Source organism: Lissotriton helveticus, chromosome 2_1, assembly GCF_964261635.1.
Source record: "Lissotriton helveticus chromosome 2_1, aLisHel1.1, whole genome shotgun sequence".
Taxonomy (NCBI): domain Eukaryota; kingdom Metazoa; phylum Chordata; class Amphibia; order Caudata; family Salamandridae; genus Lissotriton; species Lissotriton helveticus.
The window spans coordinates 449,115,623-449,259,801 of NC_136059.1; the positions used below are offsets into that span (position 1 = coordinate 449,115,623).

Consider the following 144,179-nt stretch of genomic DNA (forward strand, 5'->3'; position numbering starts at 1 on the left):
GTGGCTACCCACAGATTCAAAAAATTTTCATCACAGAAATGTGAGGAAATTGTGTTTTTTTGGCAACGTTTAATGTTTGCAAGGGATACTGGGTATGAGAAACTGGTGAAAGCCACAAAGGCCCCCCCATCCTCGATTCCCCTAGGTGTCTATGTTTTAATATCGTACAGGTTTGCTAGGTTTTCCTAGATGCCAGCTGAGGTAGGGCCCAAAATCCACAGCTAGGCACACTGCAAAAACAATCGTAACTTTTCAGTGGAAAAATGTGATGTGTCCATGTTGCATTTTGGGTCGCTTGCTTTCACGGGCACCGGACCTACCCACACAAGTGAGGTACTATTTTTAATGGGAGACTTGGGGCAATGCTGGGTGGGTGGAAGGTTGTGACTTCTCACAGATTCCAGAACTTCCCATCACAGAAATATGATTTTTTGACAAGGTTTAAGGTTTGAAAAGGATTCTGGGTAACAGAACCTGGTGAGAGCCACATAAGCCACCCCATCCTGGATGTCCCTTGTTATCTAGTTTTAAAAAATGTGAAGGTTTCCCTAGGTGCTAGCTGAGCTAGGACCTTATATCCACAGTGAGGCACATTCCAAAAAAAGGGTCAATTTTCAGTGGAAAAATGTGATATGTCCACATTGCGTTTTGGGCTGTGCCCTGTTGCAGGCACCAGGCCTATCCATGCAAGTGTGGTACCATTTTCATCGGGAGACTTGGGGAAATGCTGGGTGGGAGGAAGTTTATGGCTGCCTGCAGATTCCAGAACTTTCCATCATAGAAAGGTGAGAGAAAAGTTTTTGTTATTTTTACAAAGTTTGAGGTCTTCAAGGTATTCTGGGTAACAGAACCTCGTGAGAGCCACACAAGTAACCCCAACCTGGATTTCACCGGGTGTCTAGTCTCCAAACATATACAGGTTTGCTAGGTTTTCTTAGGAGCAGGCTGAGGTAGGGCCCAACATCCACAGCTAGTAACATTTCAAAAAAAGGGTCAGTTTTCTGTGGAAAAATGTGATGTGCCCATGTTGCGTTTTGGGCCGTTTCTTGTTACTGGCACTAGGCCTTTCCACACAAGTGTGGCCCCATTTTTGTTGGGAGACTTGGGGGAATGTTGGGTGGGTGGAAGTTTCTGGCTCCCAGAAATTTCCATCACAGACTTGTGGGGAAATTGTGTTTTTCTAAAATAAAATTTGAGGTTTTGAAGAGATTCTGGGTAATGGAACCTGGAGTGTGCTCACAATTCACTTCATCCTTGATTTCTCTTGTTATCTAGTTCTAAAAAATGAAAAGCTTTGTTAACTTTCCCAAGGTGCTGGCTGAGCTAGGGCCTAAAATCCACTGCTAGGCACATTGCAAAAAAAGGGTCAATTTTCAGGGGAAAATGTGATGTGTCCACATTTGAGCTGTGCCCTGTTGCAGGCACAAGGCCTACCCACACAAGTATGACACCATTTTTATTGGGAGACTTGGAGAAACGCTGGGTGGGAGGAAGTTCATGGCTCCCCGCAGATTCCTTAACTTTCCATCACAGAAATGTGAGGGAAATGTGTTTCTTTTTACAAAGTTTGAGGTTTACAAGCGATTCTAGGGAACAGAACCTGGTGAGAGCCCCACAAGTCTCCCTATCCTGGATACCCATGGGTGCATAGTTTTAAAAAATATACAGGTTTGCTAGGTTTCCTTAGGAGCAAGCTGAGCTAGTGCCCTCTATCCACAGCTACTCACATTGCAAAAAATGGGTCAGTTTTCTGTGGAAAAATGTGCTGTGTCCACGTTGCGATTTGGGCCATTTCCTGTCACGTGCACTAGTCCTACCCACACACCAATTCCAGAACTTACCATCACAGATGTGTGAGGAAAATGTGGTTTTTTTTTTCCAAAGTTTGAGGTTTGCAAGGGATTTTGGGTAACTAAACCTGGTGAGAGCCACGCAAATCACCCCATCTTGTACTCCCTTGAGTGTCTAGTGTTAAACAATTTACAGGTTTGCTAGGTTTTCCTACGTGCAGGCTGAGCTGGGACCCAAAATCCTCAGCTAGGCACATTGCAAAAGAGAAAGGTCAGTTTTGTGTGGAAAAAAGTGATGGGTTCATGTTATATTTTGGGCCATTTCCTGTCACAGGCATGAGGATTACCCACACAAGTGATGTACCATTTGTATCGGGAGATTTAGGGGAATGCTGAGTGGATGGAAGTTTATGGCTCCCCACAGAGTCCAGATCTTTCCATCAAAGAAATTTGAGGAAAGTTTGTCTTTTGACAAAGTTTGAGGTTTGCAAGATGTTCTGGGTAACAGAACCTGGTGACAGCAACACAAGTCACTCCATCTTTGATTTCCCCGGGTATTTGTTTTTCAAAAATGTACAGGTTTGCAAGGTTTCTCTAGGAGCAGGCTACGCTAGGGCTCAAAATCCACAGCTAGGCACATTGGAAAAAAGGATCAGTTTTCAGTGAGAAAAAAAAGTTATGTGTACACGTTGCTTTTTGACCGTTTACCGTTGCGGGCATTAGGTATACCCACACAAGGAAAATTCAGTTTTTAATGGGAGTCTTAGAGGATTGCAGAATAGTAGAACACGTGTTGTTATTAGTTGTTTTTTTCTATGCATTTCTGCCTTCCAAATGTAAGACTTTGTGTAAATAAGAAGTAATTTAGAAAAATGCTGTCTAATTCACATGCTAATATGGTTACCCACAAATTCAGATATGTGCAAATGACAACAGCTTTTAAACTCCAAATCTTGTTCCCATTTTGAAAATACATAGGTTTCCTTAATGACTGTTTTTCACTTTTTCTATTGTATCAAATGAATTCCTGTATACCCAGTACACAATGAAAAACCATTGCAAGGTGTAGCTCAGTTATTGGTTCTGGGTACCTCTGATTCTTGGCGAACCTACAAGCCCTATATATCTCCAATACCAGAAGGGTCCCTTGGACGTAACCATATACTGCTTTTAAAAATATAGTATGGTCAGAAGAGGTTACAGGTGAAAATGTAGGCACGAATGGCTGTTTTTTTCAACTCAATTTCAATATTTTTTTATTTCAAATGTACTTTTTATAGGAAAACCTTAAAGGATCTGCACAAATGACTCATTGCTGAATTTAGAATGTATCTTTGTGGTTCAACCAGATGGCGATTGAAGACCACGAATACCAGCATTATCCACGGCCTGGGCTGGACCAGTTGGGAGCGAAGGTGGGCCCTAGAGGTTAATGGTTGACCCCACCCACAAGGGGAACTCACACTGGTCGGTTTAAAGGTGCCCTGATTTAGGCAGTGTCACCACCGGATGCCCTGAGAAGTGCCGCAGGGGAGCCCTCTGGCCAACGGCAAGAAACAGGTGTGCGCAATCACTGGACCGCTCAACATAGCAAAGAAACAACGACAGACAGAGGCTGTGGGTGACTCCAGACCGGCTGCAATATCAGGGAGCTGTCGGATGGGGCGCACAAAAGGAATGGGTACCGGCCAATCGAACCAAATCGATAAACACACCGTCGCTATGGGCTGTGATGAGGGCGCTTCGGGGGGGAGCTCAGGGACAGAAAGGGGAGGACCACACCCAAGACCCCTCGCTGAAAGATATACTCCAAAGAACCCTGGAGCCGAAGTTGGACTCAGTTACGGAAGAGGTCAACCTGCTCAGGGCAGATTTCCGTAAGATGTCAGACAAGATGACCTTGGCAGAGGCCAGCAGTGATGGGCTACAATATAAGGCTAAGCCCCTAGAGGACCAGGTCCTGAAATTGACCAAGAACCAGACGAACATCCTAGCTCGACTAGATGATCAAGAGGCGTAACACCATTTGGGTGGTGGGGGTGCCAGAAGGCATGGAGGGACCATTGGTGGACCTTTTTCCTGAACACTAGATCCAAAATAAATTGAAGCCGAAACATATATCCAAGTTCTTTTCAATTAACCCCTCCCGTGCCCATGATGAGCTCAGCTCGTCATGAGCCACGGTGCTCAGGTGCTCATGACGAGCTGGCCCGTGGAACGCTCGCACGCTGGGCTAATTCCCCTGCTGTGCTGACCGTTCCATTAAACGGGCGTGGTCGTGACGAGCTGAGCTCGTCATGAGCACCGGAGCACCAAGGCTCATGACAAGCTGAGCTCGTCATGAGCATGGGGGCGCTGTGCGTGCCTCCCCCGCCCCAGCACAGCAGTGATATAGCCCCAGCATCCAAGGGGTTAACAGGTCCCATAGCCCTCTGGGGCCAAGGCCCAAACTAGGGGATCCCCCACGCATGATAATAGCGTGCCTTCTAAACTATAGGGATAGATATATAATCCTACAAACGGCGCGCAAACAGGTGGATTTACAGCATGAAAATGCCACAATCCGTTTCTTTCCCGACTTTACGCTCCAGGTGCCAGTGGCGAACCTTCGAAGCAGTAAAACGGGCCCTGTGCGATCAAAACATCTAATACATAATGGTGTTTCAAGCCAAATTAAAAATAATCGCAGAGGGTGAAACCTTCTGCAATTCGACAGAAGAGGCGAGCGACCGGCTGGAAGGCCTTAGAACGGTTGGGTGGAAGGGAGGTAGGGCCCAACAGCACAATCCCAAAGAGTCTAATGGAGATCAGAGAGGTAAAGACCAGGATTCTGACAATCCAACGCAGCGGCGGAGACCACATAAGTGGCCATTCCTGGGGTACTTGCAGAATGGGCCAGTGCTTGTGGGTGTGGGAGTGGATGCTCCATTGAATCTGCCACTGAACCGAGACTCTGGGGAGAAGTCGTAGAGACTATGTTGCTGGGACAACTGGCAGAGGCTGGACTAGAGACATACGCATGGCTATGCACTCATAAAGAGGACTGGGGCATTACTTATCCGGGGGTTATTTGAGATATCATGTGGCTGGAGGCTGGTGGGTACCCCACTACACTTGTTACAATTACCCAGTTTGGGTGACAGGCACTCTGCATGTTGGGCAGGTGGGAGGTTTTTTACTCACCGACCAGGGTTGCAAGGAGAGAAGTTGGGTTACTGTTTAATTTGTGGGTTTTCTTGTTTTGATGTTTCCAGCTCAGGACCAAAAGAAATGCAATGTACATGCACAGAGGGGAGGGATGGGGGTGGGGAGTACAGTGGACCGAATGCAAGATATCATTAATAGGATGAGTGAAAGTCCCAAGCAGCTCAGGGCCTGGACCTGGAATGTTAATGGTTTGGGGAACAAAATGAAGTGCGCCCTTGTATTGCAGCATATTAAAAGACACGCCCTAGACGTCATAATGATCCAGACGATGCACATTAAGGGTGACAAATACAAGGCAAATACTGGATCACTTTGGCTACAAGCTGGTGGCTCACTTGGGTTACACCACCGACGCCAGGGAGGTGGGGATCCTGATGCGGTCTGCCTGCCTGTTCATTGTAGAGAGGGTCCGGTCCGACGACGTGGGCTGTTGTCTGGGTGTTGCGGGGAGGTGGGAGGGATGATGTGTTAACTTCTGCTTTTCTGTGTTCCCCCGAGGCTGCAGAAAATCATCTTTCCAACGATCAGTAAAATCCATGTGGTGCTGCCGGTGGGCACACTTCTGGTTGGGGGCGAAGCAAATGCAGTTCTAGATCCGGAGCTGGATCGTTCGAGTGCTTCAATGGGACAGAGAGACGAGGGGCTTCTCCTCGGTTTCCTGTCTGCCCTGGGCTTGGTTGAACATCTGGAGGGTGCAAAACCCCCGACAGCCACAGTATACATTCTACTCGGCATGCCACGGTTCGTTCTCTAGAATTGACTATCTACTCACGCAGGGCGGCAGTCTGGGAGACTTTTTGCCACCTACACATATGGCTCGGGCATTTCAGATCACCCAGTGTGTGTGACAGTTCAGGGGCCCCTCGTTAATAAGGGGGCGTTCCCTAGAAAAGACCCATGGAGATTGAGGGACCCAGTGCTGAGGGATAAACTATGAAAGGGCATGAAATTGTATTTCCAGGAGACTACTGGCGCAGTGGATTTCTACCGTACAATATGGGAGGCCTACAAATCTTTAAAAAGCAGAAGCACTTATAGGGGGCAAAAGATGGAGGAGTTGAGGCATATGCGATCCTTAGAACGAGAAGTACTTCGGATAGAGAAGGAAGTGACAGAGTGGGAAAACTCAGAGCAGCACCACGTTCTGGCCTTGCGTCAGTATGAACTGAGAGTAGCGGCTGAGGGTACAGCTTAGGCACATGAATTGGCAGTGCAACATCGCCTCTGTGATTTTGGTGATAAGGCATCCAGATTGCTTGCATGGCTTGGGAAATGCGATAAGGAGTGGTCGTGGGTCGCATCTGTCCAGGACAGTGATAGCATTCTCCACATAGCCAGCGTATATATTGCAGAAGTGTTTGCTTCTTACTATGAAGACGTGTACTCTCCAGTCAGTACGAGGTCGGAAAGTGACTGCATTGAGTTTTTGAGGGACTTTTCACTACCGGTGGTGCCAGCAGAGGACAGGGCGGTCTTAGAATCTGAGATTACGGAAGATGAATTATCAAAGGCATTAGGATCCCTAAAGGTGGTTAAAGTGGTAGGTCCTAATGGGCTTCCTGTCGAGTTATTCAAGGGTGTAGCCTCTAGAATAGTGTCGCCATTGTGCAATGTGTTGCAGGAAAGATGGGATCCACTTTCATGAGTGAAAGCAAATTACTTTCAACTCCATGACCTCAATATCAGTATACACTGATGAATTCAAGTGTAGATCAATTGCTCAGCGTACTATCAATAATGCAGATTTGGAATTAAAATGCATCACCAACTACTATGACATAGTAGCAGTGAGTAAACAGATTCTGAATATTGTATTCACCCTACTGAGTCTCATTGAGAACCATACATAACAAATAAATAACGCAGTGGAAAACCTACTGCACTTATGGAACACATGCACTTCCAACTATGTATCAAAACCTAAGTCAGTTCAATAGGCAGTCCATATCTTTCCTTCTCCGTAACACCCCACTTAAAAACCTCGCAACCCCATAAAATATCAATAGTGAAGAGACCATTTGCAAATAGATCAGGGCTGGTTTTACTTGTGCAAATAGGCATTTTTTTAAAAGAAGTAATATGTGTTTAAATCATAATTCATTGTTAAAATCACACAAAAACATAAAATGTACAAATCTTATTCTGAAAAATTATCACATAACAGGGCTTTAGAGTCCCTGCCTTTGAAAAAGCATTAGGTATTGTAAGGGACCAGTGAATACAAGTGAATCTAAATCTGGATAAAAGAAAACGATGATGCAGATTATCTAAAATCCCAGGGCTTATAATCACCTAATGTCTACAAGTGGGTTTTCCAAATTCATTTCTAAGTCCCCTTTCCATGCTTCTCCTAGTTAAAAATAGAATTTTAATATCTTTCACCTCATTAAGATGCAACGTCCTGGGTTGATTATAAGGCTTGGGGCGCCCTAGGACTGAGAGCTGTTGAAAGACATAGCTTAGCCATGAAACGTCTGTAGCTCTATCTAACTTCATGCAATCCAAATAATTTGATTTAGGTTGGGCTTGGGTCTGGACAATATTTTTAACCACTGTATCAAGGGGGCCACTGCAAAACTGTTAATAATGTAACCCTGCCTTAATTCTTTGTGCACCATGAAGGTGGGAATACTTGAAGGAGTGGCTAAAAGTTTTCGTAAATATTTAGGGGCAGATTTACAATAACTGGTGCATCTCTGCATATTAGCAGAGCTCCACCAGTTATATTGCGTTGTGGAAAAATAGCTTTGCGCCACCATGGATGCACCGCATTTACAATGTGGTGCACCGTGACGCAAGGATGGAAAGATGTGTGACGCATCTTCTGACTTAAAGGCAGCGCATTGCTGGAGTTGTGTTGCAAGCACGACGCAACTCCAGCAATGGTTCGGAATGGCTATTCCTAACATGCTGCATCACTCCTTACGCATGCTTCCAGTAGGCGTGAGGTTTTGACGCAGTGGGGTCATAAAAGTGACTCCGCAAAATCTTGTAGATTTCACTGCGTCTCTTTTATGAGGCTTTCCTACGTCAGAACGCCCACCCTGCATACATTATACCTAATGCAGGTACAATGTAGCGCAGGGCTTTACAATGTGATGCATCTCACTAGATACATCACATTGTAAATATGTTGCATAGTGGCGGATTGTTTACCACGCCGCTGCGTTGCAGAAGGTAAGGGTAGGTTGCTACATTGGACAACACCCCACCTTTACATATGAGTGATTTCTTCTCACGTTTTGAGTAGCCAGATGACATGATGTGCGATTTTGTAAAATTAACAGAAAGGTCTAGAGCAACTATAAAATCAATAAAAGTATTGACAAGACGTTTCAGTGCTATTGGTGTCCTGGCAAGTAAAACTGCATCATCTGCATATAACAGGGCAGGAATGGGCTGAAAACCTATTCTCTGGGTATCCGTGAGTGCATCCAATAACACCGCTCCCAACTTATTTATATAAAGTGTAAATAGGACCGGCCATGGATAAATCCCTGCCTCACTCCTCTTTTTACTTTCCTTGACTTTGTTAAAGAGCCATTTTTATTATATCTTGCTGTGGAGGTTAAATTAGAGTGAGACCAGTGTAAAAAAGATACCTGGTTTACGTCCATACCTATTTCTACTAATAGATGCCATAATTTAGATCTATTCATTCTGTCAAAGGCAGATGTTAAGTCCATAAAAGCCATATACATACGTCCTTTTTAGCCTAAAGTATAATAACTAGTCAACATAACAAGGTTCATGCATTGGTCCACCGTTCCCATAACTTTTTTAAAACCAAATTACAAGTCTGAGAGCACATTACTTTCTTCCAACCAGTAGGGGATATATCTATCCTCTGTAATGTCCTCAATAAAACTTTCAAGGGCAACTATATGCTCGCTATCGTTTTCCCTGCAGAAGAAATTATAGAAGTTTATGATCACCAGCGGAAAATTAATTCAACTGCTGGAGTGCTGAGATTAGAGAGATGGCCCGGCCCGGCCTCCTCCAGGCTCTGATGGGCACAAACGGGGCCGCACATGGGGGCATATTACCAAGCAATAGCGATAATTATCGCTATTGCTTGGTTAGGGACAAAAATTTACCGCTGAGATGCGGCGATTTTTATCGCAGATAAACCTTGGTATTACCAAGGTTTATCGCAAGTGCGATAAAAAACGGCCGCAATGCATGAATATCGCTGAAAAGTCAGCGATATTCATGCATTACCGAGCTAATGCTCTTAGCCATGTTATCCACCTCCCATTGGATAACATGGCTAAGAACTGCTCAGGGCAGGTGTTAGCTTTTGGAGATATTCGCGCTTAGCGCGAATATCTCCATAAGTTGGTAATAGGAGATAGCGATGTTAGCGACTGTTTCCAGTGGGAGGTGGATAACATGGCTAAGAGCATTAGCTCGGTAATGCATGAATATCGCTGACTTTTCAGCGATATTCATGCATTGCGGCCGTTTTTTATCGCATTTGCGATAAACCTTGGTAATACCAAGGTTTATTTGCGATAAAAATCGCCGCAGGTCAGCGATAATTTTTTGTCTCTAACCAAGCAGTAGCGATAATTATCGCTATTGCTTGGTAATATGCCCCTAGTTACCTAACACACGTGTTAACAAACGTGTACTCCTGCCTCCCAACTTTTAGGCTGAGTCAAAAAAAACTTCTCCTAGGGATTTTCACATAATTGTTAGGCGACAGCTGAGCTGCGCTGTCAAGCTAGACCATAAAAAGATACATTCCTTCTTTATTACTGGGTGCGTGTATATGTACAAAACAGTGCATTGAGGAGTGATAAATGACACTATCAGGCCAAAGACGAGAGATAAACAAGTGCAAAAGTCAAGTTCAAATTATTCAAAGGAGGTCTCATAATTTCCCAGGCTTCACATTTACACCAATGCCCAGATTCACAAATGTTCAGCGTCGGGTTAGAGTTACTTTTCTAATGCTAACTTGATGCTGAACCTTTCTGGGGATTAAAAAACCAATACTAATTGGTACTAGCATTGGTTTGTATGGAAAAGTAACACAAAGCAGCCTGAAATATTGCTTTGCATTACTTTGCGTCAAGAGTGCGTTTTCCTATTCTTTTTTTCCCCAAACCCTATCTACCCACATTAGTAGACAGTAGACGTACCTAATACTAAACTGGACACTGTATATGTTGTTACCTGGTGCAGACGTGCGGGCCGACAAACAAGCGGCGATCTCAGTGGCCCGTATACAGGTAAGATTTGGAAATTGGGAACATATGGAGATACGTATTAAATAGATGTTGGATGTTGTAAATAGAGGCTTTGTTGTCACATGGCTGTACCTGGAAATGAGATTGTTTGGAATTATGTCTGACAGGTACAGAAGACCACTTGATTCACTTCATAGGCGGGAATGTTAGTGCTATTCTGCACAGATAACATGGGAATTTGAAATACACTTTATTCTACTGGCCAAACTGAGGTTTGTGACTTTGCAATTTATAAGGAACTATAGCGGTATTATGTGAATTTCAACATGCACTGGCTATTCCTTGTGATTTCCGGGGAACACATAAATAGCTGGCATGTTATGCATGCATGGTTCACGATATACGACTCACATGGCCGGATGTATTACACCACTAATATAATACTGTATTCAGCTTACAACATAAATTATATAATGTATACACTGGGTATAGTAAAAATCAAGAGATAAGTGCTTTAGAAGTGCTGGGCTTGGTACATATCGATGCACCCTAATGAGCAAGGTGATGTCATGCTTCAAAATGTTGTGTATGTATGTTTCCACCAACAACCAACACTGTATACTGGGAATCGGTCAGGAAACACACTCTATATAAAAGGTCATTTGTGAACATTGGATAATAATGTAAGTTAGGCTTTAATTGAATTTTTCAGCCTCGAGGAAGTCGTAGTGTGCCAGTTGATGAAACATGTGTTGGCTCGCAGAAGAATCGGAACTCAATTAAAATTAAAACATTTAAGAACACCAAGATGATGGGAGGGCTTTTATTTGTGTTTATATAAAGTTGTGTGTGCTAGAAGACTTGTTTTCAATTAACTTACCTTGCTACTAGGGATGCAGGGATGACTACCCTTCTCTTGTAGCACCACACCATATATTACACCATAATATCTTGTGTACTGTGTCTTGAGTGCTTAATCACCTTAATCTCCCCCAGTTACTAAACTCAGTAGAGGTAGGCAGCATGAGAAATACACAATCCTACACAACTTCAATATGATTTTTCCCATGAAGGGAGAAAAAATGGCAGAAGAGCTGTTCAAAAATTTGAAGATGGGCATTAGTATAGGACAGGTAGCGGGTGGTTGTAACTCAAAATAAAAAAGAAGGGTTTCGAGACAAATTCGTAAAATTGGAAAGACTAAAAAGGAATTAAATATCCAAATGGTGGGATGGTGTGACATTGAAAAAATACATAAAACAACAAGATACCGAGGGGTCTTAGATCACAATTAATACCAACTTATGATGACTTAGACAAAGATCTGTTAGCAATTTGGGAGAAAGAGCTGACATTGAGCTCAATAAGATTAATGGAAATATTAATAGAGAACTGTGAAAGAAAGGTCGCCAGATTACTGATCGTAGTTCAATCCTTGGAAGATGAGATTAAGACTGCGAAAATGGTTGAAGCCACTAACATGAACTATAACTATGAAATTATTAACCATATCCTAGAGTAACACCAAAATGATGTTAAACAACGGAAGGCAAAGATATCAAAAAGGGATGAGGTGGATTACCAAAATGGCAGGGTATTTACTTTTGTGAAACGGTTTGATCACCGGACTAAAAAGGGTGAAACAAGTAATTCACATGCAACCTCTCTTTGCACTAACAGCCTGACCTCACTTAGCACTAACCAGAGTAGTGATGGGGAGTTAAGTACAGGTGGGGGCACATCAAATCAAATCCCCTGTAATACCACTTTTTTACAGGAAGTAGAAAGGATAAGGAGAGGCAACCGAAATCAGGGCCTGAGACTAAACAAATCAAGAAAACTAGAAGGGGCAAGAGAGGAGGCAGAAAAAGGAGACGAACGGAGGGATATGCACATGCGATCATGGAACAAGAAAAAGTGAGAGTAGCAAAATCAAGGGTCTCAATAGTGAACTTATCCAAAATAATGTTGAGCCCAGATATGATTTGCGTATTGTAAAAGGGGTTGGGTTTCTGTCCAAACACAGGAGGAGACATGTACAATTTGAAAATTGACTTAATCAAATATGTTCGACATCTAAAGTTGAAAACATTATTTGCCTTGAACCCACATAACAATACAATTAACATTGAGCAAGAGACTAATGTGATGTTCAATGAACTTTCAATACAGGATATACATGATACAGTAGTATTGCTCTCTATAACTGATATAGACGGTGACCCCATCAACATAGCCAAAGTGACAGAGGATCTGAATGTGCAGATGGATATCCTGCCTCTTCCTATTCCCTTTCTCAGTTTCCTCCCATTACTGCTATACATCTTAACTCGCTGCTGGACAAATTAAAGTCCGGGTCACCGTTAGACCCATGCCCCTTAAAGGTCCTAAAGGACTGTAGACAGACTATTCTGCCCCCTTTGATGGAGGTCATGAACAGGGCCATCTCAGAGGGGACGTATCCCCTCTCTTGGAAAATGGCCACTGTCAAGCCTTTGTTGAAAAAACCCTCTTTGGACCCTGGGATATTGAAGAACTTTCGTCCCATTTCCCTTGTCCCTGCCCCTGCCAAACTCCTAGAGGCTCATCTCAACTTCCATTTGAGCGCTTTCCTTGACAGCTCCAACTCTCTTGATCCCTCACAGCACGGCTTTCGGAGGACCCACAGCACTGAGTCGGCGCTCACAGTGGTTGTCGACAGCATCCGTTCTAAGGTCGACACCGGTCAGACCACCTTGCTGGTGTTACTTGACCTTATGGCTGCTTTCGACACCCTGTCCCCTACTATTCTGACCAACCGACTCAGTAAGCTTGGAGTCAAGGGTTCTGCTCTTAGCCTCCTAACATCCTTCCTTGACCAACGGAAGCAAAGGGTCAAGCTAGGCGAGTATATGCCATCTATTAAGGCGGTGAAGTGTGGGGTCCCTCAGGGCTCCTCACTAAGCCCAACGCTTTTTAACGTCTATGTTGCCCCACTCGCAAGGCTTATAAGATCCTTTGGGCTAGAAATTCTCTCCTACGCCGACGATACGCAGGTCATGGCCTCCATTTCTCAATCGGTGAGCATTACTGCTCTTAATTTTAAAAACTGCATGGAGGCGGTCGCCGGCTGGATGGTTGAGAACTTCCTCAAGCTTAATGGGGAGAAAACGGAGGTCCTCCTTTTTGGGGGAAAAACTGAGATCTGGTCCATGGACTGGTGGCCTTCTGTACTTGGCACTTGCCCCTTGCCCCCCCTATCTGCCCGCAATCTTGGGGTCATTCTTGACACCACTCTTTCGCTAGATAAGCAGGTCAGCAGGACCGTGTCCACCTGTTGCAATGCGCTGAGGATTTTGAGAAAAATTATTCATTATCTCTCCCCTCAATCACGCAAACAGGTAGTAATGGCGCTCATTGCCCCAGACTGGACTATTGCAATGCACTTTATCTTGACATTATCAATGGTCCGGTCCATCGCCTTCAGACCATGCAGAACGCGGCTGCCTGGTTTGTTGTGGATGCCCCCAAACGCTCCTCGGGCACGGCCATTAGAAAAAGTCTGCATTGGCTCCCCATGCAGGCGAGGATTAATTTTAAGGCCTTATGTCTTACCCATCGTGCCCTCAATGAATCTGGTCCGGAGGCTATTCGCGCTCTGGTGGCCTACTATACCCCTGGTAGAGCACTCCGCTCCTCCAACAAAAGCCTGCTAGTTGTTCCCCGTATAGTCAAGGCCAGATGGGGCGGAAGGCCTTTCCGCTTCCTTGCACCTAGACTTTGGAATACACTTCCCAGCGACCTCAAGGTGATCTCCTCACACACTTTGTTCCGCAAAGCCCTCAAGACCTGGCTTTTCCAAGAAGCCTATCCATAACTTCCTTCTTAGGTAATTTCTGAGCTTACCATTTACCATCATCAGCGCCTTGATGCCTACGGGTTTAGTTGCACTTCCTATAAATTTCATTTAATAATAATAATAATAATATTAGCATAGACAGTTGGTTGAAAAATAAATTATGTTGGACACCACAGTCTGCCAGTGGCAATAACATTGATATGTGTTTTACATAAGTCACTGGAGACTTAGATAAATATAATATGGATAAGGTTTGCAGAGAAACATATGGAAAGGTAACGTCAGCAAGGGTGAACGTGTAGCTCTTAAGAAATTGCAAGACAACCGCGACTTCATTATTAGAGAAGGGGACTAGGGTGGTAAAAATTTTCTAATGGACCATCTTGATTATAATTGAGAAGTCTACTCACAACTTAATGATGCCTCATGTTATAAAAAGCTGGAGAGAAATCCAATTTTTGATCTAACCAAAAAAAGTAATGCCAAGTTAAAACAGTGGTATGATGACTGCCTTTTAACTATTTTTTAATATTACTATTTCCGTATAGACCATAGATACCTAGATACCCTTGTCTCTACACACTTCCTAAAATTCATAAGTAATCTGATTTTCCACCAGGGAGGTCAATTCTATTAGGTATTGGGGGTCCAGCAGAGAGGCTTTCAGAATATGTGTACATATTCTTACAGCTGTATGTGGAAAATGTACCTTCCCACATCCGCAATACCAAACATATGTTAAACCTTTTGAGTGACATCCATTAGGAGTCAGGGATGTGGTTGGTGACTTTAGATGTGGTATCTTTCTATACCAACATTTCACATGAACTTGGAATAACAGCATAAAATTGCATACTGAATACAAAATTGTTGACACTTTTACAGCACACGTTCAATGCGGATGAATGTCTCTGCCAATGATTACCAAAAACTGTACTGTTTTTTAACTAAAGAAGATCTATTTACACATCATATGCAGTTATAAGGTATTCATTTGTGATTGCTTGCCACTATATATCCAGTATAGTGACTTCACTAGTAGAAATTCCATGGGTATTGGGACCTTCAAGGTATATAACCAGACACTCTATTGGATATTGCTGACTACGAGAGGACGTAACTGATAATCCCCTTTTTATATATCCCATCATTTATTATTTTTTACATACGTTTTACAGTATCGTGAACGGACACATTTTGAATTGTATTGTAGAGAGTACATATTTTCCATTTTACGATGCTATAGAAAGAGGAACATGCCAGTAGAGTGGAAAATATAATGACGGGTTAATATTGCGGGATACATGATCATGAAAATAATACCGCGATCGATACTTATCTGAAACAGGATTGATATGTACATATGAGTGGATAGCACATATAATGAGAAGAATGGAATATTGGAGATTTTGAATATTTATTTGTTATACACTAACAAATTCAAAGATGGCGTTACCATTGACAGATTTCAGTGGTCCATCTACAAAGCTCTCACGGACATACACATGAGAATTTATATCAAAGTACCAGTCAAAATGGAGCCCATCACATATGTGAGACGGACGCGGAGACCGGGAAATCAGTGGCTCAGTCGGACCCGTACACGGGTAAGCAATATGGATTCAGTAAGGGGAGGACACAATTACTTATACCATACACGGTAAGATATTGGAGTCTGTCTATGGGGGACATCATTGCATATAACTTAAGACTTGTCAGATGGGTATTACTAGGTTGGAAGGACAGATCTAATGCTAAACCGCACCCGGATATTTTGTTACCAGGTGCAGATGTGTGCGTCAATAAGCAGACGCTGATCTCTGAAGATTTGGAAATTGGGAATATATAGAGATAAATATTGAATAGATTTCAGATGTTGTAAATAGAGGCTACGCTGTCACATGGCAGAGTTTGTTTGGATTTATGTCTGACAGGGACAGAAGACCACTAATTCACTTCATAGGTGGGAATTTTATGCTAAACTGCACAGATAAATTGGGCATTTGTCATACACTTGATTCTACTGGCCAATTTGAGGTATGTGACTTTGCAATTAATAAGGAACTATAGCAGTATTATGTGAGGATACATACTAACATTACAAATTATTAATTTACAGAATGAAACTACGGATCAGAGGTACTTTGTCTCATTGGAAAGTTTTAACATACATTGGTTATTCATTGTGATGTGTGGGGAACACAGAAATAGCTGGCATGTTATACACGCATGGTTTAAGATATACGACTCACATGACCAGATGTATTATATCATTGTAGAACGTGGCCTTTTTGGCTAAAGTTCCCTAAACTTGTTGCTTTCCCCCAGACCGTTTTCCTGACATAGAATAGCCAATGTAGATACTTTGGGTGCTTTGTCACTGTTGATCAGTTTCAAAGTACAAGAGTTCCCTGTTTAAAATGTAATGGTGATTGGTTGGCTATGATTGGTATGTTTGCCTTACTAGTAAAGTCCCTAGTGATGTGCACTTTGTGTGCAGGGGCTAGTAAAGCAAGGGCACACAGAGAAGGGATCTCATGCCTTCAGTGTAGGCCCTGCGAGCAGAATGCTACGTTAGCATGTAGTCCTGACAAGTGCAACCACTTGTCAGGCCTGACTTTCCCTTTTACATACATGTTGGGCACCCCTGTGGTAGATCCCACGTAACCCCTGGGCAGGTGCAGTGTAGGTAAAAGGCAGAACATATACTGAGGTGCGTGCTATTTTGTGACAGTGAAAAACTCTCCATTAGGACAGAATGGGGGAGCCTGGCTGTTGTGTTTGTTACCCTAGTTTCCTGTCAGTTTATAATGGAGAGGTGAAGTTTAGTATGTATGAACTCACAGTGTTATAACACAACTTTCTGTGAAGATGGTTTTGTCACTGTGTGTTCATAAACCACTCTTTTAGAAAGTGAATGAGTTTTGTGCTCTGAGCATTTCTGTGTGTCTCTGGAATGTGGATTGTCTGTCTGGAACTGAAAGGTGAGAGCAGCTGGGAGAGGTCTTGACCCAGGGATGGGTTGAGATGGCACCAGGCTGCCCTGCATCTGGAGAGTAGGGAGGAGGAGAAGCCCGAGAGGTGAAAAGGCCTGTGCTGGTGCTATAAACCAATGACCCATCTCCTGCTGAGTGATTAAGGATCCAGAACCCCAGTATTAAAGGGAGAGAGGTGCCACTGGGAGGGAGACTCCCGGAGTTGATTTAGGGAGGGGTCAGGGACCCCTGAGCACATATGAACTTCAAAGACATTAAGGGGTATAACTAGGAGAGTTGAAACCCCTGAAAGTGGAAATAAAACAGATATGGATTGCGACTGTAAAGGCTTGGACCTATTCTGTGGTCACCTCTGCTTAAGAAGGAGCAACTGAAGAGACTGTGGTGGAAATACCAATCCTTGCTTCATGATCTGGGACTAGTCTGCAATTTGCTGTTCTAACTAAGGGAGAGCCTGTTGGGACTGTACTTGGAGGCGCTGGGTCCCCCTGCTTGAAGAAGTCTGTGCTTTGTGTTGTGTCTTGTAACCCCCAAGGGCCCAAGGTGAGCTGGCTCCCTGTTTGGAAATACAGGATCATAAAAGCTTCCGGAGAAGTCCCAAGCAATGCGGTGTGTGAGCGTTTTTGCAGCTTGAGTCCCTCAGAAGTTGTGCTGTGTTATCGTGGGCACGCAGGCGTAAGCTAAGTCTCGGACGTCCTGGGTGCGTGTCAAAGTGCAGGCCAGGGTGTTGGTGAAGAGCACCAGGGCCTCGCAGGCACCAACAGAAGAAGTGAGTCTTGGATGCACTGGGTGCGTGTCATGGTGTAGCCAGGGCATTGGTGAAGAGTGCCTGGACATCGTGTGCACTGTGAGAAAAGGAGAGACTCAAATGCGCAGGGTGCGTGTTGAAGTGCAAGCGGAGGGTTGGTGAAGAACGCTGGATCGTCATGAGCACCAGAGAAGAGGCGAGTGTTGGACGCGTGGTGTGCATGTCGAAGTGCAACCTGAGGCGCTGGTGAGGAGTGCCTGAGCAAGGGGTGCACCGAATTGGAAGTAAAGTCTCCGCAGTGCTGAGGGCAGATCCGGTGTGGAGTGACACCGCCATAAGGAGGGCCAAGTCATTGGGCCCTTAGAGTCACTCGCAGCGGCCCAGCAGCAGCCACGGAAGATCTGAGCTGCAGGCCCGAGTCCGCCACACCCCGTGATGGAGATCTGGATCATGGCCCAAATCACTGACATCAGGGCGGAGCGTGGGGTCGCGCCACCCAGGTAACGTGGCTCAACACCTGGGGTGGGGTGCGGGCCCGGAGGGACACTCTCACGGCCTTCTGTTCAGTCAACTGCGCGAGCCGTTGCTTCGGCTCGGATCACGGTCTGTGCTGACCCAAGGATGGGCAGTACTGGGGCTGGAGTGGGAAGCAGTACTTTTGTGTCATCATTTGATCCATAACGGGGGCACTGGGAACGGAGCACGTAAAACTGTTGTATTACACTTTGCATTATTGCTGATAGTGAACTGTCGTATGATGCCTGACCTTATTTAGACCTGACGAACTACATGATTGGTGCGCTTTGCAATGCGTTATTTTTCCCTTGCATATTACCTGATTGTAATGTGGAGCATTGCAATATTTCTTCAGTGCACAGTATCTGAGTATAACATGGAGCAGAGTATTATTTCGTCATTGAACTGTACAGGATTGTAGCGTGACGCATTGCTTTGTTTCTTCCTGATACAGCGCATGCTGGTGGTGATACGCATTGCATTACTCTTCAATTACAAAGTACATGACTGTGGCACTATGGATGGCATTGTTTGTCTGTTCCACAGTATAAGAGAATATCGTTACGAATGGCAGTATTTGTTTCCTTTTGCAACATGTGTGATACTAGCTATACGACTGGCCTAACCTTTTGGAAATGGTTAGAAGTGAGGCTAACTGTTTGTTAGGAGCGTTGGTTGGGATTAGAACCTACAAACCCACTGGAAAAAATACTACTAATTATTTTATGTTGATTTTGTACCGTGTGGTCGTAGCGTAAAATTGCTTATATAAAGATTATACTCATTTATCAAAACTTGTGCGGAGTCTATTTGTGGTGACATCATGGGGTTATTGTGAGCGTGGTTGCACATATAGAAGACTCGTGTCTTGGAGATAAGCCTGGCTGCTCGTGCCAACCTACTAAGGGGGTGAGCAGGGCTATCTCAGACGGTGTCCTTACCTAGCCTAATATTGAAGAGAGGGGTCAGCGACTCCTGCCTCCAAAATTTGGTGGCGGCGGTAAGCGATAAGGACCCCCACTTCCAACAATCATTAATATAATACTGTACTTTAATTACAACACAATTATACGATTTATACACTGGGTGTGGTGGCAATCAAGAGTTAAGTGCTTTAGAAGTGTTTGGCATAATACATATCAATGCACCCTAATGAATAAGGTGATGTTATGCTTCAAATGTTGTAAGTTTATTTTTTCACCACCAACCAACCCTGTATACTGGGAATTGGTCAGGAAACACACTGGGGCAGATTTACGTTTCCGCGCGCATCCCTGCAAATCAGCAGGGAGGCACCAGGAAAGATGTGTGACGCAAGTTTACCCTTGCGCTACCACAGATGCACCGCATTTACAATGCGGCGCATCATGGCGCAAGGATAAACAGATGCGTGTCGCATCTGCCGGCATAAGGTTGGCGCATTGCTGGAGTTGTGTCGCGGGCGCGATGCAAGTCCAGCACTGTTCCAACCTGGCCTATCATCAACATTGTGCGCCACACATTTTTAACAGTTATTGAGATATATATTCAGGGTAACATCTCTTAAAACAATACCTTTCTGTGTCGGGGAACGACGCCTTCAAACTTGGACGTGGCCTTGCTGGTTAATTTTACTCAAGATACGTACAGGGTTACTACTCTGAATACAATACAGCCTTTGACGGGGAACGACATCCAGTAAGAAATCCCCCGCTTTTCCCAAAACGCCTGGAAGAGCTTGACCCTATCCTACTTCTATGCCCTGAAGAAGTCCTGTAAATGGACGAAACGCGTCGGCTGTCTGTTGTGTTGAACGCTGTGTTTTTCCTGGAATAAAAATAAAGAAAAAAGAAAAGAAACACCGAAGACTTCTCTATTTTTTGGTTATGGACAATTGACTTGCTTGTGCTGATAAAATTTCTGGGTGGTGAACCTTTGCTTTGTTTAAAAAAAAAATCATTTATAATATATTGGGTACTGTGTCTCTAACGCTTAATCACCTTAATGTACCCCAATCGCTAAACATTAGTAGACAGTGTTTTGTGACAAAAATTGATGAAGCTGGAAAGGAGGCATTAAATGGGAAAAAAATCCTTTCCTCTTTATTTTATGAACTTGCATGCATCCTACACTGTACAACACACATACAAAGTTGGAAATGCCTTGAGGTGTGTCTAAGCATGGTCATTTGTACAGCAAGGATACCCTCCCTGTACAAAAACGTATGGTAGGCTCAGGCACATACCATACACTATGGCGCTAAGGTGTATGCTTGGCATTTGGCAGCTAAAAGCTGTGCAGGCGCTAGGGAGAGGGGAGGAGGATCCATTGCTCTGGATATACGGGGCCTCATTTATGAAAAGTGATGCATCGCTGCGTGAAAACAGCGATGCGTCACTTTTCGCTGCGCACTCCTTGCAACACCAATGATGCGTCATATTTACAGTATGACGCATCATGGCGCAAGGAATTACAGATACGTCAGTATTTCTGACGTATCTGTATGGCGCAAAAGTGACGCATTGCTGGAGTGTGTCACAAAAGTGACGCAACTCCAGCAATGTGTCCTTTCACATGGGGCAAGCCTCATGTGAAAGGGCCTGCGTCAGTCTTACGCCTGCTGTGAGGCAGGCGTAAGAAATTGACGCATTTGTGTCCTAGAAGTGGCGCAGTGAAATCTTATAGACTTCACTGCGTCACTTCTTTGACCCTTTCTTGCGTCAGAACGCCCCCCCTGCATACATTATACCTAGCATAGGTATAATGTAGGTCAGGGGTTTACAAAGTGACGCATCTACCTTGATACGTCACTTTGTAAATATGGTGCAACAAGGCACATTTTTTACGCTGTTGGTGCGTCAGTGACGCACCGGTGTCGTAAAAGTGACGCACGGCTTCATAAATGAGTTCTTCTGCTCTCTCCCTGTCACACAACGCAGCACAGACTCTTTGTGGATACCCAGCAATCTGTTCCAGATTTCAGAATCTGGGTCTAGAGTCTCCATTGCCAGTTATTTGCATCCATGCGACCTCAGGGCATCTCCAGCTCACGTGACGGTCCAGTCAGTGGACAGTTTTCCTGCGATACCTTCGATGATTCATGTCGTTCAGGCCCACATCAGCGCGAGGCTAAGAATGAAACCGCGCCGCGAAACGTTCGTGATGCTTTAGTCACCAACGTGAGTTGACCAGAGCCCGCACCACATCCTTCCCTTAGCAATATATGTGAGGCAACCTGCTGCCCCGATGGCAGAAGGGAGGTCCGGAAGGATGCGTCTTTCAGTCAGCCTCGCTGCCGCTTCTGTAGCCCTTGTATTTCTGATCATTCCTGGAGGTGAGCATTTCTCGAATACACACAGGCACGCACAAACGCAGTCTGTCACACGCACGTACCTACTACCCATGCACACTCACAATGTGCACATACGCATGCGTACTTGCAGACGAGTACACATAAACGCACACACACACATCCATGCTCACCCACACCCAATCTCACTTTCACGTGTGCGCACATACGTACTGATGGACATATGCAAACGAACGCACACACATCTACTCACTCACGCTCTGTACACACACTGCTAGATTATAACAGCACTGACCGACTATTTTTTTCATCAAAATCTCGCGAAGTTTCTTTTTAAGGTGTGACACACTGAAACATGCAGTACTATCACTGTGCACGGAGTAAATATTAAGGCGTTTACTCTGTGTACTGGGGAAGACTTGCTATTTATTTCTCGAACTATATACATACTTTAAAAACATGTTTCGGTGTGTACTGATGAGCATTCTGAATTCGTTAATAATTTTTATATAGGAACCTGTCTTCTTTCCTCAAAAACATATTTCCTTCTATTTTAATACCTATGAGATATATATGTTTATCGATTTGCACCCAATGTATCCTCAACACCAACTGAAAACGTTGTATAAAATGATTGACAGTGAGTTATGTAGTGCACTGTGAACAGTCCAGAGAGGTGCCGTCGGAATATGACTCTTTACACGTTTTCTTTAGTAGAGGGAGTGTTCATAAACTATTGTATTGTCTTGTACATACTTTATTTAATGGTCTGTAAAAGATGTACATGACCGGTTTAGGCCTGTAAATGTAATATTGTGCTCTTTGTGCTGCAAAAGTACATTTAGTTCAGTCGATGTACATTCATTGATATCAATTACTTTATTTGCTGCAATTGTCATTTGCAGATAGTACTGTACTTTGACGAACAGAGTGTACATTGTTTAGACATCATTTACAATTGTTTGTGCGTTAATCATTAGAGCAAGTTCAATGTGTTGCAGAGAACTAATTAAGTGGCCTTCGTATCAACTTCTTTATGTTAAGTCTAACTAAACCTGCAAACAATGAGCAGGCGAATTTTATTAAACTTGTTGCAAACAACTTTTAGAGATTTGTGTCTATGAAGTACCCGAGCAATGTGCAGCAAATTGCACGTGTAAGGAAATAAACGTCCTAGGAGGTTATTCGAAATTGGTGAGAGATTCCAAATGTTAGAACCACAATGGATTTTGAAAACCTTATGGAAAGTGTAACTTAACCTAGGCTACTGCACTGTAATAATAAGTACCTGTAAGGAACGTGTGTAACATGGAGCTGTATATTTCGGTCCCAAAATACCATTGAGGGGTGATGATGTTCTGGTGGCAAGATTTTTTTTTTTTGAAAGTATATTTTTATTGCAGAATTACGAACAAAACATCGAGAAAAGCAACCATTAGCACCCCCTCCATACAAGGTACCACATGTTTCCTGGAATGTACACAGCCCATCAGCCCACATCCCGGAGGTCGGGCGGCGCAAGTTCAATGTCCAACAAGGTTCCTAGTATGTTATGTAGGGATGACTGGTCACAAATATAATCCTGTTTCCGCATTTTATGTCCCCACAACAACAACTCCCCCCCCCCATACATCCCCCTGAGGGGTCGTGCTTACCGTACAAGTCACACTGAAGCTAACTGGGTTTACAGAGCATAGTCCCGCCGATGTATCAGCGTGACGACTCACCCGGTTCATACTCTGGATGTCTGCATCCCAGCTCTAACGGGGCAATCCACGAACTCCTCTACTCCCACCCCCCTCTAGTTGCTGCTGATGTGGGTGGCGGTGATGTGTGTTGGACAGATGGGCGCGTCAGCAACAATGATTAAATGTTCGTGTTTCTAGTCTCCTGGAACTCAGTTTCCGAAGATCCTTCCTCTGTATCGTCCGTCAAATAATCACACAAGGCCTGCACAATCGTCTCCCAGGCCCTGGCTGCCTCTATGCCCTTCTCATTCCCCAATCTGGTGGCCTGCCGCATCCTCAGTACACTCTCGCATCTCGACCACTTCAACAGCTCATTCGTCCATCTCCCTATCACAGGTCCTTCCTTGGTTTTCCAGCGCCACGTGATCTCCCTCTGCGCTAACATAAGCCCCAAATCAATGAACTTGCTTGTGATTTTCGTTTTCGCTGTGTGGGGAAACCAGAGTAAGAGGCACGCCGCCATGTCAAATTCCACCTCCCTATCCGTGACTGCGTTCAGAAGGGCGCCCACCTCGGGCCAATACGTATCCAGCTTCGGGCAACCCCACATCATGTGGTCCAGTTCAACCTCCGGTGCTGAGCACCTCGGGCATACCGCGTCCTGCACTTGGAAGTGCCGGCGGAGCTTCCCCGGGGTCAGATATGCTCTATGTAAAAGGAAGAAATGGATTTGTTGGAACCTAGCATTCCTGCTACCCTTCCACGTCCGATTCAGGATGTGGCCCCATTCTGCATCCGGAATAGGCTTGCCTATACTGTCCTCCCATCTGGCTTTCAACGCCACGAGCGGTTCCAGCCCGTCGTGCAACATCCGCGATTGAAGACATGTCACCGCCTTGATCGTACCCGCTGCCATCATCACGTACTGGCAGGCCATGGTCGTGTCCGGCTCCGCCAATCCCACCTTCCAGTGTTTCTGCATTGCAGCAGATACCGCCGCATGCAGGAGATAATCCCCATCTGGGAGGCCAAACTGCTCCCGAAGCACCGCAAACGGGGCCACCACTCCTTCCATAAACAGATCACCCACAACATGCAATCCCAACTCCTCCCATTCCGCCAGCGGAGACCAATCTCCCCCATGTGGCAGCGCCGTCAGCATCCCTATAGGGATCTCCGGGGCATATGGTCTCACTGCTCGTGCCCGCCTCAGGCTCCTGTTCCAGCACAGCCGGAGGGTTTTTTCCTCCAGAGTGAGCTCCCTCAACGCCAACCTCTGCTGCATAACAATATAGGAAAGGACGTGTCTCTGGATACCCATCCCTCGAAGCCGATCAGGACCTCTAAACTTCCTGGCCACGTTCTGTGTCAGAATCTGAAGCTGGGCTGCCAGGTAGTAGAGTTCAAAATCCGGCACCGCCATCCCCCCCTCAAGTTTGGGTCGAATCATGGTGTGCAACGCCACCCTACGCCTGCCATGCCCCCAGATGAACTCAATAACCATCGACCGCAGGTCCTGAAAGATCCGCTGCGGGATCCAAATAGGCAGAGTTCTGAAATAATACAGCAGTCGAGGGAGTGCCACCATTTTCAACAACGCCACTCGCCCTGTGGTATATAAATAAATAATACCGGATCTATTTTTGAATGAATGAATGAATAACAGATAGCTCAATAAATAAGAGTCAAGATTCGAGGTAGTAGGAGTTTTCGCAGGTTTAATACAGCATAAGGACAGGAACAGGACAACCTGCATAGGAATAGGATGACAGGGCCCAGCAGCTGCTGGGGCTGGGTCTGGGATGAGCGCGCTAACTTTTAAGAACAATACATGAGCATATATACATAGCGCAAACACATAGCATTACATTGCAGTAGGCGTAGCAGTGGGTGGAGCAGAAGGTGTGACGCGTAGCAGTCGCGAAAGATAAGGGATAAAGAAGGCGTAACTCAGACATGTGATGCGAACGTAGCAGAATATGTCATGAATGGGGCGGAAACCATGGAGGGGGCTACCTAAGGAGCCGGGACCTCTAACCTGGTGGTGCGCGCAAACTGGTAATGACGTGTTACGAGGAGAAGCTGGGGGCTATGAACTCTGTGCTAGGAGCAGAGACTAAAGTCTGGAGGGTCGGAGCGACATGTACCTAAACCCTATCTAGTATCTGATGTTTAGGGAACATGTTGATATAAACTAGAAGTCATGAGGGGAAAAGCTAACTGACTCTAAGACTGGAGCATGCATTTATTCTACATGTAGTGCGTGATGAAGAATATTAAATGACCATTAAATACAGTATTTCTCTTAACATGGAGCCGCATAGGCTAGACAATGACGGAAACTATTGATGCAGTTCAGTAGCTTAGGAATGCAGAGAAGGAGGACTAAACTGATAGCTGGAATCATAACATAGTCTTGGCAGACTCAGAGACTGAGCCAGGCTGCACCGGGCACTGCGAGGCAGGAAGTAAGTGAAAGGTCGAGGATACAGGTGGGGGCTGAATCGCTCCTCAGCGAGGCTCAGGAGACAGGAGCTGAATCTGATGTCCGGGCCCTGTTGAGGCCTAGAAACGGGGACTTTATAATAGAATAACGTGCACACTAAGAAGCGTGGCAACATTACTTTACATAAGCCTGATATTCGTAGTATTCACGAGGACTGGAAACTGGCATACTAGAGGTGGACACAACTGTATTTGCGTCTTGAATCGGACATGGGGAATAACATATGCATATTGGTCATGCACACATAATATATGATGGATGACACGTAGTGACACAGAACATGACAAAATTTACTTTTCCACATTCCCTCCTTGTCACTACGTTTCCATCAGGAAACATCAATATTCATGATACCATCTATCATTTCATACAGTATCATTTGCTCGTCTCGAATTATCTTGGAACGGGATTTAGAACGGGGCTTGGGACTAGGAATACAAGAGGTAGCACACATGCCGCAAATCGCAGGGCCACATTGTATACAGAGGCAGCAGCTGAGTATGATCGCTACTGCGATACCTAGAAAGGACAGGACTTTCCATCCCCAGGCGGAAATTATATTCCAGAACCAACCGGACCATGTCCAGGTGCCTGGATCTTGGTGTAATAGATGGGCTATTTTATGAAGTCTGGTTATAGCTGAATAAACAGACGGCGCGTTATTTGGAATGAAAATGCAGCAACTAGATCCGATAAGTCTACAGGCCCCGCCCCTATCGGCCAGTATGACGTCAAGGACGAGACGATTCTGGAGCACAACAATTCTCATAAAGGATTGCTCTTCGGTTAAGTTACCTAGAGCGGAGGCAGTCTCATCTACTACTGCTTCAAGGGTTCTTGTTAACCTACGGATTAGCTTACTGTTTACGACTGTACCTAAATAAGGGAACACACCTTTATCAATATCAATGAATTGCTCTGCAGCAGTTTCAGTATAATCGACAATCGGGAGGTTTCTCTTGTGTCTAGTATGTACTAGGAAGGAATTCCTATGGTAGTCAGGTGGGGCTAGGAAAACAGGTGGCAGTAGGAAGGCAATGTAACAGGTTCCCTCCCAATCGAGGGGCAGACGAACATATGCGGTCTGACCACAAACAAAATAAGAATGACGTGAAGCTTTGAAAATAGATTTCCCACTGTCACTATACTTGATAATAGTAGTACAATCACTATGTCCTACGTGTACAGAACCATAATTACGGACACATAATTCGCCTTTGACTGGTAATACTGAAATAGCAGGTGAGTCTGGAGTAGTATCAGACTGAACATTCAGGACCCTGAAATTCGAAGAATAGTTACCTAAATTATACACTTCATTTTCTAGATCTAAACCTGTTCTGTGGGGGAAACCTTGCTTGTCTGGGAAACATGTGCTGTTAAGAAAAGACATATCTGTTAAGGATGACGTTAACGTGGACCATGCTCCACACGAACCATTACGTGAAAAAGGATAAGGAAAAAGTGGCAGAACTCCCTTCGACGTCTGGAAAGGGGGGAGTCGACCACACACCCAGCAATTAGTGGCATTGCTGGTCTGGTGTGAGTAATGTAACATGCGGATAAATGTATTGTTACGCATAGCGAGGCGGTATGAATATTCGTGAGGAGGCAGATCACTAAACGTGTGTTCTACTGTAACATTAGAATGCTTATTTACATGAGGAACTGGGAAACACAGGAAAAATGCGTAACTAGTGCAGGAAATCATTATGCTGATGAATAATATGAAACTCAGAAAAACGATACATCGGTTTGAGTTTTGACTAACTCTCTCACTATGGGGGTCTATTTTATACATGTCAGAAACAGTCTAACCGTTTCACCTAGGGGAGGACTTATACAATCAAACTGACTGACTTATTTTACTAGACCGGAGTTTTTGCTTATACTCCTGCTGCGGAGTTTTCTCTACCAAGGGAGGGGTTGTATCAATGTCATTTGCGGGACAGTCCTTAGGAACAATGTTTTGACAAGTCTTGATATCCTGGGAAATGTTTTTAGAGACCGGCTTTAGTCCGTAGAATTTCTTGACGTGCGAAAGGTGCACCCAGCCGCGGCGTCCTTCCAATTTCACAGCTGTACGGGTGGTGAGGAGGACCTGACGGGGCTCCTTCCAACGTGGCTCCAGCGGACTTGATCTGTCAAAGTTCCGGACGAGCACCATCGAACCTGGAACGATTTCATGCGGTGCCACCTCGGTATTGTCTGGAAATGCGGCGGCAACCTGTGAACGACATGAGTTGAGGGCAGACATCAAGGAAGCTAGGTAATCTGTCAGCATATTACATGAAACATCAGTAATACTTCGGGGTCTAGGAGTACCCCACATGTTAGGGGGGCGGCCGAATACGACCTCATACGGGGACAGACCTGATCTGGAATGTGCGACCATGCGCATATAAAACAAAGCAACTGGCAGAGCTACTAGCCAGTCCACACCCTTATCTTTACATATTTTGGCAATTCGAATTTTCAGAGTCTGATTATGTCTCTCGACTAGACCGGCTGCTTCAGGATGGCGTACACAATGAAACTTCCACTGGTACCCCAACAACAGGGAAACGTGCTTCATGAGTTCAGATGAGAATGGCTGACCGTTATCAGAATATACGACTCTAGGGAGTCCATATCGAGGGAAGAATTCACGAACCAACTGCTTGGCAGTGGTCGCGGCTGTGTAATCTGGGACTGGATATGCTTCTGTCCATCTGGACAAAGCGCATACAACTACAAGAACATACTTGAAACCTCGACATCGCTCCATCTGAATATAATCCATCTGGAGGACTTCAAAAGGGTGATCAGGGGGCTGGAATCCACCTTGTTCCACCGGGACACTTTTACCTGGATTAAACTGACAACATATCATACAGGTACGGACTTTCTGCTTGGCTGCAGCTCGTAAATGCTTGTTGAACCAAATGTTCTGGATACTGTCTAACATTGCTTTTTCTCCTAAGTGTGCTGGACTATGTGCGGTATTAATAATGACTTGAACCATAGAGTCGGGGAGAAACCATGCGGTTCTTCCCTTCGTCACCCATCCTTGATCTGTCTGGACCCCTCCTTGTTCGGACCATTTCTTCATTTCATCGGGAGTAGCATGTAACTGGATATCTATGACATCCTGGGTGGGGTCCTTAACTGTCATACATGTAGTCGGATCTGGAGTGTGTGTCATGTTAACTGGAATGTCTGGAGTCTGTGCTGTAAGCTTGGCTGTGCGATCTGCTAGATCATTACCTTGAGAAATAATGTCAGTAACTTTCGTATGTGCTTTGCATTTCATGATAGCAATGGATGTCGGTAAATGTATGGCATCTAACAGAGCTTGGATAAGGAAACCATGCTGAATCTTGGTTCCATGAGAAGTCATGAAACCTCTCTCCTGCCAGAGCACTCCAAAATCGTGTACAACTCCAAATGCGTAACGTGAATCTGTGTAAACATTAACTTTCAGGTTCTTGGCGTGTATACAGGCTTGTGTCAGAGCAACTAGCTCTGCTGCTTGAGCGGACAGGGTATCAATACGGTGTGTCTTAATAACTTCAGTGTCAGTAGTCACTGCATACGCGGCTACTAGTTCTCCTGTACTAGTCCTCATACATGAACCATCCACATAAAGTGTCAGGTCAGGATCTGGTAACGGAATGTCTGTCAGGTCTTGTCTTGGCTTTGTCGTAATGTTAACTACTTCCACGCAATCGTGTGTGGCAGAATTTGAACTAACTGATGGTAACAGTGTAGCAGGATTCAGGATGTTGCAGCGTCTAATTTCTATGTGTGGCTGGAACAGTGTCAATTCATAACCTGTTAAACGTGCAATTGTCAAGTGCTGTGTTTGTGTTCGGTTTAAAAGAACTTCCACGGAGTGTGGAACGTGTACTGTCAAGGTATGTCCTAAAACTATGGAATCACTTTGTCTGATAGCTAGTGCTGTGGCTGCAACTGACTTGAGGCACGTAGGCAACGCCTGGGCGACTGGATCTAGTGTGCTAGAAAAATAAGCACAGGGCTTGTATTGTCCTGCTTGATCTTGTGTGAGAACAGATAATGCTGTACCTTCACGTTCAGTAACGAAAAGTGTAAAAGGCTTACTGTAGTTCGGTGTAGCTAGAACTGGAGCTTGACATAAAGCTTTCTTTAACTAGTTGAAACTAAGTGTATGTTCAGATGTCCAAGGGAGGACAGTCGATACGGCTGCCTCCTGTGTCGTTAACTGTATCAGTGGCTTGGCTAGAAATGCATACTGAGGAATCCATTGTCTGCAATAAGAAGTAAGGCCGATAAAGGCACGTACCTCCTTCTGGGTCTTGGGCTGAGGAAGACTCGCTATTAACTGGATACGGTCTGGTGTCAACTGCCTACCCCTCTTGGACAGTAAGTGTCCTAAGTAGACCACTTGCTGGACACAGAATTGAAGCTTCGAAGGGGACACCTTGTGCCCCATCTCGGCTAGGAAATACAGAACCGTCAGTGACGCTCGCTCGCAGTCACGTTCAGAACGGGCTGTGATCAATAGATCATCAACATACTGGAGCAGGGCAGTGTCAGTTGGCATGTGAATGTTGTCTAGTTGTCTCTTAAGTGCTTGACTGTAAATACTAGGGCTTTCTGTGAAACCTTGAGGAGCTCGTGTAAACATATAGCTCCTTCCATTTAAACAAAATCCGAAAAGAAACTGGCTGTCTGGATGGATGGGAACACTAAAAAATGCGTTCTTGAGGTCTATGACAGTGAAGAACATGGCTTCGGAATCAATAGCAGTTAACAGAGAAGAGATGTCTGGGACAACTGGGTACTGCGGAATAATACATTTATTAAGCTCTCGTAGGTCGATCACTAATCGATATACTGGGGGTGCATTTGGATCAGTACGTTTCATGACTGGAATGATCGGAGAGTTACATACATTGGAGTCAGTTTCTACAACTACTCCTTGAGCCATGAGCTCGTCAATAATTTTGGATAAGGCTGCTACAGCCTCAGGTGGCAATCTATACTGCCTGATTCGTGGTAACACTACACCTGGTTTCAGGGTCACACGATGGGGTGTGATTTGCATGTAACCTACATCAGTTGGACCTTGCGCCCATAAATGCTGCGGAACCTTAGACAGTCTGGAATCAAAATCTCGTAATACATAGTGACCCTTAAAGTCACGTAGGAACAGACGTATTCCCTCTGGGGAACAGCAAATAACTGCACCTAACTCTTTCAGTGTTTTAATGCCTAATAGGTTTTCTGGACATGACTTAGTAAGTAACAGATCAGTAGTGCGGGACAATGGACCTACTTCTAGAGTGACTGGCTTTGAAATCTCATTAACGATAGGCTTTCCTGAAAATCCAAGGGAAACATTTCTTGAGCCTGAGAGCGGAGCCCCTGGAACTTCGGCATGACTAATTGTGGTCCTACTTGCCCCTGTATCAATCAAAAACTTTCTGTCTTTCCCTAATACTTGACTGTGAACATAGGGACCTTCTTGATCTACAGGTATCTCGATGAGAGGCAAGCCTACCTCCCTCTCTAGGCTGTTTCATGAATATGGCTGGTACTCTGGATACTCAGACTGTGCATACTGGTACATCTGCTGTGTAACATGCTGTGTTGCAGCAATAGGCTGCGGTACTGTAACTGTCTGTTGTGCATTCTGTGGCTGAGGAATCTGTGAAACTTGTTCCTGTCTAGGCGGACGTGGTCTTTCTTTAGTCTTACCAGTAGCTATGTTATGTTTCAGAACTGCACACTCATTTATAAAATGACCTGGCTGTTTACAATAATTGCAGTTCCCTTTAACGGGAGCTGCAGGATGACTGGCTTGATTCTGACCCCTCTTCTGACTGTCTTGAGGAACAGATTGTGCAACTAGTACTTTCATTTTCGTGTCTTTCATACGTTTTCTCTCGTGTTCTTGCTCTTCCCTGATTCTATTCTGGTGGTACTGGAGCATCTGGAGCATCTGGGACGGAGTATTTGCTTGCCAGGTGCTTTCGACTTTCAAAACTCGATTTTTAATTGGTGGACTTGAATTCTCGACTAATTTGGTAACGAAAAGGTGAGGGTATGACTCACTACTTGTCTTAAGACCACTGTTGATACTAAAACATTTTTCAAACCTAGAATAAAAATCACTAATATCTTCATCTTGTTTCTGTTTACAGGCTGAGATTGCATCCCAGTCTTCTTTTCTCGTTGTTAATAATCTGGGTAAAACTTGAATTAATAATTCTGGTAATTCTTTACATTTCTCTCCAAGACCAGTACCTGGTACACGTATCTTATCTTCTGCTTCTAGGACTGCCCAATCTATCTTTTTCTCTCCCACCTCCCATTCTTTTTCCTTTAGCTTTTCATACACCCCTGCGGGTAGCAGAACCTTTAACATTTTAATGATATCTGGGTAAGTGTATTCTCCCATACGGAGCATGTCTTTTAATTCTCTATGGAACCCTGCTGGATCTTTGTCATGACAGGGAATTAATTTCTTCATTTCGAGGAGTTCCATCTTTGTGATCGGAGTGTATACAAACACTCGTTGCATTTCGCCACCCGTTCCTCTGACTGGGTGGACTTCTCGTAACGGATTCTGTCTGTCTATGTAGAATGATTTACTTTCTGGGGGTGAGACATGGACAAAATGCGGGTTCAAGAATGTTCTATATTTGTGACGCTGTTCTAGAATGACACTAATTAAATCGGTACCTAGACCTCTCCATCTATACTGGAGTAACTCGTTCAGGATATCATGTAACGGGCCTGGATCAGAGTGCTGACCCTCATACAGAGTAATGAGGTGCTGAATCATATACATACCCACCAGTCGTTGCTCGGCTGGGGGCATTTTCAGAAACATTTGTGCCACTATTTCATCTGGAAAAGTGGTAGAATCAGTAATCCATCGGACTGCTGATCGGGCTAGTTCCTGTTCATGCATAGTACTTAACTCACTATAACCGATTCGTGATTTCAGAATGTGATCGGTAGCTTGAAATACTTGTTCTAGGGAACCTTGTTCTGGTGCTGGATGATGGAAAATTGACTTGTGTTCTAGACGTAAATGGCGATCTGGAAATCTAGGTTTTCCTACATACGCTATCCTGGCAGTATTCTCGTCGTCTTCCTCTTCAGGATCAGAGGTACTTTCTTTCTCGCTTACTTGTGCTGCTTTACGCTGTTCGTGTATTTTTATTATCTCTCTACGGATTTTCTTGTACATACTTTCCATGGCACCAATGGTATTGTGCTTTCCTTCGGCTATATTATCACTCCACTTTGTTAGAGTTTTCATTTCTTCCGGGTCTTTAGACGGGTAATCCTGTTCTCTTATTAGACAGTTAATTAAGAACTTTAATATCATGCGCTGAATCTCGGCTTTCCTTTGAGACATGGCATCACTAATACTTTGTGGGTCATCCCCTGTACGGATGAAACAATATATCCTGTCTAGGTCTTCTTTCATATTCGGCAGGGTGACTAGATACTCGGTCACTCTCCTTACGCGTACGGAATATAAAACCATATTAAACTCGCCTGGAACTGGGTCATAGACACATTCGCCAAGGGTTTGCCTGATCTCTGCAACAGACTTATTACTTTTAGGAGTACGCTGTGATGCTTGAGCATGTAATTCGAGTGCTGATAAACGCTTGTATGGCGGCGGAGTTTGAGGAAGACCTCCTCCCGCGGCCCCTAAACTAGAATCATCAACTGATGCTTTCCGTCCTGGCAGGGTCGGTAATTGTAACGTGGGCTGGACTTGTATGGCGGGCTGACCCGGGGGGGCTGTTAAGGGCACCCCGGTGTCTGGAGGAGCAGGAATTACCTGGTTTACAGGGACTGACGGAGTGCGAACAGGGTTTGCATATTCGGGGACTGTGTCGTCCAGATAGGACGAAATAAAAATATCAGCTGCGGTCGGTTTGTGACGTAGTTTGGTCGGAACTAATGGTGGCGGGAAATTACTGGATGCCTCTGGGGTCGCTTTTGGCAAGCCCTCAGCAAGAAGAGGATACATACCCTTAATGAGGGCATTCCTCTGTCTGTCTAATTGCTCAGTTCTAACTCGTTCACCTATCTCGATTAATTCTCTTTCTTGGGCTCGTTCTTGGGATTCTCTACTTAGTTCTGACTTTCTGATTTCTTTTTCGGTTCTCTTATGAGCTTCTTTGCGCCATAACTCGATGGCATCTTTCTGTGATTGTCTGGCTTTCTTTTTCCATAATGCTTCCTCTACTCGCATGATGCATTCGGCATCCCATGTACCCGATACGGGCCATCTATACTTTTCTTCTAACTGTTTGGTATACTCTACCCATAAATCTAGATACAATATGGCACTTATGCCATGCTTCTGATACATAAAGTGACCTGGACTGTCCCTGGGCGGGACGGGAACTGCTGCTTCCAGCAGACCCTTTCTAGTTTTTAACTGACGTAACTTGGAAAATATGGGCATGACTGAACTGTAATCTAGACACAATACAATACACAATAAACACGATGCTTATTTCCCATTCATACCACGACATTAGAATACATGAAAAACATTTAAAATAACAGTTCGGACAGAATACTACCTGGAAATACTGAGAACAGAACACATGAATTTTCTCGAGAACAGAAACTGACTAGAACAGAAACTAGATGCACTGCTGAAACAGTACGAAACTTACCGGTCTCTTAAAGAGACACGTCAGGACCCGTATCCACCGAAGTGAACACTTCGTTTGTGGGACTGTGTACCACCAACCCACAGACCAGAGTCAATTAAATTGACCCTGTCTAGATACCACCCCAGTAACGGTACTCACCGGGCAGCAAGAACGGAAGGCCTCGGACTGGACTGGACTGCTACGACGATGACAACGAACTTCGGACTTCAGTTACGGGTGGACCTCCGGATACCTCGGACCTTGGACTCTTGGCTTGGGCTCTGGTCGGGACTCGCCGCGTTCCTCCACCGTCTCGTCTGGATGCTGGACCGCCTCCTCCGTCTCCTCCGTGGGCCTGAGGGATACTTGAGCAGAAATATCTGCCACTGCGCAGAAGAGTTCCGTCACGACTGCAGAGGGTCAGGGGGTCGGCGTGGCTTCACCGACGCGTGGGGAAAGGGCAAGTCCCTATTCGGGCGCCATTATGTGGTATATAAATAAATAATACCGGATCTATTTTTGAATGAATGAATGAATAACAGATAGCTCAATAAATAAGAGTCAAGATTCGAGGTAGTAGGAGTTTTCGCAGGTTTAATACAGCATAAGGACAGGAACAGGACAACCTGCATAGGAATAGGATGACAGGGCCCAGCAGCTGCTGGGGCTGGGTCTGGGATGAGCGCGCTAACTTTTAAGAACAATACATGAGCATATATACATAGCGCAAACACATAGCATTACATTGCAGTAGGCGTAGCAGTGGGTGGAGCAGAAGGTGTGACGCGTAGCAGTCGCGAAAGATAAGGGATAAAGAAGGCGTAACTCAGACATGTGATGCAAACGTAGCAGAATATGTCATGAATGGGGCGGAAACCATGGAGGGGGCTACCTAAGGAGCCGGGACCTCTAACCTGGTGGTGCGCGCAAACTGGTAATGACGTGTTACGAGGAGAAGCTGGGGGCTATGAACTCTGTGCTAGGAGCAGAGACTAAAGTCTGGAGGGTCGGAGCGACATGTACCTAAACCCTATCTAGTATCTGATGTTTAGGGAACATGTTGATATAAACTAGAAGTCATGAGGGGAAAAGCTAACTGACTCTAAGACTGGAGCATGCATTTATTCTACATGTAGTGCGTGATGAAGAATATTAAATGACCATTAAATACAGTATTTCTCTTAACATGGAGCCGCATAGGCTAGACAATGACGGAAACTATTGATGCAGTTCAGTAGCTTAGGAATGCAGAGAAGGAGGACTAAACTGATAGCTGGAATCATAACATAGTCTTGGCAGACTCAGAGACTGAGCCAGGCTGCACCGGGCACTGCGAGGCAGGAAGTAAGTGAAAGGTCGAGGATACAGGTGGGGGCTGAATCGCTCCTCAGCGAGGCTCAGGAGACAGGAGCTGAATCTGATGTCCGGGCCCTGTTGAGGCCTAGAAACGGGGACTTTATAATAGAATAACGTGCACACTAAGAAGCGTGGCAACATTACTTTACATAAGCCTGATATTCGTAGTATTCACGAGGACTGGAAACTGGCATACTAGAGGTGGACACAACTGTATTTGCGTCTTGAATCGGACATGGGGAATAACATATGCATATTGGTCATGCACACATAATATATGATGGATGACACGTAGTGACACAGAACATGACAAAATTTACTTTTCCACAGCCCTTGCACCGACAAAGGGAGAGATGCCCAAAAGGACATGCAGCCACGCAACCCCCTAATACACCGCCCGATATTTCCCTCTAGGAGGCTCGCCGCATCATGGTAGATCCGGACTCCCAGGTACGTGAAGCACCTGTCCGCCCAGAGCACATCTACCATAAGAGGAGGGCGCTGGGCATCCGCTCGCAGAGGGAAGACACAGGTCTTATCCCAATTCACCCTAAGTCCCGACAATTCGCCGAAGGAGGAGAGCAGCCCCACGGCCCCGTTTAAGGCCTCCTCCGTATCCTCCAGATACAGCAACAGGTCGTCGGCATACAATGAGATAAAGTGAAGACTCTCTCCGCAGCGGACCCCCATAAAGGAGTCCCCTGCCCTGGCCAATGCCGCCAGCGGTTCCATCGCGAGAGCGAACAGAAGGGGAGAGAGCGAGCAACCCTGCCTAGTCCCTCTGCGTACCGGATAAGCGGATGAAATGAGTGACCCCACTCACACTCTAGCTTTGGCTAATGAATATAGGACCTTCGTCCAGCGCGCAAACCCCTCACCTAGTCCGAACCTCTCCAGTACCCCATCTAGGTAACACCATTCAAGGCTGTCAAAAGCCTTTTCAATATCCACTGACAAAACAGCCGACGCACCGTCCGAACCCAAGGCACCCTGCAGTATACCGATCAGCCTGCATGTGTTAATGGCCGTGTTCCTAGTAGGGATGAACCCTGCTTGGTCATCGTGCACCAACCTGGTCATATGAGGGAGCAGTCTGGTGGCCAAAATGCGGCTCAAGATCTTGTAGTCCACCGTTAGCATAGAGAGGGGTCTGTACGACGTTACCTCCAGCGCATCCCTACCTGGCTTCAGAAGCGGGACCACCAGTGCCTCCCTCATGAAAACGGGAAGGCTCCCCAGCGTCATCGCCTCCGAGTACACTGCCAGCAATCTGGGTGCCAGTACATCCACATATTTCGCATAAAACTCGATAGGCAGGCCATCTACCCCCGGCGTCTTATTCCTGGCCATCCGCCTAATAGCCACTCGGATCTCCGTTAGTGAGATCGGGCCGCCCAAATCCTTTGCTGTTACACAAGGGGGGGTTTTACCCATGCAGTCGCGGGGACCTGGGCGCTATATGATATGTGTAGAAGGGGGTCCCCGCAAGGGAAACGTGTTATGTACAACACACACAAACAACAATACTGGTTAACACTTTTCTCAATTTTATAAACATCAGTCAAAGCAATAGAGAAAGGTATTGTCATTTATTTTACAATACCAATTTTCAACCATTTGTCATTATATTGTCAATACTTTTGAAAAGCCCCAGATGGGGGAAGGGAAAAGGAGGTAGAGGAGGGGGGTGTGCTCAGGGCAGTGTACAGTCAAAGAAGAGTAGGCATAGTCAAAATGAAAACAATCATACACGATATTAGCATATGACTCAGACCAAATCTAACACAAAAAGCCTAAATACTTAAGGCATCCATTGCAAGAATAATACAATAAAGCCCTTCAACGGTCACACAAGAAACATTCGAGTTGGTTAGAGGACATGTGCCGGAGGTCCGCAACAAAGGAACAAGAGCCGTCGACGTTTCGACCCCTGGCCGTAGGCTAAATTGGGTCCTTTAACGGGGTCTTCATCAGGACAAGAGCGGGAAGAGGTAGGGGCAAGGTTGGAAGGGGCGATAATATCTGTGAAATTAAAAACAATTGGTCAAATCACTATTTATTGATTTCAGGAGCGTCATTTTATTTGACAGAGTTCCATTACATTAGCAGGAAGAATGACCATGGGCTCAGGGCCGACTAGGCCTCAAAGCGTGGAAGATAGAGTAGGACCAACCAATAATCTCGGTCAAACTCAGCGATATAGATTCGCATATACACAGCGGGAAAATATAATTACGAGTGGACCCTCAAGCGACTGAAATTGTAAAGAGGCTCCACTCACATGCAATATCAACCAATCAGCTGATTGGTAAAACTTTCTTGGGATACTCGTCAGCCACCACGGGAAGTATGATGCAGGAAAATATGCACCAACTGTGAATAGATCGTTTAAAAAGAGGATTAGGTCAGGCACTGCTTGTAATAGTGACCTAAGTGGATATCGATCGAGCCATACAATTACTTACATTGAAAAAGCGAAGTCAAAGACCACTGCGGGTCTTTTCAATCAAAACTCTTCTCTTCATCAGACTTCCAAAGTAAATGGTCGCTGAAGATGAGAAATATGTACAGATTGCAAAAGGCTGTATAAGTTGCTGGATTAATCTAAGGGCATTCTAGGGCTTTGTAACCACGTACATACCTCCAGTTAGAAAATAATCTGGGAGCCGACCTTCCTAAGCTTCTATGTCAGTCTATCTCATCAAATTGCAGCAAGGACCGCACTGGCTTCACCATTCGATCAGTTGCAAGCACTGGAAACCTTATCAAGGAAATTAAAAAGATGGAATTTAAAAAGGTGGGGCTTACAACTCAGATACCCTACCAGTATCTATTCCAGAGATTTAAAGAGAGACATTTGTTGTCAAAGGAGGGTTGAAGGTTATTTTATCACAGACTTACACATAGTATTGGGGAAGACTGTTGAACTTCATCGCAGACTCCGCATAATTGCTTCGCGGGTTTCAGGCGGGAACCGTGATAGTGACTTTCCGTGGGGGATATTTCTACGGATTGGGAAGAAACAAACGGACCTCAGAATTGGATATAATCCCGTCATAATTTGGCAGAGTATACGTCGCTCGTTACAAGTGAGGTGCATGGTACTTACAAGCGCTTCAAGACGCAACAGCAGTCAATGCTTATCCGAGGCAACTCCGCAAAACAACTAAGCGGAGTTGGGGGCGGAGTTTACCTTTGACTGACATGTAAGAGATGGAAGAGTTACTTAGAGACTCGCGTAGTCGGAAAGGTATTGTTTTATGCGAGAACCCGGTCAGAATTCAAATAAATAAAACAATCTCACGTTCCTTAACATATGATACACATTAACAATATTTAGAGCTTAGAATACAAAAGCTCGTGCACTTATCAAACACGAGGGTGTAAAACGTGCAGCATCCGACATATTGTTGGAAAAACATAATACCGACTCAAGCACTTCTCGAGCATGAGAGTGTAGATGAGTTTTATGAGAGAACCCAGTCAACATTCAGATCAATAAAACTCACGTTCCTTAACAATTGTTACACATTAACAATATTTAAAGCTAGAATACAAAAGCTCGTGCACTTCTCAAAAAAGAGGTACTGTTGGAAAAAAAACTTGATACCAACTCAAGCACTTCTCGAGCATGAGAGTGTAATTGAATTGGATTACACATATTCATAAATCATATCTACAGCAGCTAATTGTTCAACCCAGTGCTGCCAACTGTGCCAGGCTGCTATCTTGTTCATTCAAACCATTTTTTATCGAATCCAAAAGGGACATCCATTTGGATTCTCGTGTGTTGAGAGCTACTTGCAGGTTACCCCCTCTTGTGCCTAGGGAGACTTTTTCGACAACCCACCATCTTAACTCTGACACCACATGTCCTGCCTTCTGCCAGTGGTCTACTAAAGGGGCACCCAATACCTTACATCGCAATCTACTACAGTGGGAAGAGATACGGGATTTGATCTTCTGTTGGGTTTGCCCAACGTATACAAGATTACAAGGGCATTTGACAATGTAGATCACACTACTAGAATTACAGTTTGTATGATGTTTCAGGGTGTAAGTACGTCTACCATGGATGAATGACTTGGTCTGAATGGTAGTTTCACAAGCAGTGCAGGTGCCGCATCAGATTCCACCATGGTTTACTTAAATAAATTAGGACTCAGAAAACCTTGCAGGTCAGCACCTGCGCAGAGGACGTTACACAAGGGGGGTTTTTACCCATGCAGTCGCGGGGACCTGGGCACTATATGATATGTGTAGAAGGGGGTCCCCGCAAGGGAAACGTGTTATGTACAACACACACAAACAACAATACTGGTTAACACTTTTCTCAATTATATAAACATCAGTCAAAGCAATAGAGAAAGGTATTGTCATTTATTTTACAATACCAATTTTCAACCATTTGTCATTATATTGTCAATACTTTTGAAAATCCCCAGATGGGGGAAGGGAAAAGGAGGTAGAGGAGGGGGGTGTGCTCAGGGCAGTGTACAGTCAAAGAAGAGTAGGCATAGTCAAAATGAAAACAATCATACACGATATTAGCATATGACTCAGACCAAATCTAACACAAAAAGCCTAAATACTTAAGGCATCCATTGCAAGAATAATACAATATGATTGGCTTAATCTTCAAAACCCCAACATCCAATTCACTATGGAATCCAGCAATGAGTCCATTCCGTTTCTTGACATTTCCATCTATGTGGACAAGGATCACCTCCAGACGACACTTTTTAGAAAAGCCACAGAGCGCAATTCCTTGTTACAATATGGGAGTCACCACCCTAGAGGACTGAAGGATAATTTACCCGTGGGGCAATTCCTGAGAATCAGGAGAAATTGCTCCACTCGAGCAAATTATATTAAGGAATCTGAGATCCTAAATGACCGTCTGATCGCACGAGGGTACCCATCAAGAATGGTCAGACGGGCCAGGAAAAGGGCATGGTACAATCCACGCGAAAGCTTGCTGAGTCCTGAACCCTCCATTGCAACGGAGCTTGAACGCACTATTTGTGTCACAACCTTCTCTACACGGAGTAATGAGGTTAAACAGATTATTAATAAGAACTGGCATTTGGTGGCAAGTGAGATAAAACAACCACATCTCCCACTTCACTCATTCAAAAGGGCCAAAAACATACGTGACATGGTGGTTCATTCCTACCTAGAACCAGAGAGCCATCCAACACTAACTACATTATGGAACCTACCTCCCTTGGTGGGGCATTTCAGATGCGGCACCTGCACTGCTTGTGAAACTACCATTCAGACCAAGTCATTCATCCATGGTAGACGTACTTACACCCTGAAACATCATACAAACTGTAATTCTAGTAGTGTGATCTACATTGTCAAATGCCCTTGTAATCTTGTATACGTTGGGCAAACCCAACAGAAGATCAAATCCCGTATCTCTTCCCACTGTAGTAGATTGCGATGTAAGGTATTGGGTGCCCCTTTAGTAGACCACTGGCAGAAGGCAGGACATGTGGTGTCAGAGTTAAGATGGTAGGTTGTCGAAAAAATCTCCCTAGGCACAAGAGGGGGTAACCTGCAAGTAGCTCTCAACACACGAGAATCCAAATGGATGTCCCTTTTGGATTCGATAAAAAATGGTTTGAATGAACAAGATAGCAGCCTGGCACAGTTGGCAGCACTGGGTTGAACAATTAGCTGCTGTAGATATGATTTCTGAATATGTGTAATCCAATTCAATTACACTCTCATGCTCGAGAAGTGCTTGAGTTGGTATCAAGTTTTTTTTCCAACAGTACCTCTTTTTTGAGAAGTGCACGAGCTTTTGTATTCTAGCTTTAAATATTGTTAATGTGTAACAATTGTTAAGGAACGTGAGTTTTATTGATCTGAATGTTGACTGGGTTCTCTCATAAAACTCATCTACACTCTCATGCTCGAGAAGTGCTTGAGTCGGTATTATGTTTTTCCAACAATATGTCGGATGCTGCACGTTTTACACCCTCGTGTTTGATAAGTGCACGAGCCTTTGTATTCTAAGCTCTAAATATTGTTAATGTGTATCATATGTTAAGGAACGTGAGATTGTTTTATTTATTTGAATTCTGACCGGGTTCTCTCATAAAACAATACCTTTCCGACTACGCGAGTCTCTAAGTAACTCTTCCATCTCTTACATGTCAGTCAAAGGTAAACTCCGCCCCCAACTCCGCTTAGTTGTTTTGCGGAGTTGCCTCGGATAAGCATTGACTGCTGTTGCGTCTTGAAGCGCTTGTAAGTACCATGCACCTCACTTGTAACGAGCGACGTATACTCTGCCAAATTATGACGGGATTATATCCAATTCTGAGGTCCGTTTGTTTCTTCCCAATCCGTAGAAATATCCCCCACGGAAAGTCACTATCACGGTTCCCGCCTGAAACCCGCGAAGCAATTATGCGGAGTCTGCGATGAAGTTCAACAGTCTTCCCCAATACTATGTGTAAGTCTGTGATAAAATAACCTTCAACCCTCCTTTGACAACAAATGTCTCTCTTTAAAACTCTGGAATAGATACTGGTAGGGTATCTGAGTTGTAAGCCCCACCTTTTTAAATTCCATCTTTTTAATTTCCTTGATAAGGTTTCCAGTGCTTGCAACTGATCGAATGGTGAAGCCAGTGCGGTCCTTGCTGCAATTTGATGAGATAGACTGACATAGAAGCTTAGGAAGGTCGGCTCCCAGATTATTTTCTAACTGGAGGTATGTACGTGGTTACAAAGCCCTAGAATGCCCTTAGATTAATCCAGCAACTTATACAGCCTTTTGCAATCTGTACATATTTCTCATCTTCAGCGACCATTTACTTTGGAAGTCTGATGAAGAGAAGAGTTTTGATTGAAAAGACCCGCAGTGGTCTTTGACTTCGCTTTTTCAATGTAAGTAATTGTATGGCTCGATCGATATCCACTTAGGTCACTATTACAAGCAGTGCCTGACCTAATCCTCTTTTTAAACGATCTATTCACAGTTGGTGCATATTTTCCTGCATCATACTTCCCGTGGTGGCTGACGAGTATCCCAAGAAAGGTTTACCAATCAGCTGATTGGTTGATATTGCATGTGAGTGGAGCCTCTTTACAATTTCAGTCGCTTGAGGGTCCACTCGTAATTATATTTTCCCTCTGTGTATATGCGAATCTATATCGCTGAGTTTGACCGAGATTATTGGTTGGTCCTACTCTATCTTCCACGCTTTGAGGCCTAGTCGGCCCTGAGCCCATGGTCATTCTTCCTGCTAATGTAATGGAACTCTGTCAAATAAAATGACGCTCCTGAAATCAATAAATAGTGATTTGACCAATTGTTTTTAATTTCACAGATATTATCGCCCCTTCCAACCTTGCCCCTACCTCTTCCCGCTCTTGTCCTGATGAAGACCCCGTTAAAGGACCCAATTTAGCCTACGGCCAGGGGTCGAAACGTCGACGGCTCTTGTTCCTTTGTTGCGGACCTCCGGCACATGTCCTCTAACCAACTCGAATGTTTCTTGTGTGACCGTTGAAGGGCTTTATTGTATTATTCTTGCAATGGATGCCTTAAGTATTTAGGCTTTTTGTGTTAGATTTGGTCTGAGTCATATGCTAATATCGTGTATGATTGTTTTCATTTTGACTATGCCTACTCTTCTTTGACTGTACACTGCCCTGAGCACACCCCCCTCCTCTACCTCCTTTTCCCTTCCCCCATCTGGGGCTTTTCAAAAGTATTGACAATATAATGACAAATGGTTGAAAATTGGTATTGTAAAATAAATGACAATACCTTTCTCTATTGCTTTGACTGATGTTTATATAATTGAGAAAAGTGTTAACCAGTATTGTTGTTTGTGTGTGTTGTACATAACATGTTTCCCTTGCGGGGACCCCCTTCTACACATATCAAATCCTTTGCTGGCTCCTCGTCTAGCACCGGGAGTTGCACCGCGCGTAAGTAATCACTTATGGTCGAAGGCCCCGCCTCCAGCTGAGTATCATAAAGGTCCGTATAGTACGACCGAAAACGCTCCAAAATGGCCGTTTGAGAATGGACCACCTCCCCTGTGTCGGTTCTAATGCACATAATCGGGCCACTCTTCGGTACCGGGTCAGCAAGCCTCGCCAGCAGGGTGCCCACCTTATCCCTCTCCGCGTGGACTTTCATGAGGTACAGTTTATAATCACAACATCTCAGTCTCTCCGTCTCTCTCGCCACCACTTCCTTCGCTTCCACCAGTCGTCCCTGCAAATCCGGGCATTCAGGCCTACTCCGCTCAACCTCCCTCAGCACACCTTCCGCTTTCTCTAAATCCGCCAGGACAGTCGTCCGGACATTCGAGAAGTTACCCATGCATACCCCTCGCACCACCACCTTCATCGCGTCCCACTCCATCGATCTAGTGGCAGTCGATCCCTCATTCTCTTCAAAATAAAGCGTTATACCCTGGCTAACCCTGTCCCCAAATACCAAGTCCTCTAGAGTGTCTGGCCGCAGCCTCCAGGTCGGGATCGCAGATCTCGCTCTCTGCCATCTGACCGCCATCAACAAGGGATTATGGTCTGAGATGGTCCTAGCAAGGTATTCAGTGTGTGTTACCATGGCAGCTATGGGGGCGCTACACAGTATGGAATCTATTCTGACATGTAGAGCGTGCAGTGTCGAGTGGAAGGAGTAATCCCTATCGGTCGGGTGTTGTGTCCTCCACACATCCAGCAGACCCCACCTTCCCTCCAGTCTCTCCTACGTTCCGACAGCTTACGCACCGGGGAGTCAGCTAACGGTGGATGGGATCTATCCCACACTATATCCGTGATGGAATTAAAGTCTCCCCCTAGGATAATGGGGCCCGCCAAAAAGTGGGCCAATGAGCCCGAGAGAACATCAAAATAACGGGCCTGGTCTACATTGGGGGCATAAACACTACATAAGACCACCTCAGAACCATGCAGCCTCCCCCCCATCGCCACAGATCTGCCTCCAGGGTCCACCACCTGCTCCGTAACTTGGAAAGGAACCCCTGCCCTGACTCATATGAGCACCCCCCTCGCAAACGCCGAATAAGAGGTCCCAAACACTTGGCCACGCCACCTTTTCTGCAATGCATCACACTCTAGTTTGGTCAGGTGAGTTTCCTGTAACATGGCAATTTGAACCCCCCTTCTCACCAGATAGGCATGCACTTTGTACCTCTTCGACATTGTTCTAAGACCCCGAACCTTCCATGTGAGACACTTTACATCAGGTAATGACCCCATCGCTGCCGTCTCTCCTCCACCCCACCAGTGTCAACCAACCCACCACATCATAGCAGCCGTACCCTCCCCCCCAAACACCCCAACAAACTTCCCCAACCCCACTCCCCAGGACAGGACCTAAAAGCACTGCTCTAGCCTCCATCCAAACGCATAACAGCACACACATTCTACTAACCTGTGGTAGTCCCCACAGGGAGCCTTAAGGGCAATAGGGGGGTACTCTAGCACCAACCCGCGACGGGCCAACCCACACCCCAATCCCACGATCCCATGAAGAAATTACAACAGAGTACCTGCTAAATGCCGACCAACAGGATAAACGTACAGCAGTGAAGAACCATCATCATACCCCCGTATTATTAATTAAACAGGCCATCCGCCGTTTGAGGCGTGACCGTCGGTCCTGCAGAGCTGTCAGCTTCCGAAAGTTCTCCACCTAATTTGCGCCCTCCACCTTCCGATTCCGAGTCCTCCTCCAACTCTCCTTGCTGCGAGCCCGTGATAGTTGCCGTGGCAGCCAGTGCTCCCCTCCGTTCTGCCGCCAACAGGTCCTCTCTCATCGCCTGCTTGAGCCTGTCGCGCTTACGGATCCGTTGAGACTTTCGGGTCTGGACCGGTCTCTTCTTCTCCTTCCCACCTTTGTGCTGCCGGTCAGTCCCCGCCCTGTACGATTCTAGCCACGACCAGGCCTCATCAGGGGACTGAAAAAAGTGGGTAGTTCCGTCCAGGATCACTCTCAGCCGGGCTGGGAAGAGTAACGAGTATTGAATACCCTCTTCCCTGAGCTCTTTCTTGACCGCAAGGAACGTTGCCCTGTTCCTCTGAACTTCCTGGGTATAGTCCGGGAAGATTGTGACTTGGCTATTATCCACCTGGAAGGGTCCCGCCGATCTTGCCCTCTGTATCAACAAGTCCTGGTCCTTGAAATGCAAGAGCCTGGCCACCATCGGTCTGGGGGGACGACCCTGCAGGGGCGGACGAGACGGAACCCTATGCGCCCTTTCTATTGAAAAGAACGGAGACAAACCTTCAGGAGCAACGGTGGATCTGAACCAGTTCTCCAAATACGTCACTGCGTCGTCCCCTTCACTTTTTTCCGGCAGGCCCACCACCCGCACGTTGTTCCTCCGATTGCGACTTTCGGAGTCCTCCGCTCTTCTCTCCAGCATCGCCAGTCGGGTCAAGACGTCCGACAGTTTATGCTCCGCAGTGACCACCGCCGGTTTGAGCTCCTGGAGGAGCAGTTCGTTGTCCTTTACTCTATCCGAGAGTTTGGCGTGATCCGCCCTCAGTAGGCCCAATCCCGTGGCCACCTGCGCAATATCGTGATGCAGCGCCTCCTTGGTCGCTGTAATCGCTTCCAATATGTTGTCGAGGCGTGCATTCAGTCTGCGTTCCTGCGCCGTAGCATCCGGGCAGTCCTGGAGCGTGCTAACCATGTTCTGCTTTTCCGCGTGGTCCTGAGTCATCCCCGCCGCCGCCGCACCACCGCCCTCAGCCATCTTGGATATCACTCTGATCGTCGCAACTCCCTGGGAATGGGCCCCCTTATATTTCAGCACTGTGAGTGCCCCGGGTATGAACTGTCTCCTGTGGGCCAGAGACCGCCTGGTGTATGGATGGTCCCTCAAGCAATCAAAATTGGCCGGCTTCCACTCGCTCCTCTCGGGGGCCAACCTCCCCTTGGCAGTCAATAGCCCTCGCCGCAGTCCAACCCCTCGACCAAGCTCCCTTCGTTCCGGACCCGCAGGAGGACCCCTGCTAGTCAGCGCTCTGCAGCACGCGCGGGCGTCAAGCCTGAGGGGGGAAGGGGCTCACCGTCCCTCCACCTCCGTGATGCTTCCAGCCCAGGTCTTCACTACTGGTCCCGCAGGAGCCCCTGCCGTTCAGCACGATGTTCGCCGTCGGCTCGCGCGCCTGGCCACTCCAATTATGATTGGCAGCGCAATCGCAATTCAGCTCCACAGCAGCACCAGAACTTCTCTCCGAACCCTCCAGGGGCCGGCATCCTGCCGCCCGCCACCACTGCCAGCTCTTCTTAACTGCCGGGTATCCCACAGGGCCCCCTCGTCGATCAGACGACCAGCCGCCAGTTCCGGGACCCGGGGGGGGTATCGGGGGGTCTGTCCCTCAGTGCCTTTGTTCCCCTTCTCCAAGGGCCCCGGTCTTGCCTTCTCGGACCGCCGATCAGCGCTGGTCCCGCCGCCTCCGTCTCTCCGCACCAGGCGGGCCACCTCCTGAAGCAGCCGAGGACAGCGGCTGGGGGAGGGGCCTCCCAGCCGTCCACCGCCGAGTAGCCGTGCTCACCCCTCACCGCGGGTCACCCCAGCCGCCACTGCAGCAACGGGCCACTGCCTCTCCGCCTCTCCCGGACAGCAGCGCACCCTTCACCTCTGCCGGGAAGCGCTGTGGGCCACTGCACCTCCTCCTCCAGTCGGAGCCGCCGCCATCTTGGGGTCTCGGTCGCGATCCCCGACGAGGACCGTCCTGGCTCTCTACCCCGCTCTGGAGCAACCGTCGTCGTCGCAAGGTATGCCTCGGTAAGACCCGCTCACATGGCAAGGGTCCCGGGCTCCCTGCCGGTCAAATGGTAGGCAGGGAGTCAATAGGGGGATGTGCAAAGGAGGGAGGGGGCAAAAGCTGTACATAGGAACAATTTACAGAATAGAAGGTCATACATTAGGGAAGATGTTGCAGGGGTGCTTTACGTTAAGAGACTGAAAAGAAAAGAATAATAAACCACTGTGTACTATACAGAATAAAAGGATCATATATATCACAGTGTACTATACGGAATAAAGGATCATACAATAGACAGGATATCACCAGGGTACTAAGTCTCTCGGTGGCTGTGGAGCGGGTTAGCCAAGGAATTTACCCATGAGGAAGGATTTAGCCTCTTTTTTGAAGTGTGCCAGGGAGTGGATACTTTTGATGTCAGGCGGGAGGGAGTTCCATATTCTTGTGGCGGTCCTTGTGAAAGCCCGGTTGTAGTTTTTTTTTTCTTAAAACGTGCAGGCCGTAGTAGGAAGGTATTAGCTGATCGTGAGTTTCTGTTTCCTCCGGATTTCACAAGCTTCGGTGCTAGATACGCCGGGGAGTTTGAATGTAGAGCCTTGTGCGTGATGCATGCCATCTTGAAGTGAATCCTCGCCTCTAGGGGAAGCCAGTTCAACGCTTTCAGGTGAGGGGTGATGTGATCGAATTTTTTAGAGCCAGTAAGTAGTCTGGCGGCTGGATTGAGGCAGGCTTTTAAGGGTGCCAGAGTGACCTTGGGTAAACCGGAGAGGGTGGAGCAGCCATATTCCAGTCGAGAGATAACTAACGATTGGACTGCAAATTTTAGTTCGTGAGCAGCTAGAAAGGATTTCAGTTTCCATAGGTAGCTCAGGTGGAATCTGGCAGATTTGGCCATTGAGTTATTGTGGTTTCTCATGTTTAGGTTGTAATCCAAGGTGATACCCAGTGATTTGGCAGAGTCCACAATGGTCGGGGAACAGTTTAAGGCTGTGATAGCTTTGATCCAAGTCTGTATCTCAGAGCTGCTCTTGGGCGGAGAGATGAGAAGGAACTCCGTTTTATTGGCATTGAGTTTGAGTTGGTTTGAAGCGAGCTATCGGACGGTCAGCTTCAGTGCCTCATTCAGGGTGAGAATCTCTGCAAGAGATGAGATTTTTATGTAGATCTGAGTATCATCAGCGTACATATGGAAGGAGATATTTGCAGTACGAAGGATTTCGGCAAGGGGTTCCAGATAGAGATTAAAAAGTGTGGGGGACAACGTTGAACCTTGCGGGACTCCCACCGTGACCACGGAGGAGGAGGAGAGTTCACCATTGATTAGGAATCTCTGAGATCGGTTTTGGAGGTAGGAACTAAACCAATCAAGTACAGTGCCATCTAAACCCATCCTAAGTTTGAGGCGTTCGAGTAGCATCTCGTGGTTGACAGTGTCGGAGGCCGAGGATAGATCAAGGAGGATTAAGAGACAGGTTTTGTCTTGGTCCAAGGCTTGAAGGGCATCATCGACAATGTGGAGCATGGTGCTTTCAGTGCTATGTCCCGGTCTGAAGCCGGATTGGCAGTCATCGAGTAGGTGGAAGTTGCTGATGTGGTGATTTAGCTCTATATGAACACATTTTTCAATCACTTTCGCCAAGAGGGGAATGTTGGAGATTGGTCTAAAGTTATTGGGGGGGGGGCGTGGCAAAGATGGCGGAGTGAGTGGTCGCACTCTCCGTGAGCTCCTCCAAACTTGGGCCCTTATGCCGCTTATATTTGCTGATCTCCCCCCACGTCGCTGAAGTTCGGCGACGGGTGGTGGGGGGCACCCAGCGACGCTACTCAGAGCGCCAACGGACTCCGTGACTGCTACGGAGGGACCTCGGAGGCGCGGCCGGGAGCAGCGGCGGCACAGTGCATAGGCCGGAGGTGGAGGCGGGGAACGTCTCGGCGCTGTGGTGTTGTTCCGGGGGCGCCTTGGAGCAGAGCGGCCCGCCTGGCGGTGAAGGCTGCACCTGCCCGAATTTTCAGCGGGTCCCGGAGGCTTAGGACGACCAGCATCCGGGAGCGGCGGGACCAAGAGACACTACGCGAGGCCGGGGTTGCGGCCTGTGTAACGAACCATGGCGTTGCTCTGAGAGTGCCCCTCTGCCTGCCGCGACTCACCGGAGGAGATGGGGTGGATCCGGACGGCTTCCCTGTTGCAGCGGACGACCCCGGCGGCAGTGCTGAAGCCCCGACAGGACAACTGGGGATAGCGGCGCCGCTGTGCGTGTGAAGCTACGTGACGCCACTGAGGTACTGGGTTTTTCAGAACCGGTACTTAACCGGTAACCCATCGGTGCCAGGGAGCACACCCAAGGACCTCGAGTTCTTTCCTGATTCAGACCACAGGAACTCAGAGTCTTCTAGGTGAAGTCAAGGATCGATTTTATTGGCTGCAACCAAGGTAACAAGCGTCCTAGAAGTACAACACACAGGAAGTATGTTCTGAGGAGTCTGCCGCAATTCACAAAGTCAGGCTTCTCCTTTTATACGAAATATTGTGCTTTAGGCAAACATTCCTAACATTTTACAATACTATTGAGATGTTTCTATTACAAAGAAAAAGCAGAGTCATGATGACAAGGCCATAGTTCTGTTTGTCCAGCCCACAATAAATTACCCGGCAAGGCCTAACATTTTCATCAGATATCGCTGGACCCCTAATAAAACCGGGCACCTCCCCCATCATAAAGCAAGTGAGAGAAAAGAGCAGGGACAGGTGTGAGCGAGATTCGGCAGGGTGTGTGTGCGATGGATGGGTTTATGGCCTGTTGAGCCTTGATGCTATCTTGCTCGGCCACTGGGAGAGGAACTGACCAAACAGGTTCGGCCTGGGGCAATGGTTCCTACTTGCCCAGGTCAGAGAAAAGTCAACCAAGGTGTACGTGTCCTTTTGAATCGGATTCAGCTGTATTATAAGCCTATGTAAAGGGCAACTCACAAAATGGCTGCCGCATACAAAATGGAAGCCAAGGGTTCAGAATGAAAATGACGATTTCGAGGTGAAATCGTCACTCGAAATTGACGAAAATGTTTGTACATAGTGTACTAGCCATTCTCGGTCTTTTGACATAACAATCGTCATGCTACGACGAAGTTTAATTCTCGAGTCCAGAATTTTCAGTACTACAATCCCTCCTTTTGCCCTTACATAGGCAATTAATCTATCCTCATGTTAATCTGAGTCCAGATCTATATTCCTAAAGTCATTGAGATGTTGCTGTAACATCATCCTAGTACTTAGTTCGTCTCTTGATACAGGTTTCCTTACACATGATGTAACACAGAGGCCACATATTGCAGGAGCACACTGTACGCACAGACAGAACAGGAAAAGAATGGCTAAGACCATCCCAATGACCATCAGAATTTTCCATCCCCAGCCGGATATTAGTTCCCAGAACCATCCCATCAATGACCAATCTCCTTTATCCACATGAATAGATTCGGAAATCTTATGGAGTTTGGAGATGGCCTGGTACACTGTTGGAGAGTTATCTGGGATGAAAACACAGCAACTCGATTGGATCAATCTACATACTCCACCTCGGTCTGCAAGTATGACATCTAAAGTGACCCTGTTCTGAAGGGTCATAAGACGATCCGACTGGAGCTCAGCAGTCAAGTTACTAAGGGCACCAGCAGTTTCAATCACGGTGGACTCAACTACCCTTGTCAATTGCCTTATGTTCCTGCTGTTAGCCATGGATCCCCAGAACGGCAGAAAACCCTTTGCAAAGTCCCCAAATTCTTGACCTGCAGTGTCTTCTTTACTCAAGACACCTCTAACTACCCTTGTCTTGTGGTAATCTGCCGCTGCTGTGTAGGTGGGAGGCAACAGGAATGAAACAAAACATGAGCCCGAAAAGTCAGGGGGCAACCATGTATAGGCTCTATCATGACAGATGAAATATGTACCCTTAGCTGCTAAGAACGCAGGGGAAGTCTGAGACCCAAAAACATACGTTTCTGTACAGACACTCTTCCCTAACTGAGCTCTGGGATTCTTGCCAGTACCTTGCAGACACAGGTGACCCTGATGGGGTACGATCCAGATCGGGGACGATCCCTTAGCTTGCTGTTTCTCGCTCAGAGTAGCTTCATATCTGGTCACGTTCCAATTTATATATGCAAATATCTCATCGTCCGGGGTATTTTCATAAGAGATTTCTCCCTTAATCATGTCGACTATACCCTTAACCAAAGCACTATTCTTGGGATTGTCTTCTACAGAACGTAGGGGGTGGACTTCACGTGCGTATATGAACATTGTTCTGTATGCCCACACAGAACCATTATGGCTGAAAGGCAGAACCAGATAAGGGATACCTTTATTTGTTGTGTGAGGCATGAGACTACACACCCAACAGTTAGTCGTGTTCATTACTAGTTGGTGTTGGTGCAACAGCTGAACAAAGGAGTTATTAATGAACTCTAACCTTCTATTGGATTCATGGTCAGGAAGAGGGTGGAAAGAATGAGAGGAAACAGTAGGAGGAGGTATGGGCGATGCAGTGGGTGCAAATGTTACACGAAAAGAGAACAAAACATAACTTATTAAAAATATCATCATACTGAATAACATACAAATGCACAATATCAAAAAACTTTTCTTTGTCATCACTTTACTTAATTTGTGTTTAAAGTTCGTTGGTTTGGCAGGTCTCTCCATCTCGGAAAACTCCATCCTCTCTAAAGTGCTGCCCGCGGTGGGAGGGTGATTCTGCTAAGGGATGCTTCTGTCAGTCCAGGGCAACTCCCTTGGACCAACCAGAACTACCGACCTAACGTCGTCAGCTGTACCCCAAAGACTTTAAGCAACCGCGGCCCTAGCAGCGGAACCCGGATGGTGGTTCGAAAAACAAAAATAAGCAAGTTTCTCAGATGGGAGAGCTGCACTTTCAAAAATAGTACTGGGAAGGAAAAAAGATTTTTTTTATTAGTCCATAGGTCTCGGCCTTAAATTATAACGTCTTTTCCCAGGTAGTGTCTGGTCCTGAAACAGGGGTTCAGGTTCAAAAGTGTTCAATCGCTTTGATGGTGGCACAGCCTCTTGCAAAATGTTCTCACTTTCACGTTCAGAGTTAGTTCCTTTTACTCGTGCATCGCTGAAAGGTTGTCTGTTTCTGAGTCAGCGACACCCTTCTGGACCCACTGGTCATATGGCAGAGGTAGAGGGACCCTTTTACAATGGACCCCGTGGATCCAGTTCTTCTTCCCCTCCACTCGAACCGCCGATCTTGTGGAGAGAAGGACGAGGTGCGGTCCGGTCCACCTGGGCTGGTCGTTCTTCGTTCTCTGGAAATTTCTGACCAACACCCAGGATCCGGGGTCAATCGCGTGTCCCGGAGTTTCGGAGACCGGAGGCAGGGTGTTGTGAACCTGTTGATGCAAAACACGCAATTTAGCCGTCAATTCGTACAGGTAATCAAGCAAAACAGGCTGTTCGATCTCGCTGAACTTAGTGGGTCAAGGCACTCCCCATATGTTGGCCGGGCGGCCAAAGACCATCTCGTAGGGGCTAAGTTTCACTCGCGAATGCACAGTCATTCTGGTGGACAGGAGAGCTAAGGGTAGAGCGTTAGGCCATTTAAGATCTGTGCTTGTTTGAATTTTGGCCAATTTTAACTTAAGTGTGCCGTTGTAACATTCTACTAATCCAGCTGATTGGGGGTGATTTGCAGCATGGAACTTCTGTCGAATGCCTAGCCCTTCACATACATTCTTCATCACATGACCCACAAATTCACTTCCGTTATCACTCCAGACCATTCTAGGCATTCCGAATCTAGGGAAGAATTCTTTCACAAGGGCTTTCGCTGTGGATAAGGCAGTATTGTTTTTTAGGGGATATGCTTCTACCCATCTTGAGAAGGCACAAACAACAACGAGCACGTATTTTAAGTTGTTGCACCTCTCCATGTGGATGAAATCTAGCTGCAAAACCTCAAACGGATATGTAGGAGGTGCAAAATGACCAGCTGGAGTTGGGGTTCCCCTACCAGGATTGTGTTTCAAACACACCATGCAATTCTTGACCACATTCTCTGCACACTTGGGAATTCCTGAGTTTTGCCATACTGGAGCCAACAACTTGCAAATCCCTTTCACACTGATGTGAGCCATTCCATGAGCCATTGTAACTACTGCAAGCACGTACGCATCGGGTAACAACCATCTCTGATGCTCTGACAATTCAATCCAACAACCATTTGCATCCATTCTACCCGTACTTTCTCTCCACATGTTCAACTCTTTCTCTGTAGCCTCAGCTTGAATAGACTTCACACTCTCTATCGTGTCTTCACACATTCCAATATCACCAACCCATCTTGCAGGGCCTGCAACATACATTCGGCTCATCACATTCCTTGCAGTTTCTTTCGCGATTTCATCGGCAAATGCGTTTCCATGACCAACATCATCAGTCACCTTCTTGTGAGCACTACATTTCACAATTGCTACTTGCAACGGCAAGGTCAGTGATTCAAGAAGCTCATTCACCAACTGACCATGCTGAATCTTAGCTCCATGCGAAGTCAGGAACCCACATTCTTTCCACAATCGTCCAAAACTGTGAGCCACACCAAAAGCATACTGGCTGTCGGTGTAGACAGTCACTTTCATTCCTTTTGACAACACACATGCTCTCGTAAGTGCAATTAATTCTGCTGCTTGAGCTGAATTATGTGGAATACGTGCAGCTTCAACAATCGTATGCAAAGTCGTGACAGCATATGCTGCAGTCGTGTCACCATTCGGAAGCTTGAAACATGAACCATTCACCCATAATGTACCATCACATTCAGCAAGAGGAGTATCTAGGAGATCTACTCTCCCTTTCGTTTCTTCTTCTGTTTTGAGAAAACAATCATGCTGTTCTGAAGCATCTAATTCCTCTACAATTGGCAGCAACGTAGCTGGGTTGAGTGTATTGCATCTCTGTATGAGCACATGACTTGCTAATAATGTTAATTCATAACCTGACAATCGAGCACTAGTTAAGTGCTGTGTCTTGGTTCTATTTAACAATATGTCTACTGCATGCGGAACCATAACGATCAAGGTGTTATCCATCACTAAACCAGCAGACTGTCGGATAGAAGCAGCTGCTGCCGCTGTGGCTCTTAAACAACTTGGCAATGCTTTAGCTACCGGATTCAGAGTCGACGAAAAATATGCACATGGACGCTGTTTGTCTCCAAATAACTGAGTCAGTACTGATAATGCACAACCTTGTTTCTCGTGGACATATAATGTAAAGGGCTTACTGTAGTTGGGGGTACCTAACACAGGAGCCGAACATAATGCATCACGCAGTTCAGAAAAACTTTTCTGGCACTCTTCGGACCAAGGAACAGGATTGGGTGTACCTTTACACGTTAATGCCATCAAAGGTTTGGCCAATAACGAAAAATTTGGAATCCACTGTCTACAGTATGATGTAATACCCAAGAAAGCACGTACTTCTCTCTGTGTTCTTGGCACACTCAATTTCACTATTGCCTGAATTCTTTCTGGGGTCAGTTTCCTTCCCTCCTTCGATAAGAGATGACCTAAGTAGGTCACTTCTTGTCGACAATATTGTAATTTGGAAAGTGACACCTTGTGATGCAAATCACACAGATGACGCAACAATGACAACGTGGCTTTCTTACATATTTCCTCAGTATCTGCAGCGACAAGCAAATCATCAACGTACTGTACAAGAGTAGCACCATCAGGCAAAACAATCGTATCAAGCTGTGTTTTTAGAGCTTGACTGTATATCGATAGACTTTCACAGTAGCCCTGGGCAGCGCGTTTAAAGCGGAAACTTCGTCCTCCTAAAGTGAAGCCAAAAATATCCCTGCTCTCCTCAGCAATGGGGATGCTGAAGAAAGCATTCTTCATGTCAATCACCGAAAACCATGTTGCAGAAGCTGGAATCATAGTCAATAGGGCAGTAATGTCAGGGACAACTGGGAATTGTGGCACAACTATTTTATTCACCTCTCTAAGATCAATCACAAATCTGTAAACAGGTGGCTGAGAAGGATCAGTTCGTTTTAAAACCGGCAGAACAGGACTATTGCAAATGTTGCCTCTTGTCTCTTCAATGACATCTTTTTCAATTAGATCGTAAACAATCGCTAGCAAAGCTTTTTCACCTTCACTAGAGATTCTGTATTGGGGAATTCGTGGCATTTTAACATTGGCTTTCAATGTTACAACATATGGTGGAATTTCTAGGAAACCCACATCATTAGGACCAGTAGCCCAAAGAATATCAGGCAGAAACGACAATTCTGTCGGAAGTTTATCCCTTGACAAATACATTGGAGAAACCACTTTCTTACCTAAAGTAAGTTGTACTCCTGAGGGAGACCAGTACAAAGTCGCATACAATCTTTTTAACAGATCTAATCCCAACAAATTTTCACCACAACCAGTTGTCAGAATAAGGGGTGCTTCTAATTCACAAGGACCAACAGAAAGAGACAAAGGGTCAGAAATTGGATTTCTAACCGGGGCTCCAGAAAAACCTACAGAAACATTCGTTTCGCCAGACAAAGGTGCGCCAGGGAGTTTGGAGTGCATAATAGAACTCTTTGTAGCACCAGTATCCAACAGAAAAGGTTCTGACACACCTGATGTAATCACCTCAACGTATGGTCCATTCTGATCTACTGGAACTGAAACAACTCCCTCTCTTTGTCTATGGCTGTCCTAGCAATCATTACCTTCCCAATTCTCACTTTCTATATAGTAATCATCAGCATAGTACTGAGCTGTCCTACCAGATGCATTATTCTGCTGATCGAACCTGTTCATCGAATTTTGGGGTGGAAGGGGACGTGCCTTTTGGGGGACGTTTCCACGTCCTGTACCTCGAGAGGCTTGCTGAATACCTCTACCTCTTGTGTTTGAACCACCATTTGCACGCTGTAACAGAATAGGACAACTATACTTAAAATGACCTTCTTCCTTGCAATACGAACACTGATTGGGGCCTACAGGAACACGTTGCTGCGAATACTCGACTCTTTGCGAGTTCCTCTGATACTGTTGAGGCTGCTGAAAATTATTCTGGTAGTTACTCTGACCACCATTAGTCTGGCCACCACCACCACGTGGCGGATATGCTTGCTGTAACAAAACCTTTGTTTTCAGCTCTTTCGTTTTCTTTTCTGCTCTATCTTTCTTGTCTTTGTCTCGATTTTCATATTATTGTGCAGTAGCCAATATCTGTGCTGAAGAGGAAACTGCCCATGAACTCTCTGAATCTTTCAACTTTTTACACAACTCTGGGAGCAGATTGTGCACGAATTTATCGACGAACAATCGCTGACCACCTTCTGTGCTCATATCTTGACCACTGTGGTCGACAAACGTTTCTTCAAACCTGGTGAAGAAATCTGACACCGTTTCATCTTTCTTCTGCTTACACGCAGACAACTTATCCCAGTTTACGCGCATCGCAGGCATTATCGTTTTCATGTAATTAATGATCCTACCGGGAAGTTCTGCTACTAAAGGCTCAGGCTTGGAACCACCAATTTGTAGGGCATCTGCAGTAACGATATTAGCCCATGAATCACCTAACTCCTGATCATGATCTGTATGACGAATCTTTCCCCATAAAGGCTGTGGAACAACGTTCCCAAATAACATATCGATATCGGCTAAATTCATGATACAAGACCCAGCAGTTTGTGACAACTCTTTGTAATACCCTGCAGGATTTTTACGCGGATCAGGCAGTGTCTGTTTAAGGGCCAAAACTTCAGATCGCTTCCAGGGAACATGTACCCACACACGCTGAAAGTGTGGCAGGATAGGTGGGATAGCATTTGCGTCACCCTCTCTCCATTGTGGGGGAACCTCTCTCATGGGGTACTGTCGCGCCTTTTTCCTACCGGATGTATCACGCTCAGATTGGGATCCAGAAGTGCTCCCCTTACTCCGATATGACAACAATATCTCAACTGCTCTCTCGACATCGGGACCTACAATCATGCCCTCTGCGAAATCGAACCGCGCACGACACAACTCGGGCGGGTTACATTCCAGATCATTGTCTTCCAAATCTTCACAGAGAAAAACACACACCTGTTCAAAAACGTATCTCTGCTTCGGTGCTTCCCATTGACGGAAGACTTCCATGACAGACTCTACATCGTATTTTACAGTGTCCATAACCCATTTGTGCGCTAAACGATTCAGTAAATCTCTCTCTCTATAGTCAGGCAGTTGACTCCGCAACTGTCTTTGTTTCGGGTTAGGGGTCGTATTAGGCGACCCGAGAAAAGGTGAGAAAAGATTAGTCACAGTGTTGGCCATTCTTTGTCGAACAGAAGGAGAAACTGATGGAAGAACGGGCGGAAAAATAGTGTTAGATAAGACGGAAGCAGAGACAATAGCAGAGGGAGCATTAGGAGAAGTAGAAGGTACACTAGGCAAAGTTGTAGAAAGCACAGGCGGAGCAGATGTGATCGGTGGGCCTTGAGAAGGCTGCACCAGAGGAGCAGAACCCAGCTGAAGAGTAGCTGGTGGGTGCTGTAGAGGAGCAGGCACAACAACTACAGGTGGCGCAACTAAAGGTTGCAGAGGTGCTGTGGCATTTTGCGCATAGGGCGGTGGCGAACTTAACAAATGTGCCATTAACGGATCTTTTTCAGGCTCTTTTGCTGCATCTTGCTTAAGAGTCGGCAAAACTGGATAGCATTTATCTACTACCATTTTACGTTGCCTGTGCAACTGCTCACTCATCTGTTCTTCTTCATTGTCTTTAAACTGCATAGCAGCTTGTATTACCGAAATACCTCTTTCTCTCTTATTTTCCTTCGCTAATTTAATTTCCTTTTGTTTGGCCTCCTTACGCCATAGGCAGAAAGAGTCAAACATTGCCAGCCGGGCTTTCTTCTTGAAAAGTTTAACTTCGAGATTATCTAGAATTTCCGTGTCAAAGCTACCATATTGGGGCCATTTTAAAACACCATCTTTTCTGGTGTATTTGATCCATACTTAGTTATATGTGATGGGGCCTACTCCATGTTTCACATATAATTCATATGTTGGAGTTCCAACCGGAGGAACCGGACACGAGTCCTCCAATCGGGAGTCCCTAATATTACAACCAAGACATAACACATTTCCAAGTCTAAGACCAGGCATCTTCGCTCTCTAGTCTAGTTCCAAACTTCAAAGGATTATCGATTACGATATTTCTCGTGAATACACGAGTCCCTTGGTTTTGGTGCTTGCAAGTACCAAACAAAACGATCCCAAAGGATACCCAAAACTAAGAACCAACTAAGGACTGGGAGACGCTCCACTTATACTTAACTGAAATATCGATGACGTCACTAGAAGACTCGTCTCAGTGTTTCGCTCTACCAAACTTCAAGGGTCCAAATCAGGGCGATAGCCAGGGCAGCAGTCCTTCGTAGCCGTCGGGAAGCGGGGAACCTCGCAGCAAAGACCTTCGGACCACGTCGACATGCAGGGGTCGATGAAGTGGTTGGCCGTCCTCCGGAATTTTCACACGAAGCGCCTCACGAACCTCTGGCTGGACCGGTACCGCTGGAATCGCCCCAAACGTTGGGCGCCAACTGAGGTACTGGGTTTTTCAGAACCGGTACTTAACCGGTAACCCAGCGGTGCCAGGGAGCACACCCAAGGACCTCGAGTTCTTTCCTGATTCAGACCACAGAAATTCAGAGTCTTCTAGGTGAAGTCAAGGATCGATTTTATTGGCTGCAACCAAGGTAACAAGCGTCCTAGAAGTACAACACACAGGAAGTATGTTCTCAGGAGACTGCCGCAATTCACAAAGTCAGGCTTCTCCTTTAATACGAAATATTGTGCTTTAGGCAAACATTCCTAACATTTTACAATACTATTGAGATGTTTCTATTACAAAGAAAAAGCAGAGTCATGATGACAAGGCCATAGTTCAGTTTGTCCAGCCCACAATAAATTACCCGGCAAGGCCTAACATTTTCATCAGATATCGCTGGACCCCTAATAAAACCGGGCACCTCCCCATCATAAAGCAAGTGAGAGAAGAGAGCAGGGACAGGTGTGAGCGAGATTCGGCAGGGTGTGTGTGCGAAGGATGGGTTTATGGCCTGTTGAGCCTTGATGCTATCTTGCTCGGCCACTGGAAGAGGAACTGACCAAACAGGTTCGGCCTGGGGCAATGGTTCCTACTTGCCCAGGTCAGAGAAAAGTCAACCAAGGTGTACGTGTCCTTTTGAATCGGATTCAGCTGTATTATAAGCCTATGTAAAGGACAACTCACAAAATGGCTGCCGCATACAAAATGGAAGCCAAGGGTTCAGAATGAAAATGACGATTTCGAGGTGAAATCGTCACTCGAAATTGACGAAAATGTTTGTACATAGTGTACTAGCCATTCTCGGTCTTTTGACATAAAAATCGTCATGCTACGACGAAGTTTAATTCTCGAGTCCAGAATTTTCAGTACTACACCGTGGCTGCGGCCTGTGCGTCGACTCCCGGTGTTGCTCTGAGGGTGCCCCTTTGCCTGGCGCGCCTCAACGGAAGAGGTGAGGAGGACTCGAACGGCTTCCCTACCGCAGCGGATGACCTGGGCTGCAGTGCAGAAGCCCTGAGAGGATAATTGGGGATAGCGGCGGCGCTGGGCCCGCGAGCAAGGACGATGGAGGCCTGAGACGGAGCGGATCTCCCTACAGCACAGGCGTGCCCCAGCTGCTTGCCCGGCGGTCGATAGAGGGTGCATACAGCGGAGTGCGGGGTGAGGCATACCCAGGCGGGTGCACCGGCGCTGAGGCAGCATACAGGTCCTCGGCATCAGCAGAGGGGAAGGCTACGGTCCCTGCGTGGGGTGCCTAGGAGGGCCTGTAGTGGCGACGGGCAGGCCTGTTGAGGGGGGGCGGGCCCTGGACTCGTCGCCTCTCCCTACCCGGCATGGTGATGGCGGAGCATCGCAACGGCCTGCTCGTAGACAACCCCTTCATATTCGTCTGAGGTGGCGTGGTGGACAGGGAGCTTGGCGCAGATTGACCCGTCATACTAGTGGCTCAGACCCAGGACACTATAACCATCGGAGGTGGTGGTGTGCTGACCACGCCTGGACTGAGGTGCCGGTGGGCATCCTGAGACCAAAACAGATCGGGGGCGCTCTATGCACCGAGTGCCCAAGGACTCGACGACATCTGCACAGGTCGTGGAGACGGAGGGAGGTCTCCTATCGTGGTCACCCTGGGGCTGGTGACGGCCGGGTTCCCATGTCTGGGGCTCAGGAAGGCCTAGTAGGCCTGGAACTGGAGGTGAGCGGTTCGCTGGATCCTTTGAGTGTGCGGCTACGGAGCTGGGTTTCCCGGAGGGCCGTGCTCATCGGTCTGTCGGCGGTCCCGGGGCGGTGTGAGCTAGCGCGGCTGACCGGCAGCACAACAAGCCACCCAGGAGGGAGCTCCCGCTCACAGAATGGCTAGCAACAAAGGGGTTAAGAAGGGAGAGCGGACATTGCCAGACATGCTGAGCAGGGGATCCGTGAAGCAGGACAGGGGGCAGCACTCCCCGGGCCACTCGAGCGGCTCCCAGGGGGCGAGCGGAGGGGAGCCCCCGGTCACCAGATCCTTCCTGGAATCTCTTTTCAGTTCCCTTAGGGAGGATTTCCAAGCACTAAAGCAGGAAGTGGCCGGAGAAGTTCGGGAGGTGCGGAGGGAGGTCGATGGCCTCGGTGAGAGGGTGACTACGGTGGAGGAAGCTGGACACGCTCGGGACGAGGAGATCACGCAGCTGCAGCAGGAGGTGGTACGATTAAGGGACCAACAACTTGATCTTCAGGCGCACAATGAGGACATTGAGAACCGGTCCCGGAGAAACAACATCCGGGTCCGGGGAATTCCATCCAGAGAGGAGAGAGAGGACGTGGCTGGATATCTGAGAGACTTGTTTAGAGAGATACTGGGTGAGGCAGTCGACTTCCCCATCAGGATAGACAGAGCGCATAGAGTGGGCCTACCGCGTCGGACCTCGGCGCCTCCCCCCGATATCCTAGCCTTCCTACCGGACTACCCCCTGAAGGAGCGGATCCTCCGTGAAGCACGAAAGAAGCCATCCTTACGTTTCCGGGGGCACCAGGTGGCCCTCTTCCAGGATTTATCGGCAATCACACTGCAGAAACGCAGAGCCTTCAAAATAGCAACTGACTTCCTGCGGGAGCATGGCACGCAGTACTCCTGGGGCCACCCCTTCCGCCTCATCTTCCGATGGAACGGGACTCTGCACCAGCTCCGCTCCCTCCAGGATACCTGAGGGGTGCTGGGACACCCCGCGCCGACGACGCATCACTAGAGATGGCTGGCAGACAGTCCCTGGTCGATGGTCCTCTACTCCTTCCGCACGACCAGACTCACCCACTATCCGAGCGGAAATGGACAATGCTGTGCGGGAGGTGGCCAGGGACAGGGCATCTGGTGACACTGCGCTGACGGCCTGAGAGAGCTCCGGGGGGAGATCGACATAGCCTCATCAATAATGCAACTTTGGAGGTCCGGGGGAGGGGGGGCGGCGGGAGGGTGTGTAGTGGCTGGACGTCCACTTCAGTAACTTTCCAGAGACTTGTCCGTCGAGGACTGGACTTGGACACTTGGGTTATGGGGGAAGTTGAGGGGTTGGGATGGGGGGGAGGGAGTGTTGGGTCAGTTTTGGGGTTGGGCTGGGGGTGACGGTTGGGGGGTGGGGGTGGAGTGTTGTGGGTGAGGGGCAGGGAGTTGGAAGGGGTGGAGGGGGTTGTCCAGTGCACTATGCAGTTTCTAACAGCTTTGACAGCACTCATATACCTTGCCTGGTCCGGGCGGGGAATTTACGCTTACATTTACACCATTTCCTATGCCTCCCGGCACCTTTAAAGTAGTGACCCTTAATGTTAGGGGTCTCAACAACCCGGTCAAGCGGAGGGCGGTATTGTCCCTTCTGGAAAGCACTCAGGCTGATGTCTGTCTCCTCCAGGAGACGCACCTACTATCCTGAGACACGCACAGATTGCGCTCGCTTAAATTCCCGACACAGTTTTTCTCCTCTAGCACTACTAAGACGGCGGGGGTTGCAATCCTAGTGGCCAAACACTTTAAAGGGGAAATCCTTCACAAACAGGCAGAATATACAGGCCGCCTGCTAGCTTACCGGTTCAGGACTGGGAATATCACTTTTACAGTTGGTTCTTTGTATAGCCCTAATGAACAGCAAGAACGCTTTTTACAATCAGCGCTGATAGACATTACTGCTTCGCAAGATAGGCACATCATCATCGGGGATGACTTTAACATGGTCTTTGACTCGGCCGTGGACAGATCGTCGCAACGCTCTCCGCAGCTCGGGGAGTTCTCGGCCGGGTGTAAGGCACAGTTGGCGGAAGTGGACCAACACGACCTTTGGCGTCACATGCATCCCACTGACAGGGGGTATTCATATTATTCCCATGCCCATAAGACCTACGCGAGGCTGGATCATCTCCTGGTTACGACTGCGGTGCGGGCCCTGGTCTCGGCGTCAGACCTGGGAGTGCTGTCCTTGTCGGATCATGCTCCGGTCTCCGCCACTCTGCGTCTGCCGGCAGTGGCAGGTCCTCCCAGAATATGGCGCCTCCGCGACACTTTTCTACACAGGAAGGTAGTGGTTGACCGCATAGAGGGGGCGATCCGAGAGTATCTGTCCCACAATGACAACCCGGACACCACCCTGGCGACGCGGTGGGCGGCCCTGAAGGCGGTCCTTAGAGGGGAATTCCTGGCAATCTCTTCTGCTGAAAATAAAGAACGGCAGGCCAAGAGGGACGAACTCACCCTGAGGGCCCGCGAGCTTGAACAGATACACCGGAGCCCCCAGAATATGGAGACAGCTTAAGGAGGCGAGGAAACTCCTGGCGGCCCTGGATCTGGACCGGGCCGAGTACGCCGCGCTTCGCCTGCGCCATGCATACTACACCTGGGGGGACCGCTGTGGCAGACTGCTGGCAAACAGGCTCCGAACGGTGCATCAGAGTCACCTAGTGAAAGAGATCTCTGACGCCACGGGGACGGTGGTGACGGAAGATGCCCACATAGCTGAAACGTTTCGCCGATTTTACGCGGATCTATATACCGGAGACCCATTAGATGACACGGCGATGTCCACATACCTGGACTCGGTCGCATTGCCCTCACTGGACCCCTCGCAGGCAGAGCACCTAGAGAGGGACATTCGACCGGAGGAAGTGATTTCCGCCATTGCCAGACTTAAGCATGGCAAGGCTCCGGGGCCGGACGGGTACACCCCACTTTTTTATAAGACGTTCTGCACCACATTGGCTCCGATCCTCACACGCCTTTTTAACTCGTTCGCTACTCCGGGAGCCATTCCACCTGACCTTTTGCGAGCCTCCCTCACGGTTATCCCCAAGCCCGGGAAGGATCGGAGGCACTGTGGCTCCCACAGGCCGATATCCCTCCTGAACGTGGATTTGAAGCTGTACACAGGGATCCTCGCAGCCAGATTAGCCCCCCACCTACCGGGACTCATAGATCCGGACCAGGCGGGATTTGTTCCGGGGAGACAGAGAGTAGACAATACCAAGAGGATTGTTCACCTCTTGGAGAAGGCCTCCCGGATTCCCGGAGAGAGAATGATGCTGGCGGTGGATGCCGAGAAGGCGTTTGACCGGGTACATTGGCCTTATCTCGAACGGGTATTGATGAAAGCGGGCATAGGAGACAAGTTCCGCTCCATGATCCTTAATTGTTATAGACAGCCGACTGCGGTAGTGCGAGTGAATGGCTACAACTCGAAGAGCTTTAACATCGAGAGGGGTACCAGACAAGGGTGCCCGCTCTCACCATTGCTCTTCGCCCTCTATATTGGTACCCTTCGCCAAACGGGTGCGTGATCATCCGGCAGCGAAGGGGGTGCGGTACGGGGGCTTTACGCACACCATAAGCCTCTACGCGGATGACGTCATACTATCGCTAGAGGATCCCTGGACGGCCCTGCCGGCCTGCATCAGGGAGCTGGCCTCCTTTGGTGCTGTTGCGGGTTTTAAAATGAATATGGGGAAATCTGTGGCTCTGGACATCTCCCTTAAGCCGGCCACTAGAACACATCTACAAGGCCAATTCCCCATGCTCTGGTCGTCGGAGTTGGTGCCCTACCTGGGGATTCAGCTAGCCCCTACCTTGCCGGCCATGGTGACCACCAACTACACAACATTAGGCAAAAAGATCCGAGAGGAACTAGGACGGTGGAATCGTGGCACTCTTTCCTGGTTGGGCAGAATAGCTGCGGTCAAAATGATGGTCCTACCCCAGGTCCTTTATCTATTCCGAGCCTTACCACTCCAGCCGCCGGTCGGGTGGATCCCACAGCTGCAAACGGACCTCTCCCGATTTATCTGGTAGGGTAAGAAGCCCAGGATGCGCAGGGCTCTTTCCACGCTAGCCCCGGAGGCGGGAGGACTAGGCATACCGGATCTTCGCAAGTATTTCCAAGCGGCGCAGCTGCGCTATTTGGTAGAATGGAGCAGGTGGGAATCAGACAGACACTGGCTATTCCAGGATCAGGCAGTGGCGGGCCGACCCCTACAGGAAGTCCCGTTTCTACGCCGACCACACCGCCCCGCGAATCTGTATGCCTCCTATGTCACCAGGGTGCCGCTGCGGGTCTGGGACGCCACCAATCTCGCATACAATCTCACCACATTCCCGTCCCCACTCCACCGTTGGTGGACAACCCGGACTTTACACCGGGGATGGAAAGGGGGCCTTTACTCACTGGGGAGCGGCCGGGTGCCTGGCCCTGTGTCATATATATGGCCCGGAGGGAGTCATCCCCTTCCCGCAGTTTCAACAGGAATTCTCATTCCCTGAATCCGAGAGACTCCGCTATTTCCAGGTTCGCCACTGGGCACTACACCCGCAGACACGGGAGTCAGCCGACAGACGACTCTCCCCATATGAGAACTGGCTCATGACCCGCTCGTCCGACTCAAAATTGATCACAGATCTCTATAAGCTACTGCAACCACCCTCCTCACACCTTTACAATCCGGGACGAGAGCGCTGGGAACGGGAATTAGGCAGGACACTGACACACAAGGAATGGGAACAGATATCCTATAGGGCGAGGCACTCGGCATGCCACATGGGCCTCACTGACACGCTGACTAAGGTCTCTACCTACTGGTACTATACACCTGAACGGGTCCATGAGATGGACCGTAGCAAGGACGACACCTGCTGGAGAGGGTGTGGGCACCGGGGCACACTGACACACATTTTATGGGATTGTCCGCTTCTAGAGCCCTACTGGAAAGAAGTGTTAGACGAAATTGAATCCCATTTTGACATAGAACTGCCACGATTCCCCGCATACACCCTACTGGGACTCCCGAATGGGTTGATGTACCCCCTCAGTTCACGCAGGGGCAGACAGACAGCTATTGCACTGGGTTCAGCAGTTCAAAACATTTTAATACATTGGTGCACTACCACAATACCCTCTCTCATGGGCTGGCTACACAGATTATGGCACATACTAGGCATTGAGAAATTATCACTCACAATGGCGGGAGACACTGAGCAATTTTATGACCTCTGGCAACCATTTCACTCCCTGCTCCTCACTGAATTTAAGGAACTTACCTGTCCTAAATATCTCCGTCTCCTGAAGCTCACGAGCCCTGCAGTGCCGGCCTCTTGAATGGGTAGGGGATCCACCTCTCTCAGTGAGGACGGCCAAGGTAGACGGCTTGGGGATGGCCTGCGCACTGGACGATGGGTGGGTGGGGGAGGGGTAGGGGAATTGGGGAGTTGGGAGTTGGGGTTCGAGGGGGGAGTTTAGTAAAAATGGTACTTTAACATTGCAACAATGCATATCCTTCACTGCTGATGCGGACTGGCCCAAGATTGAACTGTTCTTTATCGATGTGCCGCTATGGGTACGGCCTGGTCCGCACTGACTTATTGCTTCATATACTTTGTATGTCTGTCCATTTATGTTACACTGAATAAAATACTTTAAACTTAAAGTTATTTGGGGAGGCTGGGTCCAGCGATGGTTTTTTCAGAATGGGGAGGACTTGGCCTCCTTTCAGTGAGATCGGGATTGATTATCGCAGTCCAGCAAGGAATGATGGATTTGGTAATAGTCGCAAGACAGTTCGAGGGGAGTGGGTCGTTGAAGTGGTTGTTCGGGTTTAAGGAGCAAAGGATATTTGCGACAGAGTCTTCTCGTAGGGTGAGAATTCGGACCAGTGCGCTAGATTCTTGGGTAAGGTCTGTGTCGGTAGCAGTGATGGAGGAGGCGGATGGTCAATGTTAGGTGGAGGGAGTGAGGCAGCTTTGAGTTCGGTACCTAAGGTTAGGATTTTGTTTGCGAAAAACGAGGATAAATCTTCAGAGGAGATGAGAGACTTGGGGTTTTCTTTGGCTGTTTTGGACAGTTTTTTCGATTGGAGTTTGATCATCTCAAAGAGTTTCCGAGGCCTGTTCTGGGCATTTCCTAGTTCCGCTCTGAAAAACTCTTTTTTTGAATTGAGGATGTTTTTGTTGTAAGCATTTTTGGCCTGGCGAAGAAGTTTCAGGTGAACTGCCGATGGGTGCTGTCTCCAAATTCTTTCGGCTTGTCGGAGGGATCTTCTCTCGTCGTTGAGGGAACCGGTGAACCAAGGGTTTCTCTCTTTGACTCAAGCCCTTTTTAGTTTAAGAGGGGCTAGGTCATCCAGAATGTTCGACATGGACGCAGTGTAGTGATCATTGAGGTCACTGACTGAGGTGATGTGAGGAGGGGGGGCGGTTGGATTTGCAACGGGTCTCAAGTTCAATTAGGTCTAGGTTTTTGGTGTCTCTGACCCAGCGTTTTGGTAGCACTGGTTGAGGAGCCCATGTTTTGAGGGGGCAGGGTAAGAGAAAGGTGATGGCATGGTGGTCTGACCAGTCGCAGGGGTCGGTGGATATGAGTTTGACGGTTTTCTCGTTAGAGATGATCCAGTCGAGAGTAGCCCCTTTCGAGTGGGTGGGGAGTGGGCAAGCTTGGGTCAGGGCTAGATCGGTCATAAGATCTGTAATGGCATTGACATCAGGATCCTTAAGGTTGTTCCAGTGCAGGTTGAAGTCTCCCAGGAAAATGTCTTTGGTGTTGGGGGAGTTCTTAGCCGTGATAATTTCCATGAGGTAATCAGTGAATTGATTGTTATTGCCTGGGGGGTGGTAAAAAGTGTGCAGGTTGCACAGGTGGGTGGTGTTGCTCCAGACTGAGAGGGCTAGATATTCGCAAGAATCAGTGGCATCCGTTAAAAGCTCTGAGACAAGGAGGTTAGAGCGATAGATGCAAGCGATTCCGCCACCTTTTTTGTTAAGTGGTCTGTCTAGTCTGGGTATGTTAACATTGGGGGGGGACTAAGAGGTCGAGGCATGAAGAGGATGCATCATTAAGCCATGATTCAGTTAGGATGGCTAGGTCTGTGTTATTGTTCAGATGAGAGCAGCGACATCGGCTGCATGTTTTACCGCCGACCGGCAGTTGATTAGGAGCCCCGTCAGACCAGGGAGGGAGGTGGTAGTGGGAGTCGGGGCAGTCAGGGATACGGGTGCAAGATTGATTCTGATCGCCCTTCTATTGCAGCGGGGGGGCAGTCTGTGTGGATCAATAGCGACCGTGCAGATGGGGTGTGCGGCACTCATGACTGGTGGGCAGGGAGGGATAAGGGCTGGATTGAGGTCTTTGAGAATTTCCTGAATTTCCTTTTCAGTGAGGTCTGAGGAATCGGTGGTTATTAGGTCTATATTATTACAGTTTTTTTAAATTGGTAAAATGGACTTGAAATTAGTGCAATATAATACTGTGCATCTTGTAGTGTAGCACTACTTGCTAGGATTCTTGATATTTGGCATCCATTATTCCTAGGAATAATAATAATTTCTGAAAGTTATGGGGAATCAATGATTCATGAGTGTTACATCATTCTTATGAAGTTTGATTTTGAAACCACTGCTGACAGAATATTCCAGGCTATGATCCAAACCTGACTTTGATGTCAGGCAGCCATGGTTGAGTGTTTTACCAAGGCACACTATAAGTCACTAATCATGCACCCCAGAAAGGTCCAAAAAGGTCCTGTACGTGATACCTCTGCCAACAATAAATGCTGAACATGACTGCACCCCTTTGGCACTGCCACTAGGCAAAGGGCATTAGCTGCACCCTTGTCTTGTGCCTGTCATCCTCTTCCCAGTACTTGCCAAGTGGGCACGGGCATGTTCTGTACCCATGGACTTGCTTGCAACACTTTCTCAGAGTACCCAGTGGGCACAGATATTTCGAGAAGACATGTATTTCCTAGAGTCCGCCCAGGGTGCTGCTACCTTCTAAAAATGTTTACCAACATAAATATGGCCCCACAAAATATGTGTTCATCAGAATTAACTTCACCAAAGGTACATAATTTGAATTTTTAGACATGCCAAAGTTGGACCAAATTTCTTGATTTCTGGAGCAGTAGTTACTCGTGAAGCTTTGCTCTCCCCACGCCTCTTCATGGCCCACTCAGGCTTCTTCGTTGTCTCTCAGATTCCGAACCCCAGAGTCCGACCCGCAAAATATAGACTGCGGCCTGTTTATTGGCTGCATACAATCATAGATGCTAATCAAGTGATCTTACTCCGCAATGGTTTTCATGTTATGCTGGATGTTGGCAACTAACTGACAGCACGAAAACAAAAGGGGATAAGACTATCGGGGGGGGGGTCTACTTACATATGTGTTTTCAAGTGAGCACTACGAACAAATTCTGGATGGAGCGAACAGAGAGGAAGTACAAATATCAGAATGTCTCCAAACTAAATTGTAGGACTGAGGGCTACATTTGGGAGGTTCTTGATGGCCTCAGTCTAAGCCTTGTTCCCACAGTCCACCCCAGGCTCTGCATACATGCCTTTTTCCACGAGTTTACAACTTCATTGCAGCAGCTTGTAAAATACAGGGCTTGGTAGAGCATGTTTGTGAAGATTGCTGCTGATGTTTAACCATGTTTTACTGGGTTGTGTTTTCGCAGATCAATGCATGGAAATCATTGGTGGGAAAGAAGTGGTTCCACATTCCAGACCTTACATGGCTCTGATAAGGGACAAAGGGTTCCTCATTTGTGGAGGAACTTTGATCAAAGATAAATGGGTCTTAACCGCTGCTCACTGCAATATGTAAGTACTTTAATCACAAAACAACAATGTGTTTCAACACAGTGGATAGATATGAAAGTAAAAAGTATACTTCAGAGTTTGTCTACAAAAGGTTGAGGTGGTATGTCCAAGCTTATATCGTGTTTACATTGTGTAGTGAGTGCCTAGCACCCCAGTTGAACCAGCACCTTAACTTGCATGGGTCATACACATACAAGTAGGTTCTGACTTAAGAACTTTACTCTGTCCAGGTGGATTGTGGGTAAAACTCAGCAGTGTGTTAGTCACCAAGGATCCAATTTGTTCTGGTAGTCCTGTCAGCTGCCTGTCAGTGAAGCATTAAACGAGCTCTAAACAAAGTGAGGCAATCCAAGGACAGTCACACAGACTCCTGGTTCATGAAAGCAGTCCTTAGTCTCACATTACTAACTCACTTAAATAAATCACAGGATCCTGGGGCCTCATTTATGAGAAATGACGCATTGCTGCATGAAAGCAGCGATGCGTCACTTCTCAGTGCGCACTCCTTGCGACATTCCTGATGCGTCATATTTAATGTATGACGCATCATGTCGCAAGGAGTTACAGATACGTCAGTATTTCTGACGTATCTGTAAGCGCAAAAGTGACGCATTGCTGGAGTGTGTCACAAAAGTGACGCAACTCCAGCAATGCGTCCTTTCACATGGGGCAATCTCTTAGATTTCACTGCGTCACATCTACGACTCTTCCTTGCGTCAATACGCCCCCCTTGCATACATTATACCTGGCGCAGGTATAATGTGGCGCAGGGGTTTACAAAGTGACGCATCTACCTAGATGTGTCACTTTGTAAATATGGCGCAACAAGGTGCATTTTTTTACGCCACTGGTGCGTCACAAAAAGTGACGCACCGGCTGCGTAAAAGTGATGCACAGCCTCATAAATGAGGCCCCTTGTTTCCTGTCCAGGGAAGACATGGCTTGGCAGTTCAGGCTGGACTGTTCCCATGAGGCACAGGGTCAAGACTGATTTGCACATAGGTGTGTCTGAACTGGGGTGGCGAAGTGAGCTAAAGAACGATAATGGATTCAACCCAGATCTGTGACTGGGGGTAAGTGTCTGTAAAGTTTCAGCACTCCGTCCATCATCTCCTTGTGTTTGCTTTGTTCGCCCTAAGTTGACAGGGTATGCCCAGGCGTGGGTCCCTTGCTCACTTCCCTACTGGATTCAAGCTAACCTGGCTGATGAGGGCTGTTAGCCTGAAGCCGGACCTAGGATGCTAGCTTCAGGTCCAGGGAAGACCTGGCTTGGCAGTTCAGGATGGATTGTTCCCATGAGGCACAGGGCCAAGACTGATTTGCATATAGCTGTGACTGAACTGGGGTGGCGAAGTGAGCTAAAGAAAGATGATGGATTCAACCCAGATCTGTGACTGGGGGTAAGAGTCTGAAAAGTTTCAGCCCTCCGTCCATCATCTCCTTGTGTTAACAAACAACCTACACACACTCTTTTTTCTGGTTCAGCTTCAAGGATTTGGAACTCCCTACTACCTAAAGACAGTTCTAACCCACCGACCCAAGTCTTCAAAATAGAGGTGAAAAAGATGGGTCCTAATCAACAGATTCCTCTCTCAAAAGTAACAATGAGCCCGTCCCCTGGGTTCATTGGCGGCTACAATGACTGTAATACTAATACAGGGTTAAAGCACATCAATGCTCAGTGGAACCAACAAAAACATTGTCCCCTGGGATCCTGAAACAGAACCGACGCAAAGGAGAATCATGGAATTCTACCCTGGAGAACCTACTCCAACAACGCATAAGGAATGGAGATCGTCTGTAAATAACTATGGACCAGATGTAGGTAATTCATATTTACCGACTCTTAAATACCGAATTTTACCGATTCGGTATTTAAGAGTCGGTAAATATGAAGGGGGGAGATGTAGGTATTACAGAATCGGTAAATACCGAATCTTTAAGATTCGGTATTTACCGATTCTGTAAATACCGAATCGGTATTGCCCATTGATTCCTATGGGCTTTGAAGCCCATAGGAATCAATGGGCAATACCGATTCTGTAATTACAGAATCGGTAAATACCGAATTTGGCAAGGGTGCAGGGGGTGTCACTTTGACACCCTCTGGCACCCCAAAAATAGGCATGTGCACCATGTGGCACACAGACATGCCCTAAGGGCATGTCTGTCTGTCACATGGCTAGGTGTGCATGCACACATGTGCATGCACACCTGAATTCGGTATTTTAACACCCAATTGGATTGTGTGTTAAAATACGGAATTTGTAGGGCCTTTGGGACTCAGAAGAGTCCCACCTACATTTGGATTTTCCGAATCGGTAAAATTACCAATTCGGTATTTTACAGAATCGGTAAATTTACCAATTCTGTAAAATAAAGACCCCCTACATACCGAATAGCCATTTACCGGTCGGTAACGGCCGAAATCGGCCGTTACCGGTCGGTAAATGGCCACCTACATCTGGCCCTGTGTTACCTCATACCATATCTTACTGAAGTTCTTAAAAGTTGATCTTTTTATTAGATATTCTTTTTATATATCAGTCACTTTTTTGTGACGCACCAGCGGTGTAAAAAATGCGCCTTGTTGCGCCATATTTAAAAAGTGACGCATCTAGGTAGATGCGTCACTTTTTAAACCCCTGCGCCACATTATACCTGCGTCAGGTATAATGTATGCAGAGGGGGCGTTCCCCCGCAAAAAGCCTCGTAATAGTGACGCAGTGAAATCTATGAGATTTCACTGCGTCACTTTTAGTACGCTGTTACGTCAAAATCTTGCGCCTGCCTCACAGCAGGCGTAAGACTGACGCAAGCCCTTTCACATGGGGCTTTCCCCATGTGAAAGGACCATTGCTGGAGTTGCGTCACTTTTGTGACACACTCCAGCAATGCGTCACTTTTGAGCTTACAGTTACGTCAAAAATACTGACGTATCTGTAACTCCTTGCGACATGATGCGTCATACATTAAATATGACGCATCATTGGTGTCGCAAGGAGTGCGCAGTGAAAAGTGACGCATCGCTGTTTTCACGCAGCGATGCGTCACTTTTCATACATTAGGCCACAGATCTTTGTTTATGTTTATCTATCATATGTACAGTGCTCTGATATCCTTGGGTCATGTTTGCACAAGTGGGGGCGGAGCACAAAAAGGAAATCTACAATTTGTATAGATTTCCATGCATTCAAATGATTCTATAAATGACCATGAATTCAGAATTATATGCTGAGACACAGGCATAAATCCTGAAAGATATTTCTGAGTGTTTTCTAATTTTTTCCATATTGGGACCTGTTAGAGCAGACGGGCACGGACTACTTTATATTACATCATTGAAAAGATGGACATTTTGGTGTTCCCATGAAAGGAAAACTATTTCCCAAATCTGCTTCCACCCTCTATGGATAAGTGCAAACATTATTAGTGGTGATAAATCCAAAAGAAATACTCAGGAATGTCATGAACTCACAAAATTAGCAAATAACTTCAAGGCCAAACCAAATAAAGATACAGTCAGCTGTGACCTTTTGCTTTGTCATGAGGCCAGGAACTGTAACAAAAATCTTAGCCCTGGACTCCGAAATACTTGATTGAAAGTCACATGAAACATTCAAAAGGTGAAGGGAGTCAGCTTGCAATAAGTCTAACCACTGGCAATAGCTTGGGGTAGCATTTCAACCCAGTGTTCTTTTGCTCACCATGCCACTTAGTTTGGAATAGCCATGGGCAAATTAATCTTGACCATGTTCCTCATGGAAACAGTTCAAGCCGAACTGCCAAGCTATGTCCTCCCTGAACCAGAACACAAGCAACCCAGGACCGGTTTTGCCCTAATTATAGACTCATCATCCGGGTGCAGCTTGGATCCATTGACATAGTGAGCACGGAACCAACGTCTGGCCATACCCATGCGACTTAGGGCAGTACAATGGATTGGGATGTAGGCCCAAAGTGATTAACAGAGGTTGAGATTACTTCAAGCATTGGCTCCATCGCTAATTTTTATATGTGTTTTGTTTTGCATACTTGGTTTTAAGGCAGAGCATGTTTCCAGAAATAGCTTGCATGTAAAACTTGAATTAATTCATGGTATGGAGTATGTACAACGATAATTAATAACATAAGGAAATGTAAGCTTACACCTCACTTTATCTGAAAATAGATACTGAAGAGTGCTAGACATAAAAGTGTGATGTTCGCTAATAAGTATTTTCTGGAAAATTGTGCTCTCTGCCAGCATGCTCAACTATACAGGAGATTGGAGTGCACATCTCTTTCGTGAAGGGAGACTCGTCAACCTCTCGACTACTGGTTGGTGAAAACTATTCTACTTATAGTGGTCAGAGTTTTACTTCTATCCCTAATGGGTAGAATGCCTACTAGCCCTGTGTAGAAAAATTCACATCCAAATCTCCCATGATTGGGATCAGTTATCCCACCATCCCTCAGGGTGACATGTATGTGGTCAGATATCTATACTCACCACAGTACAGGGCCTGGCCTGCAATTAGGTCTGAGGATGGGCACTGGGAACTTCGGGGCCGATGTAGGTCGGTCGGTAACGGCCGAAAATCGGTATTTTCGGCCGTTACCGACCGGTATTCAGTAAATGGTATGTAGGGCCACATATTTCACAGAATCGGTCAATTTACCGATCGGTAAATTTACCGATTCTGTGAAATACCGAATCGGTATTTATTACCGATTCTGTAATTTTGATATGTAGGTGGGACTCTTCTGAGTCCCACAACCCTTACCGAATCTGTATTTTACCATCAAATATATTTGATGGTAAAATACCGATTCCGGTGTGCATACACATGTGTGCATGCACACCTGTGCCATATGACAGGCAGACCTGCCCTTAGGGCAGGTATGCCTGCCACATGGCCCCCGAATCTTTTTTGGGGGTGCTAGAGGGTGTCAAAGTGACACCCCCTGCACCCTTGTCAAAATCTGTATTTACCGATTCGGTAAATACCGACCGGTAATGCCCCATTCATTCCTATGGGCTTCAAAGCCCATAGGAATGAATGGGGCATTACCGGTCGGTATTTACCGAATCGGTAAATACAGATATTTACCGATTCGGTAAAAGGAACATCTGGATGTTCCTACATATCCACCCCTTAGATTTACCGATTTTTAATTACCGAATCGGTATAATTCGGTAATTAAAAATCGGTAAATCTATTTTACCTACATCGGGGCCTGGATTTCTTAGTATTGCATAACATTAATTTGATGTTTACCATGAAACATTTCAAAAAGAATTCACACATTGCTGCTTAGCGGGATTTGAGACCCTTGGATTTGTTTTGAGCACCATCTTGGGTGTGGGAATTAGAGGCTTCTCCCCACTTTACTAGCGCCATTTTGGATTGTGCTTTAGTTCTGGCTGACTGCGCTTGCCTGCCTATTTAAGACAGGCAATGCTAGCGCGCAGCGGGCACTCAAGAGGCGCGCCAGAGGCAAGCCTGTCTGCGCCCGTCCGTGCCCAGGATGCGCACAGCGCCAGCCACGCTGCCCATTCCGACAGAGATCAAGGTCGGTTAATGTATGCCAGGGAACAGCTGCTTGACATAGGTAAGAGGAAGAACAGGGGATCCCATCATCATTTATCTAACACGGGTTATGATAAGAAGTCCTTAAACTGTGGGCTGATCAATAGTAGATCCCTGATTAAACATCATCTGGAGCTGTCTCTTATGATAGAGGACATGGATCTGGATGTCCTGTTTCTTACAGAGACGTGGACCAGTACCGACTCCTCTGTAGAATTGGGTTTTGCTTGCCCTGAAGGGTATAACATCTTTCATAAACCGAGGGCTGCTGGAAGAGGAGGAGGGGTTGGAGAGATTTTCAAGGAAACATGGAAATTTGCTTCAGTAAAGGTTGATGATGTCATTGGGATTAAACTCCTGGTTTTTCGCTGCAGGAGGCCAAGGAAAGGCTACTTACAGGAATGGTCTGCTATAGACCCCCAGGACAAGATACCCAATACCAAGTACTCTTGGACACCATCACTAATTTGACCCTAACCATCTCCAGAATGATTCTATTGGGGGATTTTAATTTATGGGACAATGGGAATTTAGGTAACCATCTGAGAGACTTAGGGCACACATGTGCAAATCTCAACCTACAGCAATTGGTACAATAAGCAACCCATCAAGGGGGGCATGTTTTAGATCTCTTGTTCGCCAATCAAACTGAGACCAAAGTGATAGATATACTGCCACAAAGTTGGACTGATCATTATCTTGTTCATTTTAATATCAATATACCTAAATTAGAGGGAAATAATAACTGTCCAGTGACATATCGAAAGGGAAGGGAGTGGGCTAAATTAGAAAACAATAGGACCCACCGACCTTTCCAAATGTAAATTTCTTTGCCCCTTCTATTTCCTTAGAGGAAAAGAATCAAATGTATTGTAGTCATATAGCTGGTACTCTGGACTTGTTAGTCCCAGTAAAGAGACTCAAAACTAGGAACAAAGCCTCAGCCCCTTGGTATAATGAGGAATTGAGATTATTACGAGCGTCATGCAAGAAAGCTGAGAGGAAATGGAGAAAGAACTATCGAGAGCTGGATAAGAATGAATTGAAACTGGCACAGGTTAAATATAAAGAGGCTATTTTAAAGTCTAAAGCAGACTTTTATGCTAATTATATTTTATAAGCACCTAATAGCACTAAAGCTCTTTTTAATATATTTAAGGATTTCTCTAGCCCATCCTGTTCGAGTAACAGGGTGGCTGCATCACAGAAACTCTGGGGCATATTACCAACGTTAAGCGAAATTTATCGCTAACGATGCTTAGCAACAAATTTTTTAACGCTAAGCATCGTCAGAAATTATTGCAGATAAACCTTGCTATTATCAAGGTTTATCGCAAAAGCGATAAAAATCGGCCGCAATGCATGAATATCGCTGAAAAGTCAGCGATATTCATGCATTACCGAGCTAATGCTCTTAGCCATGTTATCCACCTACCATTGGATAACATGGCTAAGAACTGCTCAGGGGCAGGTGTTAGCTTTGGAGATATTCGCGCTTAGCGCGAATATCTCCAAAAGTTGGTAATAGGAGATAGCGATGTTAGCGACTGTTTTCAGTCGCTAACATCTTGGCACGCCCACTTTGCATGTCATTAGTGATAAATTTCACTGACATGCAAAGCGGGGCCCAAGATGGTCACTATCTCCTACTAGCTGTCGCTAACTGGTGTTAGCGACAGCTAGGTGATAGGGAAATCATTTTATCTCCGCTTTCTTGGCTTTTGAAGCCAAAAAAGCGGAGATAAACCCCCTTGATAATATGCCCCTCTGTGATGGGATTACCTCTCATTTTGAGGGAAAAATTGCTAAGACTGTAGGAGATTTCTATCCCAACAACATTAGCGATCATGACAATCTTCTCCAGAAGCTGGATGAGGAATCTAGGGTGAACACCTGTCTGGAAAATGTCCAAGTCCTTATGGAGGACTCTTTCAATAACCTGGCTCACAGTGTGTCCTCTGGCTCCCCTCTTGACCCCCTTCCACATAGAATTCGGAAAGCATTCGGTCAAGAAACGTACCCTTGGCTGCGACAGATCTGCAGGCAATCTTTGGAAGAAGGAGTGGTACCGGAGGTGTGGAAGCAGGCAGTAGTGACACCTCTGCTTAAGAAACCCTCATTGGACCCCACGATTCCAGCTAACTTTAGACCTATTTCCCTCCTGCCATATCCGAATAAAATCTTGGAGAAGGCAGTCAGTAAAACCCTATCATGTTATCTTGAGGACAACCATCTGCTGGACAGGGACCAGTTTACGTTTTACCCAGGTCACGGTATTGAGACTGCTTTGGCAACCGTAATGGACAACTTACGAATGCGAGCCGACAATGGGAATGCTACGGTTTTAGTGTTACTAGATATGTCGGCCGCATTTCATATGGTGAGCCATACTGTACTGATGGAAATACTGGAGAAGATAGGGGTGAAAGGACGGGCCCTACGGTGGTTACAGTCCTATTTATGAGGAAGACAACAGGTGGTGACCATGACACCATTCACCTCCAATAAATCTCCAGTACACCAGGGGGTTCCGCAGGGCTCTGTGATCAGCCCAATTCTTTTTAATATCTATTTATGGCCCCTGTTCCCCATTATCAAATCCTTCGGAATTGACTTGGTTAATTATGCCGACTAAACTCAGCTGGTCTTTTTCCTGGAAGGGAAACAAGCGGTATCCATGGATACGTTCCAGGAGTGTATGCGTCAGACTGCTGGATGGCTCAGGAGAAATTCACTATAATTTAATGGGGGGAAAACGGAGGTGGTGTACTGTTCTACTGCCAGATTGTCCCAGCATCTACCACTGGAGTTCAATCTCACTCCTGAGGAGGAATCCTTGGTCCCAGTCAATACCGTGCATAATTTTCGAGTCTTGGTAGATAATAATCTCCAAATGGAGTCACAGGCCAACAAAACCGTTGCTTCTCTTTGATGCGCAAGCTACGGAAGATTCTCCTGCTACTCCCAAAGGATTCACGCTCTCCTGTCCTGTAGTAAGAAACACAGTGCTGAGTCGGCTATACTACTGCAACTCCCTGTATTTGGGAGCACCTCAATATATTTTACAGGGGTTGCAGAAAGTCCTGTCCATGGCAGCAAAGTTGGTGTTAAATAGGCAGCGTTGGACTTCAACAACTTTGTCCTTGAAAGATATTCATTGGCTGCCTATTAAGGAGAGGGTTTGCTTCAAATCACTCTGCATCGTGTACAGAGCAGCACATGACTTGGGCCCAATTCCACTGCAGGAGAAGTTCACCTGGTACAATCCAAAGAGGTAGCTTTGTTCCTCTAGTGCAAATCTGATGACGACTCCCAGATTTAAGCACTCTAGGATGGGGGCAGAGCTTTTAGTGTGGCTGATGCACACCTATGGAACGAGCTGCCCAGAGCATTAGACAAGCCAATTCCTCGATCGAGTTTAGAAAGAGTCTGAAAATTTGCCTTTTTCCCAAAGTCTGAACCTTAGTTTTCCCCGTGGCTACTCTGGCCTGCTTTTATGGTGGTCATATTTAAGTCTAAGCGCCAGGATACCCGTAGGGTGGCAGTCTGTGCTATATAAGATCCTAACAATAACAATAACAATAACACGTTCACAATATCAGGGACGCCACCATTTCTAAATCTTCATTTTTAAAGTTTTCTCAAGCTTTTGTTTGCTTTTACAAAGTACCTTTTTATAAAGAACTTGTAGGGTTTAAGACCAGATAGCATTTATATCTTAAGCTGAAATACTTTTTGTGCCTGCCCCTGTTTCCTTAATTTATACCACATATAGCACAGCGGCTATGATACTATATGTATGCCCGACTGCTTCACGTACCATATACACTCTATACCAGAAGCCACGGACTCCTATGTGTCTGGACTGGAAGACTGTAATCCATCTGCGGAAGTTGTTGATCCAGTTAGGGGTGGTGGAGGTGATCTTGTACTATCATACTGAAAAATAACTTTCTATGTTTAATGCAGCTCTATTGACACCTTGGGTCAGTTCAACTTTGCAGCCTTTAGATCTAGAGTATACACTGACTAAACCAGCCATGCTGGATTCTGCCATTGAGACCCTCGGGTTGATGTCATAATGGCAGCCCTAGGGGATTCGCAACATTAGAACATTCTCTTAAAGTTTCTAGAAACAATTCAAAGGTCACACAAATGCCAACGTGCATTAGTCTGTCAGTTGAACGTGATCATTTCTCCCTCCCAGAATGGATCACACACAGTCTAACAAAATTGGAGTAAATTTATGCTGTTGGGATCTATTGTTTGGGAGTTGGATTGATTAGATGACAGCAAAAATTACTTTAAAGTACCTGGGGGCCTTGCGTCAGTTTTGCGCTTCCGATGCGTCACTTTTTGTGACGCATCGGCGACGTAAAACATGCCTCCTGTTGTGCACTATTTACAAAGTGACGCATCTAAGCAGATGCGTCACTTTGTAAACCCCTGCGCTACATTATACCTGAGTCAGGTATAATGTATGCAGAGGGGGCGTTCCCCCGCAAAAAGCCTTGTAATAGTGACGCAGTAAAATCTATGAGATTTCACTGCGTCACTTTTAGGACGCTGTTGCGTCAAAATCTTGCGTCTGCCTCACAGCAGGCGTAAGACTGATGCAAGCCCTTTCACATGGGGCTTTCCCCATGTGAAAGGACGCATTGCTGGAGTTGCGTCACTTTTGTGACACAACCCAGCAATGCGTGACTTTTGCACTTACAGATACATCGTAAACACTGACGTATCTGTAACTCCTTGCGGCATGATGCATCATACTGTAAATATGACGCATCAATCATGTCGCAAGAAGTGCGCACTGAGAAGTGACGCATCGCTGCTTTCACGCAGCGATGCGTAATTTCTCATAAATGAGGCCCCTGACATATAATTAAACCCCGTACAAATGTATTATATATTGAATCACCTGTTTATTTATATGACGATTGTCACTTCTTCATTTGACTGCCAAATAAAAATTAAATCTTATTTTTATTATTATTGCTAGAATTTCTAATATTTTTATTATTTAAAGTAGGTTTAGTATGAAAAGGAGCAGTGGTGATTGCAGTGTTGCAACAGAAGTACCAGTAGCAGGTGTAAAAAAGAAATAGTATAAAAGAAGAGCTAAAATAAATCAAAGCATATAGCCATCCTTTTTATAGCATTTGAACAGGTACAGGTTGTGCCTGGAGGTGTTTTCCCAGGAAAAAGGCATGCAATGAGGAAATGCATGTGGAAATGGGTGATATAACACTGATGTCTACATGTTTATTTCCCTAGAGGGATTACTTGTCACATGCAGTAATAGCACAACTGGGAATCATTGACAGTGGTACTATCACGAAAAAAAAATAAAGCAAGAGAAAGGATGGGGGGGACTAGGGGCCTCATTTATGAAAAGTGACGCATCGCTGCGTGAAAACAGCGATGCGTCACTTTTCATTGAGCCCTCCTTGCGAGACCAATGATGCGTCATATTTACAGTATGACGCATCATGGTGCAAGGAGTTACAGATACGTCAGTATTTCTGACGTATCTGTAAGCGCAAAAGTCACGCATTGCTGGAATGTGTCACAAAAGTGACGCAACTCCAGCAATGCGTCCTTTCACATGGGGAAAGCCCCACGTGAAAGGGCTTGCGTCAGTCTTATGCCTGCTGTGAGGCAGGCGCAAGATTTTGACGCAACAGCGTCCTAAAAGTGACGCGGTGAAATCTCATAGATTTCACTGTGTCACTATCACAAGGCTTTTTGCATGGGAACGCCCCCTCTGCATACATTATACCTGACGCAGGTATAATGTAGCACAGAGGTTTACAAAGTGACGCATCTGCTTAGATGCGTCACTTTGTAAATAGTGCGCAACAGGAGGCATGTTTTACGCCGCCGATGCGTCACAAAAAGTGACGCATCGGAAGCGCAAAACTGATGCAAAGCCTCATAAATGAGGCCCTTGGTGTTTTTGTGGTTTGAGACACACACACATCACAGTGTTGTTATTGTAAAATCCCACACTGCACCCATTGTCTATGCAGAGTGAACCCAAGTATAATAATTTCCAATTATAAACGCATTGTCTTTCGGGAGCTTTAGCACCCATCAGAGCATTATTAACACATATTCATTTACTTTCAGAACACAAAAACCAAGCCGAGTTGTTCTTGGAGTTCACTTCCAGTTTAAGAAAGAAGCAAAGCAGCAGAAATTCAGAATCAAACAATCTATCCCACACCCACATTTCATATGGCCCACGCGTAGCAATGACATCATGCTTCTGCAGGTAAAGTTGATGTCCTTTGTTTAAAAATGTTTAACCATGTTCCTCAGTTTCCTCTAGACCTGATCTTGACACCTTGATCCATAACAGGCAAGTTGAAAAACTGCTGTCATCCTGGAACATCGTGAACAATTCTGTGCAGAGAAAGATGAGTAACCATAGGGGCATATTCTCAAGGATTAAACGCGAGATAACAACACTTTATCGCGGGGAACATCCATGACAACGCGGTCAAAACACCGCGCTGGCATTACCACACGTCTTTTACAATGCAAGTCGTTACCACGACTTGCGCTGGAGGGCGCTCTAGACTAAGGAATAGTAGATTTACTATTCCAACACCTTCCCTACTGTACGTAGGCTGGAGCTGGAATAGAAAATCTTACTATTCATAAGTCCACACCCTACAGCGCAAGTCATGGTAACGACTTGCGTTGTAAAAGATGCATTGTGATGTACCGCGATCTAAAATATTGTGTTGTAACATCATACAACCCCTGCGATAGCAGCCGCAAAAAATATCACCACAGATGACCCCTGCAACTATCGATGAGATGCAGAGTAGGCTTTCCCGTGCAAAAAGCTGCGACAACACCACTCCGCAACGTTCTCAGCGACCAGCCAGATAGGCGATAAGATTTCAAAACATGCTATAAGGCACGTTAGCATCAGAAAATTAACACCTACTCTGACCTGGTGTTAAGTCGAACGGCAGCCTGCACCAGAAAGGGGAGCCCAGCCCAGAGCCACACAGATGCCATGGAGCCACTGACCATGCAGATAGGAGCCCCAACTGACCCCTAACCACCCCCCGACCACCCCTCCAGACCAACACCGAGGCAGCGCAGACAAAAACAGCGACCCTCAGAAAACGCACCAACCTCACAGAACCAACACCAGAGAATGCCATTGCCCACTACAGGCCCAAAGGGATAACCATCCTCCATATCCTGACCACCATTGCCCACAGGCTGACTGTACTAACACAGCGGACAACCAACATCCCACCTCAGACAAAGCTGCTGGATGTGCTGCACGTTTCGGCCCCTGGTAACCTCTAACCAACAACCGAGTCGGAGGGCCCTCACAGCCAGCCCAATGCAAGTTCCACAGAACGGCCGTTGGCGATATCATCAGCCTGGTACCCCACTATCTATACTACCCCACACTGCGCAGGAACATCTGGAGACCAAGCAAGGCGTCTACTCCATAGCTGGCTTACCGCACGTGTGAGGGGGCAATTGACTGCACACATGTCCTACTTGTGCCCCATGGCAACACTGCACAGATAACCGCAACAGAAAGCACACACATTCCATCAATGTACTGGCAATAGTGGACCACCCGAAAATCTCCACCAACATCGGCGCCAACCACCCAGGCAGTGTGCATGATTCCCACATCTTCCGACAGTCCATTATCAACTAGCGCTACCAGATTGGCACCTAAGGAATTGAACTGCTCGTTGGCAGGTACCAAATGAACACACCACACACCTCAATTCCACAATCATGCAACGCACACCACTGGGAATGCACACGTAACCAACTTACATACAACATGCCAAACAACATGCCCACCCACCAGACACGACAGCACAACTCACTGTGGGAACCTGGGCCAGCCATGCACAGAAGCCATCAATGGCATGGCACCTCAGCCACACAACAGCAGATTGTGGGGAGGAGGAGGGAACCAGACATGTGCGAAGGAGGCAAGTGGCCGATGAGTGAGAATGTACACAATGCCAAGTGTGGCATGGATGTGATGGCCAGACTTCAGTATGCAGACCACACACATATCCATGTCGACATACATCGCTGGTGTTTGGAGTGCAGTGGACAGTGGCTGCAACCATGTCACCACAGCCAGTGGGGAGGATCGCAGAACTGTAGCCTGTTACCCCCCCTGTAGGCATGAGCTGAGTGGGCAGGCCCAGCGTACACCAGGCCAGCGTAGGGGTGTGAATAAAAGGCACATGACTCTGGGCGTGGTCCTCTTCTGGAATGCCCAACGTTTCTGCCAGGGCGGCACCTCCTACTCTGCCATGAGGCTGACCCAATTGCCGTGAGCGGGGTTGCCTGCGATCCTGTGCCCCTGCTGCACCCCGGGACACTGGTCCCCGAACCAGTCCTGCCTGCCCCTGCACACCCAGGCCTCAATGCCCACCTGCCAACACTGGCGTGTGTCGAAGAGGGCCCACCATGTGCCAGTGCATGCTCCAAGCCCGAGACCCTGGCAACCTGCTACAACCATGATGGCCTCTGCGAGCAAGGCCCACAGTACTCCTTTCTCGTTGACGTACTCTACCAGCTGACACGGCAGACTAGTAGGTCACACATTTAGAACTGAGTCTTGATTACACTATGGCAGAGGACGATGTTGATGGCTGACTTGAAGACACTATACTCCATTTGATGTGGTGCCACCAAGTCTGTGCATAGTATTCCAACAACACGTGTCTGTGGGCCACTACTGACTGCTGCCTCCGGCCTACACTGCAGTCAAGTAGATCACACATTTCGGACTGAGTCTTGATTTAGCAATGGTGGAGTTCATATCCTTGTACAGGCATCATCGCAGACTAAATCCCCTCTCAGCCCCGGTGCCACTAAGTCTGTTCCCCCACGTTCATAGACACTCTCTGGTTGAACTTTGGTGGCGTCTGAGTCAATGGACTGGGGGGTTGTCTTCATCCTCATGTAGCTGATACCAAAATGTTGGTAGAAACGAGGCTGTAGCACTCCACTCCTCCATTTGCTGCTTCCAGGGGCTTATGCCCTGTGCATCATGCCCTGGGGGATATCTTCCACTGTCCCCCGCAACCCTCCGCCACATTCACCTCGGACATCGATGCGGACTTGCTCAGTACGCGTAGCCTTACCTTAGTGCACCGCAAGGCACCGTCCAGTGATGGGGTGCCTGTGCCAGCCGCTGTGCATCCGGGGCCACTAAATCTGTGCAGCTCAAGTCAGAGACCCTGTCTTCTGAGATATTGGATGGCCTCTGAGATGATGACCTTGGAGTCAACGCCATGTGTATGTGGTCCTCTGCTGTCCGCTGCCTCTGGCCTCAACTGCGGCCCACCAGGGCCACACATCAAATCAAGTCCAGACCGGCATAGATGTTGCATCACCGCAGGAGGCACACGCCCACCGCCAGGTCCACCTCCAACCACCAAATGAAGTGTTGAAACGGTCGCACTGTCAGACTAACAGAGTTGGTCACACCTGTCTTGGATGTCATCATCTGCATGATACCCTGCTCAGCGCTCCAGGTGCCACTTACTTAGGTGGTAGACCTGGGACGATGATAGGTAAGATGATGCAGGTGTGGCTCTCCCCACTGCAGCTGCATCAGGTATATCCCGAAGGGACCCAATCCTAGAAATTCTGTTCACATGAGCGTGCTCATCTCTAGTGTCCCAACCTCAGTGCACTGCAACCCACGGACACTTCTGTTTGTTCATTGGGTGGCCTCTGTACTTGCTCTGGCTACCACTGTTCATTGTTCAAGTTGTTGCCAGCACCAACCACTCCGTGAGGGCTGGCTTACACTCATCCCACACACATCGAGCACAGGCGTCAAGGTTCATGTGACCCTGCCAATAAAGGGACCGGGCGCACGTGCCCGTAGCCAGTTCCATGAACTATCTGCATGTGTCCGTGTGGTCATGATGTGTGCATGAGGGCCCCGGGCCGTACAACATTACATTGTGCTGTGTACAGCGGACGCAGTCATGTCCTCGCAGGCAGAGTGTTAGTCCTTGGACATGTAGCTTTGTCGCCAGCCACTCATTAGGTAAGGGAAGTGTACTGGGCGGTTGTACGGAGGTCCATCCTGGGTGTGTGAATGGTAATTCCGGGACTCTGGGTGTGGTTCAGTACAGGAAATGTGCAACTGCATGTGTTTCTTTCGCAGTGTGGGTCTCCTTTGTGGGGTACAGGTTTGCCCTGACTTGGAGACCCCGTATGTAATGTTATTCGGCTTCCATGAGCCCTAACACCAACTCCTACATTCTGACACCTGGCATTTGACTGCGATGTGTACCTCAGTGGCGTGTTGGGTGCAAGCTGCGCTTGAAGGTGCTTCCTGCTGAGTGGTCTGTGCGAAGGCTGGGTTCTCCTCTATGTAGCTTGTCTGCCCTGGTGGTGGGTTGCCTGGGATGTCCATGAGTTGTTGTAGGTCGTCAGTGTCGAAGGTGTGGTGGTCCTCTCCAGCATCACTGATGGGTTGTCTTGTTTTTGTAAACATGGTGAGCCCTGCATTTCTAAAGTGATGGAGCGTGTCGTTAGCCTCCTAGGCTTAATGACATGCTTCACCACTTTCCTTGTAAATATGCCCTTATATGACAGTCCGCTCATTAAGATCTGTTCTTCTATAAACCCTAACCTATTACCCTACAGGTGCCTTACTCCAAGGCCCGCACATTCGCCACTCTGCTACATGCAGCTTGGCAGGGACAGAGGCCTCTGATGACCCAAAGTCAGTTCCATGGCTCGAGGAGTCGAGCAAATCTTGAGGCACATTCCAAAGGGTTATCCTCAGAATTTTGCTAGTGTATTTACTTAAATCTCTGCCAAAGGTAACAAGTATGCACTGCATGTGGGCCATTGCAACAGTGCCTTGTTACTCGATTTGCCTTCCATTTCTAAACTAGGGAAAAGTTTAAATAAGTAAGTTTACAGGAATCCAGAGCTATGTAGCCCAGTGACACACACTTTCAGAAGTGTGTGACACCTACTGTTTGACCTGTCAGCCATAGGTTGGTCTTCCCCCAAACATTTTGCCTTACTCCTCCTGTTTTTGCTGAGTTTGTTTTTGTGGGCCTTAGGATTCTGTGTACTTTACCACTGCTAAGCAGTGCGAAAGTGCTAAAGCTCTCTCCTTCAAACATGATAAAATTGTCTTACACCCAATTGGCACATTTAGTTTACCTGTAGGTCCCTGGTAAAGAGGTACTACATATACTCAGGTTCCGTATATTAAATCTACTAGTAGGCATGCAGCACTCACTGTGCCACCCACTTAGTAGCTTTTTAAACATGTCTCAGGTCTGCCATTGCAGCCTGTATGTGCAGTTTAAATCCCCATTTTGCCATGGCAAAATAAACCTTTTGCCAGGCCTAAACCTCCCTTTTTAATACAAATAAGTCACCTCTATGGTAGGTCATAAGAAGTCCATAGGGTAGGGTGCAGTATATTTAGAAATGTATACATTTTAGTTTTACATGTTCTGGTACAGAAAAACGTCTAAATTCATAATTGACTGAAAAAAAACAACATTAAAGTAACATTGTAGTTAGGTGATGATTTCAGTGACAGTGTAACATTTTAAATGTACAAAAACACTGCAATTCACCAGTTATAGTTATCTTAAGTAACTATAACTCATGCCCTAAGGTAACAGTAACTTGTGCCCCTGCTGTGCACAGTTTTGTCATCAGTAATTTAATTGCAAATGTTGCAGTGATATTATAAATGATGTCATAGAATATGTAATTATTGAAGTAATATGCAGAGTAATTAGACCTTTCTCCCTGCCAAATTTGTCAGGGAGAAAGGTCTTGGTCTAGAAAGCGTGGTTCTGTTGAAATGGTGTAATTCCTTTCAGTTTTTTTTTAGATATTAAAGGGAAAAAATATATATATCTGTTCAGTGCCTTATTCCCGAGCACGAGCTTGCCTCTGATTGGCTGCTAACTCTTCAAAGCAGGAAGTGTCCTCTGATTGGCTACTAACACTTGAAACCAGGAAGTGTTAGCAGCCATCTTGTGCCTCACATCGAGTGAAAATATAAAAGAAAGGTTCCGGGGGCAATTTAATATAGCGGAGCTCTGTGTAATGATGATTTGGATGCAGTGAAGGTTTAAGATTTAGTAACAATAAAGGAGAAACAGGTGAGCGCCAGGCAGCGCGACTTCCACTCCAGGACACTAGTAGGAAGATAACCCTTTCACGCTCCCTGTGCCCAACATCACTACTTTGGAGGTATGCCTTTAGAAGCTCTCTACCTTTGCGAGCTAGTACGCTGCTGTGCCTGTACCTCTGCGAGCTACTACGCTACTGTTCCTTTGGGAGCGGACGGCTCGTAGTTCTGCCTCTGTGAGTTGAGCGGCCGGGCCGCAGTTGTCCCTCTGCGAGCCTGGGCACGAACTGTTCATAAGTCTCACTATATGAGCATTGAAAGGCCATTTTGTGATTCAGTCTGTCAGCTTGTATCTGTCCGAGGCATTTCTGAAACATACCGGAGTTCTGTCTGTGAGAAATACCCCTTTCACGCTGCCTCTCCCCACATCAGCAGATAACTGACCTTCTTCCCACATCACCAGCATACCGTCAACAACCTTCTTGGGCCCGCAAGCTCTTCCGGTGAGACTTCTCGGGGCCCGCACTTTTACGAGAAGCTTGCCGGCTTGCAGGTCTCTTAGAAGAGATGCATGGGAGGCAAGGGTGATGCTGGTTGGACACCCAACACTACTCCGACATCCCCAAGCAGCAGCTCCTTGTCCACCATCCCCGCTCACCCCCCACAAACAAATGTGACATGAACATTTTTAAATGTGGAGCCTAACAAATCGGCTGGTGTTGCAGTTTTAATAAAAGATATGCTTGTGAGATTCAACAAATAAGAATCTTAGTCATGTATGGATTTACATATAAAACATTTTATTAAAACAAAACAACAACATATAAAACTATGTATAGCCATAGCTTGTCACCCCTCGACAATTTGTGAATCACAGCCTGCAAGACAAAAAGAAAATTAAGATGGTGCGTCCAGCAAAGGAGAGAGAAAAAGAGGAAGAGTTAGATACAAGGAAGATAGAAAGAGAGAAACAGTGTGAGAGGGAGAAAGAGTGACAGAGAGAGAGGAAGAGAGAGAGCGAAAGAGAGAGAGAGGAAGACAGAGAGAAAGAGGAAAACAGAGAAAGAGTGAGAGAGAGAAAGAGAGATACAAGGAAGAGAGAAAGAGAAACAGTGTGAGAGAGAGAGAAAGAGAGCCAGAGAGGAAGTCAGAGCGAGAAAGAGAGGAAGAGAGAGAGAGAAAGAGTGAAACAGTGTGAGAGAGAGGAAGAGAGAGAGTGGAAGAGAGAGGAAGAAAGAGTGAGTGAGAGAGGAAGAGAGAGAGACAGAGAGAGGAAGAGAGAAAGATTAAGAAAGAAAGAAAGAGTTAGATACAAGGAAGAGAGACAAACAGTGTGAGAGAGAGGAAGAGATAGAGAGAGAGGAAGTGAGAGAAAGAAAGAATGAGAGAAGAGAGGAAGAGTCAGAGAAAGAGAGAAAGTTGGAGAGAGAGAGAAAGGAAGAGATGGGGAGGGAGTGTTGACACTGGAGAAAATCTTTGCAGCTCACCTTTGAGTCACCGGTGTGTCTCCAACCGTGTGCTGGGAGATACTGCACTCTCTAGTTTAGTTTTCTGAAAGTTAGTATAGAATTAGTAATTGCAAACTATATACAACTGCGCACGCATAATTCACTGTTTCTGCTTTGGGAACCCAGGCTGCTGCAGCCCATCCACTTCCACTGCCCAGAGGTGTCTAACAGCTGCTGCGCACCCAGGGCCATATTATCAAGAACGGCGATAATATTATCTGCAGCAAAAGCAGCAATAAGGGGCTTGATAACATGCCCTTGTGAATTCCCATAGATGCCCAGGTTTGATGTCCTCCACAATTAATCACAAAAAGGCCCTACCTAGTCCATCAAACATCCAAATACTAGACCAATACGAGGGGTATCATATCTCATTATCAGTATATATACCCTGGATGTGTAAACTTACACTATTCCTGAGGTCAAGATGAGTAGATTCTTAAACACAATATAAAAACTCAGGCCAACACTTACTGAAACAGAAAAGTGTAGAAGATAGAGAGAGTGCCTCATGGTAGTAACACCCGAGGGGGTTCCCGGCTAGCAATAACCATTATACCCACTTCTCATCATTGGTCACTCTCTCTGTGTGAAGAAAAGAAAGTGCACAGAGACATATAAAATTGCACAGGTGAGAATAGTGATGATAAGATAACCAGTGAGTAAATATAGTCACTGCTGTAAGATTATGTGAACATACATACACCCCCAAAAAACAAACAGATACAACCTGGCAAGGTTGTGCTAGCTATTTATCTTTTATTCTGGTGCTGCAAAACCTCCCATTTAAAAATGCTTAATTATATATTTTCAAGCTGACATGTTTCGTTGCTTCAATTTCAGCAACTTCATCAGTGCATAGGAGGGGTTCTCTATTCTCAGTCTTCACACCTTACTGGTAGACAAGGACCTTGTGGTTGCCCAGTCATCACATACCGGCAACCATCCACTGGACCCCGTGTCACGTGATCACGTGTCCGCCAATGGCTCGTAATAATATGAGCCACCTCTTGCTGCCGAGTCCCTCCGGCGCTTCCGATGATCCTCTGGTGTGATGTCCTCCACACCAGAACCTGGGCTTCTATACGAATTCTCAAGGGCATATTATCAAGCCTCTTATCGCTGCTTTAGCGGCAGTTTCCTGCCCCTAAAGCGGTGATAATGTTATTGCCGTTCTTGATATTATGGTCCCTAGTCTGGTGTAGCCCATACACTTTCACTGCCCAGAGGTGTATAACAGCCGCTGCGCACCCAGACTGCTTCACCCCATGCACTCCCACTATCTGGAGCTGACTGCCTGCCACTGCACCTTCAGGCTGCTGCACCCCATCCACTCCCACTGGCCGGAGGTGAGTGCCCGCTGTTGCGCAAACAAGCCTCTCTGCTCACCTTCCGCCACCGGCGTGTGTCAAAGAGAGTTGACCATGTGTCGAAGGAACCTCTCAGCCTCAGTACACACGGTCAACAGAGCTCACAATTCAGACTGGGTGTTGATTGCCAGGATGGCCATGCATCATCGCAGGTGGTGTTTGGGGGGGACGTCAATTTGTGAATCAGAGCCTGTTAGATAAAAAGCAAGATAATATTGTGCATCATGCGTCCATCAAAGGAGAGAGAGACAGAGAGAGAGAGAGAAAGAGTGAGAGAGTGACACTGGAGAAAATCTTCGCAGCTCACCTTTGTATCACCGGTGTGTCTCCAACCACATGCCGGGACATAGTGCACCTTCAATCTCCCACATCTGAAAGATAGTACAGAAATAGTAATTGTAGGAAAGACCAGTATGCAGGAATGAAAAGACAGAGACGGTAATTCTCTTGATGTGGTTTAATCCTCAGAACATGTTTTGTAAGCAGCAAGTTTAAAGCAAGAATGACTGAACCCCCGTTAACTTCTACCTTCCAACCTTTTCACATTCAAAACATAACATTCCCAAAGCGACGCGAGGCAACCACGAGCTGTGAGAGCCTTTAGTTGGAACTCAGCACCGGCCCCACGGGCATTGCACCAGTGCTCCTATTACCAATCTGACGCTGTGGCAGAGTATACACAAGTGCGTCTGCCTAAATCGCTCCGCCGTCTTTCTGCATTCAGGGTGCTGTACCCCATCCACTCCAGCCGCCCAGAGTTATCTGCCCGAAGCTGCGCACCAAGGCCTCACTGCTCACCTTTTCGCAGTCACGACACCCTCCACAACATGCAACTCCGTTATGTAAGGTAATAGGTCTCACATTTGCTACTGAGTCTTGATATGGCCATGGCAGAGGACATACTCATCGCAGGTTGTACACCCGCTCAGTGCTTGCGGTGCTACCAACTCAGTAGGAAGTGAGGACATGTACTCTAAACTCTAAAATGGCCCAGAGCACGTGTGCCCGTTCTTTTATATTAGCAGATCATGTGTCCTGTGACGCCTGTGCTGGATGGGTGTGGTGTGGGTGTATACCAGCCATGAGGGAGTGGCTGTGGCATCAATGTTGCCAGAATAGGCTAGATCACGCACAATTGGGCTATATTTTTCCGGTTGTGTGGTAAAATTTTGGTTTCTGCTAGTTGCCAGATAATAAATATATATATACAACGCTCCAGCAAAGTAGTATGTTAAAGAGCTTTAATAGACAAATATTTACTTAGCATACTGCTGCAACATCAATTCCAATGCATTCACCGCCTGCTAGACGCTGTCCCTGCCCCATCTTCCTTAAAGTAGCAATATTGGGCTACTTTGGGCTACTTTTTGGTTGGCTTTGGACTATAGAAAGCTTAAAACATCTGACAACACTGGATGCGGGTGTCCGTGTTGGAGTGCTACCGTCACCTGGGTTGCAAAAGTCAGTGTCACTCTGTGAGCCAAGTCCAACAATATGGCCAACATGACCGTATATTAATCCATAGTTCCACACACGAAAGATGGTGGACATAAGATATCTGTGTGGATATGAATGTTTATTGCACATTCAGTGGAGTGTTGCAGCTGTAGCAATACAAAGCCAAGGAAAGTTGAAGTTTCAGTTTTTGGCACATGGAGGGTAGCCAATTAGAGACAAGGTTGTTGTCGGAGTTAGGCTGCGTCAACATATGTACTTATACAATCACTGCAACAATCTTCACGCACTTATAAATTCAGTATACACTCTCCTTGCAGTACTCTAATTAGGCAGTCTCTACATACGTACTTGTACAATGACCGAGACAAAGTTACATAACTAAAGTTTTTCCCCACTGTCAACGCTAAGATGGTTGCATACGCTGTCCAGAGCACTATGTAATGTGATAAGGCCCTGGGGCAGCATGTTGCATACATAATGAACACACGGACACCGATAGATAGTGGTACTGGGTGCGGGCATGTGCGCTCGACTCCTTTTCATTACCACGGTCACATGTGCAGTGACGTCTGTGGTGGATGCGTGTGGGGTGATTGTGAGCCAACCCTCCGGGAATGGTTGGTACTGGCAAGAAGTACAACAGTAATCATTGGATCAGACACAGAGATTCAATCATAAAGGGTTAAGGATTTGTGATGTCCCAAGGTACGAGCACCAAATATGAAATAATACAGAAAATATTCTATCGTAAACGGTTGATGACTTGTGATACACTGAGGTAGGACAGCAGATGTGAAATTATACACAAAATATTTTATTATAAAGGGTTGTAGTGACCACTCGACAGACGTATTTATAATGTCAGTGATAATTTATTGGTAACTTCGTCCAGCTATAAAGGAAGGTGCAAGTAGGATCTCTGCCACATCACATCTGGCATCGTAACGTTCTCCACCTTTTGGGTGCAGTAGTCAGCACAGACATCAAGGAATGTTTTTAGTCGCTTCCTCTTGACAAAGTTCGAGGAGATAGAGTACAAGTCTCTCTGTAATAAAAAAAAATGTCTTAATTTAAATTGTGAGCTCTTCTGACCACAGTGTATGTGTATGGAACAAATGATGAAACATTTATGGAATACACTGTCGAAATATGTAGGTTTCAGGGTCGTTCGTAGGATCCAATTTCTCGAAGCTGTACGATTTTTTGCTAAGTGTCTTCTCCTGTGAAATTCTTTCACTCATTTCTTTCAATTTGTCTTCTCAGACTTGGTAATATATGACTTGACATAGCTAGCAACAGCAATTGAGTTATCTGCAGCAGATTGTATGTCCACATCTTCAAAATTACTGGATTGTAATAATTAATGTACTTCGATTCTTCTGTTCTTTTTATATTATATGTATTTTTGGGTGATTTCCGAGTGATAGTATGCATCACTGCTGACATAAAACTGTTCACTCTTTCTTGCGATGACTTATGGTGCATTGAGTTAGTAGTACTTTTGGCGGTTAGCGTATAAGTACCCTGCGATGATGCATGGTCCAGGGAAGTTGCGCTCAGATCAATGTCTTTTTGTCTATTGAATTCTGCCTCGATAACACCATGTGGCGATGACTTACGGTGCACTGAGTTAGTAGTCCTATGGCGCTCAGCGTGTATTACCCTTAGTTGTTGTTCTCATTTGTGACAAACTTTTTTTTTTGTGGAAACTATTCCTGGAAAACTGGGAATATAGGCTGTTTTCGCTAGGTTCATAATGAAGTGATAATTTAAAATCACTGAAAAAACTATAGGTTTAAAGAAGATTATAATTAGAAATTAGCATTTAAAAAACCACTGAAATTCACTGAAAAACCATAGGTTTCAGAGACGTTATAGTTACAAATTAGCATTTAAAAAACCTTTGAAATTCACAGAAAAAACCATAGGTTTCAGGGACGTTATAGTTAGTTTGACATTTCACTCATACAAAACCATAGAAATTCCGCTGTTATAGTTAGTTGAGCTAACTATAACTCGCGCGCCCGTAATACACTGCTGATGACGTCACATTTTACATCATTCATGACATGGTCAATGACATCACTAATGACATCTCAAATGACATCACTGATTACATCATCCACGTGAAAATCTGATGTACCTCCTTATACCTTAATAAAATCTTTGATACACCCACTCTAAAATACAGACTACCATTTTCGAAAGAATAGAGACACCAATACCAGTTACTACGTACGCACTCATGGATTCCTAGGTCTACACACACATTCTCTCATTCATCCATACAGTCACACATAGATGCAGTGACTCATCAATACAATACTATAATAGGCACTCATACACCTATACAAACACACACACACCACCACTCATCCAGAGGTACTCAAACACCTAGTCAGACATGCAAAGAATCAAGCTCACTTCTATTTATTCACATATACAGTTATGTACATACAACCTCACTTCTTCATACAGTTACTAACATATACTTACTCTTTTATACAATCACTGATACAAGTACACACTGATCAAATACAGCCACTCTCACAATCACTGGCTCTCATGTATAGTCATTTATATACTCCAACTCTCACATGCACTGTGTTTTATAGATGTAGTTACTTTGACATGTAGCACTAAGATATGCATTCACTCACCAACACACCCATAGACACCCACTCACTCATACAGCTGTTTCCACATGCACTTTTGAACCCATACACCCAGTGAATGAAGCACTCACACATCTATGCATAGAGTCACACACCTCCCATCCACCCACACACACACTCAGGCACCTATACAAATGCTCATGCAACCAATCTATAATCCATATAGACACTCATGTAGCTACTCATCAACCAATGTAGCAGGTTACAAAGCAATAGATAGACGGATACAGACATTCACCCACTTTACTCACTAACGCTTGCATTCAGTAAGATACATTTAATGACTAACTTGCACAGTCAGTCATGCACCTACTAAATCCTCCATCCAGACACTTATACACCCATTCATTCTTCAACACATCTTGGCATATATATATCTATATATATATATATCACCAAAGTTTGTCCAAAGACGAAAGAGCACTACACAGGAGGGCGCTTTACCAAAGCTTTAATTAACAGAGGCTTTCAAAGGATGTACAGATTTCTTGATGCCTTACGCATTTCGAGTCTCCTAACTCTTGATCACAGGCAGAATTGGCAGCATTGTGAAGCAGCAGCTGTTTCCGGTGAATAAATCCCTTTGGTGGGATCTCGCAGGTGAGTATTCACTTGATGCAGTATGGGTATTGTAGTGCTGCTCCGTTGTTTGCCACATTTCTTCATTCCCTCTGATGGGCTCTGTCATCCGAGGCTAGGTCCATTTGCTGTACCCGCGACCAACGCAGCAGTTGTGAGTAAAATCATCTGGCATGGCATTTGGGGGCCCACTAAAGGATTAACGAACTGTGCTCTTTAAATTGTTAAACACATGGACCTTACTACAAGGAATTTAATGATTTGTCCGACCGGGACTCAATACCCCAACATGCACAGTACGAATCTAATGCACTGTGTGTGACTCGCAGTGGGTCTGCGCATGTATTTAAAGATGATCGGAGCCATCTGTGTGTTCAACTTGAGCTGCCCTTGAAGAAGGGACTACGGTCCCGAAACGCGTCGGCAAATAACTTTTTTACCTCAAGTGAACATGCCAGCTCTCTGAAAATAAAAAAGCTGTCTGGTTTCAACTGCTGTGTGTGCGCCTTCAAATGCTTCAGGCCATTGTTTACACACACATATATATATATATATATATATATATATATATATATATATATATATATTACCTACTGGCGATAGCCAGTAGGTATATATAGTTAGGATTTTTTCTCTATGGGATTTTTGAAACTTCTATGTCTAATAACTTTGGCGTTTGTGGACGGAATTGGCTGAAATTTTCAGGAGAATGGAACATTTTGTTTCTGAGCAGCCCCTGAAAATTTGGGGGGGGTTCGTCAAGGGGGGGCCGAGAAAAAAGGGGGGTCCCAAAACACGTTTTTCCCATGTTAATTTCCATAGGGCGGTTGGCCTCACTTTTAGCCCGAACGGCTGAATGGATTTGCACGAAACTTGGCAAAATTGTAGGGACTGGTAGCCCGATGTGCCTTTGCTAGGTCTCAATATATGTGCTCCAGTGGATTTTGAGAAATTAACGTTCAAAAAAAGATATATATCTGTAAGCGCGCTCCGAGCAGCGCCCCGGTTCGCGTACCTGACGCGTAACGGAACTTCGCGAAGCGAAGCTGATTGGCTCTCCGGTGTCTGTCAACATTCTAAACAGTCCGGTGCGGCCACAATCTTGTCGCTCAGTAGGATCGAGAGACAAGATGTGGTGAAAAACGAAGGGGGAAATGAAGGAAAGGGGGCAAGGTAGACCCCTCCTGACCCCCTAGGATTGATGAGGGGGATATTAAAGTCCCGCGAAAAAAATTTGCGATTTTTCGCCGTAGAGGCGCGTCCCGGTACGCGAACCGGCCAGCTCACCGGGCAGCTAACCGGGCAGCTAACCGGCAGCGTAACGGGAGTCTGAGGAGAAGCTGATTGGCTGTCAACATTGTAAACAGTCCGGAGCGGCCGCCATCTTGTCTCTCGGTAGGTTCGAGAGACAAGATGTGGTGAAAAACGAAGGGGGAAGTGAAGGAAAGGGGGCAAGGTAGACCCCTCCTGCTCCCTAGGATTGATGAGGGGGATATTAAAGTGCCCCGCGGGCCAAAAAATAAAAAATTAAATTTTTGCGATTTTTCGCCGTAGAGGCGCGTCCTGGTACGCGAACCGGGCAGCTAACCGGCAGCGTAACGGGAGTCCGCCATCTTGTGTTTTTGGAGCGTCCGGTTCGCGTACCGGGTAGCTTCCCGGTAAGCGTAACAAAGAGAAACAAAAAAAAAAAGATTTCCAGCAAACTTGGCAAAATTGTAGGGACTGTTTGTTTGATGTGCCTTTGCAAGGCCTCAAGATATGTGCACGTGTGGATTTTGTCTAATTAAAGTTAAAAAAAATATATTTATCTGTAAGCGTGCTCCGGCGCGCTTACGTTACGGGTTTGGTTTGCGCTGCAGAGCCGATACGTCGCGACGCGTCATGAGGCGTCTCACGTGGCTACGTGATACGTCACGTAATAAAGAATATATTTTACAGCTATAGATATTAGCTTTTAAAAAACCAATGAAATTCACTGAAAAAACCATAGGTTATAGACCATATATAGTTAGGAATTTGCATTTACAAAACCTTGAAAATTCACTGAAAAAACCATAGGTTAGAGACCATATATAGTTAGGAATTAGCATTTAAAAAACCTTATTTTACTCACACAAAACCATTGAAATTCCATATATAGTTAGTTGCACTAACTATATATCGCGCACCCGCAATCCACTGCTGATGATGTCACATATTACATCATTCATGACATGGTCAGTGACATCACTGATGACATCACTGATGACATCTCAAATGACATCACTGATGACATCACTGATGACATCACTAATTACATCACTGATGACATCTCAAATGACATCACTGATGACATCACTGATGATATCTCAAATGACATCACTGATGACATCTCAAATGACATTACTGATCACAACACTGATGACATCATTCATGTCATAATACGATGAACCTCTTCAGACTCTAATATAAACTTAGATACACTCAGTGTAAACAGACACTCACAGACTGTCACTCATCCATGGAGTTACTCACACACCTAGTCAGTCATGCAAAGAATCAATCACACCTCCATTTCCTCAACTATACAGTTATACACACCTTATTTATTCAAACATATACTAACACATATTTACTCTCTTATACAATCCCTGATACAAGTTCTCAATGATCCATACAGCCACTCACACATTCACTGGCTCTTATGCACAGTTATTTATATATGTCAACTCTCACATGTACTGTGTTTTACATATGTACTTACTTTGACATGTAGCACTGAGATATCCATTCACTCACCAATACACTCATGCACAAAGTCAACCGCCCATACAGCTGTTTCCACATGCACTTTTGAACCCATACATCTAGTGAATCAACTGCTCACACATCTATGCACAGAGTCATACACCTCCCAGCCACCCACACACACACTCAGTCTCCCATACAAATACTTGGGCAACCACTCAATAACCCATATAGTTTACTCATATAGCTACTGATCAACACATGCAGCAGTTTACAGAACAACAAACATAATGATGCACAAATTAAGACAGTTTAGTCACTAACCCATGCACTCAGTGAGACACATTTAATCACTCACTCATACAGTCATTCATGCACCTACTAAATCCTTCATCCAGACACTTATACATCCTCTCATTCTTCAATATGTAAGACATATTTTAACTTTACAGAAACATACAGTCACTGGATGTTGTCATCAGTGATGTCATCAGTGATGTCATTTGAGATGTCATCAGTGATGTCATCAGTGATGTCACTGACCATGTCATGAATGATGTAATATGTGACATCATCAGCAGTGGATTGCGGGTGCGCGATATATAGTTAGTGCAACTAACTATATATGGAATTTCAATGGTTTTGTGTGAGTAAAATAAGGTTTTTTAAATGCTAATTCCTAACTATATATGGTCTCTAACCTATGGTTTTTTCAGTGAATATATATATATATATATATATATATATATATCAGGAATCGTCACAACCTCCACTACTGCGGCGAAATGAAGAGACGGACCCCACGGCTTCAGGCAAGGTAAGATTTTTATTTCAACCATTCACGGGCGACGCGTTTCAAGCATCCACGTGCTCTCGTTCACACACATATAAATATATGTATATCATATTTAAACTTTACAGAAACACACAGTCACTGAATGATGTCATCAGTGATGTCATTTGAGATGTCATCAGTGATGTCATCAGTGATGTCACTGACTATGACATTAATGATGTAAAATGTGATGCCATCAGCAGTGCATTAGTGGGGCACGAGTTATAGTTAGCTCAACTAACTATAACGGTGGAATTTCTATGGTTTTGTATGAGTGAAATGTCAAACTAACTATAATGTCCTTGAAACCTATGGTTTTTTTCAGTGAATTTCAAAGGTTTTTTAAATGCTAATTTGTAACTATAACATCCCTGAAACCTTTGTTTTTTTCAGTGAATCTATATATTTATATATCCGTAGTCTTGGTCACCTGACCCCATTTAGGTCAAAGACTCTTTGAAGGTTCATGAGTAGTCAAACATACCACGTGTCAATAAACATAAAAGAAATACTTCTCCTTACTGTGAGTGAAAGGTTGCAACTCAATGTCTATTTAATACAAACTATAAGGATAACTTAGGGATGCTACATTCACATTTAGGGTGTCTTTGGAATTAATAAACAGCAAGCTAAGCGCTGTGCATTTGATCTAGTATTGCCCATTCTCTGCGCTGTACTCTCAGGTCTAGTGCCCCCTTGTGTGCTTAACTTGTCAAGTGACAATATGCACAATAGTGGTGTGTGCCTAGAATGTTATAGTGTAGTGTCTATGCACATCTGTCTCGTCACGTGACTTGTTCCAACCTGGTGTTTTGTCATGGGAAAGTGTCGGTTTAGTACCATTATCACAGTCCTGGCAATTTACTAGTGCTATTTTGGTGCTCTATGGATGTAGCTACGGTTAAGACTATCAACGAGTGAGAAGCAGGTAGGGTCAACCTTCCACTCCTAGTGCGCATACTTTTCTTGCTGGTGTGTGAGGCCCTCGAGCACCATCCACAATGTCTGTCTGTAAAGAAGAGCAGAAGTTCACACGTTTATATCTGTCATAGAAACCATACTACAACACATTTCTATATTTGCATGGCAGACCCTTGGGCAAACAATCCAATGAAAAACAATTTCATCAAAATAAACATCCCTCGTTGTTGCAACATTCAATTATACAACTATATATATGTGTAAGACTAGTAGGTAAGAGTGGACTGGGTAACTGGGGGTAGAGGGGGAGGGGAAGGGGGTGGGTTTGTGAGGCTAGTTATACATTGTCCTTATTTTTGCTACTTTATCAGAGATGCAAATGCATGTTCTCATCTAATTTCAACCCTCCTGGGAACTTGTTACCTGCTTGCAAAATAAAGTGTGACTCCAGTCTCCGGAGAGCTCCTACCTTATTGCCACCTCTGGGATTCCGGTTTACACTGTCAAGCCCAAAGAATTTAGCCTTGGTCCATTCCCCATTGTGTTCTGCTGTGAAATGTCTTACAGTGCTGTAACTATGGTCTTTGTTATTGCTCTCCAGTGTTTGAGTATTCTCTTCTTCACTGGAAATGTTGTGTAACCAATATACCACAGGTTACAGGGACAGACTATGACATACACTACAAACTCTGTGTAACACATTATGAGTTTGGGGATTTTCAATGGGGCTTTGACCCTTCCCAGTGTGATCTCTGTTATGTTGTTACTGTGTTTACATGCCTTGCAGTTCCCACATTTGCGGAAGCCCTTTGCTTGTTTGAGCCAATTGGATTCTTTGGCTTGCAGGTGGCTGTGTACCAACATATCCTTCAATGAAGTGCTCCTTCTGTATGATATAGAGGGGTTGGCTCCTATTTTGTTCCATAGTATGGGTCCTGTCCTAAAATCCCCCACCTGTGTTTCAGCATTTTACACAACTGTGCCACCTGACTGCTGTATCTCATAATGAAGCGAACTGGCTTGGGAGTTGTCTGCCTACCGGTAGCAGTCGCTGTAGTTTTCAGAATGTGCTCTTCTCTCTGGGGTCCTTTGACTCTTGCTTCTGCTTGTTTGAGTGCTTTAGTTGAGTACCCTCTCTCCCTGAATCTTGCTTTAATTCCTAATGTTGTCTGTTCAAATGCTGTCGTCGTGCTACAGTTCCTCTTTGCTCTGAGGAACTCACTATAAGGTATTCCCCATCTGAAGCTGGGTGGGTGGCTACTACTCGCACGGAGGATGGAGTTCCCTGCAGTCTTCTTTCTGTACAGGTTAGTGCAAATCATTCCTTCTTCCACTGACAATTTCAAGCCTAGAAAATTGAGTGTCTCCTTACTGTAGTTTCTTGTAAATTTTAAATTAACATTGTTTTCGTTCAGTAGATCAATAAACAAATCCAGTTCCTGACACTCCCCTCCCACACAAAAAAGACGTTGTCGATATACCTCAGCCATTTCATGACATTACAATACCATTTTTTTGTGTGGTTGTTCCAGGGCACCTGCTTCTCCTACCAGCCCACCAAAAGATTGGCATAGCTGGGGGTGAAGCAGGTACCCATGGAAGTCCCCTGAGGCTGACTGTAATAGGTTTTTTCAAACATAAAAACATTATCTTTCAAGCATGTACTGATCATTTCTATGAGCATTTGCGTATGTTGTAAAAGATGGATATCCCTTTTCTTGGGAAAAAAGTTACATGCCTTGAGTCCGTCCTCATGTCTTATGCTAGTATAAAGTGACTCTACGTCTAAGCTTACTAGCCAATGGTTGTTCGTCAGGGCTATGTCCTTAATCTTCCCCAGGAAGTCACTTGTGTCCCTAATATAAGAGTTCAAGCCTTTTACAAAGGGGAATAGGAAGTGGTCTACAAATGTCGATGTCTTTTCGAGTAGGAAGTTTTTGGAAGAAACTGTTGGTCTGCCAGGAGGTTCTTGGGCATTTCTGTGCACCTTAGGCAGTAGATAAAAGGTTGTCGTGGTTAGTGTTTTGTTTTTAAGGAATTTCCTCTCATCCCACGTCAAAAGGCCACCCTCATGTCAATCGTATAGTCTCATATGATATCTGTGTTGTAAATCAGTCATATATTTCTTGTTCGCTTTGCTGTAGCATTGCGGGTTGTTCAATTGTCTGTAGGTCTCCTTTGTGTACATGGTTCTAGTCAAAATTGCCGCCTTTATGTGATAGTTTTATTATCAGATCTTTGTCATTTTGTAGGCCCTTGACCGCCTCCCCCTGGGATTTGGTCATTTTCCTGTTCTGTGGGATCATATGTACCAGTTTCTCTAGATCCTTGGCCACTAAGTCACTAAAAATGTAAATTTTGTCTTTTGGTGTCACCAGTACAAATTTAGACCCAGCTCTGAACCCCGTGTTCACGGTTTCCTGTGTTTCTATCCCAAATCTGCGTATTATCTCTTGTACGTGAATGGGATTAAAGGGATCAGTTACTTCGTCTGTGGTGTTTGCTCCAGTGTTAACCTCCAAGTCGGTCAGTAACTCTAACATGGTTATGTCCTCAATGGTAAGGCTGGTTTCTGGACTAGGTGTACCATCATGTCTAGCTCTCCCTGTCTCTGTATTTTATCGAAATGTAATTTGTACAGTTTTAATTTCCTCTCAAATTGATAGAGATCAACTCTTGTTTGCGCAAAATCAAAACCAATGTCTGGACAAAGGGAACCCCTAGTTTAAGTACAGTCTCCTCTACTGTAGATAGTTTTTTCTCAGTAAGGTTTAGTACCGTTAGCTGAGTAGTGTTGTCTTCCATTACGGTTTCTTGCTCAATTGGCCTCGTGTTCCCGTGCCATTTCTCTTTACATTTTCTCCTTCTGACCCTTCGCTTCCAGTTTTGTTTTTTGTTCCGCGCCCTCATCCTCTTGTTTTCCCTTTGGTGAAATGTTCTTTTGTCATCTGTACGAGGCGTAGCTCCTCGGAAAAAGAATGTTGTTCGTTTAAACTCGACGAGAGACTGTCCGTCAAGCCTTGGTCTGAACTTAGGTCAGTGTTTGATCCCTCTCCGCACACTTCCAGGGTGCCCAGAGTTATATATATATATATATATATTTATATATATATATATATATATATACTGTTTTTTCTTTCTCTAGGGATATAAGTTCTGATGGCATATGTTTGGCTGTGGCTTGACATGGTTTCTGCCAAAGGCATTTTTTGCACTTGTATACAGCTATAGACTAGTCAGTTGTACACAAATATCTTGTGTCAGAGAGCGGTATGTAGCTCTATACTGTTGAATAACAAATAATGACTCAGAAGAGTTCATTAAGTATTGTTTTTGTGCACCTGGTTTAAAAGTCCTAAAATTGCAGGGCCTCATTCACAAAATGTTGTCATAGGGCAGGGCACAAACCTTCTTGCTGTGCTGCCCTACAGCAAAAGAAAAGGGCAGGAATCTATCATACACATTCCTCTCCTTTTCCCCTGTGCTGGTGCACAAAGGTGCCTGCGTTGAAGGGATGCTTGTTTTTGGGCAGGAGGGACACCTTCATGCACAAAGACAATTACAAGAGGCAATTTCCTCTTTCTATGTGTGCTGCCGATCTTTTAATTTTGCCGTGTATTCGCGAATCCACAGCAAATGTTTAAAAGTAAAATAATTAAAAAATGCTTATAAACTTCAGCAGGGTCCCTGTGGGACCGTCCAATATATCTAGGGGTCAAGGTCTTCCTACCCTGCCCCCCTTTCATTATTTTTTAATTATTTTTGTGAAGCCGAGCCCCAAGATGGCTGGCAACACTTCCTGGTTGAAGTGTTGGCAGCCAATCAAATTTTAGGAGGATCCGCGAGTCAAGTGCAAGGACTCGATTCCCAGATATCTGTATTTTTTTAAGGTAAATATCTCAGAAACTAATGAACAGATTTACACAAAATCACACAAAGCACTTTTACTGGACTAATATCTAGCTTTCTGCCAAATTTGGTGTAATTCGGATCAGCGGTTCGGGCTGTAGTCGTGTTCAAAAAATGAAAAATCCCCATAGACATAACATGGAGAAAACGCATTTTGGAACCCCCCTTTTTCTCGCCCCCCCCACTTGACGGGTCACACTAAAAATGTCAACACAGCAGCTAAACCAAAAATGGTAAGTTTTGTGAAGATTTGTCAAGCTGTCATAAAGTTATTGGCAAGACAAAATACACTTTTCCTATGGAATCTTTGGTACTAACTATAATAACCTAAAAAAAGAAAAAGGAAAAACAAGGGGAAATAAAGGTATTTCTCCTTGTTATGCCTCCCTTAATCTCCCCTAGGTGCGAATACGCTTTTGATGCATTCTCAGGTATACGAAATTTCGGGAATATGGCTAGTAATCAACTCACTGACACATCTTCATCAGCAAAAAGCAAACATATAAGCATTGGCAGTTGCACAGCAGCTGCTGCGAGGGATGCATTGCAAGGCACTGTGCAGCTTTCAAAAGGTTGTTGGTAATTCTTTTTTCTGCAACAGGTGACTTTAACCTTTTAAAAGGTTCAATCCAGAGCTACAAAGAAATTATAAGATGCCTCCAATAAATCTGGGGGTTGTAGTTTTGCAAAAAAACGCAGTTCTATACCTCTTAAAAGAAAAGAAAATTAAAAGTACACAGTCCATATAATGTAAATTACTCTATAATTTTAACTCAGAGAAACACAACAGTTTTTCATAACCACATTTGAATTTTATGGGTTTTTATTACAGCTGAATAAGAAAGTGAAGCGCAAAAAAGCTGTATCTCCATATCCACCTCCGAGCAAAGGTGATGATGTCAAAGAAGGGACAGTGTGTGAAGCAGCAGGATGGGGCCTGAGAAACAATGTGGATCAAAATCCTTCTAAAGTGCTAATGGCAGTCAATGTCACTGTCGTAAGCAGAGCCACCTGCAATGACCGGAAACACTACAATTCAAAGCCGAAAATAACAACAAACATGCTGTGCGCGGGTGACAAGAACGGTGGGAAAGACACATGTGCTGTAAGTAATTTAATTCAATGTTATGTCACCATAAAACAATCAAATAAAACATTTCAAATCAGTGGCAGACAGTAACTTTAGCATTGTGGGGGGGTCACACACACACACATATACACACTCACTTGCATCCATGCATTCACACACATGCACACACACACCCATTCACAACACTCACTCAAATATACATGCTTATATTCATACATACACACACACACACCAAACATCCAAAAACAAAACGTATCTTCACTGCAGCTAGGTTGAGTAATTTTCCACATCAAGCAACTCTAAATGTTGCCAAATGATTGACTTAAAGAAAAGCAGGTCTTTTAGAATGTTACTAAGTCTTTCTACATCCTTCAGCGCTTTACATTTTTCTTCATAGGGAGACTCCGGCGGCCCATTGATCTGCAATAGGGAACTCAGAGGCATCACCTCATTTGGCCCTCAACGATGTGGCCTTTGGAAGCCCGCTGTGTACACACTTCTCACAGATGACTATCTGAACTGGATAAGAAAAATGACAGGAGGAGATTTGTAATGTTAATTTTGTTCTGTATTAGTGCTAAGGTGTAAGTGAGGTAGTGTGCATCTAAGGGTATATCAATAACCCCATGTCATGTAGATGATTTCAAAAACTGAAAAAAGGAATTTTTGGTGAATATATGGGAAAAATTACCTATATTCTAAGATATAAGGATATTGCAAGTGTCTGAGGAGTTCTCACATATTACAGATGATCAAGGTCAAATGCAAATTTCCTTTTTAAGATAGTGAAACACTGATGTGACTTACAATGTAATTTTTAAGTATCACAGGGGGTGTTTTATTCCTTATAGTACAAGCTAGTCCACACTATTACCTTCCTGCAAATTGACATTAAAATTCTTGGTGTCAGACTTCTCCTTATTTAAGACATCATTTAGCTGTTTGTATGTTGAAAATAAAATAAAACAACCTGCATTTTGTAACTTGTTGCAGACATGTGTAAAGCATTCCAATGTAAGTCACAAACAGATATAGGTTAGCACATGTTGTAATGTATAGATATATTCTTGCTTTTTGTACAATAAAACAACATACTCTCATAAATATTTTCTTCAGTGGTTAATGGAAGTGAGTTTCTAAGGAAAAACTTAACAAGAACGGGTTAGAAAATCTGAATTTTTTATTTGTTTACGTAAGAAGAAGTTGTATTTAGCTGAGGAGTCTATATTTCACTCTGTCCGCTGGCTCTGGCAGTTGCCATTGTGAGATCACAACACAACTATAATTTGTTATTAAGGTAGAGTAACTGTAACTTTCTTATTACAGCTGGTAAGTGATATCTGTATATATCGGCTAATGCAGGCTCACCTGTACATTACACGCTATTGACAGTCAAGGAGGAGTTCCATGACCACATACAGGCAAAAGGCCTGAGTGCCTTTATGGGGGATTGGAAATCCAAGGTAGCTTGCAGTATACATACACCAGCAGTGCCAGTAGAAAGGCAATCTACAAGTGTAGATAATCTTTTAAATTTCACAACATTTATAGCTACTGCAATAGAGGAAATCATAGTTTCTAAAATATCCAACACAATTTATCTAAATCATTGTTTAACTCTCTTCAGCCCAGCAGCATCACTCATTTCTTACACATGGTAAACCCTTGAGAAAACCATAGCAAGGTAGTAAGGACCCACCCAATTACAAGGCAGGTTAAAATAAGCAGTTTACTCACACACATAATAGATTTCTCTACATATTGGCTCCTCACCAACCAGAAATTAACCACTAACGATATACCTCCTTTCACACTCACCATTTCCAACAAAATCCTTTGACTAAAGTCCTATAGACACCAAACATTATTCATCTTATCTCCCATGCTCAGTACTCAATCTTTTTTTTCTGTTTTTTTTTTTAATCCTCATTCGCCTCCGACCCCAGACAACAAGAAGAATAGGATGTCGTTACCGTAGGTTTGTTTCTGGAGACGTAGGCCATCGAGGTGAAACCCAGAAGATTATGCCCGCCTACCGGTAGCAAACAAACCCACTTCACGTTGCTGACCTCTCGTTGTCACGGAGAGGGTGGTCGCACTCTCTTCTGATTGATCGTAACAGATGACTGTTGCTGAAGGCCCACCCGAAATCGGAACTGGGAGCCAAAGAAAGGCGAGGCCTAGCACAGTCAGAGAGCTTCCCGATAGGCATAATCATAGGATCAAAGAGTATATTTCAAAATGATAGTGCACCCACCTAATCCCATTAAAGATAAATATTTGGTGATTAAAAAGGAGACCAATTTATCAAACAATCCCAAATGACTTTCTTTCTATTACTCTTCAATCTGGCCAGGTCGGTCTTGGAGGTTTTGTATAAGGAGGACAACCAGTCTGAATGTGTGGGGGGTGTAGCGTCAACCCATCTCCTACATATTTCTCATCTAGCCAGCAAAATAGCGTTAAAATAAGAAACCCCTGATCAAGCCTGTAACTCCACTTGCTACACCAAAAATGATGAGGCCGAGAGTGATATGAACTGGGGTCCCCAAAATATCAGCTAGAGTAATCCCTACTCTCTCCCGGAATTCAGAGAATATTGGACAGTCCCAAAACATACGTATGTCAGAGACATTCACCATGTCATATTTCTTACAACTGACAGGAGGCCCATTAGCTATTTTAGAGAGTCTAGCCGGAGACAGGTAAGCCCTGTGTGTAGTAAAGTAGTGGTTTTTCCTAAACCAGGCTGGCTTTCAACTGTAAATAAGGTATTAAAAGAGGTTTTCCACAGATCTACCCAGTCTATATCTGGTATGGAAGCTCCACACAATTCTTCGACCATTCTAAAATCCCCATCAATAACCTTCTCAATAGACCAATAAAAGAAAGATACTTCTTTCTTCCCTGCTGGCCTCAGTACCAATTGCTCTTCCAGCATATTCCCTTTGCCTATATGTTTTTTAAGACTCTGGAACCAGATCTTCAATTGCAGGTATTTGAATCTAGACATACCCTTCTCTAGCTTATCATCTAGGGACGACCAAGACAAAAGTGAACCCTCAGCGGCCAAGTCCTCTCACACCAAAAACCCCGCTGTTTTAAGAGGGGCTGCCAGTTTATCCTTCAAACAGTCTGGGACCCCCAGAGAATCCCACAGTGGAGTCAGACTTGAGAAATAGTCTAAGCCGGTGCATTGTTTGATTCTGGCCCATATACGAGCCATACTCAGTACGACTTTCAGCCTGATCTTCTTGAAGAATTTTTGAACTCTATATTTGAAAAGAAAAGCCTCATTAGACAGTCCCACTCCATCTAGCATGTCTGAAAACATAATTCTCCTCTCTGATGAATCTGGGGATTTCAGCAACATTCTTGAGTGTGTTAACTGGAAGGCCCATGCGTAGTACTGGAGGTCCGGTAGTGTAATGCCCCACTTTTTCCCTCTTATGCCTTTTTCCAGGATATCCTTGTAGCTTTATAGGCCCACGTTAAAGGCCCACACCAATGAATTAATAGATTGCTGAAGCTTATCAGTTGCCTGCTTCTCAAAATATAAGGGAATGGTATTAAAAATAAAGGTGACTTTTGGCAAAATTACCATCTTGATTAAATTAATTCTACCCAAAATAGTCAAAGGGAGAGGGGCCCATGAGTTTCTGGCACCCCCTTGAGACATTTGCGAGATTTGTCCCCGAAATCTATTCTATATTCTGGACAATCCTCCCCCCCAAATATCTCATCTCGCTCTTGGTTTGGTCTCGACACCCCGGCAGATTCCATGACATGATCTCAGTTTTTCCTGCGTTGACCTCATAACCTCATAACCCGAAACTAGACCAAAATCCTGTGCTAACTGGATGACGTGAGACAAAGACAACTCCAAATTAGATGTAAGAATTAGTATGTCATCCGCATACAGGGGTACCTTCCTCTCCCAAGCTCCAAATTTAAATAGTGTAATACCAGTCTACTCCCTAAGACGTTGGGCAAAAGGCTCTATATACATATCGAATAGGAGGGGGGAGAGGGGGCAACCCTGTCTGGTTTCTCTTTTAATCCTGAAAGACTTGGTCAAATTCCCAAAAGCCTCGCCGAAGGGTCACTATAGATAAGCTTAATAACTCGACGAAATTTGTCCCAAAGTTGAACTTCTCTAGCACAACCGCTAGATAATTCCAGTTGACCCTATCAAATGCCTTGGTGGCATCTAGTGTCATTGCTGCCACAGGTAATGAGAAGGTGGAGGCAAAATCAATAGCTCCAATAAAATCATGAGTAAGATCAAAAAGATTCCAAGCTCTTGAAAAACCCTTTCTGTCTGCATGCAACAAATCACCTGCCACCGCACCCAGCCTGTCGGCCAAATTCTTGTGAAGACTTTATAATCAGTGTTTAAAAGAGAAATAGGTCTATATGACCCATAGTTGACTGGAGACGTCCCTGCTTTTAAAATCAATGTTACGGTGGCTTCCCCTCACGAGGTAGGAGGTCTAGCACCTTCAACTAGCATTGTGTTAAAAAAAGTTGTCATGGTCGGAATTGTCGCCTCTCCCTTGGATGTAAATTTGAATTTCTAAATTTCTCTTCAACCTCAATTTGTTCTCTAATCTTGATCTCAACATTCCAGTTTCTTAAACCTTTGACTCTCTTCTCATTATATCCTTTAACAAATTCATGCTCCTCTTAACTTAAATCAAAAAACATACTACCTTTTAGTCAATTTAATGTTTGATTTAGTTTGTGTAACAAGTTTGAGATATTTAGACTAAGTCACTGTATACCCAGAAATTTCAGGAACCGGAAGCTTTCAACAAACCATTGAAGTCCAAAAGATGTGGTCATAGAAACTCTTGCTTATTAGAGATGCTAACAAAAACAATAGGAACTAAACTGTAGTTGATAATGGTTGCTCCTTCACCCACAAAAGAAGGAAGAAAACACACAAAGAATATCTTTACTGATAATCCTGACGTACTCATTTAATAAATTAGCATAGACATTTTCTCCACAACCATTCACTAACCTGTCCTTATATATTAATGTTATGTGTTCTATTGTTTATTTACTGTGCTTAATTCAGTTTGTGAAAGGGGTCAGATCCAAACAGGAAAATTAGACACAACATTAGACCAATTAACACTTTTAATATAACTATTAGTGAAACCATACCAAACCCTTTTACATCATTTGCTGTATGCCATCTACTACAGAGATTAGAAAAAAAATTAAAAGCAGAATTCAAAATCAATAGTCAAAAAGCAGACTACAGGCTTATTTTTTACAGAATAATTAAACTTAAAAAAATAAATAAATAATCAAAAATAAAAATCAGACTAAGATCTCTCCATTTTTAATTCAGTTCATATTGATTGGAAACTTAATTTATTTGATCTATATGTTTTCAAAAACAAAATTAGTCGTTTATTACAAAGCAAATTCTTAGTTTCAAAATCATTAGGATGTAACAAAAATTCAAGGTAGCTGTGCCTCTTATTCTACTGGTTAACAGTCAAAGATGAAATGGCAACAGCTTGTTAGATTGTTGACTACCGCATCTGATTCTACTCCTTCTGACACAGATGCTAGATAGGTCCATTCAGGTGATGCATACTTTATATCCATGGGGCCTAATTTATGAGGCTGTGCGTCACTTTTACGCCGCAGGTGTGTCACTTTTTGTGACGCACCAGTGGCGTAAGAAATGCGCCTTGTTGCGCCATATTTACAAAGTGACGCATCTAGGTAGATGCGTCACTTTGTAAACCCAAGTGCCACATTATACCTGCACCAGGTATAATGTATGCAAGGGGGGCGTTTTGACGCAAGAAAGGGTCATGGAAGTGACGCAGTAAAATCTATAGGACTTCACTGCGCCACTTCTAGGACACAAATGCGTCAATTTCTTACGCCTGCCTCACAGCAGGCGTATGACTGACGCAGGCCAAGGACACATTGCTGGAGTTGCGTCGCTTTTTGTGACACACTCCAGCAATGCGTCACTTTTGCGCCATACAGATAGGTCAGAAATACTGATGTATCTGTAACTCCTTGCGCCATGATGCGTAATACTGTAAATATGACGCATCATTGGTCTGGCAAGGAGGGCGCAGTGAAAAGTGACGCATTGATGTTTTCACGCAGCGATGTGTCACTTTTCATAAATGAGGCCCATGATTCTCCTTCTTGCTGGTCTCTCAGTAACAGGTGATTTACTGCCACTATTTACAGAATCAATCTCAATTGTCTGCTTTTTCCTTTGATAAACTCTGATCCCTGATTCTACCAGTGTCTATTTTTACCGGTTCTTTTGACTGTTTCAGGCCACTTATCCTCTTGAGGCACTCTTTCAGCTTTTTTGCATCTTCACTTATTACCACTGTTGAATCTTCTACACTCACAGTCCAACTTGTGCTTCAATCAGCAACTTGACTCACTGTGAATCATTGTCCCTTGGGTGTTCCCAAGGCTTGAATTTTCAATTTAGCTTTTTCACAAACTAGATCAGAAACTGTTTCTTCTTGTTACACAAGACTTTGCATCAATACCTCACTCTAATTCCACTGTGGGATTCTGACAATCTTTATAGCACTGTGAGTCACCAGCCCAATTTGATGTGGCAGCCTCCATCTCGGCTCTAGGCAGTTCTTGCATATGTGCTTCTTGATTAAAATCCAGCTACCTAATTTAATTTTATGTGGCACTGTGTTTTTTTCGTCCGTATTGTTGCCAAAGTAACCTGACAGATTTTACCACATCAGCCACACCTTTACAGTAATCTAATAGAATGTCATCAGTTATTGATACAAGTGTTGCTGAAGGTATGAATGCTACTTTCATGGGTCTGCCCATTAAGATTTCAGGGGGAAGAGACCAATCTTTTTGTGTGGAGTACTTTTAATGCTCATAAGAACAAGAAGAAGTGCATCAGGCCACTTAAGATTTGTGGAGGGACACACCTTGGCAACTTTAAGTTTGCTCATGCTCTTTATTTTCTCTACAGCACGTGATGCTTGTGGGAAGCAATGACAGAGGAACTTATTTTCAATATGGAGAGTAGTACACACTGAATGCTTTGGGAAATCAAAAGAGAGAATCAGTGTATTAATTTAGATAGTAGATCAGGTGCTCAGTGCCCCCAATGATACCCAGTTAATAATATAAAGTGAGGATGGGTGTGTATATACAAAGGAACAAATTTGGGTTAGAGTAACATAACTGGGTATACAATTGTTACTACATGGTGCCTCATTAAATAATAAAAAAAACAAGGGGCATATTTACAAAAACAGTGGCGGAGTGTGTTGTGAAGCCTACAAGGCTAAGAACATGCTCCATCGCTTTAGAAACGCAGGGCTGCCCTATATTCACAAGGATATGGTGCAGCTCTGTATTTCCCCCTGCGCTGGTGCTAAGTTAGGCTGTCTAGCACCAATGCAGGCAACCTTGAACTATGTTGCAAGGGTGCCTGAGTTGATGGGAGTGATTGTTTATGTGCAGGAATGTCTTCTTCCTGCACATAAACAATCTTTAAATGGCGTTTTGTAACTTTTATGTGTGCTGCTTAAAAGTTGCAAAACGTCAGTTTTTGAAAATGGGCTATTCCTCCACATAAACAATCATTGTTGTTTTGCTGTTTATATGTGTGCTGCACAATACAGCACACATGAAAACAGCAAAAACAAGATTTTCCTGGTCTTCATTTTTTTTTGGGGCCTCCTATTTATGCCACCCTTGTAAAAACGGGGCAGTGTCAAAATCAATGGGTGTTGCGGTGGAACGCCCACCACAACACCCATTGCCTTCCCCTTTCATGCTAAGTACAGCGTGAAAGGGTGCCTTATTTAGAAGGCAGCGTTAAACCACATTAAGTGGCTTAACACTGCCAGGTAATTGAGGAGAAGTTCCTATTGCCATCACAACGCCACTGAAATTGACGCTGTGGTGGCAATAGGGACCTGAAAATATGCCCCCTCATCTGTTCCCTCAAGTGTTAATGTTTTAAACTTATGCATTAGTAAGAAGTTAGCTCGTGGACGTCAGGGGCAGCTATGCCTTGTGTGAGTTCCTTAACAATATGGAAGGTTTCACAGGAGGAGTTGGCAGCACAAGACGTTTTTTCGCTATAATAGCAAGCTTGTTTTTTTTATTTCAGTCTTGTAAGCTTTGACAGTGTCTCTATATTCTTTTTCCTAGAGGGGGAGACAATTTTCCTCCACATTCTCTCCGCTTTCTGTTTTAATTTACGAAACAAAGGAGGCCCACATTCACTTTATAGGTCTTTTTTTTTTTTTAGAACTGGATCTAAAGTGGCTTCCTTCCAGGGATTAAATTGGTTGTTGGCTACTTGTGGATCTGGGTTCATTAAAGGTACACTACTATCTAAGGAGAGGACGCCTTCTTCTAGCTGCAGTTTCTGCCAGCAGCGGGTAATTTTCTTTACAGGCTGAGCAGAAGGAATAGCCACCTTGGGGGACCAACAGAGAGAGATCAAATAATGATCAGACCAGGGGATAGGTGTGGGATTCAAGCAGTGCAGCTCCTGCAGATTTGAAAAGACAGGATCAAGCAGGTGTCCTTTCACGTGAGTAGCATAACGTACTCTCTGCAAGAGTTGGAGGGCTGCGAGATCGGCGGAGAATTCTACGGCACTTTTAGATGTCAAGTCATCAAAGTGGATATTCAAATCCCCTAGGATAATGAAATTGGTGGCCATACTGGCTAAATTAGTGATTGCTTTGGGTAAGGAAGATAAGAACTGGGCCGAAGGTCCAGGGGGCGGTATATGAGGATGCTTGAGAGAGAGAGCAGAGGGATGAAACCTACAGAGAAATGGAGGTTCTCACACTCATTCAAAGGCCTTCCAAAAGTTCGTCAGGTCAAATAGTTTTTATAAATAATGGCTACTCCACCTCCAACCCTTGTCAGCCTGTCCAACTTTGTATTAGGTAGTCGGGAGAAAGAGTTTGAATGATGTCAGGGCCAGAGTTGGAATTCGTCCAGGTTTCAGTGAGAAATAAAATATCTGGATTTTCAGTATGCAATGATATGTGCAGCTCGGTGGAATGCTTAGGTAGAGATCTACAATTAAGTAAAAGAATCTTGAATGTTTTTACGGGCAATTCCACAAAGGTTGGAGGGCGAAGAGATGTCCGTTGCCCAAACGGGCAATGCTGGCAAGTCGAGATGGAGCTGTAGGGTTCAAGGGAGTGAAGGCAGTTCATCTCAGGGATAAAGTTAAAGAGAGATAATTGAGCCGGGCTGTAACAGTACATTACTGGGGCAGAGGGACCAGGGGTCGTGGCCTTGGAACTGGCCGGCCGCGGACAGGCACAGACAGGCTTGCCTTAGGCGTGCCAGTGGCGCGCCCGCTGCGCCAGCGGCGCGACCGCTGCTCGCGTCCACTGCGCGGTCGCTTCATTGGTCTTTTTTATCTCTTAGGTGGGTTTCAGCTACTAGAACGTTGACCAAAAATGCCCGCCAAAGCGGGAACGACTGTGAGTTAAAGACCCCCCCACGAGCATTGAACACAGGTCGGTACACAGAACACAGAGAGTGAGTGCAATAAGAATATGTGCCAAAGAAATTTAAAACCACAATTATAAGCACATTCAATTTTAAAATCAAAAACAGAGACCAACTAACAGTTTCAAAATAAAGGTAGACACTATATTAAATTTGAAGGAAGAATCAAGAGTTCCTCCGCTAGCAGGCTAAACCGGTATCTAATTGTAAATAAGTGTCACTGAACTTGTTGCACTATTCACTTTGCTCACCAATAGTCACTTTTCACTTATGATTGAAACTGAAATGGAATGAAGTAATTCCGGAGTTTAAATGTGACTTTGTTTCTTATATAAAAGTTTTGAACTATATCTGTTGTCAGAGAGGTTTTCTCATTCTTATTGGTTATATGGTGTTATGAGCTAACCTAGCCTTCACTCAAAAGCAATTTATTCCTTCACCCGACAGAACCATTTTTGTCTTTAACCGTACATACCCAGGTTCTGAGGGACACAGGGTTACCCCTTTTTGGTAAAAATAAACCGGTATCAGAACCCGCAGCGCGGTCACTTCATTGGTCTTTTTATCCCTTAGGTCGGGTTTCAGCAACTAGAACGCTGATCCAAAATGGCAGCCAAAGTGGGACCGACTGTGCGTTAAAGACCCCCATGAGCATTGAACACAGCTCGGTACATAGAACACAGAGGGTGAGCGCAATAAGAATATGTGCCAGAGAAATATAAAACCACAATTATAAGCACATTCAATTTTAAAAACAAAAACAGAGACCAACTAACAGTTTTAAAATAAAGGTAGACGCTTTAGTAAATTCGAGGAAAGAATCAAGAGTTCCTCCGCTGGCAGGCTTAAGAGCTATCAGAACCCGCTGCGCGGCCGCTTCATTGGTCTTTTTATCCCTTAGGTCGGGTTTCAGCGACTAGAACGCTGACAAAAAATGGACGCCAAAGCGGGACCGACTGTGCGTTAAAGACCCCCATGAGCATTGAACACAGCTCAGTACACAGAACACAGAGAGTGAGTGCAATAAGAATATGTGCCAGAGAAATTTAAAACCACAATTATAAGCACATTCAATTTTAAAAACAAAAACAGAGGCCAACTAACAGTTTCAAAATAAAGGTAGGCGCTATATTAAATTCGAGGGAAGAATCAAGAGTTCCTCCACTAGCAGGCTACCATGGAGGCAATCAATGGAGTTTGTTTACCATCTGGGGGAATAGTGTGAGAAAGAGAATGGCATAGTGGAAAGAAATTGCCCCAATTCAAGAAATGGAGCTGGACTTTCACCCAAACCATAAAGAAGATTGTCATAGTTTCAAAACAATTGGTGGCCCGGCTGCACAACCAGTCACTGTGTAGGTCAGAAAGCATTTCAGTTTACAGCCCTTTCCTGCCCCCTTACTTTGATCCTTGTAAAATAATCTATTACTTGATGTCGATTATATTATTCTACTCTAATGATCAAGTTGTGAAAGATTGGATAATATCCTTTTATTTTTGCCCATATTTTGGTACTTATTCAAAGAATCGGTGTGTGCTTGCTTGTTGTTAGGATCAGATGCTTCTAAGAGAACTTTTTACACATTAAGGGCTTCACAAAAGTGCAAAACATAAATGAAGATTGCAAATTACATGTGTAGATTGTGTATCTTACTTGCAAAGTTCAGAATTTTCAGCATGAATAATGCCTTATAAAGAAATTGGAGACAGGTTTTTATTCACAGATTTCAGAATCTTATGTATTATATATTGCTAATACTAGGTCAAAGGAAAAAGTAAGATATCATAAGGTTCTTCGTTCTTGCTCCTCATCCTATTAAGCTATGAAACTGACCATGTCAGGAAGTTAGAACAAAATTAAAAGTGCAGACACACTCCTAAAGAAAATCCTATAACTCTACATCTCTCAGTCACTGTAGCAATCTTTCTCAGATTGTGCTCTCAGGATCTGTAGCCATCCCCATGACAATGAAGACATTAACTTCTAATGACACCTTAAAAACATATTGAATGGTTTGTTGTTTCCAGGACACTGGACACACTAAAGGACATATACCAATGCCAACAACCTACAATATTTGGGGTGGTACAACATCATACAATTAACTGATATATATATCCCCACATTATTTATTTTGTTTCTTTTATACACACATTTTTATACTATATCTTGTTTTTACATCCCAGGTTAGAGATATAGCCCGTGTAGGTAGATCATTGATTGCTATTTTACTCTCATTATCTTTGTGATTTTAACTCATAATTAATATTGTATGTTCATAGGCGAATTTATTTATATTAAAATAAATTGCACACATAAAAATATTAAACTGCAGCGTGCAGATATATTAACAGTGCATTTTTCACATATGAATTAGCCTATTTCAACATGGGCCTCATATTAACATGTCCAACATTAAGTTCCACATCTTCCTGTCATGTATCTTTTTTTATTTCAGGAGAAAAGCTGTACCCTGAACTTTGAATGTTGTATCATTTGCTGATGTTTTCATATGTAACGGTTTAGTTTTACGCAATCCTCAAAGTATCTAATAACAAGTTGCCGGGGAGAGAACATCCTGGAATGAGAGTATCTTCTAATGTCCTAGATACTGCAGTTGAAGGGCACTTAGCAGAGATTTTACTGTACTTTAGTTTGTGAAATAATTAGGCTACCTTATCAGAATGTACCTTAAAGTGAATGGTTCCCTTGAAGGGAATAATGTGTAGCAGTAGTAAACTGATGAAAATTGTGTTTTTGAAATCATGCAATGTAGGCTTACACTTAGATGCCTTTCCAGTTTCCTTTAGAACAGATTATTTTGTCTTTTGCCCAATAGAATTAGACTCTTGGGCAGACAAGTTCAACACTTGCTAGACACATTTTTATTTGCTGCATTGATACTGCCTTGCAGAGGCTGTTCATGCTGAAACTTGTGTCTGACTTCTCCCCAACTTTACCAAGCTTAGCCGAGTGGGGTTTTCCCTTCCAGGAAACTTAGTCAGGTTTCTCTTATTTGTGACAACTTTATAATAGTTTGCCTTTGCATTTCAATTTTGAATTGCTGTGAAATATATTGATTAATACATTTATGAACTGAGTATTGATTTACAGCTAATTTGATGATTTGAGTTTGTAACTTTGCTCATCTTTTAATAAACTTTCATGGTTTGCAAAACTAATGTTCTCTGTCATCCTTGTGAGGCCTAATGTGCTTCACGTTATTGAAATTTATTGACTGTTGTGTCCGACTCGGTCAGAAATGAAGGTTCATCTACTTGATTGCAGTCTGTACTTCAGTTTGCAACATTAACTCATGAAATAGCCTCATGTGAAGCGCTTTCACTTTGGGTCGTGTCTACGCAGTAGGGCCTGCTACAAAATAAAGAAATGGGCAGATTTGAACACACTGAAGTACTAATTATAGTTCTTGAAAAACACACACCAGCTGCACTGGGCATTTTGGAAAGGCTTACAATCCACATTCATTAAGTCAGAGTATGTTCGCATAACTTCAATGAGCAATTAAGAAAGGGCTATCATTTTATGGATACACATTAGTAGTTTAGTATGACGAATATCTAATCTAGAACCAGCCTTCCATTTATTTAAGTGATAGGTATGTTATCCTCTACTGACACAAGTTTGAACATTGGGGAGAGTACAATGCCTTTTTTGCAACAGTCAGTAAGTAACTGTAATGGTGCTTGTATGGAGAGCAATTGAGATGAAATCTAGCTACTGCTGCACCAAAAATGTAGTTGAGATTCAATAGTATTTACAATTAATATTTAAATCTCATGTCCAGCAAATCTATTTTTACACATATTTGCATTGGTCTTGAGTACAGATGATATCCCTGTGAAAGAAGAGAAATGGTTGTAGAACTTGATACATCCCTATGTCCCTGGAGGGAATGAAACAATGAATTGGAAAAAAACATAAGGTATTACTTGATACCAAATACACATTTCATCGTTTTGAAATGATGTACACAATTTTTACATATAGATTACACTGCTGGAATTGTTAGACAACTGCACTCTGTCATAGAGATGATAGCCACATGTTCGCCTCCTGTCCCACCATCTCACATTATTGTAGGTATATCTAAGAAAAAGTATCAGAGAACCTCAATTATGATGATTTTGTCATCAAGACCATTTGCTTGGGGGTTCGTGTGTGAATAATGGGCCTCCTTCCAAGATCAAGAAACAAATTATCTTTAAGAATTGATGGGAACAAGAATAGACTTTCCATTCTAATAATGTTTAAGAAAAGGAAAAATTAAGAAATGGTTGTTAAAACGTAAATTTCAGAATACAGGTTATGAAGACAATTTAATCCAAAGCTACATGAGAGCTAAGATTACATACTCTTCCCATCAACCTCCCTGACCACTCCTCCCATCAGGCCTTCTGACCATAAGACTGTAGAAAACTGCCAGCGTTACCTGTCCAAATGCTGAAGATTCAGACTAGTCATGTAACCTGGCCATCACACACAGCTGGTAAGGTCAACCAGAAGCAGACTGATGTTCACCCTGCTGTCTACCCTTCTCCCCAAAAATACATTGGAAACCCTCCAGCAAGCAGTTTGGTGTTGCTGGAGGGTTTCCACTGTACTGCACTGGTGGCAGTTTATATGACCATATTGTTGCATGGTAGAAGTATTATGTGGTAGGGCAGGAGTGCCTTACCATGTAATACTAACACAATAAGCAAAGATTGACCCCGGGTGCTCTCTCAGTATAACTTCTCAACTTCATGGTAGAGTAGCAAAGAGCAGACAACTACTTGGAGGGACATGTGTTAAGCATTTCATATCAACATTGACGCTAAAACATGTACACGACTCGAGAGCAATCCAACACCAATTTATAAAAATCGCCCTGATTTTTATACATTTTTAGACACCAAAATGAAATCAATAACTACAGTATAACCAGAATTATCAATTTTTAAGCAATAAATAAATCAATACTTTACAATGTGAAAAACATTAACTCTGTGGTCAATAGGAAAAACACATATATGCAGTTGATACTTTAGAGATTGAGTTCAACAGAACCTACTAGAATTAAAGTTTCGGGAGTTCTTACTCCAGTTCACAACAGCTAGCACAATTTTACCTGGCTCAGAGAAGCGGGTTTCAGAGGTGCACTTTCAGATCTCAAACGGAGCTGTTAATCAGACTTGCTGTGTTCAGGTAGTTACCTTAGCAAAAAGGTACTTGCGGGGTGAGTTGAGCAAAACCCTTTTGAAAGTACCACCTGGGTTCATGCTGGTTAAACCTGGACACCACCAGTATGTTGGGGGTTAAAAAGACGGGGACTTATTTATGGGCTATTGTGTAAATTTTGCGCCGCCGTGCGTCACTTTTTGTGATGCACCAGTGGTGTGAAAAATGCACCATGTTGCGTCCTATTTACAAAGTGACGCATCTAGGTAGATGCGTCACTTTGTAAACCCTGCGCCACATTATACCTGCGCCAGGTATAATGTATGCAGGGTGGGCGTTCTGACACAAGTAAGCCTCATAGAAGTGATACAGTGAAATCTATGAGATTTCACTGCGCCATTTCTAGGACGCAAATGCATCAATATCTTACGCCTGACTCACAGCAGGCGTAAGACTGACGCAGGCACATTGTTGCCCATGTTAAATGACCCATTGCTGAAGTTGCGTCACTTTTGTGACACACTCCAGTAATGCATCAACTTTGCACCTACAGATACGTCAGAAATACTGACATATCTGTAACTCCTTGAGACAGGATGCGTCATAATATAAACATGATACATCCAGCATGTCACAAGGAGGGTGCAATGAAAAGTGACGCATCGCTGTTTTCATGCAGCAATGCAGCAGTTTTCATAAATGAGGTCCATAGTTTAACACCAAACAGGAAAGAAATTGACCAGGCCATCATGGAGCTGGACATATAAGTAATTGTTAGATTTGGGGGTCTCTAGTTGGCAGAGGTAGCTACCTTCGACAAATAGGGACCTTTGCGTCTAGTCAGGGTAAGTTGGTACAGTCCTAAAATAACCCCTGCTCACCCCCTTGGTTGCTTGGCACGAGCAAACAGGCTTATCTCAGAGGCAGTGTGTAAAGCATTTGTGAACACATAAAGTAACCCAGTGACAACACTACAGATGGACACCACACAAGTTGTATATTAAAAATAAGTATTCTTTATATAGACTTAACACAAGATCACAAACGACAAAATTCCGCAATACTGTACTTCAAAAATTGTAGAATTAGCTTAGTTCTCTTAAGATGTAAAATGCAACACTTTGAGTTCAATGTACCTCATGATGCGTAACGCTATACAACGAAAGTGTTGCAGGGAAGGTGATGTGTTGGTTCCTTACACGCAAGAATGGTGATGCGTCAGTCCCTACTGATGCTTAGGGGTTGCGTTGGTTCTTCTCTGCGAGGAGAGGTGATGCGTTGGTCCCTTACTCCGCTTCCGTGGCAATGCGACCATCAGCACAGTGATGCGATGAAGATCCGGTGCAATGAACAAAAATGGCGTCTTCTCTTGAATGCGTCACATTACTTGCACACCCGACGGCCGTGAAGAGACTCAACAATTCTTCTGAGCTGCGAGAGGCCCTGCGACAAGCTTCATGGAGATGCGGCGGCGTCTGGTGCGACGTCGATCCTCTTCTCCTGTGTTGCGAGGCGCTTTGGCGAAGATGCGACAGCTGCAGCAGTGGCAACACATTTCTCCGTTGATGTGGTGGCGTCTGATGCGACGTCGATCCTCTTCTCAAGTGATGCGACCACAGCAGCTGTGGTGACACGCTTCTTCCTCGTGAGTCACGCTTCCAGCTTCTTGCCACACGCAGTACTTCAGAAAGCCCAACACAACTGCAGGCACTTCCAAAGAACTCTTGGGGAGGTGATGGTGATGGAGCGGGATAGAAAACAGAAATCTGTTTAAACCCGTGAAGTCACACTTCCATAAATAAATTAATAATGCTAACAATTTGTGCTGTGTGTATAATAATTCAATCTAGTTTAAAGATACATTACATTACAGAACACGCGGGAAACTAACATATGTGCTCATAAATGTGCATTATGTTGCATTCTTATGTATGTGGAAAATAATACATTAATCTTGTCTATTGTCATGTCATAACTAATAGCAGCTGTTTTTGAAATAATGGCATGTGCTTATTTTGCTTCCCTTGTCTATGTGATGTCATTCCTACTATTCTAGGTGCACATAAGGTTTTATGGATTAATGAAGACAGGTAGATATAAAATGCTGCTTTGTTTGTGCTTTACTGCTAGATAATTTAGACTAATGGGTTAATTATTAGCAATGATGGGAGGCAACAGAACAAACTGTATTTCTTTCATTAATTATTCTTTGTGTTTGTTTATATAATAGTTTTACAAATGAAGCTTAGAGATGGCTGCAGAAAAATAGTACCCTTTTAAAAGTGACGCAGGGAAGGTGGCGCAGAAAATTGACGCTTTCTGAGAGAGGCCTAATGATGAAAATGGCTCAAGTGAAAATAATTCCAAGAAGGTTGGAAAAGGCCTCTGAGCTTTTATTTTGAAAGGTTTTGGAATGAACTGCTAAAAAGATGACTTTTTGGAGAAATTTGCTAACGTTTGCTAACGTGCCACGGGAGTTCAGAGCTGACTAGCTCAAGGTTAAAAAGGAAGCTGTCGCTACAAAATGTAGCAGTCTAAGGAGAGCTGCCAAGACTTCTAAATGAACAATGGACTAGTGAATTTGCCCGGGCATGTAAGAAGGAGGTGTCACAGTTTACTGTGGTACGAGGTGGCTCAGCCAATGGAGAACTAGAATTCGTCTGCTGGAATGTGAAAATTAGTTAGCTCAGCTCAATTTAGGGTATAAGAATAGGTTCAGAGAACACATAGTTGGCTTACGCTCGAGAAATCTGGAGGACGATGTTATGCTGATGGACTTTACACGTGAGGACAGGAGTTTTTATTAAATACTTTATTATTAGGTGATGAGGGTAGAGACAGAGATATAGTTAGGATTTTGGGAAATGCTTAATTTTACTTATTCCTGCTAATGAATAATAATTCTTGATTTATGCTCTTTTTATTAATACTGAATAAATCTTTCTTTATGACATTTTCTAATGCTTGTTTAATAAAATACCAAAACCTAAGTTTTTCTAGATGTGTTAAAATAAACTTTCTAAAATGACAAGCTGGTCTTGATTATTGCAGATGGTTTAAACAACTATATTTAGATCTTATCGCCTCATGATTCAAGCGCTCTATTGTTGTTATGGGCCTAGTGTTGTAGTGTAAGTTTTGTGGTAGTAGATAGTGTCATTTGTGCAATATTTTGGTGAGAGCGCTGGATCAATTTCTGGTAGCCATCGGACGGTTTATATATGTTGTTTTTGACATACATGTTACATGCATGATACATATATGTTGGTAAATTCATAGGATTAAGTTTTAACACATGTTGAGTTTGTTTATTTTGTGCTATGTGTGTACCGGTACAAAAACTGTGTGATGAGAAAGTAGTCATGCAGAATATCTGACCTGTTTCTGTGATATCGCCGAGTATCACTGTTGGTATCGCCGTGTACCAGAAGTATTGTCGCCGTGCAATACAGTGTTGTCGCCGTGCAACACAGTTTTAGGGCTAGGTGTGAATCTTGTAATAGTGAGGGTTTTCTAAGAAATTAGAGCAGCATGAGAATAGGGACAAAGCGCCTTCCATAAAACTCACTGTGATAAGAGTATTAGTTATATTCGAGCTTGAGTGAAGGGCAGGGTAATGTCGGTGCATGATTATCTATAAACAGGTTAGAGTCCTGTACGGGTACATGTTTTATATCTATAAACAGGTGAGAGCCCTGTACGGATAACGGTGTTATTTTGCTAACGGTGCATGATTTCTATAAACAGGTGAGAGTCCTGTACGGATTTCATGTGTGTCTGAAGTTAGGGAATTTTCAGTGTGAAAGTGCGTGATTGTTTTGTAAGGTATGTTCAAGTGGAACTCTTAGAACTTTCACTTCGCGGTGGGTTCAGAGGAAAATGAGTTCATATTCTTACGTGTTAGAAGGGTAGGGTAAGAGTTGCTCTACTGGCAAATGGAAATTATCCTTAGTGTGAATAGCGACGTCTATTCCGAAGTGTGGATACTTGAATGTATGTAAACTATCCTAATTAGAGAAGCAGACAGATGTGTTTCGTTTTATATATTGACTAAAATGTACCAAAAGTAATTCTAAGGTACTTAGGAAAGTTCAGGATAAAGTCTGTACCATTCTAAGACTTTTATGATATTGTGCAGTGTTTAAATACATTTAAAGGCTCTGCACACTAATAAATTCGATTCAAAAAGTGTTCAGCATAGTTGAAAATTATAAAAAGGTGAACTGTGCTATTTTAAAACATTCAGGAGCATTTTAGAATGTTCTGTGTTAATTAGGCTATAATTAAGGTATTCCACGTTGTTAAACATTTTTAAATAAGTAAGAAGCGATCAGAATTAATTTTATAAACATTCCTAGCTTTAATTATAATAATAAATCATTCTCCGTAGTTTAAATCCATTAAAAAGTGCCCCGATCGAAAATTGTAAGGGAGGGGCTGTTTTAGGAGTGAGAGCGTGTGGGGAGAGACAGAAGCTGCAGCAGCTGCCTACGTCAGAATTGCCGCGCTCGGATTGGCTAGAGCGTCAGCATTGTAAATGAAAAACTGCCCCCTGATTGGCTGAGGTGTCGTTATGCTGTAACAAGCTAAACGTCTACTTTTGTTCCCTTTATTTCAATAATACAGTTAAATTAAACACTGATGCGTGTGGCAAGCACACTGTATGAAGAATAATTAATATCTGTCAATTAGCGTTAATAAGCATGAGGGTGTGAGAGGAGAGAAGCACCAGCAACAGTAATAACAATAACATTATAGTTCAAGTTTAGCGTTGTAATTGGCTGAACATTTCGAACATTGTGTTCTAATTGATTAAAGCATCCGGAGCGTCAAAGAAAGGGAACGCTCTAATTGGCTGAAGAATCGTCAATAGCACTGAATCTAGATAAAACGCGTCGACTTTAAAACTAGTTATTTACTTTAAATGTCCCCAGTGTAGTCTTTCTCTTCATTTTGGCAGCGCTATTGTATATTAAATACATTTTGTGAAGGAGGGGGGATATCGAAGAACCGAGTGGGAGAGCTGCTAGCTGCAGCGGCTGCTTGCGTCAGCCGCCGCGCTGCCATTCGCTGAGACACCGTCGCGTCATAGCCAAAACCGCGCTCCTATTAGTCTAGAGGCCGACGCGTCATGGGCAGAGTCGCGTTGTGATTGGGCGAGGCTCCGTGAGCTGCGCTCTGATTGAGTGAGGCTCTAAAAACACCATTCTCCGTTTTATACTTCTTTTCCCTAAATGCGTTAATGTAATAAAAAACAAGACTGTAGTAGATGATGCAAGTACAGTCTAAATAAAATTTTGAATTAGTTAATGCTTTGAATTAAAGTTAACTGGGTTGCGCGAGTATTTTGTGAGGGAGGGGGACTGGAGCGAGCGAGAGAGTGCCGTGCTGTAATTGGACGAAAGATCGACGTGTCATACACGGAGCCGCGCTCTGATTGGGCGAAGCTCCGTGTGTTGGGCGAAGTTTAGAAATTATTTTAAAATTGTCCCCGATATAAATTTCCATTCCTAAATTAGTGCCATTATAATTCCATAAAAATTTGCGAGGGAGGGGCGGTTCGCCGTGTGGGGAACAAGGGGAGAGCGGCCGGCTGTAGTGAGCGAAGCTCCGTGACTTCAGGGAGGAGTTGCGCATGGATTGGCTGGTGACGCATGGTGGCATGGGAGGAGCCGCGCTCCCATTGGGCAGAGCTTCCGAGGTGTCATTGTAGAGCCGCGCTGAGGTTTGCTAGGGGTTTGGGGCAGTTGAGCAGGGACAGGATCTGATTTGCTGAGAGGCCTGGCGAGTGACAGCGAAGTAGCGCTGTGATAGGTTGGAGTCCCGACAGGTCGCGCACCCATTGGTTGGTGACGCGCACACCCCTGGTTCCCGGTGAAACTTAAGGAGGTTGTGTATCGATTGGTTGTTGACGCGTGACGTCACACAGAGGCCGCGACCTCATTGGTTGGGGCTTAGTGAGCCTCGAGGTTGTATATTTTTGTGCAAATGAATTATGTTACACTTGTGCCAGCTATTTGGGGATTTTGAAAATTAAGAAACAGATTGAAACACAGTGTTGTTTAGGCTTGGTTAAAGAAGGCTCTGAAGAGTTTTTAGCAACTAATGTGTAATTAGGATTTGAAACAACTGGCTAATGTCAGGTGCTATAATTAAGCTAAGATTTAATGTGTTTTTAGTTTTATTGTTTATATGAGATGAGTGCCCAACACTGATTATAGAACACACCTAGGAAGGAACAAGGGTGTAAACATTAATAGCATTGTGTCACAATTTGATGATATGTAAATTTCCAAGTAAAATTTTTTTTAATTATTAGTTTAAATAAATTAATAAGAAGGGGTAAAGGTTATTTAGAAGCAAGAAATTATATTTAAATTAAAGGCAATTAGATTAGGTTTTCTTTTTCCACAGGTATATGTTGCAGAAGGTGTGTAAGTGAAAAATAAGTACATTTAAAACACATGTGATTATATGTTGATATTTACTGTTATAAAATAAAATGTTGCATTGCTACTGTTTTTGCAAATTGATATTTTTCTTTACAGGTTAAATTAAATTTAGTGATACAGGTAAATTAGGAGAAATATTAAATTGACCAAATTATAAAGTTTTCTACACCTGATAGTGTTAAATTAATTAATTAATTGATCAGCAAGCGCTGCAAGGCAAATTTAGAGAGTACATTTACCAAATTAATTAAATAAAATGTCTTCCTTATACAAGAAAATGAAAAAGGTTGTTGCCAAATGCGAGAGTAAATTAAAGATTCCCAAATTAGCAAAAATAAATAATAAAAGTGTCAAAGTAGAAAATATAGATCAGTGTACAATTGATGTTGTAAATATGGATCAGAACAGAAATTCAAGAAGATCCCTAGAGCAGATTAATACAACGCCAAAAGTGTCAGATCAAACTGATAAAGTGCCAGTTCAGAATTTTATTAAAATTGATGCGATAGAAAATCATGATGAAATGCTTGGTACATCTGGAATTAATATTCCTGGTTATGTAAATTCAACAAATAATTTAAAGGAGTCCATGAAATATATGGAAACAGTGATAGTCCCTGTGCTGGGAAAAGATGAAATTAATTCCGCAGTTTTAAAGGTCCCATTAACTGAAAAAGTTTATTCTATTGTACTTGAGATTGAACTAGTAGGGATTGTAACTCAGCAAGAAACAGAGATGACTTCAGTTCTGGTAAGTGAGAAGTCTGATACTAATCTGATTAAATTGACACAGTCTGATGAGTCAAAATTATGCTTAAATGAAAAAGAAACTGAGATAAATGAGCTGAATGAACAGTTACAAATACAGCGACAGGTAATGATTCAGCAGATTGACATGGCTTCACTGCCATTACACATTTTTGTTAATGAACAGACAGAGAAAACAGATACAGGATTAAATAAAGAACAGGAAAACAGTCCAAAAGGATTAAATGCACTTCCAGAATGTTGGAATAAAATTGATGTTCTTTTAAGTGAAGACATCAAAGTAAAGGACACAATTGATCAACAGATTGAAACATTGACTTCTACAGGTTCGCTTTTCAGAAATGCAAATTTAATTAAAAGGTTGATTGATGATATTCAATTGGCAGAAAGGTTTGCTGTCGTGATATGTACAGCATACAAAATGAATGATGAACATGCTTTGAGTTCACTAATACTAACATCTGTAGTTGAAACATGGCAGGTAGTCAAAGACTTACAAGATGAAGCAACTCATGAGGAGAGAAACACATGGTTGAGTGCAGATTTTAGACAGCGAGATGAGGATGAGATTTTGTCACACAAAGATGGTAGAGTAGTTTTACCAAATAGCATAATTACTGATATGGACAGAATATACCATAAAATTGCAGAATTTCTTTACCAGAGGTGTCTGACATATCAGCAAGTGAACACAATCAAGAAAACAATTGTGAGATTGGGAACGGAATTACAGGAGAGTGGTTCATTGACTAGATTACAAATGGATTTTTGTGAGATGTCACTGCATTACAAACTGTGCTACATTTTTGTGATTTACTGTTTGATTACAAAATGGGTTGAAACATTTCAGATGCGACATAGTGATGAAATTACTGTTGCAAAATTATCAGATGGCAGAAAACATATCGAAAACAGATTGCTCCAATGTACAGATAGAACAGAAATTTCAGATGTTGAGGAGCAAGAGAACAGTACTATAAAAGACAGAAATGTAAAAATGTGCCTAGTTGCAGGTACAAAGTGGACAGATGTTCTTCCACTTGTTTTGATGTTTCTGAGAAGTACTACTGATAAAAAGACAGATTTAAGTCCACGTGATATTATGATGGACAAGGTCATGAGACAGTCATTCATACCAGAGAAAAGAATGATGCCTATCAATGATAGCATCAATTTGGAGAATTGCAGGAATTTATCAGATGAAATGATTACTGTGTTTGATGAAGATGAAATTGAAGTGCAAACAAGAGAAAAAGAGCAAGTACTTGATTTGTTACCAGGAAAAAGAATCAGGAAAAAGGTTCGTCTAAAAGGGAATTCTCTAGTGCCAAGGTGGCAGAAAAGGAGGTTAGTCAGTCTTGTCACAGCAAATGCAGAGAAGTGCAAAAGACTGAAGAGGTGGATTGACACTGGCCATACTTTTCGTGTATCTACACCTGAAAATCCTGATGAGGATAATGTCACAATTGATGATTCAGATTCTGAAGAAGAGCCTGAAGAGAATCCAGATCTTGAAGATCGACAAGTTGGTCGACATCTGGAGAACATAAATAGAAAACAAGCCTTGATTGAAGAAGACTTGAAAGTTGTGACTGAAGACTCAGAAAATGATGGAAATCTGCCAGAAAAAGAAGCAGAAGAAGAATGTGATCAGATTGTGATTCAAGACCAGGAGAGTATTGAAAAGCAGAAGAGTAGCTCTGAAAGCAGGAACAGGAATTCTGAAACTGGGAAGTTGAAGGTAATTGAAGAAAAAGAAAATGAATTGCCAAGTACCAGCTACAAAGATGACGTTCCTAACGGAGTGAAGCTGCTGAGTAAAGAAGTACCTGAGTCCAGAATGGAAATGTCTGACACTGAAACTGATGAAAGTGATGAAGATTGTGAAATAAGAAAATTCAGAAAAGGAGCTTGGAGAACAGAATGTAAAGTGACCAAGCAAAAGAAGAAATTACTAAGAAAAAGTGATAACTGGCAAGGAGAAAATGAAGGCCTAAAATTCAAATTGAGATACAGATTAAAGGAGCAGATTGATGAGATATCAAGTCAAAAAGATTCTGTAAAGAAAAGTGAGGCAGGAAAGAAAATAGAAGTGATACCTGTAGTGGAGATAAATGATGAGAGTCAAAAAGAGATTGAAAACAAAAGTGACAATGATTGAAGTACATACCTGTTAAATATTTGGTTTTCTGTTTTTGGCATAAGGCTGAAGAAATCTTGTTAGGTGACACAAGGTCGAAGAAATACTGTTAGCTGAAAAATTAATTTGTGACATTAGGTCGAAGAAAAACTGTTAGAAGGTTTAAAGAGTATAAAAAAAAAAAAAAAAAGAAAAAAATTGAAAAAGGGGGGTGTTAGAAATTTTTAGAAAATTTAGGTACAATTTTTTCAAATTTTTGTTTTATTTTTCTTTGCAAGCTCAATGCAATTATAATTCTGCTTTGGTTAATTTAGGTTATTGTTCTTTTAGAAATTAACAAGGAGAAGTTTTAGGTTAATATGACAAGCAAGATACTGACATTTTATTAGTTATAATTTTGCAACACTTTCATTGAAGCTCAGTCGTATGATACACAAGAGAAAGAAATAGAACTAGAGGGGTTTCTTAAAACTCAATATGAGAATTGTAGATAAACTGATGAGATAAGTCTTTAGAAATACTAACACAGGTGAAATTGAATCATGTTCATCTTAGATAAAATCTTTGCTAAAATTTTGGGTGCTGGTGTGGTGATTTGTTAATCACCAGATGAGGGAGTTGATGGAGCGGGATAGAAAACAGAAATCTGTTTAAACCCGTGAAGTCACACTTCCATAAATAAATTAATAATGCTAACAATTTGTGCTGTGTGTATAATAATTCAATCTAGTTTAAAGATACATTACATTACAGAACACGCGGGAAACTAACATATGTGCTCATAAATGTGCATTATGTTGCATTCTTATGTATGTGGAAAATAATACATTAATCTTGTCTATTGTCATGTCATAACTAATAGCAGCTGTTTTTGAAATAATGGCATGTGCTTATTTTGCTTCCCTTGTCTATGTGATGTCATTCCTACTATTCTAGGTGCACATAAGGTTTTATGGATTAATGAAGACAGGTAGATATAAAATGCTGCTTTGTTTGTGCTTTACTGCTAGATAATTTAGACTAATGGGTTAATTATTAGCAATGATGGGAGGCAACAGAACAAACTGTATTTCTTTCATTAATTATTCTTTGTGTTTGTTTATATAATAGTTTTACAAATGAAGCTTAGAGATGGCTGCAGAAAAATAGTACCCTTTTAAAAGTGACGCAGGGAAGGTGGCGCAGAAAATTGACGCTTTCTGAGAGAGGCCTAATGATGAAAATGGCTCAAGTGAAAATAATTCCAAGAAGGTTGGAAAAGGCCTCTGAGCTTTTATTTTGAAAGGTTTTGGAATGAACTGCTAAAAAGATGACTTTTTGGAGAAATTTGCTAACGTTTGCTAACGTGCCACGGGAGTTCAGAGCTGACTAGCTCAAGGTTAAAAAGGAAGCTGTCGCTACAAAATGTAGCAGTCTAAGGAGAGCTGCCAAGACTTCTAAATGAACAATGGACTAGTGAATTTGCCCGGGCATGTAAGAAGGAGGTGTCACAGTTTACTGTGGTACGAGGTGGCTCAGCCAATGGAGAACTAGAATTCGTCTGCTGGAATGTGAAAATTAGTTAGCTCAGCTCAATTTAGGGTATAAGAATAGGTTCAGAGAACACATAGTTGGCTTACGCTCGAGAAATCTGGAGGACGATGTTATGCTGATGGACTTTACACGTGAGGACAGGAGTTTTTATTAAATACTTTATTATTAGGTGATGAGGGTAGAGACAGAGATATAGTTAGGATTTTGGGAAATGCTTAATTTTACTTATTCCTGCTAATGAATAATAATTCTTGATTTATGCTCTTTTTATTAATACTGAATAAATCTTTCTTTATGACATTTTCTAATGCTTGTTTAATAAAATACCAAAACCTAAGTTTTTCTAGATGTGTTAAAATAAACTTTCTAAAATGACAAGCTGGTCTTGATTATTGCAGATGGTTTAAACAACTATATTTAGATCTTATCGCCTCATGATTCAAGCGCTCTATTGTTGTTATGGGCCTAGTGTTGTAGTGTAAGTTTTGTGGTAGTAGATAGTGTCATTTGTGCAATATTTTGGTGAGAGCGCTGGATCAATGGGTGAAGTCTGTTGTCCCTGAGACTTCAGCAGGAGGCAAGCTCTTTCTCAAGCCCTTGGAGATCCTTCACAAGTTGATGAAAGTACACACAAAATTCCTCTCTCCTCTCTTTGGCAGTTAGGAAACCACTGCAGGCCAATCCCCCAAGCAGCATTTCAACTTAGGGATAGTCTCCCCTCAGTCTCTCTGGTTCCTCTCCTCAACAAAGGTTTCTTCTTGTTTCCTAAAAGTGATCCAATTCTCTGGGGTCTGGGTCCCCGTTTTTATACACAGTTTCTCTTTGTTCTCTGAAGGCAGAGAGGCCTTTGACTAGTCCAAACCGGTTCTGGTCAGTCCTGGAGCACTTTGTTTACTTGTCTCCTTCTTTCCTTTCACACTGCAGGGAAGAGACATCAGACACACAACAGGAGGGGAGCCAGCATTTTGGAGGGAGGGCACAGTCCTATTCAGGTCCCAGGTGCAACTTCTCCCACCCATCTAGATGTAGATCTCTCTATTCAGCCCTGTGCTGACTCACCCTGTTTCCTGGAATCCGCCAGCCCCTGTCACTCAAACTCCAGACATGGAATACACAACCTAGCAGAGGCAGGCTTGGATGGTTAGACAAGAAAATACCTACTTTCGAAAAGTGGTATCTTCCAACACAGAATGTTAAAACCAACTTCACTAAAAGATGTATTTTATCATTCTGAGTTCAGGCATACTAAACTTGAATTTCTACCTAGTTCCTTGAGTCGGTTAGGATTATAAGATGTAATAATCAAACTGCCCATTCTGGCCTATGGGGAACAGGTAGAATTGCAATAGTGAAAAACGAAAATGACTGTAATTCACTATTAGGACATGCCACACACACCAGGGCATGTCCTACCGTATACTTACAATGCACCCTGCCCTTGGGCCTACCATAAGGGTGTCTTATATGAAGATAAGGAAGGTTTAGGGACTGGCAAGTGGGTACACTTGCCCAGTCAGCATGGCAGTACCCAACTGCACACAGGCTCTGCAATGGCAAGCCTTAGACACACTTTTACAGGCTGCTTCTGTAGGTGTGCACAACCAGTGCTGCAAGCCCACCAGCAGCATTTGGTTTACAAGCCCTGGGCACACTCAGTGCACTGTACTAGGGTCTGACAAGTAAACCAAACCAGCCAATCATGGAGTCACTAATCCATACATCAATTTACAATAGGGAGAGCATATGCACTTTAGCACTGATCAGCAGTGGTAAAGTGCCTAGAGTCATAAAACCAACAAAAACAGGTCAGACAAAATACAGGAGGAAGGCAAAAAGTTCAGGGATGACCCTGCAAAAAGGGCCAAGTCCAACAGTAATGTATATATGAGTAGTGTCCTAAATGTATATATAAATAATGTCCTAATGCCAGCCCATGTTATTTGATGAACTGCCAGCCACTTGCTGTAGAAATACGTTTAGAACATTACCATTGAGTAGTATATGCTTGCACATATACTCCCACACATATAACATAAGGCACCCTGCCTCCTGGGCTATAGATGTCCTATCTTTGGGGTGACTGACATATATTAAATGCAGTGAGGTGACCCTGTCACCCATGGGGGCATATTCTCAAGAACATTTGATAACCATCGCAAATTTAGCTTAACACAACTTTGCACATCGCAGTGTCTCGTGAGAAAATAACACCGTCTTAACGTCCAATTCCCAACCCGGCGGCACCATGCGATAGTTGCATGATAAAGCGCCAAATGACTGCGTGAAAATTGACGCGACAAAAAAAAAATGTAAAACACGAACGCCAAAACAGTTGCGATGCCCCAAAGCGCGATACCAAAATCTGCGAAAACCAGTGTCAGGCCTGCAATTCCCACGCGTCATGTGGTAAAATGCACTATAAAAGGCACAAAAAACCCAATAACAACAAAACCAATTCAAACTGGGTAACACCATGGATGCACCCGGACCGAGCGCAGAGGACAAGGTGAACCCCACAAGTCCCATGGAGGACCGGCAAGAAGAGGAAAAAGACGACGGGGGTCAGTCCGCTGGACACGGAGGTGATAGAACATTATCAACAACTGTTCGTCCCCTCCACTGTGGCACTGGCAACCCAAACGGAAATCTGGCAAACCATCGTCACCAACGTCAATGCAGTCGGAGTGTCGAGGAGGTCAATGTAGGAGGTGAAGAAGCACTGGCATGATGTGCAAAGCCAGACCAAACAGAAACTCACTGCCACCAGGAAGGCAGCAACGGCGACTGGAGGTGGGAGTTCTGCGCTACAGGAGGAGCTGGATGTGCTGGAGGAAATGGTGACCACAGTCACTAATGTGGAGACGGTGGCAGGAGTTGGGGGTCTGAACACAGCTCGATATGACTTGACCCAACAGCAACAGGGTGAGTAACTACCAGGGACAGGGGGCGATGGGCACAATGGCACACATGCACCACAATTATGTGTAGCACACGCACAATGATTTTGGGACATGTCCCTGATACCCTTGGCACACTGCAGCACACATACAAACACCAAGTACGCACCCTTCCACCATGTGCACATATGGGCCCCCTCCAACGACACAACCTATCCATGCACATGTGATGAATCCAGAAAAGCAGCAGTTGTGTGAGCCACACTGACTATGCAAGTGACACTACTTGACCAATCACACGGCACCAGCCAAAATACATGACATGGTGCACGATTTGACATGGAAGTGGCCCAGTGCGGATCACATCCATAAAGGAGCAGGTCACACTCTGACATATCCACGTGCACCCACAACCCATGCAGTCCAATACACACAGCAGACAGACAATGCATAAGGCCACAAAATCTGTTCAAGAGCACAAATGACACAAGTCGCAAACTTTTCAGCCCCCGAAAAGCACACAATTCAAAAGCACACCTCCTCAAAGGGAGAAGGGTCAACAAATTCAGAGTTGCAGGGGCCACTCTCCCACAATGCAACACACACACATAGCAATCAGAGAACAGCAGCAATGACTGCAATGTGGTACAAAGTGCAACACCTACACCACAGAACAGAGGACGCAACAGGTTCCGCTTGTGCATAGTAACTGGCCACTCACATCTGGCATTGCCTGACACTGTGTGATGATAATGTATGGGTACTACCACACATCCATAATGTAATAGAAAATCCCACTGTCTGCCATCAAATAGCCAGCTCCACCAAAACAGTCACAATGCGCATTGTCATGCAGTCTGTATGTAAACATCTGCAAAGCGTCAACATACATGGGAAACTCTGTTAACCTGCATCTCCCCTTAACAATGCAGAGGGACAATCAACACCTACTGCAGAGCAGACCACAAATCTCATCAGTGATGATGAAGAGGACAACCTGCACAAATGTTCAGACACCCTCCAACAGATAATGGAAAGCCTCTGCACCCCACCCCCAGGAGCAGGGCAGCCCAGCTGCCTCGAGGTGACCCCACCACCTGCAGAGACCACACAGCAGGAAACACACACCACCACGGCTATCTCCCAGGACCTCCCCGAACAAAACATGGAATTTCAGCGCCATGTGTTGGGTTGCTAGGTGGAGATGGCTCATCAGCTGCGGGTGGGTTTTGAGCTCTTGGCGGCCAAACTCAATGCCATACGTGGGTGTCTGAGTCCCTTCAGGGACCACTTACAGTCCCTAATGGACACCCACTGTCCACACCATGCTCACCGACAATCCTTGGCTGACATCGCTGGGGCCATTACTCGAATACAAGAACTGTCTAGTCAGACAGGCACCAGCAATGACAGCACAGGGTTGGCACAGATGCGCAGGACAATGGAGAACATGGAGCAGATGCAGGCTGGAAGTATGGCTGCCACGGCTGAACACCAGCGAGATGTAGCTGGGATCTTCCATGCCTTGTAGTTCCTCATCTTGCCATTGCTGCCACTGAGCCTGTCCCAGATAACTGCAGTGGGAACTTCGATACACACATCTCCGACCCCTGATGTGTCAGTAGCACACAGTGATGCAGCCCTATTGCCTTCTCACCCTGATGTGTCAGAGACACACAGTGATGTAGCCATTACACTGCCACACACACTGGACACACCAGACATGGAAGAAGTATCAGAGGAGTAAGATGTGGATGGTAATTACTGTGTGAGGAAGGAGGTAGTAGCATCCATCACCGCCATATTGCCTGTCCCTGCTTGGTTCAGCCCTATGTATCATGCCTTGAGCCAACACCTTCCACTGACCCCCAGATCACTCTGTGACATTCACCTGGCCCCCCACATGGGCTGCCATATTTTCACTGGTTGAAAAATTATACAGCAATCCTGCTGCGGACTGTACTCTCCCTCTTCCAATTCACTTTCAATTCCAAAGGACTCTGGTTGGCCCACCACTGGCGTTCAATGTAATGTGAGCTTGGCATGGCCATGTACAGCTCCAGCTCCGGCACTCACCAGAATGTGAATAAAACATTCGAAATCACACAGATGTGTCATGACTATGTTCACTCAAGTATGAAAGTAGGGATGGATGTAGGACAATGATTGCACAAGAAGGTATACCCTGGTAAATCCTCAAAAAAACGGATGATCCCCTTATGACGGATGTCAGGGAGGGGGAATTGAACATGTAGCAAGAAAGTCCCTCTGAAAGATTTAGAAAACAATCAGAATTTGACTATTAAACCGGGGGATAAGGGAGGGAGCATAGTACTCATGCAAACTGAGGATTACAACAAAAGAATGATGCTCCTTTTAAATAATTCTGAACATTACTGCAGATCTAACAGACAAGAGTGGAATGCCCTGATCTTGAGGGTGAATACCCTTCCAAATTGTGCTAAGGAAGACGAGATAATTTGCTTGGAGGAATACAAATTTTTAAAGAATGAAGCTCCAATCATTCCTGCCCTGTATGGGCTCCCGAAAGTACATAAAAACATAGCCGATCCCCCTATGCGACCCATAGTGTCCAGCATTAACTCCGTCACTGAACCTCTATGCAAATATATAGACAAATTTCTCCAACCCATTGTCACGAATCAGAAGGCATATATAAAAGATACCACCCATATGATTGATAAAGTCGAGGGCTTACCATATGATGTCTCAACTCAATGGTTGGTCACTTTAGATATAGAGGCCCTCTATACAAACATCCCTCAGGATGATACCATCAAGATGCTAGAGGGCCTCCTCAAAATAGGTGATGAAGACCTTAATGAACATGCAACTTTTATTATAGATTGTGCAGAAATCATTAAAAAAAAAAATATTTTTTTATTCAAAAATGATTTTATTAAACAGGTCAAAGGGACCAGCATGGGCGCAACTTGCGCCCCAAGTCTGGCATGTTTATATGTGGCAGCCTTTGAGGAGAAACATGTATATAATGACATGGCACCATTCAGTGAGAACATAACATGTTGGTCGAGGTATATCGACGACATTTTTTTCATTTGGACTGGGACTGTAGAGACACTGACAGAATTTATTACATGGTTACATTTAGGTGATAAAAATCTGAAATTCACCTCAAATTACAACAAAGAAACCATAGAATTCCTGGATATCAAGATCAGAGTAGAAAATGCAGCCTTGAGTGTAGACCTCTATATGAAACCAACAGACAGAAATACCCTTTTACATTATAGGAGTAATCACCCTAAAAGTCAAAAGGATAATATACCATTCGGGCAATTTCTTAGAATAAGACGAAACTGTAGTAACTTTCAAGATTTTAAGAAACATGCCGATGCCCTGTCAGAAAAACTTAGGAACCGAGGATACCCTAAAGGTCTAATTAGGAAGGCATACAAACGTGCCAGGTATTATAACAGAGATGCATTGTTTGAAAATGACAAACAGAAGACTGACAGAACTAAGGACAAATTAATTTTTGTCACAAATTTCAGTGAAGCCAGTAACAAAATAAAAAATATTATCAATCGAAATTGGTCCCTCCTGAATGATAGACAGGGAACAAACATCCCAAAACCTATGTTCAGCTTTCGCAGAAACAGAACTATAAAGAACTGTTTGGTACACACCTTTAAGGAGAATAAAATTGAAACACAAGGTACTATTCACAAAACCCCGCTCCCAACAGGCAATTTTGCTTGCAATATGTGCTCTAATTGTGCCTCGCAAATAAAAGGCAATATGATCTCTTATAACGGTGTAGATCACAAAATTAAAAGTTTCCTAAACTGTAGAACTAAGGACTTAATTTACCTAATTAAATGTCCATGTAACAAAGCATACATTGGAGAGACATCTAGGGAGATAAAAACCCGAATAACGGAACATAAATCTGCAATTAGGACCAAGAAAAAAACCGCCCCCTTGGTAGAACATTGGTTGACTCACAACCACAATGTGGATGACTTGAAATGGTGTGGGGTGGAAGTCATGAGTCACAGTATAAGAGGTGGTGACAGTAACACCAAAAGAAAGAAAAGAGAACAATTCTATATGTCCTTATTTGACACCTTCAGAACTGGATTAAACAACAGAGAAGAATGGGAAAGACTTATTTTATAAAATCTGATAGAGTTCCATCAGTAACTCAGTATATATAGTCAGCTGTCACATGTATTGACAATAGTGCAGTAAAGAAAGAAAGAGACTTTTTTGTTTACTGTATATTGAAAACTATGTTTCCGGTTTAGTACATTTACCGTGTAAATTATCTGTCTCTATTGTAAACCATTTACTGAAAAAACCTTTTTTTGATAAAACTGTTTACATTGATTAGTAACCATTTGAATTATAATTTCTTCAAGTTGTGTTCATATTAGCCCAATAGAGAGTTACATGTATTAAATGTGTTGTGTTGAGTCTACAATTTCAAATATTGAAGATGTTCACCATAACACAAGAACCAAAAAATGTGCAATGGATATGTATATGTTTACACACTGGCGTCATTAATTCTATGTTAAATATCATCTCTATTACAGCTCTTAAGAGGTATGAAAGCCAATATAGGCCTGTAAAGTAGGATGCTAACTGCCTGTCATAATATTAGAGATGTATTACGTCTGTCTATATTAAATATCCAAATGTTTGTTTAGATAAATATCCACGAGCTAATAGATCACATTAGTAAGGTGCACGTAAGCTCACAGAGGTCAGTTGGATATTTTGTGCTTTTAATTGGGTTATTATTTGCGCATGATATTGTTCGGTGTACTTGGCTGATTTGAATACCCACATTGAAAATTTTTTTTTCCTTTAAACGAAAAAAACAAAAATGTTTTTGGAAGGTAGGGTTAGTGACTAAAATGAGGATTCGACATCAGACCGTGCCATTTCACACTAAACGGACCAGGTTACCTTTTATGAGTATTGATATACATAAGTATGCCAAATAAAGATGGCCGGGACTATCAACACAATACCCACGAGGCTATTCGAGCCCGACTAATTACCATCGAACCAAACATCCCAACCAAAGATGGCCGGACCTATTTCGAGTAACATAAGTTTGAAACCATACGAAGTAAAACGGGAGAAGGGATATTGTGGTGCATTCGAAATTACATAGCGCTAAGTTTGCCCCATGGATAGACCTCATATCATATTTTACTTTTTTTTGACAATGTTGTTGCTCAAAGGAGCCGAAGAATTACTTCCGGGATGACTCCCTCGGTAAATTCGGAAAACGATATCCAAAAACTATCGCGGAATAGGTCGAGACATACTGATGTTTAGTAATATTTAATTTATGCCGAAATCCAACGACGTATCGTGTAGTTGATGAAAAAACATTCGAAATCTAAAAATTCAGCTTTAACTTCCGGGTAGATAAAGGCAACATCAGCATAAAAACGCCGACCGAGAGAATTAGGTTACCCTTTGAATGAACACGAAGGCGAATGCACGGAGGAACAGGGAGGCCGTCTGAAATATTACAGGTATGCAAATGCCGATTTAACTTAGTTTAAGACGACGACAGGGCGGGAACTCCGACTGTTTGAGGGTGAGACCTTATTTTTCAAGGTAGCTGGGGAATTTAGTCCACTTGAATAATAGACCCCATTTTTGGACTATGCAAACCTTGAATACGACTTGAATAAAAATGGCATACTGAAAGAGGGAAGGCGATAGATATCTATAGACAGCTTTCCCAGTGAAGCTTTTTTAGATCTAATGGGCTGTCCTATGGTTAAATTCAGGATGCCCAAAATGAGAGTCTAAATAATGCCTACCAATGCACCAGAAAATATCACTACCCACGGTGCATACCTAAAAACCGAGATATGGTTAAAATCCGAAATAGGCAATTTTTTAACATTAGAAAAAAAGTAGATATATAAGATAAGGACTAACTATAAAAAAAGACTACTCATCAGGCTGAATATTAAATACGAACTATTTTTATCTATAGATATCGCTATTCCGGACGACAAGACTATCAAGTAGATATGCATAATTGAAAGAGCACATCGCCACATCTAACCAAAATTGGGTTGGTGAGTACCTTTTGGAGGGACTATGAGCAATCCCCGCCCCCCCAAAAAAAAAAAATCCTTTTAAATCAGCTGAGGGAAGACATGTGTTTATTTATTTACACAGGGGAACAAGAAATCCCGACTTTAGAAATCTTTTCTACCAATAAACGGTGGTTCCTCCGTGTAAAGAGAAAGCGTTGGGGCTTAAAATACAAGGTAAATGGTCCATTGAGAGTTCCTAAGTCACTTACGTACAAAGAATATATATCTGACAGTTTAGTAAACACAGGACTCTGTCATTATAATATATCTCTTTATAATTCTTGTAGCCTTTAAATATGTGACAACCATCAGAACAAAGTCCACGACAAGACATCGAATTGAAGCAATTGATAAGCTTCACTTTTTAGTCAAAATACAGGTAATGGAACACACTCACTAACAGCCACACGTGACACGTGACACGTGTTCTCTGGAAATGGGGACAGGTAGACTTAAGGGGACATGAATAGACCTAAAGAAAGTGAGCAAGCTTTGTTGTAGTAAAAAGAAAGATAAATAATGGCACTAAAACTCTGTTATTTAATTTATAGATACGTCAAATATTTTTAATGTCCTGATGAAGGTGTAAAGACTGAATAGCACCGAAACGCCGCGTCGACTTCTTTTGGAAACTTTGACTGTATTTGATTTATTGTGATACCTTTAATAAAGGTTTTTTTAGTTGGTTTTAATTTTGTTTTAGATTGTAACCCAATTTGGGAGGCTTTAATAAATTTCGAAATTAATTTTATTCGGTTGTATGTGCCCATTACTTAAATTATAGTGCATTTCTGTTGCTTGCTTATATTAGATTGTTATTTGGATCACCTTTAGAATTGTGCAGAGACCCCTTAGGTAAAGTTGCTCCCAGCAATCATAGTCTGCTACGTAAAACAGGGACTTTCTTGCTACATACCCTGGTAAATGACATCAATGCACATGTTTAACACTGAGCCACATGGCCAATTACGTGACTGTGAAGGTGAGTACTAGCTGTGGCCTCCTTGCACATGAACAACAATCTCGCAAACCCCCAACATAGGCACACATCCATGTATTGAATAGGGCTGTGTGTAGGAATGACCAAGTCGGTAGCAGGCCAGAAGTGGTGTCCTACATCACATGTGACAACAGAACTGCACTCCACATGGCCAGAGTTTGGACACCATATTCACATTGCTGAAGACACGTAAGGGCACAGGTCTGCCAGCAACTATCCCAAAAGAATATATGGCTCACAGAGGTGGAGCTGTCAATAGGGACCCACACCCATTGTACATGCGTGTCAGTCCCTCCCTGTGTAGGGACGATGAACATTGTGGCACACGATTTGTCAGTCTAATCAACACTCATCACAGTTATATACCAGTGGAGTTGCGTAGACTTTATTGGCATGTGCATGTCAGTACAGACAAGACAATAGCAACAACATGCAGAGAAATGTATTTATTTAAAGATTTATATAGTGCTTGCATGACTCTTAGGTATCTAAGTGCTTTACAAACACACAGTAAACAGCACAAGGATATTACATTACATAGTAGGAAGTAAGGAAGCAAACCACAGAACAAAAATACAGCATGGTAGATAAATATGCAGTGGAGAGAAGGGGGAGAGAGCAATAAAAGCAATAGGCAAGAGTGACATAGTCCGGTCACCACTATTCTTGAATGTCCAGATTGGGAGGAGACAACTCGGATAAGGAGGACTAGGTTAGTTGACGTTGGTTATGAAAGTATTTGTTAAGGAGATGGAGTTTCAGGTCCCTTTTGAAACAGGAGAAGGAGGGGTTGCATCTGAGGACTCCAGGGAGAGCGTTCCAAATCCTGGGTGCGTTGCCCGACAAACGATCGGTGTTGGGTGGTTTTCTTTTTCACTTTCGGAGGAATAAGAAGGAGTGAGTTAGAGCTTCTTAGTGCTTCTTAGTGTTCTGGATTGACCTGCTCTACTGCTTTAATGCTTAAGACACTTAATTGCAGCAGGGTAACATGTCGAGGTGCAAGAAACGGGGAGGCAAAAATGTACACATAATCATTATGGATGGCAACGCTCTCAGCCCACCTTGCCTTGCTGGACGAGTCATGTGATGCTTGGCGTCTGCCCATTGCCCCGTGTGAGGGGACACAACTCACAGCCCATGGGGTCTGCATAGTGCTCTGCCATCGTACTGTGCGTACTGTCTGCTCTGCTGCCAGTGATCAGGTGAAAGGGTCTGACAAGGTCACATGTCATGCTACATTGCCATGTGTGTACTCTCCCCCCAGCAGTATGTCCGAATTGGTAACGTTACCAAACGGCGCTGTGCTGCTCGGACCATGGAACTGCATCACCTTGCAAAGGTGTGTGTACACACGCGTAGTTCCATGCACATGCATTCTCTGTCCAGACAAAGGCAGACATGTCAACTGTTGTGGTGAGATATGTGAGCATTCCACATGATGCATCAAGGTGTTGGGACCTGTGCTGTGGGTGGCAATCCGATGTGGCTGCAGGAATGTAGTTACTCGTCCATGAATGCGAGGGCAGCTTCATGGGCAATGTGTTCCAATAGTACGTCGTTGTCGGGTTCAAGAAACACCAGGGTGAGCCAATCCATTAACTGGTCCTGCAGATGTGCTCAGTCCACGCCGTTTCCTCAATCCCCAACACAGCCCAATAGGGGAGCGCCTCGATGTGGTCACTGCACACGAGGAGTTGTGCAATCTCCCATGCACAACTGCCAGCACATATTCCAAAGATCAGTGCTACCCATGCACGGCTATCCCGGTGACACTCCTGTTCATGGGCCAACAGGGGGTGCACTGTCAGGTCATAATCCAATTCAGCTACCATTGTGTTGGGTAGGCAGACCATTGTGTTGGGTAGGCAGACCTCCATGGGCCAATCGAATGTGCATGATTGACAGCTGGGTGCAGGTGAAGTAGGTAAGACGGAAACTCAGATGTAAACTGATTCGCAACACTGCCAGCATTTGTGCATGGTACAGTTCCACGTGACAGGGGTTGTGCATGTGCCTGGGAATGCCTGCCATTATGTTTGTTGGTCTCATAGCACAGGCACTCCGCACTCCTCAGACCGGCGATATGGCACAGCTCTGGGCAAAGAGTCATATGTGTGTGCAACATTTGGACGTATGGGTAGTTTTTAACCAATTTGTCAAGGGCATCCCTTGCAGGTGTAGGTCGTGCAGGGACAAGTATGTGTGGGTTGTGGGCACGTTGGTCTTTCATTAGCGCAGTTCGTGATGTGGTAGTCGTCTGAGGCTGGTATGGTATCTCACGCAGGGTGTGCCAGCTGCATTCAGGACCAAGTTCGGGGGTTGGGTTGGCCTTCTGCCTTGTGTGGTGAGACAAAGCAGCTTTCATACCTAATTTTAGTCTGACTACTGCTTGTATTTCTTAAATGTGATGTGGCCTTCGCGCTGACTTTGATGCCATGCCTGTGATTTGGAGTTTTAATCACTTCCGTGAGACAGAGCCACGCCGGAGGAATCCTTAACACGCTAGAGGAACCGTATTAGAAATTCGGACAGAGACGACGGATTGTTTTTACCTCAAATTTCAGTGCGATTTATATCTGCACCAAAACAGACAGGTACAGCTGACATAAAAGAAATAAGGGTCCAGTACCTAAATACGTTATTGAAGGTGTCCACTAAGAGACACAGGGGTCTTATTACATTTAAGATTGCAAGTCCTGAGGATGGCCTTGAAGATTAACCAACCATAAGGCCGAAACGTCGACACATCAGTCCACATTCTTTCTGTGCGATAAATCGCGTACATTGTTATTTAAGTTATTTTGGCTTAGTGACGTTGTATTATAATTTTAAAGAGTGGACTATAACGCAAGTGGTTTCCAAAGAACAATTTATATATGTCTCCACTTGTACAATATTGAATATTTTTTTAAAACATTGTACCCCATGAAATATATATTTGATAAATATAAACGTTTTTTCAAAAACTACTTCCCGTGTAGCTTTTCACTACAGTGAGTCATTACCACTATGCTAACAAAGAGAATGTTATATTTGATGTCAAACAGGTGTTTAATTGATTTAAGCTGATCTCAAAATCATTAGGAGTAAAATTTGATCAGCGTCCTGTTTCAAAAATAGTTTAAATACATGCACAAATAAAACCCCTTGCAAGCACTTTTGACATTTATCAGATTTCAGCCCAAGCTCGCAAGGGTTTATTGGGTCACCCACCTATATTTATTGTGATTTGGGGTGCAGCAATTTCGAGACACACACAGCTGTTGGCATGTTTGCATGAGCCAAGGGCCCGATTGGCCCTGCACTCCTTATTCAGTCTCTCTCTTTCTCTCTCTTTCTTTCTTTCTCTCTCTTTCTATCTCTCCCTGTCATTTGATGATTGCCTGACACACCTTCTTATCTTGGATATTGTCTTGCAGGCTGTGGATCACAAATTGTCCAGGGATGCCCCCCATTACTCTTCCAAATAGTTGTTTGGAGACAAATCAGAATGTGACATTTTGTTTGGTCTTTCAATGGTGAATGTATGAATCAGGATTTTAGTACTCACATGTATGTTGATTGTTGCAATTGTGCAACATCAGGCGGTTGCTTTTGTTCATGTTTTCATGCTGTTAATGTGCAGTGTCTTGGTCCGGGGGAGGTGGGGGTTGCATGTGGTGGGGCCCGGGGGGAGTAGAGGGGGTTGGTCCTAGGTGTGTAGGCGGTGGGTGTTGTGGCCCTCTTGTGTGTCCGGCCCACATGCTCAGTGGCTCCATGGCATCTGTTCTTCAGGTGTGGCTCTGGGCTGAGCTCCCTTTTGTGGTATAGGCTGTTGTCCGACATTGCACCAGGTCAGAGCAGGTGTTAATTTCCTGCTGCTAACGAGCCTTATTGCCTGTTTTGTGATCACCAATCTGGCTGGTCATTGAATATGTTCTGGAGTGGTGTTGGCACGGCTTTTGGCACGGGAACACCTACTATGCATCTCATTAGCGATAG

At 44.5% G+C, this 144,179-nt stretch overlaps 1 protein-coding gene across 1 annotated transcript; it reads left to right on the top strand.

Moving 5' to 3' along the window:
- Positions 1 to 21,522: 21,522 nt before the first annotated feature.
- LOC144819374 (granzyme A-like) lies at positions 21,523 to 105,686 on the top strand. The gene is made up of 5 exons (XM_078677298.1): positions 21,523 to 21,603; positions 69,651 to 69,795; positions 81,501 to 81,645; positions 104,325 to 104,597; positions 104,980 to 105,686. Exons 1-5 carry the CDS (start codon positions 21,540 to 21,542, stop codon positions 105,133 to 105,135), a joined length of 783 nt encoding a protein of 260 aa, XP_078533424.1. The 5' UTR covers positions 21,523 to 21,539; the 3' UTR covers positions 105,136 to 105,686.
- The last annotated feature ends 38,493 nt before the right edge of the window (positions 105,687 to 144,179 follow it).

Coding starts and splice junctions, on each gene's coding strand:
- LOC144819374 (XM_078677298.1), top strand. CDS start 21,540: ATGCGTCTTTCAGTCAGCCTCGCTGCCGCTTCTGTAGCCCTTGTATTT. Junction 21,604..69,650: donor ATTTCTGATCATTCCTGGAG/GTGAGCATTTCT, acceptor GTGTTTTCGCAG/ATCAATGCATGGAAATCATT. Junction 104,598..104,979: donor GTGGGAAAGACACATGTGCT/GTAAGTAATTTA, acceptor TTTTCTTCATAG/GGAGACTCCGGCGGCCCATT.